Source organism: Amblyomma americanum, chromosome 7 (assembly GCF_052857255.1).
Source record: "Amblyomma americanum isolate KBUSLIRL-KWMA chromosome 7, ASM5285725v1, whole genome shotgun sequence".
Taxonomy (NCBI): Eukaryota; Metazoa; Arthropoda; class Arachnida; order Ixodida; family Ixodidae; genus Amblyomma; species Amblyomma americanum.
Genome location: NC_135503.1, coordinates 20,668,369 through 20,801,109, shown reverse-complemented (window position 1 = coordinate 20,801,109; position 132,741 = coordinate 20,668,369). Strand labels below are relative to the sequence as shown.

General features: G+C 45.6%; 11 protein-coding genes and 1 long non-coding RNA gene across 17 annotated transcripts in view; 5 read left to right on the top strand and 7 right to left on the bottom strand.

The window, feature by feature from the left end:
* LOC144097016 (tetratricopeptide repeat protein 27-like) overlaps positions 1-1,452 on the bottom strand; it is a 2,676-nt gene extending 1,224 nt beyond the window's left edge. The window contains exon 1 of the mRNA XM_077629810.1: positions 3-1,452. Coding sequence (XP_077485936.1) covers positions 3-1,321 — 1,319 coding nt within the window. The 5' untranslated portion in view covers positions 1,322-1,452. The remainder of the gene's footprint in view (positions 1-2) is intronic.
* Positions 1,453-1,830: 378 nt separating this feature from the next.
* On the top strand, positions 1,831-8,696 carry LOC144098639 (uncharacterized). Its single transcript, XM_077631428.1, has 2 exons — positions 1,831-3,247; positions 7,515-8,696. Exons 1-2 carry the CDS (start codon positions 2,067-2,069, stop codon positions 8,665-8,667), a joined length of 2,334 nt encoding a protein of 777 aa, XP_077487554.1. The 5' UTR covers positions 1,831-2,066; the 3' UTR covers positions 8,668-8,696.
* A 4,134-nt stretch (positions 8,697-12,830) lies between these two features.
* Positions 12,831-15,557, bottom strand: LOC144098638 (pre-rRNA 2'-O-ribose RNA methyltransferase FTSJ3). Its single transcript, XM_077631427.1, has one exon. It carries the CDS (start codon positions 15,475-15,477, stop codon positions 13,054-13,056), a length of 2,424 nt encoding a protein of 807 aa, XP_077487553.1. The 5' UTR covers positions 15,478-15,557; the 3' UTR covers positions 12,831-13,053.
* A 386-nt stretch (positions 15,558-15,943) lies between these two features.
* On the top strand, positions 15,944-18,719 carry LOC144098636 (mitochondrial potassium channel-like). The gene is made up of 3 exons (XM_077631425.1): positions 15,944-16,376; positions 16,563-16,709; positions 17,263-18,719. The coding sequence occupies exons 1-3, from the start codon at positions 16,179-16,181 to the stop codon at positions 18,016-18,018; spliced, it is 1,101 nt and encodes a 366-aa protein (XP_077487551.1). The 5' UTR covers positions 15,944-16,178; the 3' UTR covers positions 18,019-18,719.
* Positions 18,720-18,992: 273 nt separating this feature from the next.
* LOC144097014 (putative proton-coupled zinc antiporter SLC30A3) lies at positions 18,993-42,215 on the bottom strand. The gene is made up of 11 exons (XM_077629809.1): positions 41,967-42,215; positions 41,181-41,301; positions 40,004-40,150; positions 39,145-39,298; positions 35,203-35,405; positions 27,651-27,929; positions 27,082-27,122; positions 25,881-26,063; positions 24,230-24,478; positions 21,868-22,108; positions 18,993-20,454 (listed from the first exon to the last, which is right to left on the bottom strand). Exons 1-11 carry the CDS (start codon positions 42,168-42,170, stop codon positions 20,309-20,311), a joined length of 1,968 nt encoding a protein of 655 aa, XP_077485935.1. The 5' UTR covers positions 42,171-42,215; the 3' UTR covers positions 18,993-20,308.
* LOC144098637 (uncharacterized) lies at positions 31,124-34,122 on the bottom strand. 2 transcript variants are annotated; one of them, XR_013307216.1, is made up of 4 exons: positions 33,729-34,122; positions 33,137-33,225; positions 32,532-32,589; positions 31,502-31,652 (listed from the first exon to the last, which is right to left on the bottom strand). It is a non-coding gene; the product is annotated as an uncharacterized LOC144098637 (long non-coding RNA). The 2 variants fall into 2 exon arrangements; XR_013307215.1 differs by having other exon boundaries at positions 31,124-31,652; positions 32,532-33,225.
* An 8,571-nt stretch (positions 42,216-50,786) lies between the features above and the next one.
* Positions 50,787-68,531, bottom strand: LOC144098634 (haloacid dehalogenase-like hydrolase domain-containing 5). Its single transcript, XM_077631423.1, has 10 exons — positions 67,843-68,531; positions 66,383-66,665; positions 65,235-65,347; positions 63,162-63,252; positions 61,122-61,158; positions 60,524-60,698; positions 58,413-58,458; positions 53,796-53,938; positions 51,985-52,147; positions 50,787-51,527 (listed from the first exon to the last, which is right to left on the bottom strand). Exons 2-10 carry the CDS (start codon positions 66,581-66,583, stop codon positions 51,324-51,326), a joined length of 1,173 nt encoding a protein of 390 aa, XP_077487549.1. The 5' UTR covers positions 66,584-66,665; positions 67,843-68,531; the 3' UTR covers positions 50,787-51,323.
* Positions 68,532-69,028: 497 nt separating this feature from the next.
* On the top strand, positions 69,029-70,072 carry Dpck (Dephospho-CoA kinase). Its single transcript, XM_077631424.1, has one exon. The coding sequence runs from the start codon at positions 69,173-69,175 to the stop codon at positions 69,866-69,868; it is 696 nt and encodes a 231-aa protein (XP_077487550.1). The 5' UTR covers positions 69,029-69,172; the 3' UTR covers positions 69,869-70,072.
* On the bottom strand, positions 69,982-79,807 carry LOC144098631 (centrosomal protein of 83 kDa-like). 2 transcript variants are annotated; one of them, XM_077631420.1, is made up of 9 exons: positions 79,192-79,807; positions 78,981-79,131; positions 78,636-78,857; positions 78,045-78,543; positions 76,499-76,983; positions 74,870-75,043; positions 73,963-74,063; positions 71,502-71,640; positions 69,982-70,377 (listed from the first exon to the last, which is right to left on the bottom strand). In XM_077631420.1, the coding sequence occupies exons 1-9, from the start codon at positions 79,317-79,319 to the stop codon at positions 70,180-70,182; spliced, it is 2,097 nt and encodes a 698-aa protein (XP_077487546.1). In that variant the 5' UTR covers positions 79,320-79,807; the 3' UTR covers positions 69,982-70,179. The 2 variants fall into 2 exon arrangements, with proteins under 2 accessions (XP_077487546.1, XP_077487547.1); XM_077631421.1 differs by lacking the exon at positions 74,870-75,043 and having other exon boundaries at positions 79,192-79,543.
* A 48-nt stretch (positions 79,808-79,855) lies between these two features.
* LOC144098632 (uncharacterized) lies at positions 79,856-83,142 on the top strand. The gene has a single exon (XM_077631422.1). The coding sequence runs from the start codon at positions 80,165-80,167 to the stop codon at positions 82,109-82,111; it is 1,947 nt and encodes a 648-aa protein (XP_077487548.1). The 5' UTR covers positions 79,856-80,164; the 3' UTR covers positions 82,112-83,142.
* Positions 83,143-88,320: 5,178 nt separating this feature from the next.
* On the bottom strand, positions 88,321-93,303 carry SA1 (stromal antigen). Its single transcript, XM_077631419.1, has 2 exons — positions 92,472-93,303; positions 88,321-91,864 (listed from the first exon to the last, which is right to left on the bottom strand). Exons 1-2 carry the CDS (start codon positions 93,144-93,146, stop codon positions 89,219-89,221), a joined length of 3,321 nt encoding a protein of 1,106 aa, XP_077487545.1. The 5' UTR covers positions 93,147-93,303; the 3' UTR covers positions 88,321-89,218.
* Positions 93,304-95,256: 1,953 nt separating this feature from the next.
* On the top strand, positions 95,257-128,726 carry Ctps (CTP synthase). 4 transcript variants are annotated; one of them, XM_077631417.1, is made up of 17 exons: positions 95,257-95,434; positions 95,841-96,021; positions 96,113-96,282; positions 96,819-96,920; positions 96,992-97,108; positions 97,181-97,264; positions 97,678-97,857; positions 100,140-100,328; positions 101,281-101,369; positions 101,510-101,604; positions 102,829-102,935; positions 105,299-105,395; positions 107,804-107,956; positions 111,271-111,509; positions 121,762-122,011; positions 127,942-127,986; positions 128,410-128,726. In XM_077631417.1, exons 1-17 carry the CDS (start codon positions 95,351-95,353, stop codon positions 128,499-128,501), a joined length of 2,274 nt encoding a protein of 757 aa, XP_077487543.1. In that variant the 5' UTR covers positions 95,257-95,350; the 3' UTR covers positions 128,502-128,726. The 4 variants fall into 4 exon arrangements, 2 of the variants coding, with proteins under 2 accessions (XP_077487543.1, XP_077487544.1); XM_077631418.1 differs by having other exon boundaries at positions 95,285-95,434; positions 95,794-96,021; XR_013307212.1 differs by lacking the exons at positions 127,942-127,986; positions 128,410-128,726 and adding an exon at positions 122,767-123,457 and having other exon boundaries at positions 95,258-95,434; positions 121,762-122,670.
* Positions 128,727-132,741: the final 4,015 nt, after the last annotated feature.

The following is a 132,741-nucleotide window of genomic DNA, read 5'->3' as shown; positions in this document are numbered from 1 at the left end:
ACAGGTTCCCAAGCTGTTTCTCAACTTCCCAGATTGATGGCATAGCAACACTAAAGAAGAGAACTTGCCTAAGAGCAACACCGGGCTCAGAGGATTTAACAGCATCAACTAGACACTGCAGTTGAGTCATCGATCGCTCAACTCGTCGGGTACTTTTGAATTCCAGTCGGCACCGCTGAAACAGCGCACTAAATTGGACTGACCAAGCAGTTGGCACTGAGAGCGTTCGCTCTATGTATGCCATGATTTCCTCATCCCTGAGAGCATCTGGTGCACTAATGCTCTTGCTCAAAACGCACACTGCCAGAAGCAGGCAGCTCTCCTCGGGTGTCAAGAAAACGTCAGTTGGCGCTTCAGCACTAAACTTTATCTCATTCATGACAGTATCATCTTTGAGTGGCACATTTCTGGGGAAATGGTTTGGCTCTGTTGGCGACGGAGTACTAACGCCGTCACCGCCATCTTTATGGCGCACGTCAAGCAGCAACTGCGGAAGCTCATTTTCTTGGTGGTATGTTCTCTTACCAAGTGCGCCAGTTAGTCGAAACTCGAGGTTTGATACGCTTTTCGCCTTCTCCAGGTAAGAACGGCTATTCTTCACTTCAAAGTAGTGCACGTAAGATACAGCTGCTTCTGTACAGAACACCATCGTGAGCCTTCTCTGCTCGTATCCAACACCATTTGACGGCAACTTGCTTTCGACGTCGGCGATTCGCTGGCAGATCTCGTCGTACAGTTCGTGAGATCGATCCAGCATGATCAGTTGATGAACGTACGTGCATCTCCATGACCACCAGTCAGCTGTCCAGCAACTTTGCAAAGCTTCTCTGCATCGCACAAGCACTGCCTTGGCAATAATAAGGAATGTGGGTTGTTCGATCAAGTGGTACGGAGGCTCCCCGCTTACTTCGAGCGCTTTGAGGCACGCGCGCTGACATTCCTCAGACTCTGCGTTGGGAAAAACGTCATTCGCAACGTCTGCCGCTGGCCCTGTCCAGTTGCACTGCATGAACAGCTTCAGGGCAGACACGCCGATTAGAAGCACTGTCAGATGCCGGCTCAGGCTACCGCCTTCGGCGTATTTCTTGCATTTCTCAATTATGTCGCTGAAACAACTAGCATAGGACGATACACTTAGCACATTCTTTGTCCGATCTTCTGCAAACACGCTTATATAGTCACCTCGTATAAAGCAATCCCCGAGAAATCTCAAGAAATTGACGTCGTCCTCCTCTGCAGACGCATCACACACATCTTGGAGCTCGTCGGAGAAGTCTCGGCCAAGGACAACAGCGAGCTCGATTTGCTTGAGAAGTTCCATAGCTTATTTGGCTTGCGACGTAGTTTTCAGGTAAATGTAGTCAAGAACGGCTTAACTACGCAGAGTTGGCGTGTTCACGTTAACCACGCATAGAGCACATGGCTACGGGGCTACGGCGTGACGGCGTCACGTGGATCGGCATGGATCCGGAACCGGCCTCGATATCGGCTAGCGGTGTCAAAATGCCACAAATGTCACCCGATTTTTCTTTGACATCTTTAATAACTTATTTGTGTGAAAATGGACTATGTCAGCATTCTAAAAATTTCATGCTTAAAGCAATAAAAACTTATTTATTAAATTAAAAACCTAAATGTTCAAACGAAAGTAAAACGCTAAAGTAGTAACTGTTCATTAATTTATATAATGGTTCGATATGTAGCAATAGACTTTATTATTAGTGCTTAAACATTTGAACTAATTATATTACGAAGCGGCGGAATTTGCGCGGCGTCTGCATACATTGACAATGTCTTGTGGTGCTGAAAACTTGCAGGAACCACCTGAAAGCAGCAGCAGAACAGCGTTCTAGACAGCGTTGATGTCGCCACGCATTGACCTCAGCTAGTGCGCGAAACACGCTGCAAAGTATAGCTTTTGGCGTGCCGTGTTGGTCTAATGCCGGCATTCATTCGTGAATCTACATGCAACTCTGTCACGAACCGTAAGCCTGTTTGAACTTCATGAGCGGAGCAACAGAAGTCGTCCACGTGCTTCTGAGCTCTTCGAGCGGTACAACGTGACTATGGCGAGTGTCAACGGCGCAAGCGAAAAAAAGATCGGTTTCAGTTCTAAGAAAATGAAGCGTATGGAGTCTAAGAAAAGAAAGATTGAAGCGTTCTTGCATTTATGCGAACATAAGTCGGTGCCCGCCAACTCGGACCCGTCCAATGCACCGAAAAGGAACCGACCATGTTCAGCGGACAGGAGCGCGCACGAAGATATGCACGTTGAGGAGACGGCGTCCGTCGCACCAGCGGCAGCCAAGACGATCGGCGAGGAACTGGTGACTCTGCGGGCCAGGAGACGGCCTTTCACCGATGCGTGGAAGGAAATGCCGAAGTTCTACATGACCGACGACGGCTACAAAGCTGCTTGGTCGTGGCCAGACATCGACCGTGGCGCTGGCGGCACTGATGCCGACGGAGCTGAAGAAGACAAGACCGCCGTTTACATGCAGGACATCCAGGCTTTGCTGCTCGTGTCACTGTTGGGCCAAGAGACCCCAATCTTGACACGCTGGTGTCGATACCTTCGACACGCCAAGACCAGCCACATGGTCGTAGTCGTAGTGAAAGGCCTGTCTGCAGACAGCCTCGCTGAGAATGTTGAACGCTTTCCCGAGCTACGCAACATCTTCCCCGACGGCGGTGTGCGCGTTGTTCCGTCTGCCAAGTACGGTGCCACGACCGAGTCTGAGCTGACACAGGTGCCGATCAGCTTCAGGAGTGGTCAAAAACTGCGGTGTGTATTCGGCTCTCTGCAAGCCGCCGAAGCGAAGGGCGCTGTGTTCAGGTGCTACGGCGCATTCGTGCCCGTTGTCCGGCCCAGCGACGCGGACACTGGCGGCGATGCCGAAGGATCAGCAGCTCCATCCAGACCAAACGCGCTCAAGAGCGGCGATGCCGCAGCTTCCGAGCCTCCAGTCCAGTGTAAACCGGCGGCTGTAGAATCCAAGACGCATGTTAAGCAAGTCAAAGATACGAAGGCACTGTTGGCTGGTAGCAATGAGCTTCCCAAACTTCCTCCTGCACCAGATGCATTGACGAACCAGCATGGTGGCAGCAGTTGTGTTGACATTGTGCCACGTACTATGTTTCTTCTAAGTCCAGTGCAGATGATAATGGAAGGCTATCCGCTGGTCAGAGCAAACAACACACAGCACTATGTGTATACGAAGGAGCGTTATCTGCCAGTGCACGATGGGTAAGTATGATGTGTATTGTGCTGGTTGGTACATTCGTGGCAAAACTTTATGGAGCTACGCAAGCCGTTAATGAAGGAGCTGAAATTATTAGGAATTCTTTAAAAGCTTTTACATTGAAATACAAGGGCACGATTCTGTGCTGGTTTGGGCATGTTGATTCTGAAAGAAAAGCTATAGCCCTTCTCGCTACTCAAAAGACGAAAAACCATAAAATGCTTTGAGCAAGAGAAGACATTATTTTAGCGAAATATTAAGCGTCAAAAATGTCTTGTGGCAGGGTAACCAAGGCCAGCTGGACCGTCAGCCGGTCTGAGGCTAGCCAAGCTTGCCACGTTGAGAGAGAATGGTATGGGAAAAGGGGACTGAATGGCAACGAGACAGGAAAAAAGGCAATGTTCCAAATTAGCATATGGTTCAGGACAGTTCGGGCAAGGGGGGAGTGTCGGATATGGTAGAGATAAGAACGGGCAGGAATAAGGAGTGCATTTAAGTGTATGCATCGAAGAATGTGTAGTTGAGTGCTGGTGAGAGATTTTTCTGGTACAGGAAGTGTATGAATAGTATCTCTTATGTTGTCATAGTGAATATTTATTTCTAGTTTGTTGTTGACAGTAGTGTCCCACGTGGGTGGATAAGGTCGGAGAATTCCGGTGTTGCAGTTCATGGGCAAGGCGATGAACCGCCTCATTGCCTGGGATTTCAGCCTGATTAGCAATCCACCTCACTGTGACAGTGTGGGGATATAGTTTGGTGAGAGCTGTTTGTAGGTCATCCCGCAGTTGTGCAGGAATCCGACCCAAATGAATTGCCTGTATAGCCTGCATTGAATTGCTTTATACGGTATATCCTGAAGGGTTACAGGGTGCTAGGGAGAGGTCGTGAGTACTGTTGATTATCGGGAAAATCTCTAGGGTGGCTGTTGGAGACGGATCAGTGTAAGGACGAAGCAGCTGCTGCAACGTGAGTTTATGATGCGTCTGTGTATACGATCTTCGAATCAATAGGATGGACATGATTGGTAACGCAAATGGAATGTCTGACTGGATTGGTATCGGATGCAACTTTTTTTGAATAGGGCAATTTGGAGGTTATCTGGGAGCAGGGAAAGGGGGTCAATGATAGGTTTAAAAGCAACTTGTTGTGGTGTCCAGTGTCCCTGTTTTGTTGTAGAAGGTCGCGCCATTTGACAGTCACAATGTTGTATGAGGTCATTTAGGGGCAAGAACCGCTTGTATAGTATGCTTTGTGTTTAAAATGCTTTTTTTTGAGGAACCGGCAACCTCATATTGGACCATGCAAGCATATTCCCTGCTACTCTACATTTCCTTGATTTTGACATGTGGACCCAAGCATGTTGCTCATAGGTTCATCAACTTGTTGCACTTGGTCCCTAAGCACATAAACACGCACATATTTCCAAAATGGATTGTTTGTGAAACTGCAATGAAATGTGGCTGTCACCACCCCATGCTATTGGTGTGCGTTGTTCCTTTGCCACTTTGGATTTGTTTGAAAAGTGCAGTTTGTTGGCCTTTTGCATTGAAAAATACTCAGCACGGTCACCTGAGGGCATGGCATATTAGAGCTGTAGAGCCCATTGTGCATTCTTTTTCTTGAAAGTAGCTATAATCAAAGCTTGATCATTATCAGAATAAGTTAACGGAGCCTTTGCTGTCTACATCTTGCTATAAAATCAATTCATATTGCTAGAGCAAGTATTATTTACACTAGTGGGAGCACTGTCCTTGTACTCATTGGTGGGAGCATGCGTGCTGCGAAAGAACTTGCACGCCTTCTGTTACATCTATCCGGCGTGGCACTTTACGAAGAAGGGTTCCTCATTTAGCGAAGAGCATCAGCAAATTCTTCGACATTGATGAAATGGGAGGAGTTAATGCAATACGTTTAAGAAAGGTTCAAACTGAAGATAATGCACACGCATGCACGAACATCAGGTTGTGATGATGGGACAGTTGAGTAGTTCTGTAAAGAAGTCAAATTATCAGTAAAGAAGTCAAGCATAAAATCAGGGAAGAAATAAGACCACCGATTAGTTTCTTGGCAATTAGAAGCTATGGCATACACTCTGGGAATAATACAAGTCTGTTTTTTTATAATTTGCAAAAAAGGAGCAATCTCTGAGTTATGGATGTTGTTTTGGTAAGCACAGAAACAGTTAATGCGCACGAAAAAGTCAGAACATGTTAAAAATTAAATGCAGTTCATTTGCACTGATTGTGGTGTGGTGCAGAATGTAAAGAGGATAGGCGTGACCATAAGGTCGCAAGTCATAAAATTTGCCCCAGCTTGATGAGGGAGCAAGCAAAAGACACTGAGAAGTAGCAAAGTAAAATGTGAAGAAGTCCAAGTTTTCACTTTAACACATGTTTTCCACTTCAGCAAAGAAAGCTAAGCATAACTCAGAAGTAGCAAAAGCCAGTGTGACCAAAATAATATTGACTGTATTTTAAGGAGCAGGCAGGGTAGTTATACTTCATCTCACAAGTTGTTTGCAGCACTGTGATAGCTAGAGCTATCTCGTCCTGCCAGGGCCAAGGAAGAGAACAAATAGTTTCTTAAATATTTGAGCACTGTTGTGACTATTCTTCAAACATTTATTGCAGTAATTGAAAAGGTAGTTGTGGCTGATGTTTTGAAAGTACAGTGAGCATTTTATTCACTGGATAAATTAGCAGATTTGAAAATATACAGCGCAGAAAACGGGGACTTTAGGGTAGAAAACACAGGACAAGCGCTGTGTCCCCGTTTTCCGCGCTGTATATTTTCAAATATATATCACCAACTCGCCCGCCTTGCTATCGTATTAAATTAGCAGAGAAAGTCTACATGAGCACAGCAGTGCAGAGGCCTGCTGCAAAGTGGTGTGCCACCATTCGTAAGCATGGTGTCTACCATGTTGGCCATGTCTGCTGTGTACAGCAGTTGGACACTCGTGCTCTTTCTTTCGTTGGAATGGAGCCACCAGTTGCAGGGAAAGGGGCACAGAGGAACAAAGTTTATAGTGCATGCCGTTCTGATTGGCTTAGATAGCCGCAGCTTTACAGCAGTGCAACCAACTTGCGAGTTGGGGCACAGTCCGTAGAAACTAAGAGCCATGTCGCAGAACCAACTAACACAACTGTAAAAATTGGTAAGTGGAGGTCAAGTGGCAAGCGGAATTAAACTGTTTCAGGTAGATTTAGATTGAGGTAGCATTAGTGCACCAAGACAACCTGAGAGCAGCAAGAAGTAAACTAAACATAGGCAGAAATCGGTCGCACTTAGCAAAAAACAAAAACGGATGTCATTATTTATAATTTGGATAAGACGGCTTAGCTGACAGAGGAGATCTGTGATAAATTGCACAGGATGAGTCCCTGTGCAAAAAGTGTTTGAAAACTGTGTGAAAAAAGTGTTTGATTCAGTTGAAGCATGAGCAGTCATTACATGACCAGTGAGCCAAGGGATCATACTTCAGAATTAGAAAGTATCAACATGGACTGCATGAACCATGTCTGTGTGGATCATAGCCGGAGTGTGGAAAATATATGCCATAGAATGTTGTTACGGACAAGCACTGTTACTATTCACTGTCTTTCAGCAAGAATTATTCACAGCATTATAATGGAAAGTTCAGGCAAAAAGTTCACAAGGAATACCTTAGCAATCGGAGTCACTGGCATGTCCAGCTGATTAACTCGGGGAATGAGTTGCAGGCAAAGACTGGAGATATTTACAGGCATGTAGCATAGGTAGTATTAAATGTGGATGTGAGGAAAACTAGTCCTCAGCACCCTTCAAGGTATTAGCATTTTTTTTATACATGTTTTGTCTTCTCTTTCTTATTCCGCATCTGAAGTGGTATTCCTTATACAAAAAAAATGAACCACCAGATAGCCCAGCTTTCTGCTTTGACTGGATTAGTTTATTATAGGTAGTGAGGTGCTTGAAGTGTTGGGAGAGTAAATGTATCACAGACAAGTAAGTATGGCAGATTTAGACCATAAGAAAGAAAACTGGAGACTAAAGATGGCCTGATCTGCATTTTCATCGAAGGCAGCAGAGGATCGTATATGGGAATGAGGTTCAGAAGTTAGTTGAAATAAAGTGCTCATTGTTGCCACAGCATGGGGCTAATTAGACTGGTAGGAGTCTTTCGTGCTGGACTTACTGGCTTGCATGATGATAATGATGATTACAGTAGCCAAACTGCATGCATGCTTAATCATGGCAGTCAGTAACTATGATACTTTCGTCTCATTGCAGGTCTCGCATGTATGCAATCGACTGTGAGATGTGCCTCACAACAGCCAGGTTGAATGAACTCACTCGGGTCACAATGGTTGACGAAGATGAAAGAGTGCTGCTTGATGAATTGGTCAAACCTCGGAATCGCATAATCAATTACCTCACACAGTTCAGTGGCATCACAAAAGAGATGCTGGACCCTGTGTGGACACGCATAGAGGATGTCCAGAGAGCAATATCTGACCTTCTGCCAGCCGATGCAATTCTCGTGGGGCAATCTCTCAACTGTGATCTCCATGCCTTGAACATGATACATCCATATGTGATTGACTCTAGTGTCATCTTCAACATATCAGGAAACCGGCACATCAAGACTAAGCTTAAAGTACTCACAAGCACTTTCCTTGGCGAAGAAATTCAGACAGGTGACGATGGCCACTGCTCGGCAGAGGATGCCACAGCAAGTCTTCGCCTTGTAAAGCATAGGCTGAAACAGGGCCTCTTCTTTGGAGATGCAGTTCTTCGGGACATGCAAGAGGAACTCATGGCAAAAGCGTACGAAGAGCATGACCTTACGAAGCCCTTAGAAGTTTATGTTTACGATGAGAAAGAGCCAGATTATTTCCAGGCCAGTAACGCACTAACCGAACAGCAAGAGCCGTCGGGAAAGAAAAACGCAGCTAAGCTGAAATCATCAGTGTTCTCCAAATGTCGTGGACAGCTCAAGACAGAGTTCCGGGGTGCTGTAAGCAACCTGTTCTACTACCTCGGCAAGAGGGAATACAAAACGTCATCTCACCTGGTCGGCACTAAGGAAGTGCTTGGCAGATTCCCAAAGTTTGTGCTGAAAGCCACACCACACACTGAAGTGAGTGGAAATGCTGAGGCTGCGAAGCATGTAAGGTCTCTGATGCAGACAAATCTGGTTGTCATGGCTGGACTTGAGACACAGGACAGCAGTGGACAGCTCACTGAGGAAAAGGCCGCAGAAGTTGACAAACTTCTCAGCAAAATTTATTATGATTGCAAGAAGGCATCTTTGTTTGTTGTCCTGTTGGAAGGGTCAGTGGATGAAGATACACAGGTAGCTCAGCATGGAGTGTGCTTTGTGAAGGTCAAGAAATTTGAAAAGAGACCTGCAAAAGAGATGTGTAACATAGACGACCAATAAAAGCTCCAAGGTTGTCAATATTTTATTCATGTTGGGACACCTTTTGTAAAAGCAGGTACAAACGCTTTCCCTCTCTAAATCGCCTGCACATCTGTATTCAGGTTTTGAATAGAGGTGGCATTTTGAGGTGTATCTTGTCCAGTAAGTCATCTGATGTCATTATTTGTTTAGTTTGTCTGTGTATGCAAAATTCCCAGTCTCCTGCAATAACTCTTAACCATGAACAAATTTCTCCATGCAGGTATTGTTATTCCATCTATCAGAAGAGGAAAGAAACAAACACTGCAGGCAGAGTGTGGCAGGGGTTAGAGGTTTATCTGTTTCCTGACAGATGGAACCTCTTTGTATTTTCTTCGTATTCCAGCATATGGCTTCGATCTCCTGCAGATGTCAGTATAATGTCAATATCGTTTAGATGAATCTGGCAAGTAACCTCACAAGGTGCTAAAATTTTCACAGAACCAAGCCATAAGCTACCCTATTAAAATTTGCAAATTTTGAGTGCACCCGGGCTCACAGTAATGCAATCACTAAGTTTTCACTATAAAAATAAACGGGCATGTCACATATATCAAGCAGTTATGATGATGCTTTCAAAATGTTAAAGGCAGAGTTTTTTGTACCATGATGAGCATTATAGATTTGAACAAAAAGTACTCACATTTCCTCCCGGCCTACCCTGTCTCCCTTTTACCAGAGACTGCAATGGCACCTGCTGTTTCCCAGAAGTTTAACTCTTTCCTTACCATACATTATGTATCCAGAGCGAGCAGGTTATGGGAGCGGAGCGGGCATTTCAAGGTACTAAAACACTGCTATTACAGTGGCATAGTGAGATAGCACATCACATGACAGCAGTGGCATAAAAATAATATATGTAATTATGTAGAGATGGTGCATCAGCAGCGGTGCCATAAAGCTATGTGTGAAGCTATGCCTCCCCTTCCAGGTATGAATGCTAAAAAGGAATTTTGCTGTCAGAGGTTAGTTTCAGTATGTGAGAGACAGTGCTTAAGAATATGTACAGCTTAATTGCTCAATAGCAACACTTGTATTTCTTCTACTGTAGAGTCTATTATCTTATATGAAAGCAGAACAAATTTTGATGCTCAAAAGGCCTTTAAGGCAGGAAAGGCACTTATACCTACAAGGCAATGCTCATTATGTCTCTTAAAACAAAAGCTAAGCACAAGAACAAAAAGGACAATAGGACAGTGCTCCGTCCTGTCGTCCTTATTCTTGTGCTTTGTTTTTGTGGGCCGAGTCCTGCAAGCATGGAATCGAACCAACTAGCGCTATTGTGGTACAAATATAACCTCAACTTCCTGCCGAACCCGGTAGATAAAATCTCTACCAAAAACTGTTCAACGAAGGCTGCCCTGGAAGGGCACTGATGCTTTACGTTCTCACCAGAATAAAAGCAGACAGCAGGCATCGGTTAAAAGAGGGGACAGCAGCGCCAGTGCTTGACTTCAAGGAAGAGCTAACTCGGCCACAAGAGATCATAAACAAAGCCATTGCAAATGTAGCATACACCGCTTACATACTCCACAAGTGGTCTCTTGCCTGACATGAAACACCTTTGCACAAAAGATTCAACCACTGCCAAAAACACTAGAGCAGATTTGCAACATCTTATGTGGACTTGTCCATCTTTCTTACGAGGGAAACACAAAATTCAGCACGTACCACACGACATGGCCACCCTATTAGACAAGATACAATCAAGCACCGCAGCACAACATGCCAATTTGGCATACAGTAGTGAGAGCAGCCTGCTTCGAGTAGTGTAAAAGGGGTCGACTGACTTGCAATGCGCAGCTCTGAAGGCTATGACCTACTACCTACTACAAGTTGCCTCTGCACATATACCCCCATCCTTCCTAATTCCGCAACAGTGGCCGAGAGCCATCCCTCCCTTGCAATAAAGGCTGCATTCATTCATTCTTGAAAGCAATAAATGTGCTCAGTATGAAGCAGTCTGTAGACATGGGTTGAAATTTGTATGACCAACGTGATTGATGTTCCTCACTAATTGTTCAATGGCATTTTGCCTCAGTGATACAGAACTTTGTTTTTGAATTGGTAGGTGAAAGACCTACAAATTGATTGTTACAGGAGCAGATTTATGGACAACTCCAAAAGGACATTTGTCAGGTCAGTCAAAATGCTCTACCAAACTATGAGAGAAGAGGTTTGTTTTGTGCATTGAATGCAAAGGAAGGGCATTCAGGACACTTTCCTACAGGGAATGGCAGAAAAATAGGAAATCATCAAAATTGAGGCACCTGTAAAAGTGATGGAGGTGGTATGAGAACTGCCCTCAAGTCAGCAAAGTCGGGGAAAATGTGCTATGGAAGCAGCATGACACAAACGAAGGCACTGCATTTTTCAATGCTTCGATGCAAATCTTACACTTAATACAGACTTGCTGTAACCATGCTCGCATGTGTGCTTTGCTTCTTTTTCTGGTGTGCGTGTTACACAGAAGCGACCATTTCGGTCAAGACAAAACGTTTGATCGCAGGCCTTTCGTGCTGCAGTCCTGTTAAATTACAAAGCAGATCTTAGTCACCATACAGCACGTGCCTGCTGAACAACTGCATACTTTTCCTTTGATAGCTACAGGATTTAATGTTAATGCAAGAACTTAACCTGCAAAAGTTGTGACTGGAACAAAACCATACCCTTAGACACCCAGAGTTATCAGCTATGATATAAGTACAGTGAAGGAGGGCAAGGTTGCAGTGAAAAAAGACAAAAAGGGCTTACTGGGTAGATATCAGCAAAGAGAAGCAAGAGGTTCTGCATTCTCAAGCTTTGCTGTACATTAATGGCTTCCGATATTCCTCTGTGAAATCTCTGTGCATATGTTTAAGCACTTGCCACTTTTTCGCTTCATTAGTATATGGCATGTTGTATCAGGCACCACAGAAATAAGTCACCATTATTGGCCAGCATCGTCACCTAAGAGGCAGAACGCATTTACAAGTGCAGCATAGACATGTTTTGAAGGAGACATAGTCAAAGACTCAGAATTACGCAGTGTGGATGGCCAAACTTATGCAAGGAGAATGCTTGATGTGTTGCATGAGCAGTGATGCGCGAGTGCATGCCGTAGATTCTAGACCACTAGCAACACTGAGAGGAGAGAAAGCCCTAAAAACAAGGAAAATTGAAGGGCTTGTCAGGGGACCCTTTAATAATGGTGTTCGCTCTGTCAATAGTTGTGTTGGGTTTAACGGTATATCAGCAGTCAAGCACTAAACACAGGGAGGGGGGGGGGGGGGGGGGGTGCGAAAAGCTTTTTCTGCAATGAGCAAGCTGGTGCGAAATGTATGCTTTGTTCATAAATTTTTGAGGTTTTGAAAGAACACAGGAGTTAAAGCAGAAGTAAAGCAGAAATTTGGGCAAGTTGGTACGTATCCATTTTGAAACAGCGCAACAAAGACGGGACGTGGAAACTGAGGTGTAAAGACACCTTTACACCTCAGTTTCCACGTCCCGTCTTTGTTGCGCTGTTTCAAAATGGACACAGGAGTTGTTTGGCCTAGGTCTGCATAATTTTAACATGGGCTTATTTTTAAGACCAGTATAATGGCAGCATGAAATCAGTTGAAACAAATCTCCTTGGTATTGGGATAATTTCCTAAAATGGGTTTAATAGGTGGGTGTGATCTCGCATCACATCCTGTTGCACCCGCACGTTGTGCAGCCCATGCCAGAATGTGAGCATCCTTTAAAACTTTTTATTGGGGAAGGGAGCTGTTAAAACGTCTCCTCTCTAGACTGTTGCAAACTAGTTCTACACACAACAGGTACACACAACAGTCTGGTGAGATATATGGAAATGTCCAGGGAGCCCTTATTGGAAAAGTTTATAAGCTTAGTACATGTGTACGAATTCCATGCGCTTTCAGCTTCATTACTTCACAAAGTTTGCAAGAATGGCTGTAAGTTAATTTCTTAAAAAATGTTTCAAATATTGCCCCCACTGGATGTTAATGGTTTACGACTCATTCACTACTATGCAGCTATGCCACAGCTAATGTGAGCAATGATAAAGTGGACATGGGATTCCTAAAACTTAGAACTGTTGCACACCGTTTTACTGAAGGCTCAAAGAAACCGCCAACAGCAAAAGTTTGCAGAAGGGACAAAATTCTGCAACAAGACAATTGTCTATTTTTTTTTTATTTTTATACAGCTCTGCTTTTTGCATGACGGTTATGCACAACCACGAAAAGTCAACCAACACGTTATAGGCATAAAAATCTGACACCTTGGGGTCAGCTAGTACAGTTCGTTGGCGCATTTGTACACTTCACAGATTCGAGCATATCTCTCAGCCTGCACTGATCTGTTTTATAACACTTAAGTGCAGCGCTACCGCTTTTTACTCATTTCAGCCTTTTTCTTTCGCAAGTCCTTCTTCATGCGCGGATCAACCACCTTGAAGCGGCCCTTGACCCCAGGAGGTCGCCGCACTTTGCGTCCAGAAGCTTTTTTGGCCACGAGATACGTCACCTTCTTGTCGTCTTTCTTGCCTAGGACCTTCTTGTAGATGGCTCGTATCTGCTGCGCCTTTTCAGCATCAGTCATGTCTAGCTTCTCTGTGATAGTTTCAGCCCTCTTTCGGGCCTTCTCAAGCTTTCGTGCAGCACGCAACTTCTTTCGAGCCTTTGCTTCTGCTACCTTCTTGATGGGCCGTGCATTAACAGCCTTCATTTGTGCCCTGTACTCCGCAACCATTTCAGCAGTTTCAGGCATCAACTTTTTACTATGCTTCTTTTCCTCCTCTACAAACCACTTTGGCAGGTCATCATCATTGAAAGTATACCTGTTATACCCAGAATCAATGATGTCGCGTTTTGCTTTTTGTGACTGAATCATCATAGTGCCAATAGCTAATCCTTCTGGATCCAACTTCACTCTTTTCTGTTTCTTTTTCGGGGGCTCATCACTGGCTTTTGTTGTGCTCCTTGTCTTCTTTGACCCACCACTTGGAACTGTCACACCTTTAGTAGTAGCATCCGTCTCGACAGCATCTGCAAATTTAACCTTTTTCACTGCTTCTCTTGAGTTACTTATTTTCTGCTTTCCTTCAGATACCTTTGAAGGTGCCCCCTTGTTTTTTTCTTTTCCCTCTGACATCATCTCCAGCTCTAACAGTTCTTCTTCATCATCCATGTCAGCAAAAACCTCTTTTTCAAACCACATTTTTCCCATTTCCTTTCGCTTGTTTTTAAGACTGCCATATGCAACATCAACCACCAATGGGTTCTCATCATCCTCAGGCACATTGTCTTCTACACCGTCACTTTCTCCGTCATCAGCATCTCCTTCAACTTCGCTCTCAAATTCTAATTCTTCGTGCTCGTCGTCATCAGAGTCTTCACTTTCTTTGCCATCATTCCCCCTCTCTTCTTCGGCATACCAATCTTCGTTGAGGGCATTCTTCTTGTAGGAAACAAGCTTTCTGCGATGGTCAGGATCCTCATCATCATCTTCGAGAGGCTGCAAAGGGTCAAGTGCAGCAACATCAACTTCACCTACACTTGACAGCTGTTTCTCATTCTTGATGGCCTTGAGCTTGAATAGCTCCAGATCTTCTTCTACAATGGCTTGGTCATTCTTCAGGACCATCTGCAAATTCATGCGATCTCTCAATTTCTTCCTCTGTTTCATTACTTTTTTCTTTTTCTTCTTCAACTCCTTGGCACGTTCAGCTGACATTTCCTCAGCATGCTTCAGCAGCTGAAGCTCCTCATCATCTGGGTCATCTTCTTCAACTTCCTCCAGACCTGCTTCTTCAGTTTCCCCACTTTCCTTCTTGCTCTTTTCTTCGAGCCAGACCTTCAACTTCTTCCGCCACGTCAAGAGGTTCTTTATGTCCCCGCGTCCCAGAACCTTTATGTCCTTGCAACACTCTTTGATTTCCTGCGTCGTGAGTGGATGAGCCAGCACCTCTTTATCATCGATCACTATCTCGCTGCACTGGCCCAGCACTTCGAGATGGTTTTCGCACTTGAGGAATTCCATTACCGCCACCGTATGATACAGGGTGTAATCGTTTTCGGGGTAACCCTCGGCCTTTGGCTTCTGCTTCTCGGGATGCGCCGGGTTCAGCTTGTTCACCTCACCAGTGTCGACATCGCTGAAAAGGTGGGCCGGATCCAGGAACCTAGGGTCGATCTTGTCGGGCGCAATGTATGACTGACAGACAACGAATATTTCTGCGGACTCGTGACGCGACGCCTGCGGCTTGGTAGCAGAAATCTTCTTGAAGAGCTTCTTCAGCACCCACATCAAGGCTTGATAGTCCTTGGAACGAAACACTTTGGTGATGAACCAACCTCCCTTGTTGAGGAACTCGGTAGCCAGCTTGACTGCATGGAGCGTGAGCACATTCTGACCGTAAGCATCGTGAACCCAACTCTTACCAACGTTCGGCGCACCGTCATTGAGTACTATGTCGGCCTTCCATGTCTTCAGTTCCTTCTTGAGTTTCGTGCGGCAGCTGCCAGAGGTGATGTCGTCCTGGATCCCAATGACATTGGGAATGGGCTTGATGGGCACAAGATCGACGCCAATAATGACGCTGGACACTGGCATGTACTTTTGAGCAACCTGAAGCCATCCTCCGGGAGCTGCGCAGAGATCGATCAGTACGCGAGACCGCTGCAGGAACTCGAACTTGCGGTTGAGCTGGATGAGCTTGAACGCCGCTCTGGATCGAAATCCTGTCTCCTTGGCCAAATGGTAAAACTTGTCCCTGCGCTGCTTTCCTGTCTTCGTTTTCTTCCCCATTTTCGTACGCACACAGCGAGACTTCCCACGTGCGCGAATGTATGCGACGCTGACGCAGTCGAACAGCCTTGACTTCGTTTCAGGCTGGTGTTGGCTACGTGTCAAGCTTTTCAAACTTCTGACGAAAATAAAAAAAAATGTGCACTGTTCACTCAGTTTTTTTTTTAAATGCAAGTCTGGCGTATTAAAATAATTGATATAACCATGGTTTTTTTTTTCTACGCGCGCTTTTAGAGCGTACGATAAAGCAGGGTGTGCCCGTGTGCCGGCGTGCCGGCCGTAAAAGAGCGTCTGTAAAGGGCTTCACCCTACAGTGGAAAGCAGCGGGGCTGATTTACCCAAAGCATTGGGGTTTAAGGATAGTAAAGTGAAAGTAGATTTTAAGCGGGTAGAGGTAACCAAGCGAAGGTTATATGATTGGTGGCTAAAAGCAAGACAGGAGGTGGCTTGAGCCACCGCCCGATTTAAAGGGTTCAGCCGTATTCATCCATCCAGCGTAAAAGGTGCTGTGCGGAGAAGTATATAAGAACCTCATGGCCGATTGAAATTGTGAATATTGATTTAAAACCAGCCGTTCCTTGCTCTGTCAGTTAAGAGACTTATTCTGTGATGGCCATTATGTGTCATCACTCAGCGTAGTTTGTGAGAAACAGTCGTCGAATATTTATCAGTCAGTACTTCCACGTTAGGCAGCTCGAAAGATGTCGCCCATAAAGTTTCTTCCCTTCTCGCAAAGACTGTGCAGCTCTCTGCGTTCGCCGCAGTACGCTCCACTATTACTGCTTCAGAGGTGTCAACACACTCATCCACTAGCCGCGAAAGTGTTCAACATATTCCGCGTGTACGAAGACGTTGTCGGGCTTACCGAAGTGAAGGCAGCGCAAACCAAGGTGTTGGAGGTAAGTTACCAGTGTGTGCATAGCTCTGAATTTCTGTCGTGGTAGAAACTGTCCTACCTGCATCGGAACGTGTTGCTCGCGTGTGGTTTTGTTTGTCTGGGGATGTTGTCTGTATGTGGTTCTCAGTGATTCAATTTCAGCTTATTGAATGGCATTATGCAAGCTTGTGTGTTTTTGCTTTGCTAGGCCGAACAGAAGTTTGTGACGACTCAAGAACAACGCCGGGAGAAGCAACAACGAATTTTGCAGCTTCAAAGCCAGCTGAAGGAAATTCACGCAGAGCTGGACAAAACTCACAGGGGTGAAGATCGCTACCTTAGCCTGATAACCCAGGTACGTCTGCTTGTTTATTTTGACAGATGCAGTCGTGTGTAGATTTGCAGCTACGAAGGCTCGAAGAAACCCCACCACAGCTTTACATTGAAGACATGACCTTCAAAAACTGACTCTCACAAGCCAGTCGCTACGAGGTTGACTGCACGATCATATATCCCAAACTTCAGTTAATGTGACAGTATTTAATTGTGCAGGCTTTTTGGTGAAGCAGATATATTAATAACAATGGCAAGCATGGGATAAGACTGGATTTTAGGAGAGCTTAGCATAGCACACAGTTATCATGAGAAATAAGCCTCTGTGCAAGACGTGGCCATGTACTGTGCAATGCCAGTGCACGTTAAAGAACCCCAGGTGGTCAGAAATAATCCTGACCCACTCACTAAGGTGTTCCTCAAAGCCAGTGTGCAGCTTCAGGACATTAAACCTCTATACAATAATTGTGCTAAAACATATGGTAGAGAGCTCGTAATATGTTCACTTTATAAAAAAATTGCATGCCGCATTTTTGGTAGTTGCCCGCTTAGTTCTCCACTTCACTTCTTCACAGGAGCATGCCGTCATCAAAGAAGAGCGCTCCTTGCTTGAGCAATTCAAGAATTTGGAAAAGGCAGAGAGGGACTACTTTGCATCTCTTTCCCTGGCACTTCGCGAGAGTCACGAGAAAGAGCGTGCCCAAGGAGAGCGCACAAAGTACTGGTCCATCATTGGCTCCGTTTGTGGTGCCGTCATTGGCATCGTTGGCGCCACGATCAACAACAGGATTCGGCTGAATCAACTCAGGGACCTCGTGGAACGATCATCCAGCCAGCCCGAAGTGCAGCGCTTGGTCTACAGCCTCTCGGATGAATTCAAACGACACAGAGACCAGATCGTAGAATTTGTGGGCGATATCAGGCAACTGCTTGGTGCTGCACCAGTAGTCGCTGCTACGGACCGTGTGGCCAGTGTAGCTGTGCTGCCCGTGGCTATGACTAAAGCTGAAGACAAGGCTGCACCTGACTCAGAACTTGAACTTCGGATGCGGGAAGTGGTACTACTGGTGAAAGAGCAGCGACAGCTTCTGGAGAGGGAGACAAAAGAGATCAAGGCCCTGCTAGCTGCTGAGAGGGCTTTGGAAGAGGCCGAAGGAGACTACAAGCGCGCTGCAGTGTATATTGGTGAAGATGTGAAAGATATAGTGGCAGACTCGCAGAGACAGTTGGAGTGGAAGATGAAGATTAACTCACTTGCAATGGTGGCACTAGTATACGGTGCGCTTGCGGTGACTGTCCCATTGTTGGCTGCTTTCTTCAAGGGCTCTTGATAAAGAGAACTACTTTTTAAGCCTACGGCATCTACATTGACAAGTGACTGCTTGGCGCTGCCATTGCATTCAGCGGACCAATTTTGCTTTGAAACAATGAGTTGGCAGTGAGTTGATTTCATTAAATAGGAAGGCTGCTTTCAAGCATGGTAGTGTTGACCGCTTTGTGAAAGCGTTATCAGCTCCATAGTTCCTGTGAAGAGCAGTGGAGAGACCAGTTTGATGTGTACATGGACTGTGTGATAGCAGCATCAGTCTAATCTGCCGTAGTTCTTGTGAGTGGCTGTGGATAGTCTAGTTCCCACCGTGCAGCTTCTGTGCCTGCTAGGTGGCACACACATGCTTTAGCCTGGTGTTTCGTTGATCAATGAAGCTGAGTGTATTGCAGAATGTGCTTCCTTCCTTAAATCTCATTACTCTTTGTTGCCTAATTGTACACCTGCTCAATGCTACATTGTATAAGAACGAGAGTAGTTTTTAGATATAGAGTCCATTTTTGTGCACATGTATTATTTGAAAACTGGTTTAATCTATAGATCAACTTCTCTCAACGATGATAAACATTAGATAATTATTTATATGAGGTAATGGCAGCAGGAGTGCAACGAAGGTTATATTTTAAGGGAACTTATTTGCCTCGCATTTGCTGCCCATTTTTCTTGGAATAAATGCTGCATCCTTTTACAGCAATCATTTGCATACCCTTGTGAACTGTAGCAGCAGTTTCTTGCAGCTGCCATGCTACAATGAATTGATAACTAACAACTAGGGATGTGCGAAAGGTACTTTTTCAAAACCAAATAAAATACATATAGTTAGCATTGCTACCATATTGAACATGAATAGTGCAGCTAGAAACCAAACTGAATGTGAGTCGAACATTTTTACAAATATTTGTTCTAAATATTTGTACTAAAAAGTGAAATGGTAGCGGTGGCGCTGTGGTACAGTGGTATAACAGTGGTACACTGGTATAGTTTTAGCTACAGCTTTAAAAAGACACAGCACTGATCTCCACTAGGGTGCATGCAATATGTTAACACTATGGCCGTAATGTTCTACAAAAATACATTTTGCTAATGATGATGGCAGCAAATGAACGACCGCCACATCTCGGTAGATGAGAGGAATTAACTAAATATGAGTAATGGCCTTCGAATTCAGGCATGAATGCAGGGACTGAACCTGCCTGACCCCTGCTATATCACCCAATCTTGGAGGCCATGTGTGCATATTGTGAACAGCACCACACAAAAGTAATGCATCACTGTGCTCAACCCTCCATTCGAACGATCGCGCAGCATGCTGTGTGGTGTCGGAGTAAGCCCCATTATTGAGAGAGTTGTCAGAGAAAACTACGGTGTGTCCTATTTGAACTTCACACCAATTACTCGAACCTTGAGAGCATATTCATTTCGAATAACTTTTAACTTGCAATATTTTATTAGTTTGAGAAATCGAATAGGAGTGCGCTCAATTTGCTGTTCAAAAATATAGCATTTCGCACACCTGTACTAGCAGCTGACCATGGGGACAATTTCCAAAGGGAGTCGGAAGGTGGCACCATGCACTGGGTGTTGTAAACACTGCAGTCTGATACTAGTTGTAACATATTTTCTAATATGAGCTTTGACACTACAATATTGTATTCTAAGCATTGCATGAACATGTATTGTGTACTATCATGCCTGGGCAGTAACACGTTTCGAAACCTGCCAGTACGCTATCGCATGGCACAGCTGCTGCTGTCGCGGTGGTTCAGTGGTTATGGTGCTCAGCTGCTGACTTGAAAGACGCGGATTCGATCTCGGCCGCAGCGGTCGCATTTCGATGGAGGCGAAATGATAAGAGGCCCATGTACTGTGCGATGTCAGTGCACGTTAAGGAACCACAGGTGGTCAAAATCATCCATAGCCCTCCACTACGGTGCCCCTCATAGCCTGAGTCGCTTTGGGACGTTAAACCCCCATAATACAGTAAAAAGATCACATGTGAACAAACATTTTATTTTGTTGCTCATAAACTGTACGTTTGTTTCTGTGTGCCTTCACTGTATGTACCACAACTAATGTTTCAAAGCCAGGTATATGTTCTATCCTGGCACAATCTACTGAGAACTTCAGCGCTCTCAGACATGCATAGAATGATTCCTGTGCAACATGAGTCACTATTTGCAAATGATAACTGGCTGGTTCGTGAAAACATTTGTGCGGAATTTAAATCGTATAAACTAAAAAAACATTCATAACGCCTCCATGTGGTGGTGTTGAAGGCCGCAACTTGACGCCCTTCAGCTGAGCTCGCTGCAACGCCGGCAGTGTTGGCGGATGCCCTCTTCAAACTCCTCCATTTGCAGAGTCAGCTTGAAGACGTCGACATTGCGGCGGATCGTTCTCGAGGCATTGCGCCGCACAGACATGGCGTCCGCACCAGGAACTGCATGCGACGCGGGCAGGGCCTCACATTGGTCCAAAAGGCGCTTGACAATGCAACGCAATGCTAACGGCCAAAATACTTGAGCATATGTGGCCTGTGGGACAACAAAGGGACAACTGGCATCTTCATTCTGTCGCACAGTGGATTTTCATATGGCCAAGCACGAACCACTTGGTGGTCTGTGTACAGATTGTTTCACAGTTAGGGAAAGCCCCAGAAGCTGCGTGCTCTAGTCAACCAGCGCAGGCTGAAGTAGGCAGGTCTTAGAAGGCAACACACACAGAATACCGCACCGTGGACGTGGTGCTTCGAGTCTTCTGCCACGTTGCCTGCCAGTGTGGCCGCAACTTGCTCCAAAAAGCATGGCCACGCCCTCTCGTGTTCCCGCTAAGTGTGAAACAATCTGTTTGTACTGTGCCGAAAAACACCCTGCCACCGTTTTCCAGAGCTCTGATCATACTATTTGTGAAACTACATACACAGTGTTCCCAGGTGTTAAAATGTGGCTCTCTCATTGGGCCAAAATTATAGAGGTTAGCCAGTTGTCGCACCAACTGCGGTGGTATGTTAGTGGTTCATACTCAAAAAGAAATAATAGCGCATCAGCAATCCGCCTTGCCGACCGCTTAATGAGGGTACAGTTCTATATTATCACTGCAACCAACTAACAAGTGCGATCGTTGAAGTTTCCGAGATTGTGCAAACTGAATTGCGTGTGTCAGTGAGCCCTCGATAACTTTACCTAGGAGGGGTCTTGAATTTTTAGCTTGAATGGCTGGTGCTGGCATGGGTTGGGTGTTCTGATGACCTTGTCACCGTTCTTTCTTTTGCATTTATCGGACCCGCGCGCACACACACGCATCACCGTTTTTCGTTCGTGCGGCCTTATATATATATATATATATATATATATATATATATATATATATATATATATACACACACACACACACACACCGGCCGAAGCGTCGGAAATAAATCACCGTTTTCACCATGTGCGTGTGTGTGTGCGCGCGTTCCTGTTCATAAATAAATCCTCAGTTGAAAGGTGCCGCTTGTCCGCGCCTTCTCGTTCGTCCTGTCTTCTTTTGTATGTGCTATTATTTCTTTTTAAGTTCAGTTAACTTGCCAAGGCTGTTCAAAACATGGATGCAAAAAAGTTGGAGGGCGCGGCTAGCAACTGATTGCGTTCTTATCAGGCAGCACCACAATCTGCTAACCTCTCTGATGCCTATGACCTCTAATCTCTCTCGATGCCCGCGTCTCAATCTCCAGAAATGCCGCAGTTTATGGCCGGATCTCAGTTCGGAGTTTCGTAACGCGTTACCCGTAGGATAACAGAAATCTGCTCGTTTCCCACATGCGGCAGTGGGGAGCATGCATCGGCCTGGCGTGAAGGGGCACGACGCTCACCGAGCACCACGTGCGCTGAGACGGCGAGCTTGTCGAGACTGAGCGCCCAGATGTGCAGGTCGTGGACACGCGCCACGCCGTCGACGGAAAGCAGCAGCCGCTTGACCTGGTGGTAGTCGATGCTGTGCGGGATGCCCTCCATGAGCACATTGAGCGCCTCGCGCAGGATGGCCAGCGTCGTCACCAGCACGATCACCGAGAACATGAGCGTGCACACCGGGTCCACCACGCCACAACTCGGCTATAGCGTACAGACAGAACTAGCGTGAGACGCCTTCAGTGCTCTCCACACTAGCCTTCCTGCCTTCCAAAGAGGCCTTCCCGCCGAGAACTTCCTAAAATTTGCCCGTATTAACGCGATAGCATTAAAAGTCCCGTTGTCCAGAAAATCCAGCACTGCCGGCGTTGTGAGAGGAAAATCACTAGCATGAGTCTGGCAGGTATAGTGCCCAGAAAGCAACCTACGAGGCAGTTGGGCCATTTATAGTTCACTTGACCTTGTGGCGTCATCACAACCTGTCCACCGGATAGTGAGCAAGCTGCCCAGCATGGCAGATGGCAGTTTAATGATTGGTCGCTCGGGAAGAGCGACTTGGGCCGCACAAAGCCTTCCACTGAGAGCACCTGCCACCTCAGGGCAGTGGCGCATCGGCGGTGTGAGGACTCCCTGAGACCGATGAATGGAAACTAGAGAATGACCTTCTGCATATCTGGGAATTGACCCAGTGTACGCTATCGTGTGTCTCCTCTCCCATTTTTTGGTCGAGCATGTCGTGGACTTACTGGGCCAGGCGAACTTATAGAACTACCGCGCCCCTAACGCATCGGACTGTGTAATTGTTTACTCCCTCTTTTAGGGAGTTCATGCAAATAGCTTGTATTGCGGCAGCTATTCTGCAGGCCACTAAAAGGGAAAGGAGCTCAAAGGCACAATAGGCCCGTGGCCTCGCGGCATGATGCGAGTCGCGGTTGTATTCTGCGTGTTCGGCAGCCGGTAAAATTGGTTTGTTCATGCGCATTTTTTAAGTGTCGACGATAATGCACGCTGTTCAAACTAAGGGATTAAAGACGGAGTAGCATGTAAAACTACCATTGTGAAGTACTACTAAACTGGGTGCAAGTCGTTGGAATAAACATAACCGTCCATCTCCGCCGCGATTTAGAAGCACCAGCAACAATAAATTGTAAACGCGTTTCAGTATTAGATTAAGAAGGTTGTCATCCCCCTACCATCAGGAAAGGCGCGTGAGCTTACACTCCTCACAAGCCGCCATGTCTCTAACTCTGAACTGATTAAAAAAGATTTCTTCGGCACAATTTTTCTCTTGGCTCTTACTGCAGCTGCGACCATAATGTTAAATCAGATTTAGGATTGCCTTGTGTTGTATGATGCCTCGTGGTGCAGAAACAACAATACTGTGTGGCATTCATGTGCACGTTCAAAGTGGCTGCGCCGATATAGCTTCAAACTAAATTTAGTGCCGGAGCTTGCTAGCAAGGCTTCGTTCACGGGTAAAACCTGGTTTGACCCTACTCTTGCACCCCGAGCAGACTTCTTAAAAACCAAGTTAGGCCCAGCTTCTGCACGAAAATACGCCTTCAAGGAAATGGAATTCGCCAACGCACAAAGCTGAAGGTACCGTACAGCCCTTAGTGGATGTGTAATATATTCTTATTCCAGAATAATGCTTTCGGTTAAATGTGACAAGTTAGTCTCTTTTAACGCTTTTTATGCATGGCGTGGTTCGCATGTCTCAGGACAAAATGTAAAAGTATATGTTTTACGAGCCACAGGCCTAGGCACAGGTACTGGCAAATTCACACCATAATTGTACACTTGACAATGAAGCTATGCTCCAACAAAGCTGTAGTTGGTGTATTCGCACGGGACAAAGGCAGACAGCTCTGGCTCAGACGCCAAAGTGCTGCACACGGGGATAGTAATGTTGCACGACGAAATAATTGCAATAGATAAAGGAAAAATGTGTATTTTTGTATAGAGTACCATAGCGAAACCTGCCATGGTTTAGAGGAATAATTAGCAAAAATTAGAGCATTATATGTCCTGCAGAAAAGAAAAAAAAACGATTTAGTAGTAATTTATTTTTGCTGGAAACAACCTGAAAAACTCCGAATTATGAAACTTATTCTTGAACAACCCTATATGTACCCGAATTTGAGTAAAAGAATAGCGCCCGATTCTACATACGCCCCCCCCCCCCCCCCTCATCCCCTCCCACCGCCCGGAAAAATAATACCCGCTAACGAATGGGCCTACGGATGCGTAATACGTAATACTTCGGCTGTCCTCCGCGCTCGCGCCGAGCTAATTAAAGCCTTATATCAGCGGCCGCCTCCTCACGCAGAAGTAGATGACGATGGCCGCGATGAGGACGCCGACGCTCTGGATGAGGTCCCCGACGACGTGGATGAAGGCTGCACGCACGTTGATGTTCATGACGCCGCGGGTATCCTTGCGCATGGGCGGATCGGGACTCGGGTCGGCAGCGCCCTCCTCAGAGCTCAGCAGCGGCTGCGAGCTCAGACGACCAATGGCCGCGCCCGCCGCCGCCGCCTGCTGCTGGTTCCCGTTGTCCAGGGAACCAACGTCCTGCGGCAGCAGCATCGACGTGCCCCGACGAATTCGCTTCGACCGACCAGCCTGTCCTGGCGGCCAGCTCACGTAGTGGTACGTGCACTCTGTAGCCCTCTTGGCTACGGCACATCACATCGAAAATGAAGAGCGTCTATACTCGACCGCCTGCGCTGTCCAGATGTCTGTCTTCCTAGCGATGAATCGCTCTCAGCAATGGAATCATGTCGTAATGTGCACGTGTCTGGCGATCCTGACCTGCTTCTCGTAGTCTAATGCGTACGGTTGACCGTCAGCGCCTAAGTTACTATTGCTGCATGTTGGCGTGTTACTGCGCAAAGGAGATACAGAGCGAAGAGGAGGAAAATTGTCGAAGGAAGGAAATTTTCTGTACACCGTAAACATAAATCACCCTATAAGGGAGTGAAAAGGGAGTATGCTTCCTTTAGCGCACTCCCTTTTAGGGGCAGGGTATGCTGTCTTAAGTCCCAGGGTAGATTTCGCTGTGTACTGCTGGCAACGGAGGCATATTCCCACATGAAAGCATAGCAACTTGATGCAGTTAGCTAAAGAAGGAGACTTTTAAACGCAGCACCGGAGGTTCTGAATTTAGCAATTAGAGGTAACTGAAACTTTGGTTAGAATCTTGTAAACTGCCAGAACTCCGCATGCATGACTTGAAGAGGGAATATGTTGCCGCTGTCAGCAGTATGCGTTCCGCATATTTAGAGAATGTATTGCGCAACATACTCTGTCCTTATTGGCAAGTGCGCTAGAGGATTATTTGGACTGGTGGATTTTTTCCGTATAGGGTGATTCATGCTTAGAGTGTAGAAATGCCTCCGATGTGAAACTATGAACTACACATTAGCGCCCCTTTGTTCGTCCTCTTCGTTGTACGCGTGTCGTGCTTGCGCTGCTTTTCCCGTCATCCACATCACGTTGGTGACGAACCGCAACATAACTGAGCCGAAAGCCGCAATCGAGCTCTTTTTCTGCTTGGAACCGAACTTAGGACATTTTTTCTGCTACTTTAATCGGTACTGAACTGTAGTCGGGAATGGCGCCAAACCGGTTCGATAAACGGTTTAAACTAGCTTTTGGCAAAGGACACCATACATTCTTGCCTAAACAAAGGTATCGATCGTACTGCTAACAAATAACTGCTTCGGCAGTATACGATCTAGCCTCGAAGCAATATCGCCGGCCGTCCAGCAGAGTATATAGATCTGGTATATATGAAGCTAAACTTCATCTCAAAGGATTCACGTTTGGCTATTCCAGCAATACTTTAATAGGCATGGCTTTATGTGTAGTTATCTATTGCAGTAGAGTCGAATTCGGGGAATAAAATTTAAACGTCTGGCCCTCATGCCGTCACCGTGGTCATTCTGCCTGCGTTGCGTTTTCGACAACTTACGCTCCGACCATCCGATGGTGTTCCGAGATCGTGCTGGATGACTGCGGGGCCGTCCACGGTCGCAGAAGTGGCGGTGGAGTTCGGTACAGCCTGGGCGTCGCTAGGAACGGTCCGACCGGCGCCACCCTCTGAGCGCTCCTTTGCCTCGGAACGGGTGTTCTCCTCGGGATTGCTCGATATGGCCTATAGTAGTAAGTGGTTTATTAAAAAAATAAAAACGAAGGAAAATATTTTTGCTAGCCCCGGCATCTGCCGTAGATACTGAAGCACCTGAGCTGGGGCAGCGGAAGTAAAGAAGGATAGCAGGCAGAATGAAGAAATGCAATGAAAGAGGTGAGGGGACAGGAAGAGAGGATGGGGGAGGGGGAGGTAATATACGCAAAAAACTGTTTACACAATAATAACTATGTACAGGCTACGCGCGTGATTAGTTCATGACGAAGCAGCCTATACGGAGAGAGGCTATAGTTTCGTAAGTCGTTGAAGGATCACGTGCGCTGGCGCACCATTTGCGTATTTATTCCCTTAAGATATCCTTTGCGGAATGTCTCATAAATGTTACCAAGGGGCATGTATAGCACATGCAACCAGAACATGGCTATCACGCCCATTGGCATGTATACACGTTGAATGGCCGTGATAGCCATGTGCTGTTTGAGTAATAACAGCAATTGGCGCTGCGCGCAAAGTTCGATCGACCAGTTGTCACAACTTTGAGGGGATACGGGAAATGAAACCCGGATGGCATTAAGAGCGCATGGACGGCTCATTTAGAGCTATCGTAACAGTTATAAGGGGAATGGGTGCGATTTCTTTTTTTTTTTTTCAACGAATGGGGGTACGTTACTATAGTCTGCTTCTGAGACTGGGAGTTATAAGGATGTTTGAGGAGCGTGCATGATACTCCAGTGAGCGAAGTAGCTGTCAAACAGTTATCAGTTGCAGGAGCTTTAGTTGCGCACGTGGGCGTTTTGAGGCAAGGTGGACCGGAGCGGAGAAGGACGCTGTGGGATTCCGCTTTGCGGCGGAGTGGCGATAGCTGGCACCTTGGCGGGCACAGTTTTTTTTTTTTCGTGACGTTCCTACGCTCAAAACATGTCATATATGGAAATAAAAAGGGAGTAAGCTGCCCCCTAGGGAACTCTCTTAATGGGCTGCACGGTATGCTGCCCAAGCTCCGGAGTAAATTTCAATCTGTTACTCTTGGCAATGGAGGTATATTCTCACAGCAGATCATGGTTGCTTAAAGCAGTTAGCAATGGGAGGAGGCTGTCTTAACGCGGCACCGGAGGTCTTGAGGTTAGCAGATAGAGGAGGTTGAAACCTCGGCTAAAATGTTCCTAAGCGCTAGAACTCCGCATGTTTTGAAGAGGAAATTTGTTTCCGCTGCCAATCGTAAGTATTTCGTATTTTAAGTGAAAGAAATCTACTCCAGGCCTTGGCCAGCATAGTCTGCCTTTTAAAGAGAATGTGCTACAGCAGCGGGTGTCTATAGTGCAGCCTCATCTGCTTATTTCTTCGCGCCACTAGCACTAGCACACCGCAGTTGGCTGTCTTTAACGCAAAAACTTTCTAGGTCGTTGTGACTCCCTCGTCGATTTGTCGGGAGCTCCCTGGGTCTTGCGTTGTATTGAAATATGGTCCATCGTTTTCCTGCGTTCGAATGCAACGCTAGCAGGCATTGTCTACATCTTCAAACTTCACTCGCAAGAAATGTTGAGGTCCCCCCGCACCCCCCACCCCAACCGCAGGCTCAATCAGTGTGGTCACAGAGAAGTCGCCTATGTACTACCTGCTGGGCGCCGGATGTCCCTTCCGCAGGCGACTGTTCGGCCGTGCCTTCCTGCGGCGACACAGTGTCGACCGCAGCGCCGTCTGGAGTCGTGGGGCTGGTGTGCTGCGCGGGCGTCTCCGACGCGGCATCTGCGCCGTGCGCGTAGTACGGTGGCGAGGTGATGGACGGCGCGCTGGCGCTATACGCGCCGCCTCCGCCCGCCGGTACGTTCTCGCCGATGCTCAAGTACGGGGGACTCATGGCATTCACGCTGCCTGCACGAAGGGCCGTGAGCACGACGTCGGATTGGTAAAGGCTTAGTGTACGGAATCCGCCAATGACGCATAATAATTAGTAGCGGGATTGTAAATGAGAAGCCATTCGTTGGGTCAACCCTTAAATTTTCTGATGTGGGACTGGGAGAACAACAGATGAGAGAGGAAGGGAAGAAGGAATGGATCAGAACAATCGCTTTAGGTGTCCTGGAGTAGTATTCTTTCTTTCTTTATTTCCGTTTTGAAGAAATGAGGAGGCTGAGGAAAGAGCCCCAAACAGCGACTTGATAGTCCTCAACAGACGGAACACGACGACTCAGGCGGTTGGTCAGCAGCAGTGCGGAAATTTGTTATGCAAGCTCAGATTTCACTTCTTGTACGTGAATGTCTCTGCTACGTTTTCACGGCAGCTGCCATTGTAGGATACTATCACTAACATTATTTTTCCCTGGAAGAAAATAATAATAATAATAATAATAATAATAATAATAATAATAATAATAATAATAATAATAATAATAATTGGTTTTGGGGGAAAGGAAATGGCGCAGTATCTGTCTCATATATTGTTGGACACTTGAACCACGCCGTAAGGGAAGGGATAAAGGAGGGAGTGAGAGAAGAACGGAAGGAAGAGGTGCCCGTAGTGGAGGGCCAAGGAAGAACACGGGAAGTCTCGGAATTTCTGCACATCTAGATATCTGTAGCGTGTTCTTTCTTCCTCTCCACCTCTCTCAGTTTCTTTCTGGAGGGAAAGAATGAAGTCTGCAACACTGTAAAAAAAAATCCGTCAAAATGACGGGAAATACCTTGGCAGCTCTATTTCCAAGCATTTGACCGTTAAAATGATGGCACCCCGTCATTTTAAAATGACGGTGCTTTTTCATCATTTTGATGTTTTTCTTGTCAATCTGAAATACAACTGAACCGTCAATTTGATTACATTTGACCATCAAAATGACGGCAGAACATCATTTCTAAATGACAGTTTTTCCATCATTTTGACGTCTTTCTTGTCAATCTGAAATACAACTGAGCCGTCAATTTGATGACATTTGACCATCAAAGTGACAGCAGAACATCATTTCTAAATGACAGTTTTTCCATCATTTTGATGTTTTTCTTGTCAAAGTGAAATACAGTCAAACTGTCAATTTAATAGCATTTGACCGTAGCAGTTACAGCAAGATGTCATTTCTAAATGACAGTTTTTTCCTGACTTCGATGTCATTTTTATCGATTTGAAAATATAGCCAAACTGTAATTATACCACTGATTGTCTGCAATGGCAAGCTGTCAATTTTAAAACTGTTTTTATGACTTCAAGACTTTTTGCAAATTTGAAATTATCTATAACTGTCAGTACAGCATTTGGCCATCAAGGTAGTAGCAGGCTGTAATTTCGAAATGACTATGCTTTTAACCATTCCAAAATTTGGCTTGTCAACATGAAATGCAACTGTGTTGTCAGTATGATGGCCCAACACGACAAGTCTCAACATAATTCTGTGTCAATATATAGTGTGGTGAACCTGACCACATGAAAGTCACTTGCAGTGGGCAGTACCTCATAAACCATGCAACAAAAACAAATTTACATTTCTACTTGCACATTTATTCATAAATTAAAGTGCATTCAGCAGGCTCAGCAACTTTGGTGCGATTCCGCAGGCCCTGCCTTTGCCGCGCCCTTTCGTTGGGTTGCTCTCCCAAGGTACCTGGAAACAAAACGAGGATAGAATAAATCCATGCTCCATAAACTGTGCCAATCACATACTCTGCCTACACGCGTGAAATGCCATGAATGTGTGAACTGCACTACCTTCTGCAACACACAGTATTACGAAATTGAAAGACGAGATTAAAATCAGGTAGCAACAAATGTGAGCACACTAGTAGTGCGCTTAAATAGCTACATATACATGCACTAACAATAGATGATGTACCTAAATGTAACCATTATTATAACTCGTAAAAACAGCCCACAATTGCACATACACACCGTATAGTATTTCTAGTAACAATAGGTGCTCATCATGTACAGGAACCATACACAGAGTCTAGAAACCATAACTATGCAAGAGCATTTTGCTGCATTTCAGTGTTTTCAGCTATCAGCCGCAAACATAGGTCAGTATTGATGTAACACCCTGATGTCCAGGTATAGGCTGCAATTGCACATGTGGCAACAATGCATACATTTAAAAACCTCATTATCATGCCTCATCATCTTACCATTTGCACAATGCTCATTCTAATTTCTGTGCCCTTGGCCACAAATAAGCGGAATTTCACACCTAAAATCTTCTGAGCAATCAACAAACCTGTCACGATGATGAATGTCTTAATTTTTTTCTTTTACACTGCAACTGTTGACACAAAGGGCAGCCAACTTCTCAGGTGCCAACATAGCAGACTTCACGATGGCTCTTTCACCTGTCCATTTCAAGTACTGAGCAATTCTGGACAAATATGGGATCGCAGCATAATTTTTTTTGAAAGGGGCTAATAACCCTGCCAGCCCCTAAAAGATCACCAGGTGAAAGGGGAAAGTGCCATGTAATGGTTGTGACAGTACCTGTGAAGCTGTCCTACCTATGTGTCACGTCTCCCGTTTCAATGCAAAATGAAATCTGACATTCATCATTGCAAAAGGTTTGTTGAGTGCCCAGAAGGTGAGGTAGAGAGCTCTACTTTCTCGGGGCTGATTGTACACAGGCTACAGCGAGCACTGCATCAATGGTAACAAGGGAACCTGAGGCCTGTAAAAGTGCAGAGAGGCATCCGGCAACTTGCCACATGTGTGGACGCAACCCATAGTCAGACACACTGTAATGTTGCACTAGGACATTAGCCAGGGGACACGATACATAGTAGAGCGACTTAAAATAACTGCATTTACACTTAATCCTCGCTCCTATTTTTCCTGACGTCGGTACTTATAAAAGTGCTGCACACATTACATTTAGCAATAATTGACAGTCGCCCGTCCTATCTGGTTCTTCGTTCTAGCCCCTTTCTTGCAGTAGCCAACCAAAAAAATAAGCAAAACACTGAAAAGTGTTATCTAGATGCACTCACAGGACACGTGACCAAGTTTAGGCAATGCAAACTGCCAGCCTGGTGCATTCATCACATGACAATGAGCAAATCCGCAATTCTGCAAGTGTCAGAATACCAGAACTGGATGCAATTTAAAATTAAAAGTCCGGCCTTCATCTCGCAATTGCCAGAGCTAGCCAATGTGCAAGGCTTGTTAGCATGTACTGCTGGCAAGCAGCACTATGTCAATAATCTTACCATTCTACTTTCTAAAGACGCCTGTGACTGGCAAATCACCATACAGGTGTGCCAAAAAAGCAACACGGTGCTGTGCCAGAGAACGAAGAAATGCACGAGAGGAATGTATGTGACGACATCCGAATTTCAGGGGAACAGGGCAGAACTGATCATTTGCAGGCACTGGCTAAGGAGGGCGAGTGCCTTTCCTCAGGAAAAAGAAGCCTGCTGCTCACACTATTGCCTCGGATTCCGATTGCTTATCAAACGCATCATCCAAATTCACTCATTTACCTCTGCAAAAGCTCCATGGTGAGGGGCAGTCGGGAGGGTACGCAACGTTGAACACAAAGAAGGCACCAAGGAGGAGGCCCATGGCCTTCTCAAGACTTCTTGTAGAATCCACTGCAACGATGATCTTCTTTATGTCCCCCATGCTTGATCCTGCAAGGAAAAAAAATTAGTCACACGCAAACGCTACCCACTAAAGGGGTGATCTAATAATTCGAGTAACTCTATGGCCTTCGATGTGTACACTGAGAGAAGCCGAATTCAAATGTACTCGTAAAAAGCCATACTGGGTCTTGTTGCTGGGCCTTATGGTACCCTGGCAGTAGACAGACACATGCAACATGCCCTCCCTTATCAGTGCTTTACACGCCACTAATTATATCTGTTGAAGATGCTTGCTTCATGTAAACATACTACATAGAACTTGTTTATGGAAAAACCTTTACAAATATTGCACGACAAAAAAGAATTAACTTTGTCGACAGAATACTTCGTTTTTTTTTTTAAATAATGGGGAATAGTGATGAGGTAACGAAACTTGGGCAAGCACCGAGGCAACTTTTCAAAGGCCCTCCATTTTGTACCTAGCCTGCCATGACATTGATGAGAAAAGCCAAGCTCAGCTTCGTTCATGCTTTCTAGCAGAACGTCATGCTTTTGGCAAGTCAAAAGGCCGCACATTAGTCTCGATGAACTCTGGCATATCACCTTATAGTGCGGAGATTGCCCCACCCTCCCCACTTATCAACAGTACTGCTACTGAGTTCCAAATTTTTGTACACTCTAATAAGAATGGAAAACTACTGGCCAAACTTGCACATTGTTATCATGTTTAATTATTAAACAAACTGTACATACATAAGATGAAGCAGCAATTAAGCCTTTCATCCAGGGCTAGCCTCATTCCTAAGTTTTGAATATGTCCTACTAAGTAGAGTGAAGTTACACAAAATCAGGTTACATCGTAGAATAATAAAATACACTGTACAAGCCATGTTTTGAGCCAAAGTTCTATAAATGACAAATACATACCAATCACAGCAAGGTGCGGAGTTGTTGGCAGTCCTTCCAGCCCCCCTTCAGCTGCATGCTGGGAATTCACAAGCCACATGTTATTAGACTCCAGAGAAAACATCAGTGATCAGATACATGCATCTCAATAATAAATCATAACCATACTTCCAACGATCCTGCTGTCATCAAGGCACTTTCTACACCTCGGGTACAGTATCATTTCAGCAGAAATGGATGAAAATGCGGTATAAAATTACAAGACTACAAATTTACTTGATTCAATAATTCCCAGCTAATGGATACGCCAGTCGAAAGAAATTTTTGGCCCTTGTTTGAGGCTTATAGGCAATAAGCTATAAAAATGAATAGAATTTATTTGGAAATAACTATTGCTGAAATAATTAGGCCCATATCTTAATGCTATACAAGAATGAAACTGCACACTATCAGTACACGAACTAAACACTGAGCTGCCCCATCGCCACCGGACACCGACGTATGGGGCTCGGTGTGCCAGGAAGCGAGGAACAACAAAAAAGAGAGAGCGTAAGAAATAAAACAGAAAAAAGCTGATCAGTGCACGAAAAGTAGTCTGCTTTTTATTGACGAATACTTTTACGAACCTACGACAGTAGTGCCGACACCATGAATTCAAGGGAGCTGCAGATGGCCAGCATGGTAGTCATAGCACATGTCTTGGCCTGAATTACAACTGAAAATGTAAAAAAAGGTTTTTACGATTATTTTTACTGCCCATTAAGCCCATTCATAAGGTGCTCTGCATTTAAACAGAGGCGCATGGCGCGCTAGAGCTCGACCAACTCGATTTCGATCCTTGGCCCGCGTAGCAGTAATCGTAACCGAAAGTCAGGCTCGATCGCGATTGTATGTGCCCGCATGATAGAGATACTATAAACGACTTTCTTCGACTTTCTTCAATTAACGTGCGCCAATGCTCTTCGTACGCTTCAGTGTTCCTCACAGGAAGTTTTTTTTTAGACGTGGGCGCACGCAGCCCCTGAAAATCGCTGCACGTGGCTGAACCATGAGGCCGCGATTCACGCTTTACGTAGAAGCACGTCTCTGAACGGCAATCTCGGGCCCACGGCCATCGGTGCGTGTATACATTACGCGTGAGAACTAGCGTGCTCCTCGTAGCTATGTGCCGCACAGAACGCGTACTGCACGAACGAATTATATAAGCAGAACACTTACCTCTACCCGCTGCAGTTGATTTTCGGCTGCAGCCCATACGTTCCTTGATTGCGTCTTCGCGGCCTTCCAACGCGCCGCACACAAAAAGGCAAAATGGCGCAAAATACAGAACGCACACCCGGGCAGAAGCAGCGCGCACAAAGAAAAGCGAGAGGGAACCACGACAACCGGACTCCTTCCTTGACAGCGGGGGCCGGAAGCGCGCGTTGAGCGACGTCTCACATGACGTACCCCTACGCGCCAGCCAATAGAGTTTCTCGTTTTGTGTTGCGCTCTCCGTCTCTTTCTCCTCGCCCGCTCGTTCACGGCGAAGTCTCCGTCTTTCCCGTTTGACGCCGGCGGCTCGTCAAAATAGATAAAAAAGTGGCCGTCAAAATGACGGTTTGTTTTTACAGTGAACCTAAAGGAATCTCCAGTCCCATCTCTCTCCCGATGCGAACAAATGACCGGGATAGCCTGTAGGGCACAAGCCATTCCGCAATACACACCCACAATTAGCATGGCAAAGCTCCACACTTTTCGTCCGCCGGCTTAATTCCTCTTCGCTCGCCGAAATAGTCGGCTTCGTGACTTTTCTAACCAGATGTTTCCCCAGGGATTGAAGTCAGGGGGTGTCTAAATTTCTAGAGGAGGTATACAAGAGAAGTGGTATAGTCATTTTTAATTTCTTACTTGTGTCGTGGATGTGTCGCGTATGGGGCTAACAGCGTTTATGACTCCTACACTCATCACGAAGAAGGCAAAAATTCTCCATCGTGCGTCAAAAAAAAAGAGATCATTACGAATTAAGGAAGTGACATTCAGAATAACAAGGGGGCGTGTAGGGAAATGACTGGCCCTGACATATGAGCAGGGAAAAACGTGCCCCCCCCCCCCCCCCCCCCCCCCCACGTCTCTTGCAGCAGCAATCAAGATCTCACGACGTCATAGGTCTCTGGACATCGTGCTGCTGCGAGAACGTCACGGGAGGAAGACTTTCATTTGAGCTAGTTGGTTGTAGCTTGACATGGTTTACGCAAAAAGCGTACAGGCGCTAAAAGACGAAGACAAGCACACTCAAGACTCAATGGCACCTGTCCTGTCTTGAGTGTGCTTGTCTTCGTCTTTTAGCGCCTGTACGCTTTTTGCGTAAACCATGTCACGGGAGGGTTCAGTGTCTGTAGCACTAAGCATTACAGCACTGTTGAAGCTGCACTTGAGCGACATTCGTCAGCGGCCGAATTCACCGAGCTGTTTGTGCAAGTAGAATCCGTGCCTGTTATATTGTGAATGGCCAGAGGACTGGTCTCAGTCGATCACGAACGTCTCCTGCGTCAGCGATTGGTTGGCGCACACGAAATGGTCGGTCAAGAGGTGTTCTCTTCCTATAGTCATGAACTGCGTAGTTATGTCGCTGGATTTTAGCTTCAGTCTGAGCGAGCCTCGGAGTGTCGCGCCGGTGTCACCACATGACGCGCCAACAACAACCACGCACCGGAGCCCAGCGCGGAGCGGGAGCTGGCGCTTCGGAAGACGTTCAGGTGGCTGAACTGTCGCGACGAGTCCATCTCGCTGGCGGTGGCCCCTTGTGGCACGAAGGGCTCGGTCGAAGGCAGGTCAAAGCGGCGCGCAGACTCCTCCGAACCGTGGCTGTGGCCCATCGCGCCCGTCGGGTGGATCTGCAGCGCCAGGCCCATGCTGCGAGCAACAGAAGCGCATGCGTTCTCATGCAGCTCGGAGCTGTCTTAATGGCGACTTTCAGCTCCTAGAGGGGGCGTCTAATTGATTCAGTATGAGGGCGTTAATAATGGGCCGCTTCTGAAGTCAGGTGGTAGAATTACGCTTAACTTTGCATGGAAACAGCGCAGCAGACGGGACCAAGAAAGGAAGACACAAACGCAGCGCCCGTGTTTGTGCCTTCCTTTCTTGGTCCCGTCTGCTGCGCTGTTTCCATGCAAAGAATGTACCAACTAGAAGAACTGCAGATTGGGCTAGTTGGTGATGCATAGTGGTGGTTCGACAGCGCAACAGCACACACAGACCAAGTAGGAGACGAGACACACAAACCAGCGCTGAACTTACAACTGATTTTTTATTGGGAAGAAGCACGTCATATATACAGTCACGAAAAAACAGCGCACATGCGCAATGTCAAGAAGACATCTAGTGATAGTACATGGTAAAAACCGCTTTAAAAGCACGCGTGCATCCGCTGGACCGCTACCCACTATGTAGCATATTGATTTCTAAAGGCGATAATGAAACAGATGGCGTACTCACGCGTTTCATTATCGCCTCTAGAAATCAATATGTTACATAGTGGGTAGCAGTCCAGCGGATGCACACGTGCTTTTAAAGCGGTTTTTACCATGTACTATCACTAGGTGTCTTCTTGACATTGCGCATGTGCGCTGTTTTTTCGTGACTGTATATATGACGTGCTTCTTCCCAATAAAAAATCAGTTGTAAGTTCAGCGCTGGTTTGTGTGTCTCGTCTCCTACTTGGTCTGTGTGTGCTGTTGCGCTGTCGAACCACCACTATGTACCAACTAGCCCAGCTTACTCCTTTGTTGCGCTTAACTGTTTTCAGATTTCACGATAAGCGCGCTTGTTTGTCGATGGCATCAAACCCGTGGGAGCCAAGCAGTCTGTTTATCCAGCATGTAAATGAATATAAACGACAGGCCGCGAACAATACCAGTCTAATCTTCGAAGGCAGCCGGATTGAAAGCGGAACGGGACACGGTCGACACGCGCTTTGGAGAGAACTGAAAATCAGTGATGTCGATGACGAAGTACGTTGTTCAACGGGTGAATGGCAAAAAATGGCAATTTTTCGCATTTAGCTTTACAGGTCAGAGATACGCAGCGACCTTCGGGTTGCTTGCGTAGAAAACAAGCAAGCTAGCAAAGTTTTCCAGTTCCTGCCGCTTGAGCTTATAAAGCTGCGTCCTTTTGCGTTTTTTTCTGTGCTCATGAATTTTATTAAATATGAGCATAGCTTTTTAATCGTGCGTACCAGTAGGAACTGAAAATGAGGTAGCATTTTTGCGGGCACTCTCCCCTCGGAACAACCGCACCTATATGTACACGTACTCAGTTTGTTCATAAGGCATGGAAGCTATAGGAAGGCTTGTAATGAATTCAAAGCCATGATGATATAATTATTATTGTCAGTTTCTGTTCGATTCTTGCCATCCGCCTGTCTCTGACTGACTCCTTTGGCAGCGAGGGTATGACTATGTTGCACAAAACTGTTCGCGCTTGAAATGTACCCTGTGCTCAGCGATGTCTCTCAACAAATAGCGCTCATTTATATAGGCCCTTCTAAAAAATGTATACAATGTGTGCCGTATGAGAACACGCTGGCATTGTACTATAATCGGGTACAACTCAAGAACCAAGCGGCATACTCTCTCCCAATGGAGGCTCTCTATCCAATAGCGACGACGGATTGGCATGACGTCGCGGGTAATTCGGTTAGTTCATGGTAAATCTCATTTCACCTGCCAGCCCCAGCGGTGTCACGCTAGCTGATGCAAACGGGTCAACTGCCCCCTTCCCCCTTTTAGGGAGAAATGCCGCTATGTTCTTGAGTTGTATCCGACTATAGAAGGTACGAATTTTTCACTTCTGAAGTATACATTAGGCTCTGAGGAGGTCTTAGTGGACCAGGTTAACCTCGAACACATAGGCTTTTTTTTTTTAAAGTGCAGCGAATTATCAGAACACGACAGGTCGTGCCTCGTAAAAACTACTTCGACTGTACCCCACGTAACTGTAGACAAAGGTGCTGACGTCGCTCAGTGGCCGGCAGCGCATCCATCTGCGGAAGTCGGGAACCAAGGTCATTATCTGTGGAACAGGTCATGAGTTGCTTTGACGAGTCGCCTCAATTTATCGCTGCTGAATGTTTCTATTTTGTCTCAATACCGTACATGCTAGCCCTCGTTGGTTGTTTATGCTTACCTGTCAATTCAGAGGACGCTGGTCCTCCAGCCAACGGCCTCGACCGATTGTCGTGACTTAGGGGTTAATCCCATTTCACAGGGGCACAGAGGATAGAGCGAGAGCATAGGCTAGGCAGGAAAGGGAAGGAGACGGTCCCTTGTCCCCAAACCAGGAGGTGGCGGGAGGCTACTCAGCCCTAGCGACCCCGCACCGTCTCTCAAACCACTCAAACTTACCCCCTTCACCCCTCCTCAACCCTAGCCCGAACAACGAACAACCCACTCCCCAGGAGGGTGTTGCCAGGACATGGGGCCAAAGGACCGTCTCCTTTCCTTTTCTTGCATAGCCTCTGCGGCATTGCAACCGCGACGTCATAGGAATCGGTCGATGCCATTGCCTACTGAAGTTTAATTATCCTTCGGGTAACCCAATCCACGTTGAGATAATCTGTGAAGTATATATCTCGTCTTGCTAAAATTCTGAAAGCGTTTCATTACAGCATGGAAACTTCCGTTTTCCAAACCTCTCTCTGCCATGGCACGAAACAACTCACGCAGTGACACCTGTGAGCTCTTCTATATCATTAGTGTGCAAAAATCCGTGTAACACAGCTTCTAAAAGATATTTTTACAGCCAAGCTCTTGACAGCAACGTCTGAATATTCCGGATAATTCACGCAACGTGGTACCGCAGCGTGGTGCATATTTCGTCAAAATCTTACGTCTGCGCTTTGTAGACACGCTAGCATAGGAGACGCTTTTACATTGATTCTGCACTGGGAAACTCCAGAAGAATACGAACTAATCAGGCCGACGGCACTGCCTTTGTAGCCACACGTGCATGCTTTCTGAGACACACTGGGCCGCTTCGCGCGCTGTTCGAATTACAGTTTCGATTTTCATGTTTCATGAAATTGCTTCGAGAGTAATTTAGTTACCAGGGCAACGACATGGTTCGGGATATGACCCTGATTGGAAACAAGCAGGTCAAGTCCAATACAATTAAAATTCGAGGGAAGAACGACAGCAGGTTGTTTTTCAACTTTCCGAGACACACGTGAGCCAGCGCTCGTTGCGAAGTAGCGCGCTTTCATTGGGTAGAGAACAGAGAAAAAGAAATGACAACAGTCGAAAGTGCGAGCATTTTTTGAACAGCTGGGCCCGCCATTCCGTTATAAGCCATTCGGCCACTTAGTCAGGCAGTGCTTGGACAAAGTTAGTACGCACGCGCAAACATGTATTCAAGAGGAGGGGGGGGGGGGGGGGGCGGAATGAAAATTTACCACTGCGCCTGCACTGTGGCAGTGGCCGCATCTGGCTCTACGAAGCGGAGCCATCTGCGCATGCGCGGTCGGCGCCTCGCGGAAGCGCAGGTATAGCGAATAGCGGTACTGAACTGCATGCGAACTGCGAACCACGGTATGCATTTTCTTTTTGCCCGGCAATGTATGCACTCCCAGATCGAGCATTCGACGAGCAGCGCTCACATTATGTTGACCACAACTCCGACGGAGGCTGAGATGAGCATGATGGTGGCGTCTATGTTGTACTCCTTGCTGATAACCCGCTGGATCGCCATGTAGACCAGCACGCCGGTGACGGCCCAGATCATGATCACGGATGTCAGCGCGCCGATCACTTCTGAAAGCCCAATGGGAGACGCGGTTGGCATGTGCCACGACTCCCTTAGACTCGACGCACCTTCTATCATATACATATACAAGTGCGCAACAACACCGCAAACACAAGGTTCAGTTGCTGCAGAGCCTACAGAAACATCCTGAAGCGAATGCACATACTAAAGAGGATAAGGCAGCTCGGTCGGCATTTCAGGTGAGATTTTAACAAAACTATCTTACTCGAAGCGACAAACCCTAACATCGAGAAACCGTACAAATAGCTTCAATCATGTCCCAATTTTGCTTTCCTCTGTAGATTGTAACATGCTGGGTAGTTAGGATGACTCTCACGATCAAACATGGACGAATTAGAAACAAATATTCAGCCACCAGAAAGCTGCTTTATAGCATCACAGATGCCCTCACTTCAGACATTCCACCGTTTTCACTTCTCCCCGCTGGAACATTTCCGAGCACAAGCTCTATATAATGCAGTTAGTCTGGTGCATCTTACAGGTGATAATCGGAGTAAATGCTTTTAAAGCCTGCATCAGTACGCATATGCGTATTGCTGCAGTTTTAAAGTGCACTGGCATGTTGCGAATGTGAATGGTGTTGTCAGGGAGTAAAGGGTACACCCTTCTAGGTGTAAAACAAGGGTCTTAGTGCAACAGAAAAGCGCTGAGAGTAGAATAATGCACCACAGGTGTCACCCGTCGTCACGCACCTGCTCGGTACCAGCCAAAACTGAGGCGTTTCGTGGCAGGCCTGGCACCCATCCACAGGGAGAAGAGGCTTATCATGAAGCTGGCGAAGTCTGTTAAGAGGTGCGCCGCATCCGTCGCTATCGCCAAACTGTTCGCCAAAATGCCGCCTGCGTGAGAAAGGGCGCAACTGATAGCTGCGTGCAGACCAACACGATCGCGAGAACATGCCCTATAGAAGCAGAACACGTGACCGACTAAAATGATCGTTCCTATCCGAATCAGGAAGGCATGTAAGAGACGTGAAATAAGGTATATCGTTGATGAGCAAAAGCATGATTAGTGGCTGGTAACGGTAGGGGTGAGAAGTTCGATAACACGAGCTGTCACAAAGTGAACGGTAATATGCAAACAGGTGACGGAAGCCAACAGTCACCGAAACCAAGGAGCATATGGGGAGGTCGTGGGTTCGGATCCCACCGGCGGCATGTGGGTTTCTTCTGCTTTTTTTTAAATCTCCCATTAAAAACTACAATATTAAAAAGAGGTCCCCTATGCTTCTTGGTTTCAGTGACTGTTGGCTTCCATCATGTACATATGTAATAACGAGCACCTCTTTCCATTCCCTTGCCTGCTGGTAATATGCAAATAGGACGATAACAAAAACAAAGTAAACTAAGACCAACAATTACATGAAAGTGACAAACAAGGCTGGAATACAGAGATGGCATGGTCCGCAACTTTTGGCGCCGTTTCCTGTACGGCCCACCGTGTGACATTACATTTCATGCTTAGTCAATTACAAAAGCCATAACACGAGCGATTGTACCCTTGCTCATGGCACCCCCTTGCCTTCCACGTATTGTGCTTAGCACCCGGTATGCACGCTCAACTCGTCGCGGAATTTTTTCCATTTCCGAGCCTTCCGAGCCACGTGCCATTCCCTCGGACAGCGGTCATACATGAATATTTGCACGTACCCGCTCTGATAAAAGCTCTGAAAATTGTCCTCATGCCCGCAGGCTAACGGACACGTTTCGCATGTATGCAGCGGGCGCTCACACTGAAGGAAAAGGCACGTTCAGACATACAGACATGCATATGAATGCGTGCCCTTTACTCATTCGACGTTGTGCGCGACTTCGCTGTGCAGTTTTGCGTGCGCGTGATTACTGGCCTTTCTCTCGTGTGCGTACGCACCGATGAGCTCGATGAGCATAAAGGTGAGGCAGAGAACGCTGGCACAGATGAGCCGTCGGCGGGCGCTCACGTCCACGTCCATCTCGTCGCTCTGATTCTTGTGGCAGTGGATGGAGGAGACCTGCAGCGACATCGTTTCTAAAGCGCGTGCCCGCATGCTCTAGCTCCGACACTGAGCAACGTTCCCAAATGACATGCACTATAGGTCACGAAGTGTGCGTTGTAACCCAAAGGACGCCGCCACCAACTCCGTGGTATAGTTAACATGGTAAGTTTACCACGCGTTGCTACATAAATTTCAGGGAAATGCGAACAACATATTGTTTCCTCATTGAGCGCTTCCTTAGAAGGCACCCTTGCATGTATATGCTTTTTTAACATATATGCTGGAGCAAATCACTTTTGTGTTATGTTGTAGGGCAGCGTTACAATTAACCAAAACGGCCAGAACAGCCGCAAGCTGGCTTCGGCGCACGCATTGGCGTTATCACCTATTGAGTAAGCTTCAGCACATCTGATTGGAGGAAAACAAGGCACGATTGGGGCTTCGAGGCTCCTCTAAATGTCTGGTGCAAGGTCATGCAAGGTGGGCTCTCTAGAAGATGTGGGGGAGGGGTGGGGCGCATGGGGAAACCAGAACACGGCCGCCTGGACCGGGGTGAGGGGTCAGATTTAAATTTCTCCCAGTTACAACAGCCGGCGTTGAGGTGAAACTGCTCTTAGCTCCGCAAAATACACCACCGGAGTCGTTGCGTACAGTACTCGCGGGTGCCGCACGGATCTTACCGCTCTCAAGATGTCCATCGCGGACTGGCTGCCGGTGCAGGGTGCAGGACCAGGGCGTGCGCCCGGAGTTTCGTGTTCCAGTCCCTGGCTGCACATCTGGCAGTCGCGGCGCTTGCGATCCTTCTTGTCATTCGTCGTCACTTCTTTCTTTTCCTCCCTGAACGCGCATATCGAGAGCGCGCGGCCAGCCAAGCTTCTTTTCATTCCATTTTCGTTCCATTGGCGCTTCTTTGCTTAGACGAAGCGACAGGAGTGTGCGCTCTGCTGTGCAAAATTTTCTTCAAGAAACGCAGCGACTCCCATTCTAATTCCTTTTTCCCGCTCTCAGTCAGTATGACATTGAAACACTACAGGCATTGTATACTATTATGCACATTAAGCCATTGTCCCGTCCTCGAACTCCAAGTTAACAGGACCCCTGTCCTTCCGTCTTCCAATCTATCAGACTACATACTATTACCACTTCTTTTCCCGCAAAAGCTTTCCTGTATCCAGCAATTAACCGCCTGTGTCTTGGTTACTCCCCCTAGTGGGTATGTGCCAGCAACGTCTGAGGCCTTCCTTCCTTTTCTGAATCACTGCAAGTGTCCATGTGCCTAATAGAACACGGTATATAGGCCAGGGGTGGTGCACAGAAAAATGTCCAGCGCTTGACACTGCAGCCTTCATTTAGCCCCCTCGCTGCTGGTATATAAAAATCTATCTCAGCGCTGCATTTTGTTTTATTTTTATGAAGGATGATGCCTCTCAGGCGTCATGCCTACTCAACATTTTGCGCCCCTCCTGCTTCTTCGCGCCAAATGTTCTGGCGCCGTCCAAGTTTGAAATGGTGCTGAAAGCCATGCGGCGCGACGGCATTTCGATGAAGAGAAGGAGAGAAAGGGAGGAGAAAAATTCCAGGACGGTTACGAGTGAGTAACGCGAATGTTTGAGCGTTGGTTATGGTGTGACAGCAAATAATTTTTCGCAGACATGCTTTTTTTTTTGTCTCGCAAAGCCAGACAGCCGGAGGGAAAACCGGACTTGGCCGGAACTGCACTGATACTCTGAAGTGAACTTATCTCGAAAGGTCACTTGCTAGCAGTGACCATTAACCAGTACATCTGTTTAGGCATGCTGCTTAGACCGTACGAACTTGAATCCCCGTGTGAACACGGTTACATGCACGAACCACCTTTGCAGGCTGAGGTGCTCGAAAAAAGGAGTTTGCCCCCGAAAGGGCGCAGCGGGGTTTGCGGAGCCTAAGAAAGCCTCAACCATGTCCGGCGATGGGTTTCGAACCAACCACCTCTCGTAGCCGAGGCGGACGCCCAGAGACCCCCGTAGCCTCCCTCGCCCCTAAAAGTGGAGACTGGATTTCCTTCTACTTTGTCTCTTGCCAATCGAGGTAGGTGGCGCTGCGGACGCCGACGGCGCGAAACTGACGAACGAGTTTACAAGTTTTATTGCAGGCCAGTGCTAGCCAGGGCCTTGTGAAAGCGTGCGCTTGCTTCGCTAAAGCTCGTTGGTAATCCGCCTAAAGAAAAACCAGATTTTAACTGGTGTGCTTAAAACTGCCGACGTTCAGCGCAGGAGGCGAAGCACGACTGGCTTGATCGAGAGTGTCCTGCTTATCAGGAGCTGCTCCAGTGCCGCAGGTGTGTTTGACAGCGATAGCTGTTAGTGTGACGTTCTTGGTTTGGCGCAGCGGCTCGTCCACATTGTTTCAGCACTGCCTGTGCTACCTGTGCACTGGTAAGAGCGAGCCGCCAAGCGCGTTCATCTCGACCGATCCCGTGGTGCCTGTCTTTCGACAACACTAACGCCCCCTTTGCAGTTGCCGCCACACAAACGCGCGAATAGGCCTATCAGCTATCGCCGAGTCCTGCACATTAGGAAGCAATTGGCGTAAAACATTTTTTCTTTTAGTTGTTTTTCTTTGCTCGAGCGCGACGCAACACGGGCCTTTCGCCACGTGGGAAGAACCGCATATGCGAGTGAAGGTTTCGATCCTTATTCACGATCGAGAAGTGGGTTTCTTGGACGAGCACGTACGTGGTAAAGGTGCGAAAAAGAGAACTATATAGCGCAGTTGACTGCGTCATTTTGGCATAGCCGTCAGAGGTTGTCGGCAAGGTACACAAAGAACTATAGACACCTAGTTGTGCCTTCTTTTATCTGTAACGACGCACTAGACATTAGAATACATGGACGACCACGTGGAATTCGCCTACGACTGCTAAATAATTTACAATTGAATTTCTTCTCTCATGCTGTTTCAGTTACGATTTAATCAACCTAACGATGGCTCAGACTTGCAAGCAGTCACGTAAGGCATGAAGAACTGCTGACACATTGTTTTCACTTTGTTATTCCACCATTTGAAAACAGGCTGGCTTAGGCATTGTAGTGAATTATAACTATGTATCAGCTATCATATTGCAGTTTCTTGCATGCCTCACGTGATATAATTACATGCCACAGCCATAGTTCTGTTTTTAACTGACATGGCATCAAGAAGACATTCAATTATAAATTTAGCATTCGTATGGAAATATCACGTTGTGGTCCATGTATGCTAACGTCCAAGGCATCAATTGAAAGAAAAAAACAGGCAAGCAAAAATTTGGCGCATGCCAGTGAAAAAGAACTGTAGCAGTCTTGTGCAACCAGCTCAAAGAAATGGCTCTTGCACGGCTCTCCCGTCTTCATACATACCCTTTCTTTCATAAGCAACGTTGTTTGGCGTAATGCCTAGGGATCGCATGCAGTTGCTTCTAGAAATTTTACTTACCTATCAGTCCCTTGTGGCAACTCAAATACTATGTCATTTTTTACGTGAAAAAATGCATTCTTCGGCTTCACCTCACGCTTTCCACAAACGGCGACCGTATCCTGAGCCCGACCTATTGTCCGCGTATGCTACAGAGTATCTTGATGCCAGCATAGCTTTTTAATTGCGATCTGAAATAAGGCATTGATGCCAAGAGTATTGAATGGTTTTATGCCATAAAAAAAAAAAAAGAAGTTTGCTAAGACGAACGAACAGGCTTGTTAGTAGTTCATTGTGACGGAACAACGCAGAGAAGACATGGACGAAGCAAAGAACGCGACTGGTGTCGTCGTGTTGTCTTCGTGTCTTTTCTGCGTTGTTCCTTCACAATGTCATTGCAAAAATGCTGTTTTCCGGAAAGTTATTTGGCGTTGCTAGTTGAGCCCATGGCCCAGAATGTTGAGTCTAACGGCTTACAGCGGTGGCTCATCAGCAGCTAGGGCGTGCTCGGTTGGCGAGATGGCTTGGGGACGGGCACAGAGGGATACGTGGATTGGGTTGCAGCCATCACTGCCGATTTGCTTGTGACCCGCACCATACCCACTTTAAGTGTCCATGACGGTAAGGTAAATCTTCCCTTGTACTTGCTATGTCAATGTGCAGCGTGTGGAGTGGAATCTAAAAATTGTTTTGTGGGGTTTATTGTTTTGAAGCAACACATGCATGGGCTTTGAATGATGCCCTAGTGGAGGGCTCAAAGCACACGGGAACTTTTTGTGTTTCGCCTCCGCTGAAATGCGGTCGACACAGCACAGCTTGAAGCCTGGTCAGCAGCCAAACACCCTAACCACTGAGCCACCGCGGCGGGTATGTCTCGGGGTGTTTCCAAACTGGGATTCGAGCCTTGAGATTGGTGACAGGGCTATACCGTTAAATACTGCTGTCAAGCCTGGGCCGCCACACATATCTTCTTGCATTTCTTTACTGTTACCATGCATCTGTACTCTGAATGTGGTAACTCCTGGACTTGAGGGTGTGCAGCAGTTGGTACAATAATTCAAGACTTCTGTGTAAGGCATCCTCAATGCAATTCCAGCACTGCACCTATTGATAAGGCATGAACTTGTCTCCTGAGAGTTTTTTCATGGTGCTTCCCTGAATGGTAGTGGATACCTTGCACAGTGCACTCTCTTGCTATGTGGATTAAACTACAGTATCTCCATAGCTGTGAACGGCTGTCAGATAAGCTTTCACACATTAATAACTGCAGACCTTATCTAAAGAACTTTACCTAGCCTCACCTAGAGTACCTTATGGTGCTTCATTTTCCATATGTGTGCTTTTACATAGCCTTCGTCCTTAGTGAGACCGCAACACTTTTCTCATTATTAACCTGTCTGCTGCATGCATATTAGTGGCTATGAACTAGTTCGGCAACAGAAGTTGGCACCTGACAAAGCAATGCTTTGCTGTTGAAATACAAATAAGAGCAAAATGGCATATTCCTAAACTGTACTCCTCAAATGCTTACTCCCTAACCATCCAGCTCAAAAGCGACAGGGTACTGTATACTGCCGCATATAAATCGATATTTTCTTGCAAAAACCATCATCTGAAATTGGGAGGTCAACCTATATGTGGAGTAGACCTATTTGCGGGATGTACTGTACAGAGCCGATCACACTTGTCTAGAGTGCTCGAGAGGTGCCATCCGGGGGAAATAAAGCGGAATACTTAAGCAGGTATTGACTTTCACTAATAATGGTTGCGCTGGAGAGCAGCAGAAAAGACACGTGGACCGCACAGGCACCAGTGCCTTAGTGCTAGCAAAGCAGCACCGAAAAGATTTGACTTCATTTGCTCCGCAGCGCACTGCCCGAGCGCTCCAGACAAGTGTGATCGACTCTGCACTTTCGGGCGAGCTGCGGGCGTACGCACCCCATGCCGGTGCCAGTTTCAGGCAGGTTGTATGGAGCACCACGTGTCAAAGAAAATCATTAATTTGTATGCAAATTGGTTCTGCCAATAAAAATTCAAATTGCACGCCGTTTTTCCACTCGTTCGAGTTGGTGGTCGCCTTTGCGCACGAGCGGTAAACGGCACGACAGCATACTTCAGGCAGCCTCCGAAGCATGCATGGTGCCGGAATCCGAAACTACAGAATCTTTGGAAGTTCGAACGAGTTACCGCTAGTCAGCTGGATTGCATGCTGGTATGACAGTGTAGGGTGCTGTTTTGTTGCCTTTCATCTCCATCTGCTTAAGACTACTGGGGCTTATGATTTTATCTCTACGCGTTGTGTGTGCACAATCTCACGGGGAACTACATAATCAGTGCGGCGGCAGGGCAGGGGGTACACACATCAACTTATATTTGGCTTCTTTGTTTTTGCCAGCGATGGCTGTGAGTTTGGGGGATCAACCTATGTTTAATTAAAAGTCGACAGTAAATCCAACCTTACTCGATAATACAAGGTGCAAGAGTGGGCAGGATAGACAAAGAAGCACCTTGTCCGTGTTCATTCTTCGTTTGTCCTGTCGACTCTTGCGCCTTGTATCATCGAGCCATGCACCAACTCGCCTAACGGTCCATTCTTCCCAACTCTACTCTTGTCTTTAAGAATTCTCTCCCCAAGCTGAACTCTAGCTCAGCACAGAATTAAATGGTGTTTGCCAAACACTTCTACAACACAGGCTGCATAAAAATGTGTAGTACCACATGTGAGGATGCAGTATCATTGCTTTATTCATAAATAGGTATTTCTAGATGTCATAGTCTTAAGTCTACTTTAAATTAACATTTACAGTGTTCACAGTATATAATCCTAAAAGGGAGAACTTCTACTCAGTCACCTTTGTTCAGAAACATCCTATTGCTATTATTAAATACAGACACAATTATAGCTGTTCAAGATTACACAGGAATATAACCAATTTTGTTTAACGAAAAGTCAAGGCCTCGTCCAAAGGCACTAGCTAACAGAAACATCACTATAAAATCTGCATTCCACACAGACTACAAAAAGGCACTTGAAACACAATAGCTACTTTTAGCATACAGTTATTACTGTAATCGTCTATCTTTCCTTACCACAGAGAAAACTATAATCAAAATAGCAGAAATATCTGAATATGTGCTGAGGAAAACTCTGCAAGCAACAGCACTGCTACGCACCGGCAGAAGTAAGTGTGCCCAAGGAATTACAGCAGGACAACATGCTTAGATATAAAGAATATTGTGGTACTCTAAAACAGCATGTACAACTCCAAAATGCTAACTACGGTATATGCCTCCAAAGACAAAAGCCAAAGGTCCTTCCACTACAGATTACCGTATGTTTCAAAGAAGATATAGACCTTATTTTGCACAACACGCAAAACCGAAGCATACCTCATTTTTATCAAGAAACTGAAAAAAACAACAACATAAAAATGGTTTCAAAACATTCCACACCAGGATCCACAAAGTATAGATGCATTAAAAAGCATTAATGAACTCTCCGCTACCAAACAAAACATGAATGAGGATTGAGATTGCAGTAGCACTTGTGAAGACATTTAGTGCCTTATTTACACAAAAAAGAGACGAAAAAGGAAAGAACAGTCCATGAAAGCAACCACACCTCTGAGCCTTTGCAGTGAGAAATAATCGCAATAAAATGAGATGGCAACAGAACAGTGCACCCGGCAGCGAAGCGAATGAAAGCTGAAAATAATTACAATTTTGGTGTAGATGAAACAACACGATGTTACTATAACAGACACAATAAACGTGCTATGCAGAATTTAAAACAGTCTGCAAAGGACTCCGCTATCAGAAAAACAGAAGAGAGCATAGGCTGCCTTCAAATGACCCCCAGTAGAAACTAGCGCAGCAGTACAAGGCATTGTGAAATGTGAGCAAGTTTGTGGACAATCCAGCCACAAAGCAAACCTTCACTGCACGCATACTCAGCATAAAGAAACGGTTTGGTCTGGTTTACGGGGGTTTAACGTCCCAAAGCGACTCAGGCTATGAGAGACGCCGTAGTGAAGGGCTTCGGAAATTTCGACCACCTGGGGTTCTTTAACGTGCACTGACATCGCACAGTACACGGGCCTCTAGAATTTCGCCTCCATCGAAATTCGACCGCTGCGGCCGGGATCGAACCCGCGCCTTTCGGACCGGCAGCCAAGCGCCGTAACCACTGAGCCACCGCGGCGGCTCCCATAAAGAAACGTTATACACCTGACTGGATATATGAACATGAAGAATGTGCACATGATCAAAAGAAAAAGAATGAAAGTAATAAATCCAAACATGCTTGCACTAAAGAAGCCTTGTAAACAACACCATATACAGCATATATACTGTGTAAATACTGTGCGTAAAATGAATGCACGAAGCAATGCAGTCAATCTGAAGGCCGCATACAAGACTGTACTACATGGACATGACGATAATTCTGATAAAAAAAAAAATGAAATAAGGTAAAAGGGGTCAATGCAAGAAGAAAATATATTAAAACAGTCAGATGGTGGCATAGCCACTGAAGAACTTGGTGGAACTTGTAGTTGCCTATTACTTCCTCATATACTCAAGCCTGATAACACACTCCACATGCAAAAACCTCTAGCCATGGGCCCAAGCCTTTCAGAAGAGTTTTCACACTGTGCTCGATAAAAAGCCTATTCCTGGAGTTGTGTCAAACCTCTGACACAAATCATTAAAAGCACGCAAAGCTTAGTTTTAAATCCTAAGGTTAAAACCACAACTGCTCATTCACCATACATATTCTGAACATGGAAAAAATTTTTGCCTTTCACACCATGCCCGAATAAAACTAAAATCTGTTCTTTATGGCAACATGTAGGTGCGGTTACAGTGAACCAAACTGTGCGAGATCATAGTTTTCGGCACACAAAAGCAGGCCATCTTACATTGTGCTAATGAAAACTAAGATAAGCTAACATGGGGAATAATGCCTCTCTATATACAAACGAATGCTGTAAAATTAATCAGCCTAGTAAATTCCCTACATAGGGTAAAAACATTCCTACAACCTGCATTTGGACATCCATTAGCTTGTCAAAAACGTGATGTGCACGCTAACTTGTTAATCTCTTGGTTCAGCTAGTGCTTCACATGACAGCCTAGATAAAGTCTGCCCATTTTGCTCAGAGCCCATTTGATCAATGTGGACCTTGTGGCGGAGAGGATAAGAAATAACCGGTAACGAACCACATGGCTTACACAAGTACCGGGTGACATTCTTGAGCTAGAAACTGCATTTAAAATGCTCAAATTTATTGCACACAGGTTGCTACACCACTAAAAAGATGGCTGAACAAGCAGCAAGGCATTTTGGAAGAACACAAACCTATAAAACTTGTCAGGATACTTCCATGGATTTACATGTACGTAACAGAATGTTAGTGAAACGAATGCAGAGAAAGTGTTGCAATAAAGTGCGCCAAGCGAACAAGCAACGAAACAAGTAAGTTTCCTCTCTCTCATCCACAGCTCTCATAGAACTATAAAATAAATGCATTTATCTTTTCTCATACGTCATGCTTCTGTTATCTAGATGTCATGTGATATGCCTCCGGTATATATTATCACGCTGGCAAATTGCAAGAAATGGAGTGGATGACACTCTTGCTCCTTAGCTACAGCGGAAAAATATTTAGGAAGCGAAAATAGCCTTAAGTGAAACCACGCACAGATGGCTAATAATGTCATATAAAAAAAAAATATGTTAATGGAGGCTTCCCACTATTCAACCCCAAATAAGGACGAGCGTGAGCAATAACAGAGACCATCAGATGTGTTTGCAGTTTAAAAGTGTAAGCTAGGAGCCTTTGCTGATATGTGGCACCGTAACAGACATAGCAAGAGATTTGGAATGGTTGTTCTTCCAGCCACCAAATGTCAGCAGCGTAGAACCAGCTCCGAGCTGCCCTGACACATTTGTGACGCTATTTTGCCATGCCACAAAGAGCAATTTCTCTTCCCAACTATTTTTTCTCTGCTTTCCCACAACACTCCTAGACAACCAATTCATGACAGGGTGCAACCACTTTTGTTACACTCATGAGTGCTGTGCAGTATTCTCTAATGGCCATGGCCTAGAGCATTCAATAAATTCTCCAGAAGCCACTGAAGCCCAGTTGTTAATCTCACCATAAACAGGATCGAATACCTAGCATGATGTGTTTAACAACTGTCTGCACAGGGTGGGGACTAAGGATGCTGCAGCCTACTGCAGCTAAAAAGGCATTTGCAATCTCTTACCAAAGAAGGCTAATGGAGCACCCTGGAGCTACTCGCTTTCCAATGTCAAGCTTTTATACACACACATAAAAAAGACATGGCTATTTTACCTTGATTCCTTCCTTCAACATGAATGTGGGATTCAGCTGTTAGACACACATAATTGACAAGGCATTAAAATGTATCAAAAAACGTGAAACAAAATGTAGAACAAAAATTAATGTATGCATTTAAAAGAAGAAAAAACGCACGAAGCCAGAAACCTCAAGGAGAATAATAAGAAACAGACAAGAGAGAGTAGGAGGTGTGTGCAAGACAGCTCTCATTATAAACCATAGCCCTTCGTGACAGCATCAAGAAAAACCCTCCCGTTCAAAGATTAAATCGACTGCAGAGAGAATGTTGTCCACACGGAACGCTGGCTCCTTGAGACCGACCTCAACGGGAAGGAAATCGCGCGGTGTGTGTTCACAGGTGTCATCATGCAGGTCCTCGTTGTACACGCCTGTGTGCACCAGCACGGAAATGCAGCTCACTGCTCCGCAGTTCCCGACCATCTGCGCCAGACAGAGAATGTTCTTGTTTAGCCCTAGGGCACCCAGAGAAGTTATGAAAGAACAAGGGCAATACCTGTAGCCAGATTAAAGTGCTTCACTCAGCCAGTTTTACTATAGCACTTCACTTCCTCAGTAAAAAGCCTGAGGGTGTGTCCTTTGAACACTGCTTAACAACTACTAGCTTGCAACAGAACTTACGATCAAAAGTTGCTTGGGGCCCTTCACATTGTATGCGACACACGGTGCAGTCCGACAGCCTTCCAGAAATCATCAAGCATCTTATTTTCATTCGGCTTCACAAAGAAATGCATTGCAACTTTCTGTGGCCAATTCACAAGCAGAACCTTTAAACTGCTAAACTACACACAAAGCTAATCTATCTGCTATTGTTTTGCAATGCGTTGCACAGAAACAGAGGAAAAGGTTGAGAAACATCTAAAAAGGTGGCACAGCTTACCTCGGCAGTGGTGCGAGCATCCTTGGACATGGTGGAGTTTAAAGTCTGGCGGGCTGAGTTGGAGCCGGCTGCCAGGATCGCCTTGGAAAAGTCGTCTTTTCTGCGACGCTCCAAGTAGCGGTTGTACAAGTTGGCTCCATAGATGTCGGTGTTTATGTTGTCCCTTTAGATTACACAAACACACACAAAAAAAGCAGGAAACATGAAGTTATGCTATCAAAGACAAGATAGTGTTGGTCAAATGTTTAGGGGAATCACCCAGGGTGGAGAAAGCTGGGTGAGTGCCATTGAGTGATTACTCCCTTATTACAAAGACAAAACAGCACAAAAAGTCAGTGGCAGACAAAAGATAATAGTATAGCGTGGCATGTGGGATTTAACATTCCAAAGTGCCAAGTGGGTTATGAGAGAGCATGAAGGAGGGCTCCAGATTAATTTAGACCACCTAGGTGGTCTCCGCTGAAATGTGGCCGCTGCGGCCAAGGTTCAATCCCGCGAACTTGGGCTCAGCAGCAAAACGCCAAAGCCCCTAAGCCACCGTGACCTAAAGATAATGAGAATGGTCTCAAAAACAATGCAACTGTGTGAGGTTCCCTGCTTAACATAAAGTTTTATGACATGACAAATGATTCATCCCAATTAATGATGAGAAAAACTGATTTGATATTTAACATCACCAGTAATATTAAACTGGAATTATAGTTGTATTACGATTTAACAAAACCCATCTTGACAATCTCTGAAAATTAGTCCCTCAATTTATATAAACAACATTTAGCTAACACGCCAAAGTTTACTTGGTTCAACAAAATTCCCGTTTCAAAAAAATTAACTGTGGCCCCTTCTATCTTTCTCAGACTTTGCCTCAACTGCAATAATCAGATAACAGCACTAAGTTGTGGGTATACAGGAAACTTGCTTGTCCAGTCTACTAAACCAGTGCGTGAGAATATTATCAGAAACGTATGTATCAATGTGCATTTTATAGAGCAAAGCAAAAGGTGTACAAGCTCGTGGCTTAACACCCTTTTAAAAGTTTATGATCCAATCTCCATGTAGTTCACACTGAAGCATTTCTAGCTTGTGTCCATATCTGCTGCTGCTCAAGCCTATACGGTCTGTCAGTTACTGGTACTGGACTTGTGTTGCCTCGTTCACATGAACTCTACAGGAGTAGGCCGAGCCAGCTGTTGGATTGAGCAAGGCTACCCAAACCCAAAGCTTGCACATTTGCATGCGTATGATCTTAGCAGGTCGAGCCTGACACAACCCACAGCAACAACCAGCATCAAGCAAGGTAGTGTGAGATTGCAACGTAGCATCCAAGCTCACGAAAAGCTACCACTGTCTCGGAGGTGTGATGGTGCCAAAACTAAACAGCCTCCTATTCCATCTTGCTAATCTATCTCCTTGGTTCAGTAGCAATTATATGCACACTGGCACATAACCCACCATTTGCTGTCGGGCTGGCTCCCGAACCTAGGCTCCCCAACCTGACTCAATGGTTATTATATGAGAAAGTCGAACCCGTAAACCTGGCTCGACATAATCCTGCTGGCTTCACATAAATGTCGCTTGTGTGGCACCAACTGAATTCCGAATTGAACATTAAGCCCAGAAACCAGACCTGAAACTGCATCATTACAAACGATGGCAAAATTTGCAGCATCTTAAAACTCATGTTCAAACCTGTGCCCATATTATAGGCACCTACCAAGGAAAGAAGGAACAATCACAAAGATGGAAAAAACAATCGCACCAAACCTCAGTCATGCAGATGGCGGGGTGAGAACATGAAAACAGTCACTCACCCAATGGCAAAAAGGCGGCGAACTGGGTGCGTAATGCCCAGCCTGTGAGCCTCTTCCTGAACACAGGACTCAGCATGCAGGTACGTTATCTCACTCGGCTTTCCAATCAGAGCTGTGTAGATCATGTCCCTACCTGTTACCTTCTGCAAGAGAAAAACCACAGGTAATAACATTACAACACTGTTCCACTACAATAACTGCTCATATTCGTACTACAGCAGCACAACTGAGAACAGGAAAGTATGACATTGGTGCACCCTGAACATTTTGAGCATGTCAAAATAAGAGCCAACGTGGATGATCAGTCTGAGCAGTCTCCGTGTCCATGTCGAATTTTAGCTCCTAAAATGGCATTTAAGCACCGACCAGCCTAATCTACTACCCTTGTGATCTTGAGGACCTATTGCCTCCTGTTCACCTTTCGCTTAGAGCACAGTCAAGATGTTAACTGCTTATACAGGACGACAAATGCACCCATTTCTCAAACTGCCGCAATTACTAATAACAGCTAGAATGACCATTGCTACGTAAGAACAGGGGCCAACCAGCTGTTTCCGACATTGGTTACCACCGTTTCCTTAAAGGGATTGACAACTGAATATTAAACACCCATTTTTTTCGGTGCAATGGAAAACTTACTAAGGTATTCGATTCAGCAGCGATTTTGTAGAAACAATGTAGAACATTTTTACAGAGAATTTTTCAATCAGAGGATGTGTCTATTTTTATGTATCCCCATGCTGGAAAACGTGGTTAGCGAGCACAATGGCAATTGCTCGCTAGCAAAAGTGATGCACTGAAAACTAATATACTCCAGCTGTTAATCGTCCCAAGTGCTACATTGGACAATTAACAATTGGACGCCCCACTCCAGCTGTAGTGAACATAGTGCTGTGCGCACGTTTTTATTGCTTCATCATGAACTAATTACACATGCAACCTGTACATATTTATTATTGTGTAAATAGTTTTTGAGTATATAACCTCTCCCCCCTATCCTCTCTTCCTGTCCCCTCACCTCTTTCATTTCATTTCTCCATTCTGCCTGCTATCCTTTATTTCCCCTGGCCCAGCTCAGGCGCTTCAGTATTGATGGCAGATGCCGGGGCTAGCAAGAATCTTTTCCTTCCTTTTTATTATTATTTTAATAAACCATTTACTACTACTACTTCTGCCCAGAAGTAATTAGAAAGCTGTAGTATAGAGTAGCCATTTCAGTTTCCAAACTCAAAGCTGTTTCGGCACAGTGATATACGCCTTGTTGACAAAAGTTTTAGTAGACCATGGTTACCACTTCATCTAAAATTTCAAAAACACTGGCATCATCTAGTGACAAAAGCTAAAAGCACTTCATCGGCAATTGGAAGAAAGCACTGCTTTTTAGCTAAAGGACACACTGGTGAGAGCTTAAGTAATACAGTAATAAAATACGGTGTACACCCCCCGAAAGAAAAAAAAAAGCAATTTTACAGGAAGTGGGGCTAACGGCGACAGAGGAGGATGATTTTTCCAAGTGGCTGACCAACAATAACAAGAGCAGGAGCCTTCTCCAGTTCCTGCACGAAAACACCTATTTGCCTATAGTGTACAGCGAACCCAATTATGCTTTTATGGCAAGTGTGCAAAAAAAAAATTAACAAATAAGTAATATTTTATTGAGATGTGGTCACATGGTGGGATACACCAGTAATGGTAAGGTTTCACCGCAAGCTGGAAGTTGTTTGTTTTATGCAATTTTAACCGAAAAATTAAAATTATAAATCCTCATTTCTTTGAAACTGTGGTACTCAGCTCTTACAATTTGGGGCAAGGCCATTTGCCTTTTCACCATAATCTCACGATGCAATTTGGAGAGTTGTTGGTCCTTTTAAGCATTACAATCTGCATGTGACAAAACACCAACACAGCAACCTCCAGTTGCTTTCTTTATTGGCAAAACTGTTAAAATACAAAAAGCAATTGTTGAACGACGGTCCACAAAGGTAACAAGTAGATCATGTCTCTTCCTCAAGTCATCCTAAAACCACGGCCATGTGGTGAGTGGCATAAAGCACTGGCTGACATCTTTTTCCGGAAATGTCCCATTACTAACACAGTTACTGAAGAATTTTCGGATATTTGAACCCAGTTATTGAGACGCCTTCATGGAACCACCTGCAACACCAAATGGTAATGGAAGCACTGCTACAGCAGTTACGTGCCAAAATTCTTTCCATGCCTAATGACATGCCATAAATAAGCATATAAAGTGATGCTGAAAGGTATGCAAAGACTTAAGCCAAAACACTGTGCAAAGCCACAAACTCAAAAAAAAAAGAAAAAAAAAGCTGCCCAGGGTTCATTTATTTCCTGGTTGTGCTTCCTGCCTCCAAGCCGCAAGCATTTGCTCAAATACAGAGAATTCCTATACTGTCACTTCTATCAAGACGCAGTTGATTAACAATGTGGTCAAGGTCAAATATTCTATGCAGTGGTGTCCTACAGGTGGTGCATGATCCCAAAGACCATAAAGCACCGTCATTAATTACTACAGCTGAGCCTCACTTAATTATGGCACTGCGGTCGCCTGCCATGTTTATTTCCTACCAGTGAATTAAAAGGGCTGGTGCTCAAATTAAAATGGCTCGGAAGTTGTGTTATCTTAGATGGCGTGAACATTCTTGCAGGTTAGTTGGAGCATAGTTTTGTCTAGTTGATGCGTTAGATGGCGCCACGATTAAATACACTGGCACTAATTTAAACGCCTGCCACAGTTGTTGGCAATACTGTAGCATGAAAATTAAATTGGCTGGCATCAAGATTATTTCAGGTGACATAGGGAGTAATTTGTATGTAAAACCTGCAAATGACAATTTGGGCATCATACATCAGGCCCTTTTATATGTGCATGCTTGATGTAATGACCAATGGAAGTACATTTTAAGGATGGACCTGCCTCCAATGCACCCCCCAGCTTGAGGATCATTATTAAAAACAAGGCAGTAATTGAGTTCAGAATTGCAATGCTCACATAGCAGTACAACCAGCATTTCTGTAGCTGGAGAGACATCCATGTACTATTTAAGCATTTGGACATAATGAATACACATTTCAGCTGACTTGTTCTAGTGTTGGTCAAAATGGAGTTGTTAGTTAACTCACAGCACTGACATCTTTCATCTAGAATTTGTAAGTCGGCTGCATAAATGACATCATTACAACTAACACTAAAATTCGAACAGATTCAGTGAAATGTCTTCCAACTAAGCCAAGGACATGAATAAACTAGCTATCATTACTACCAAAGGCCACTTTCAAAAGAACCAAGGACACAAAGAAAGGCTACGTTAATCTAAACCGGTAGGCTACTACTACATTCACTTCACCAGAAGTTCAATTTTTGAGAGTCACGTAAATGTGTGATCACTGTGGGCAGGTGCTGATGCTCCCTACACCTTTTTGCAGCGAATGCGACAACACAATAAATCACTGCATGCCAAATGGCTGAGTTCCATGTTTGAAAATTTTTTATTACATGAAGAGTACAGGGGCAGCTTCTTAGCACATGGCTCAGCACTCTTTTGGGCATTCCTCTTTAGTCTCTTCCAAATTTCAACCGGCATGCTTGCACATCCATGCTGGTAAGCCTATGGCGCACCCATAATGCACCGGGACATGTGACGACCGATAGGCAAGCGGGGCAGGGGCTTTGGTCCAAACACCTCATCTCCCCAAACTGTGCCCTTATGATGTCGCCACTCAACATCAATCATTTCGTGCACCTTTCATCATTTGTATTTTGTATTTATAACATCATTTTATCATGCCTCGTATTCTGGAAGTCGAAGCCTGAGCACGCATCGAGTACTTTCATCTATCTGCTGAATTGTTAATGATATTTACGGCATTTTTTTTTCACTTCACATGCACTGTACTACCACTCTGTAACTGCGACTATTGTTATTTTTTTCTCTGTTTGATCCTTTACTTGTATTTTTGTACTTACCATCTGTGTTTTTATATCAAGTTCCCTCATGGCCCATGCAAAGGGCAATAATCTCCCTTGAGATTGACAGTGTTTTAAGCAAATAAATAAACAAACAAATACATACTAGCAATGATCTTGTGAAAGTAAAATGAAGTAGCTTTAAGGAAAAGCAATTGCTGGGCTAGTTGGTGCATACTGAATAAGGGAAGAATTCCACAGCGCTAAAAAAGACGAGCACACATAAACAGCTTTATATCCTGAACTTTTTGCACAACAGCTGCAAGAGATCCTTGGACTTGTGTTTCATAAAGCAACAACGGAAGTGCCTGGAGCTCTTTTAACCTGCACTAGACTGTTGGTACACAAGTGATTTGAAAATGCGGCTGCTGCGATTGGCTGTGAGACCTGTGCCCTCACAGTCAAACACAGAGCTCCACTTTCACTACTGATCAACTGCAGTGGGTGATAGTTACAGGTAGTGACTAAGTTTTTAACAGCCATTACAGCGTCAAAGTGCCCAGAGTTCACGGTCACTTCAGGATGGCAGGAAAAAGAAAAAAAAAGAGGGCTCTCGTCTATAATTACTGAAAACGTTTGGCAAACAGTGAAATTACAAACTGCTCAGGCTCACAGAAAAAGAGAAGCATTACCTTGTACAAATTCTCCAAACAGACTAGAAAGGCGCCATGGCCAAACCTGCATATAGAGAGAAAAATATAGTTTACCATCAACCAATACAAAACAGAGAAAGCATGAAGAAAAACAAAGCATGCACTTAGAAAGCACGTCACAACCACATCCTGGTTCACTTGTCTTCGTAAGTCCATGCTCTTAAGCAGCAATACACATTAGACATCATAATATCATAAAGCTATGTCCGGTGATTGTGCAAGTACATGCAATAGTAAGTCGCAACACAATTTAATAAACAGCACCCATACCATAACTAGACAAAATATCTGGTCATTTTTGTTGACCACGTGACACACTATTAGTTAAAGGGTTCACTTAAAGGGAAATGGAGGACAACTCAAGCTAAGCTTTGTTAGCAAAAATCAATTCCATGGCTCTTTCTCACTATGCTGAAAATCGTTCAGCAGCAAACAACACTTCATTGATGACAAAAGAAGATTTAAAAATTAAACATTCTTTCCCTGCCACTCAATTCAAACTCACGACATCAAGAACAAAAAGGACTCCATGATTACTGTTTGGAATTGAATGGCATTGTAACCAAGCCTCAGGGATCCATGCTTAAAAAAAACTGTTCTTACTTGCTGCAGTTTTCTTGCAAAAATGGCTGTTGGTAGCGATACTTTTATTTGATATCTTGGCCTTTCCTAGCTTATAAAAGATCTTTTTTTTTTGTGAGAGTAGAGTCTTTATCATTAGAATGTCTTACTAATCTATCGATACAGCCTAACTTCAACTTTTAACACCACCGGGTGGCACCATATCTGGCAACAAAGTAACAAAGAAAAAAAAAGCAGGAGGTGCTGCAATCTCTGCAAGGGCTGTTTTCTTCCACAGGCTTTATCTCCGGGTCCGAAGATGACTGATAATTTTAACGTGGGACCTGAGGACCCCCTCCATGGAACGTGTCTGTCATGCTTCCGGTCTAAACGACAGACCGGCCTAAATTTACTGTCTCGTCTAACACGCCTGTTTACAAAAATGGCTGCACTATGTCTACACCTTCCGAGAGCACTCATGTGCAGGCTCCAGTTTTGTTCAGTGCTTTCCTGTTTCCACAACAAGGGCAAACTGTGGAAGCTCCCACACTATGCTCCATGGAACTGACAAAAATGTCGGCCAAGTAATTTTTGACAAGCAGAAAATGCCAATGGTACAATCAGGTCAACGTGCATCATGTGCACGTGCATGTGTCTGGCTGTGTATTAACACCTGGCTGAAAGAATCTGTTTCAACAAACTAACTAAAACATTCGAGTAAGCAATTTTTTTTCACAAGAAACTAGCCTTGGTCTGTTCTAATGCCTAAATATCATGCTATGTTGTTGCTTCAAAAATGTCAAGTTTTAAATGTCCCAAGCAGTCTTTGAAACCAAACTGCCCACTGTATGTTTTTCATTTCTTGTTCATGATAAGCCTGCCACCAATGTGTGTGGCAAACCCTGCTGCTTCCCTTTCGGCTTAACACTCCCACTCAAAGACATTCGAAGCGGATTTGCACCACTGCCTTCCTCAAAGCCATGCCAGACCTGCCAACTATATATATGAACCACTTACGGCATTCTGCTACGAAGGAGAGAAAAAGCTCTACAGAGAATGAATAAAAGTATGGACAGACACATTGCATCAAAGCACTTATTTAGGCAATAAGGTGTTTGTCTGGGCTAGTCGGTACACGATACTAAATGAAGGCACAGCGCACGAAAGGCGGGACTGAGAAAGAGACAAACAGAGCGCTGTTAATTGAGAAAGAGACAAACACAGCGCTGTGTTTGTCTCTTTCTCAGTCCCGCCTTTCGTGCGCTGTGCCTTCACTTAGCACTTATTTAGGCCCTATTCTGCACACAGGGATAGTTTTTGTATGCCCCAGATGAAGGCCTTTGTCAAAGCGTCCAGTGGGTCTGAGGCTTCCTTCACTCTCCTGGCTCAAGTTTCTCCTTCAAGAACCATCTCCCCTCCTCTCATCTTACTGGACTTTTGGTACGTCATAGCTTACATACTTTTTCTGCCTCAGGAACCTTTACCACGTGCGTTGATGTGGAGAAGCGCAACAGACAACCGTGCCCCACCTGGGTAGGCAGGCTTCAGCCATCCACTGCAGGTCCATGTTGCAAGCCAGGATCGGCAAGTGTGGGTAAGGAATGGCTGGAGCAGCCGCACATGGGAGGCCGTTGGTCATGAGCACATCAATGATAAGCTGCAGACTTGTCTCCCACCTCACAGGCTCCCCAAACAACACCACAGCTGGAACAGTCAAGCACAGCTCACTCAGTCCCGTGCATGGTCACATTACACATGCTTTTGGCACATTACAGTGTTTTGAAGCTATGTATTGCCAACAAGCCCAAAAAGCCACCCTACTGCTTGTAAAAGATGGATGAGGGAGAGGGGGTTTGCAATGCCAAAAATATCCATGGCTTTTGGATAAAACTTCTGGCCAGACTTTGTTCTGCATACATTTTTTGTGAATGCTTTGCGTTACGAACCTAGAATGTTCAAGGTACCTGCACACTTTAACTGAGAATAAAATGCTCCACCCCGGTATCTAGCAAGAACACAGGCACAGCATCCAACTATCTTCAATTAACTCAATGCTATGTCATGCTTACAAAAAAGCACTGGTATTAGAGTCAATGTTAGCTCACACATTGGACTCATGCATCTTACCTTCAACTCTTGGGAAGTATCGCTCATAGGGTGATGGCTGTTCACAGTGGAAAAGAAACATATTTTGTTCAGTGCCACATTATTAATTGAAAGACAAAATCAACGCATATTTATGCTGTCAACCACAAGTCCAAAAATTCCACATGCCAGTTTGGTTTTGCTCAAGCATGATGGTCTGGCAGAAAGTGGAATATTCACCGTCACGTAATGCGAGAGAATGTAATTTAATTAGAAAAGCAAGCATGCAGAACTGAGTTCTGCAATAAATACTAAGACCTTATACAATAAAAACAATACTGACCACAAAACTGAACTTGAAAACATAATGTTCACAGATGAAAGGAAGGTTAAAATGGCCTTTAAGCGCTCTTGCTGGCAATCTAAAGCATTTCTTTCCTTCATGGTTATTGCTGAGCCTAGATGACATTTGTTGCACATGTGAAATGCGTGCAGTATACCATCCGCTGCAATGGACAAAACCTGTGGCAAGTGTGCCTTTAATGATTTGCTGTGGCAATTCAAGTTAATTCAACTGAACTTATTTATGAACTCAATTCAATTCCTAGATTCCTATTTCAATTCAACCGAACTGAATGTGCACAAAAAAAAAAAAATGCGTTGACACAGTTGTTGAAAAGGCATATATGCCTTAAAGGGACAGTCTGCTATCAGACACGAATATAAAGTACTGGGATATTATTGGAAATTATTAATGCCATAAGGCAAATGGTTAAGTATGTGAAACAGGGCAGTGCCTCTGAGCGCTCACAAGTTCATCACTGAGGTAGTTTCAAATAAAAGAACTACGATTGGGGTTAGCTGGTACTTCACACTCAATTGCACAGCACTAACTTTAACAAAATGGGACGAAAACAGACTATGAAGATGCGCACACACTGTTTGCAGTCTCCGTTTTCGCCACATTTTGTCAAAGTTATTTTTAATATCAATTCTGCCTCTTTGACCATTTTTTTCTGCCCTATCCTACTTCAGACATTCACGACTTTGTGCCATGTTCATTCAATACATGTTGTGTACTTGAATTTCTTAATTACAGTATATGTTACATTATTAAGTTCACGTTAATCAGACTAAGAATTGCAAAAAATTTGTAAAGCTTCAGTGCATTAATCAGCAAAAGCTCTTATATCTTTGATTTCGCCATTTAGCCGTGCATTTGACCATAGAATCTACATCATCAGCCATTAGAGAAAGCCTAGCAGTGCCAATCCAAATCCGCGAAATCAGGGTCCGCTTCTACGAAGCAAATGACACAGTCTAGTTCTCAATCTAATCATATCATGTTTGGTTTATGGGTGTTTAACGTCCCAAAGCGACTTGGGCTATGAGGGACACCATAGTAAAGGGCTAAACCGTCTCTTGGTTTAGACCATGCATTTGAGGAAAGGCGCATATCTGGCTCTTTTGTCCATGGACACATTAAGCACTCCAGAAAAAAGAAACACGAACATCTACTAAAAGCTTCAGATGCCACCTAGTTTTGTTTTTTTTCTCACTGTGAGGTTCATGTGTACACCTACAAAATAAGCCACTTATGCACCTTCCCTCAAAGCCAATGAAGGGTTTAGGCCGTGAATAAGGCTAGACTGGGAACTAGACTACCTTATTTGCTTTGTGCAAGCAGGCCTTGGTCTCGCCGCCCCTCGCCTCTTTATCTCTTTCCCTCTTCCCTAAACATGGATGGAGATTTCCCACTCTCCACAGTTGGCAGGTGGCCTTCAATGTATTTAAATTAATTGTGTTAAATTAAATTAATTCATTATTAAGTTCAGAGCCTTATGGCTGACACATAGGGTCCACAGTGGAATGTAGGGCTCTATGGCTAAACCAAAGCAATAACAACTTTCATTGTATTAAAACTGATACAGTAGCTGTGCAACCTTTTTCTGACAAGATATACTGCAACAAGGAAGTGTATATGTCTAAGCTTGCGAATAGAATTAGGCAGAGTTCTGTGCCAAGAGACCTATGTGGACTAAGTGTGTGACAAGATGCAGGAAATTAGAGGCTTCAACCTACCTCAGTTTGTCTGCGCTTATGGTCTACGGCATCCAAGAGAGGAAAATGAGATCGCAAATGATCAACCGTCGAGACCTTTGTAAAGCCTAGTCTGCAAAAGACATATGTTGTTGCTGTTAGAGTTTTTTTTTTCCGCTTCCTTCGCATGCTGGTTATTCACTGCAGTTGCAGAATTATATCACAATACTTTGTGAATGCAGCTTTCATGACTGCAACGTTCATGACAACTATTTAGCACTTATGCTGTCATGCTTCTAGCTCGTACCCATACTCTCACAAATGCACATGATGGGAGACTGAATTATGTGATGGCATTGAAGCCTCGTTGGAGTGAAAATCCAGCGACTGCCATTGTTGTCACACCTGCCACTTGCCAACCATCCCCCCATCCACCCTTCAACCCTCTCCACATAAAGAGGAGGGAGACGTTGGACTAAGGACTCAGTACATATGAAAATGACTAAGACTGACGCAGCAAAAATTTAAAAAGCGATCGAGTCAGAACAGAATTGGAATAGAATTGGAATGCAATCAGAGATGGAACAGATTGGCGAGAGAAAGGAAGATGCTAACGCATTTCTCCTGCATCAATCCATTGATCGCCCCTGAATTTTTCTAATAGAACATTGTAAACTCGATCTCTGAGCATTTTATTTCATTTAGTGCATTCAAACAGTTCGGTCCTTCCAACTCTCCTCACCACATCTGTTTAGTGCAGAAAGCAGCCAAGGAACCCACATCTGAATGAATGAACTCGTATTTTGCACCGCAGATGTTGAATTGTTTACCTCAAGAGCAACAACACGAATTCACCGAAATACACAAAATGCCTTGTTTTCTGTGACGCTCTTGAGTATCTGTCAAGCTGACAATTTGCCATGCCCAATCAACTTGCTGGTCACAAAACTGTCACCATTTGTAATGCAGATATGTGTGTGATAGGCTGCCACAGGTACTTTTCACATCAATGCTATTTTGACCATGTCACAGATCTGTGCTCTTGGTGGAATCAGCATATCTGACAAGTTTGAACCCACTGAACAAGGCTTACTGATACCATGGTCTATAGTCCATTTTAACAACACAGTCTCCTTTGACTGTATTAAGTGAAGCTGCAATGTGCGAGTGCTTCTACCGTTAACAGTAGCTTGGCTGCTAGGTCGTCACAGCAAGCTGTGTGGTAGTAATTGCAGCCTGCTATTGGAAAAAGTGAAAAATATGAAAATAAGAAGGCAAAAAGGGCCAGCTGAGTTTGTTATGGGTGTACTGCAGTAATGTAAAACACAACAAAGGAGAAGGCACAAAAAGACACAATAAGCAGGCACTTGAGACACCTGGACGGCTTTGACGATTAAAAAACAGTTTCAAGAAAGGAATACAGTAGTGAAATTTGAAAGCGCGGTGGAATACGCTCAACTACAACAGCAGCACGGATGCAAGCTGTTTGTAGCATATAATTCCGTGCAATTCGCTATGCTTTCTTTTTTCAAAACTCCAGACTTGCAGTCCCATGTGACATCTTGACAGTAAATCTGTGGCAAGGCACTTCTTTTTCAGCCAACAGTAATACCATTTCCTTGTTTGTATGTTTTTTTCCTCCTTTAAAGGCTCACTAATTTGGTGTACTGTGCAACTGTCTATGAAACCCTGACACCAAATGCACCTGGCAGTCATCCACCGAAACTGCCAGACAAAAAGAAAAAAGTCAGCCTATGCCATAGCATTTAAACCACCAGGCATTGCATTATATGGAGTCACCTTGCATTAAAATGGAATATCCACCATGGCAGCCTGATGAGTAAAAATACCACGTCTACTGTTTCAAGGCTTGGCACCACTTGTGAGCATTCTAAATAGCAATGAGCAAAACAATGTTGAGTTAGCAGCTAGTCAATTTACTGACCGGGGAGCAACAATGTACTAAGAAAGAAATGCAAGAGGCAGAAAGTCTCGATGGTCCATTCCTTGCCATCATCCCCTAACCTGCCTGCACTCTGTTCTCCCTTACACTGCTTCACAACCAGAAAGCAAGGTGACAAAAGGGATGCAGTAGCTGCTTGTAAGACGATTTACCCGCGTGCTATGTCCACTATGGGGCCTTGTCCAGAGATCAGGCAGTGTTTGTCATGAAACTGCTGAAACATGCGCAGTGGGCTGTGAGACATGACCACCTGCTGCTCTGTGATCTGTGCAAAAAGGGGGAGAGAATAAAAAAGGGAAGGTTGTCAAAGAACAACACCTGTTCTTGTCAAAACAATGCTTCCATGTACGCTCCTTCCTATCCCGACATAAAAATAAACACACAGCCGTGCATTTATTCCTCTACTACATCAGCTGCATTCAAGGTTCCCTCAACACAAATTGGGAAGCATGGCACATTTGGTCACAACAGTGTCAGCAAAGCTGTTGTACAAGAATGTAGCAAAACCTGCCAATTCCTGTACGGTAAGACACCAGTGGAGTTTGATAGTTGTATAGTGAGGAACTTAGAAGACATTTGCTAGTCAAATTTTTTTTCCCGAACAATACGCAGTACGAGTGACTGCACAACAGAAGTGCTGTAATAGACATGGTGCCTAAGGTCAGCTGTTGCATAGAAGAACTGTCTTAAAAGATGGAATAGTCAATCCCATTGTATCAAGTTTTACAGTCAGGCTGTGCATGCACTGTTCTTGCACAGAAATGAAACACAGTTATTGCACACGCTTCATTGAGGCCAACAAACTAGTACTAGTTAGGCTCATATCCATTTGAAAGAAGTATCAACATGTTGAGCAGGCCCTTCTTAACTTCTTTTTCCAATAGTGAATAACTACAGCACTATACACACCGGAAGATACTATTGCACTGATGTCACTGAATGCTTCCGCTGTTGGATGCTCGTCTAGTTGACAGAAGCTATCCAAGAAGGTAGATTCAACTCCTGCCATCTTGGTTTAGCAGCACCCATGTGAAGTGAGCCAAATAAAAACATGCTTCTCCATTCTCCACACTCCTAGGCTTTTTTTGGTCCCCATTAAAAAGTAACAGAGTATACACTTGAGCTACTACTACAGATTGTCGCTAGCAAGAGAAAGGTAACAGTGCACATGTGCTGGCATTTAAGTGTTTTCTGAATGTGTTTGCAACCAGCAACCTGCCACACCAATTGTTACAACGTCCACAAGCACAGGATTGAAAGAACATGCAATTCATGTTGAAAATACTGGACTTCTGCTTACTTTGACTCCGAGCCATTGCGAAAGTTGATCGGCTTTGTCTTGTCGCCGAGAGTTGCCGGCATTAGTAACAAATATGGTGGGCACCCTGAATTTTCCTTTGGAGTCCACCAGCTTCTGGAATGCCTTAACAGCATGTGAGATCACCTTCCGGCCTCGGACGATGACGCCATCAATGTCGAGCAGTAGGCCAAAGTGAGCCATGACGACAGGCTACTTGTTGGCTAGTGTGAAAGTGCTGTACCGACTCCAATGCCAGTCTACCTTTCTCATAAAGTTTCATAGACTGCAATGTAAACCACACACATTAAAAATGGATTAATTAAAAAAAGAAAACGAAAGAGTACTTGCCAAACACTTAAGCTTACAGTCTCGCATATTCCATTACTTGTAAAGTTGGGCTGACGTTAGTGAAAAAGTACCTACAAAGACAATGACCCCAGCCTAGCACATGCGGCAGAACTCGGGTCAATGCCTCCCAAATATCAGAAACATGCCTTCTTTTTTTATTTTTTTATTTTCTAAATTCTCAGGGGACAACGACACTTATAAACGTCCCATGTTCGCCTGGCAAACTACGATCATGTAATAAGGTTTTGAACATTCGCTACACTGCAGTCTCCAGGATACAAAAAGCAATTTGGGGTGCACTGTACTAAGCTTCGCGGGGCAAACACAGCGACACATCCTGTAGCGCGCCGCTCTAAAGAGCTCATGAAACGACCTTGCAAAAGCGGTTGCCGACAGCAACGGGCGGAGCATAATTGCCACAGAATGCCGGCGATCAACTTAGTATAACAGAGCTCTAGTAACTAGCACGGCCCAGCGAGCGACATTAGAAGCGATAGCGCCACGAAATGCTGAGCATCAATCCGTCTTCGCAGCGGCACAGGAAAACAACGGGAGGGGGGCCCAAACAGCTGTCTCCACGGTTACGCAACTCTGTCGCCCGATGCGGTCTGTGAACGTCCGCGCGCTCCTCAAGGTTGGAGAGGCTTCGGCCAATTTAACGTTGTTACCAGCATTACGTCTACACGCACGTGTCACGCCAACGCAGGAATGCGACGCGGCCTAATGCAACGTTTGAAGGGACGAGTCACAAACAATCACGCGTTGCTCAAGCACATACCCGAATGACGGAACGGCAAATGAGACGAGCCGCGGCATATCAGCTGATTTCATCGGCAGAGAAAACCTCGCTTGATTCAGGTGAGGACCCATGAGTCAAAAGAGACACCCTGTGCCAAGCAGTTCCTCCGGATTCAAACAGTACGACGACTCACTACCACTGGCAATGCTGCTAATCCCTTCAGCAGCGTACTATATGCAGCAGTCATACATTAATTCGGAAAGCGGCTTGACCGACGAAGAGAAGGGGAGCCAATGGGGAAAGCCCTCTTTCATACGATTTACCCCAAAAGCTTAATTCACAAGCAGAGACAAATGAACACGCAAAGGCTTGCCTTGTGTGAGATTCCGGGGCCAGTTTGTGTGCGAGGGGCCGCATCAGGCTGGCGGACGCAAGCTCCGCAGTGCTGTTACTAGGTTATTCAAAAACGGCTTGCCGTACCTGCCATGGCGACTGAGGAGTTTTCTCCCAGCCGAGGAGAGGTGTGTGCGTCAGTGACCAATCAGATGCTCAGATTTCATTGACGTCACCTTTTGAGCAACTGTCAGGCGGCACGTGTTTTATCTTTTTTGTGTGTGAGTTTCTGGGATGACGTCCGCTATCGTGGGGATGTCTGCTGGGGCTAGCAGCGTCGGTGCAGTCGGACTATGCACGCTGCGGTTTAGACTGGCCGAGGCCATATGCATGTCCCGCCAGACGCGAGCGGCGCCGCAGCGATAAGTTAGACTGGGGAATATTTTCGGTGCGCGTTCATTTCGTGCCGTTCCTATAGTTATATCGTGGCAAAGGCCGATCGGGCGCCACGTATGTAGTACTTCGTATGTACTGTACTACTGTATGTAGTACTTTCGGCATGGAGGACTTACAGCGTTGCACTGTACTTTTTTCCATGTACCGCAGTTGCCGCAGTTTCCACGATTTCGCCAAACTCGGTTCCAAGAATACAACCAAGTGCACTTTGAAAACAATCTCGCAACTTGTTCTGCTGCAGGCTAAAATTAGAGCATTCGGAAGTTGGAGACCGGCTTCATAGCAGCTGTTCTTTGTTTTTGCCTGTGAAGAATCTGAAAAATTATCGTTCCCACACACAACAATCGTAAATCTGCCTTTCACAAATGTTCTTTCTTTGAACGGCAAACATGTTTTTCTGAAGTTCTATGTCAGACCCTTTGACCGTAACTTATAATCAGCATTAAATGATTCAAGCGACCTAACTGTAAAATAATTTATGATAAAAGAACCATGCAGTCTTGAGGTGACGTTTGCAGCGAATTCATATCAAGCACAAGTAAAAGTGAACGAAACTACAGTTCTACAGTGCGATAACAGTACAAGAGAGTAGGTACAGTACACACACACTGCTAACTACTGCAATTTGACTTGTCTTGTGGATACAGAAACTGCGCGTTCGCCAATCCAATCCAAGATGCTTCGCCGCACTTTTTTTCCTGCGCTCCCTCATTGTGTTATGTGTGCTCACGGTTTTCCCGTCCTCGTTTCGTCATTTTGCATTTCACGCTTTTTCCTGCAACCTTGTTCCCCTGCCGAGAGAAGCCTAGCAGGCGCAAGGGCTACTTTAGTCTCGTTTTTGCACCGTCGGATGACGGCTACCGGTGAGGCGTTCTCTTGCGATCGCACACCCCTGAGCTAAACTACTGCGAGACATGTTCCTGATCGGACTGACCGGCGGCATTGCGTCGGGCAAGAGCACGGTCGCCGGCATTTTGCTTTCGCTCGGCATCGATGTCATCGACGCCGACAAGATCGCCCGCGACGTCGTCGAACCAGGAAAGCCCGCCTGGCAGCACATACGGCGCGAGTTCGGCTCGGAGGTGTTGCTCAGCGACGGCCAGATCAACCGGCCCGCGCTGGGACGCATCGTGTTCAGCGACCACGACAAGAGGCGCAAGCTTAACAGGATCACCCATCCCGAGATCCACAAGGAGATGGGCATCCAGTGCGCCAAACTGTTCCTGCGAGGCCGCCAGTTCGTCGTCGTCGACGTGCCGCTGCTGTACGAGACCAAGACGATGCTTCGTTTCATGCACAAGGTGATCGTGGTGAAGTGCTCGCCCTCACAGCAGGTCGAGCGGCTCATGCTTCGGAACGGCTTTACCGAGGAAGAGGCCCAGAAGCGGATCGACTCTCAGCTGCCCCTGGAGCAGAAGTGCGGCCTTGCCGACTTCGTCATCGACAACACGGGGGACCCGGACCGGGTGCGCGCCCAGGTCGAGGACATTGTGCGCCAGCTCAGGAGCTCGTGGGTGCACTGGAAGCTGCGCGGTGCCGTGCTGCTCGCGCTTGTGACGCTGCTGCTGGGTGTAACGTGGGTGGCCGGTCGGGTCTGGAGCGCGCTTTAATTCCTACCAAACAAACCTGCCAGCTCATCCCCTAAGCACAGACTTGTGTACTTCTTTCATACCATGGTGCTGTGACGGTGCTTTAATATATTTTGATACTCGGGCAAGGTGTATATACAAAGGATTTTATAGGTTTACTTTTATTTTGATGTCCATGTACAAATTGAAGCTGAAAGTTCGCAATATACGCATGATGATAATCAAGGCTCTCTTGTTCAGTTTACTGTGCTGTTTCATATGACCAGCTATATGCCATAACAAGCCTCTCAATTCCCTACCCTTTTTGGGTGGAAACAATGTTAGACAAGCTGCTACTTTTTGGACACACTGCTTGACTCAGAACTGCCGCTTTGTCTTGATAACAATGAAATATCGACGCTGCTTGGTAAACTTTGATGTGTCGAAACGCAGAGCTTCTTCACCAGTGTGACCATCTGGTCCATTTGTATGCGTTGCTGCTGGTCCAGCCGATCCAGCTTTTCTTTCACTTCCGCAAAGTTCCACAGACTCTGCGAAAACAGAAAAAAACAGTTGCAACTTGCATAAGGCAAGGGCTGTACTGCATGAGAGACCAAAAACAGTAAAACATGTTGAGTTCTTTGCTTAACTAGGAGGCAGTCTGAGAAATTAAATTTGTCTCGCAAGCAATGTTAGGAAACAGTTTTCCACGGCATAAAAGAGGAACTGCTATGGGGCGTGAACTTTAATACAGGGTGTTTCAGCTAAGACTGTTAGAAATTTTAAAAAATAGTGTTTTTGAGTTAGAAGAGCGCACTTTTTGGCATAGCACTGTCAGTGGTATTGTGAACATGTTAGCTAACTGCATGGTTAAATAACACTGAGTAATTAACTTTTTTCTGTTACTTTTACGCTCCTCATTTATTATGAGGTTTGTATCCCACCATAACTAATATCGATAACAATTTTAGATTTTCGAAAATGGTATTCTCATCACTGCTGCAGTGCAAGTAATTTTGGGGCCATATGAGTGGTATGAGGACTTCCAGCAGTCTATGAATGTGAAGTACAGAATGACCAATTCTGCATATATGGGCATTCACGCTGTCACGGCATACCCTTAAGGCGGAGCTTAAGCCCGATTTTGCTGATCTTTGTTTGAAGCCTGCTTGATTCTGAAAACCGAAACCAAAGTGAAAAACTAAAGTGCTATTGCGCCGACTAAGCATTTGGCCTAACCATGCTAAATAGGCCATCATTTTCTTATTTTTGCAGGGTGCCAGTTCGTAGCGAGAAACTAAAGAAAAAAACTCCTAATCAGTTGCGACAGTACATCTGCTCTGTGCATCAAGGCAACATATGCCTCTCTCAAGCGGTAAAAGCACATTTAAACATTTCCTTGTGAATACATCTTGAGTAATTGTTTCTTCTTTGGGTATTTGCTCATGTCCTTTAGCACTTCACTCGGCTCTGTGCAATGGGGAACACTTTTCTCATTCGGTTCTTTCCTGGAAAACTGCAGGCTTCACCATGCTCAGTTAAGGAAGGAAAAGCCGTAAAAGAAAATGCTGCTCCTCATTAGTCAGTTCTCCTGTTACCTTTGTCTTGCTTACAAATGTTTCCATTGTCTAAGGTTCTATTGTTTCTAACAAGGTGGGCTCGCTCTTTCACTCACATTGTTTGAGTGAGATGGTCCAGCATTTCCCTCAGGAACAGCAGGAAATTCAAGTAGTGAACGGAATTCACGCTGCTTTCTCCTCAATTTCTTCAGCTCATCTTGAAGCTCCTTATGAATATCAAAAGGTACATTTTTCCTGGAAAGCAAGAGCTTCTTATCATGGTGCCAGAAATGTTAACAAAGAAGAAACTGGCACTCTTTGAGTTGCTACAGATAAATAAGCAAGCAAGCAAATAAATAAAGAAAAGAAAAACAAAAAAGGACAATCTAGTGTTTCAGAACAGCTTTAAATCTGAAGGACCCATTGAGTTGAGTTAAACAATGGTGAACAAAAAATGTAAAGCCGCAAAGAACAGGTTTAGCTTTCACTGCTCAATGCGGCTCGACCAAACACTGCAGTCTGTACAACAGCCACCACTTTAAAGCTGCAGTTTTTAAAATGGAAAATATGATAGGTCAAGGTTATTGGCATTTAAGTAACTGCTTTTCTAAAGACAAAAAGGAAGCACCAAAGGCATTTTGCCATTGTCCGATAATGGCAGTGTACAGATGTATTGAGAATGCACAGTTTGGCTAAGCTCCATCATGCATTCTATACAGAAAAAGTTTGTAGATGTACCACAGACAGGTGAATGCGCCAACAAAAATGGCAGCAAAAAATTGAAAAAAGGTAGAAAGAGAACTGTGTAGAGAAATACTCCATCTTGTCAACTCCATGCAGTGCTACTGAAGCTACAAGGGTGTGCACTGGTGGCAGAAAGTGACACAGCAAAATGTAGTGCCACATAGCAAAAAGATACAGCACCAGAGAGACAGGACACTAGAAAAGAGAAAGAAGAAAAGAATGCACACCAAAACTCCTTACATGTCCACAATTTCTCTAACCACCTAAAAAGAACCGGGCAACGTGCCAACATGGACTTGTTCTCTGGCCCTAACGAGTTTTCTATGCTTTGCAGTCTCGTCAACCTGCCTAACAAAGAAGGAAGTGCATGTACCATGAACCACAGGTCGCAGTTCGTTCTGTGCGCTGTTCGAGTTGTTTACTCCATTCCTTTAAAAAGGCCCTGCATCACTATTCAATGAAGTTGTGGTATGCCTGGAATCCACTTCACGAATATCCTCCAGCAAGAATTTTTTTAATGCGTCTTGTGTAGAAGCTGAGTTATCTTCAGTTAAAATTTGAATTTCAGCGTCTTCACGCCTTTCTCCCTCCTCTTGTCACTTTTTGCACACTCGGGGGAATTCCCTAGGCAGCAAAGCTTCTCGGCACTCCAGCGGTATGTGGCTGACTGGCTGGGGCCACAGTACCTGCATGACGTCTGAAAGAATCTTACCAACAGCCATTTCTTAACCGACATATGTAGATGCACGACACTGAGAAGGGCGCGAGTTCGAAAAGTTTCCCCAAAAAGGCTCGCCAACTTTTGAGCGCGATTGTGGGTTCTCTGCTGTGTGTAGAAAAGTATTAGTTACCGCAGATGTTCATGACAACACAATCTAGTGATTGAGTGCGTTTATATACTAAGCTCTAAGGGTGCTGCTGGGCCCCTTTAAGCTGTGGCACGGCCTACATTGGCCAAACCTGTAGAAAAAAACAGTGCTCATCCGTGTCTTTCGCTGTGTCCTGCCTCTCCCGCACTGCATCTCTTCACTATGTCACACTATGTAGCCCAAAGTTCCATCTTAGTAGTTCCACACTTTAAACCAAATTACAATGCAAGTACTGTCTTTGCCAAAAGTAACCAGGCAATGGGGTTTGCCTCTCAGTCACATAGTGGGTGCCTTATGGCACCCCTATAGACTAAAATGTCTCAAAAACTGAGGGTGAGGGTTCTCCTTGCCTTACACAGATTTAGAGCTTAGGGGGTGCCATTAGTTTGGTTTGGTTTCACGGGATTGTGGCTCCGAGGGATGCCGTAGTGGAGGGCTCCGGATCATTTTGACCACCTGGGGTTCTTCAACATGCACTGTACGTGGGCCTCTAGCATTTCGCCTCCAAAGAAATGCAACTGCTGTAGCCGGAACTGAATCCGCGTCTTTCAGGTCAGCAGCTGAACACCATAATTACTGAGCCACCATGACAGCAGGGTGCCATAAGTGCTCCACCACATTGCTAAGAAACAAACCCTGCTGCTTAGTTGCTTTTGGCAAACATTGACTGCACATAGCTAAATAGATTAATTTTTTTCAACACTTCATTGCAGTTTGATTAACTACTCATAATGCATGCTTATGTGAGCACAAGCATGAGTGCAGAGTGAAATGTTGCAGGGGGCACTAAATATCTTCCTCACCATGACATGACTGATGGTTGGCTGCACTGCACAAACATTTTGAGATGCAGGAAGATAATGAAAACAAAAACACTAAAGATCTAACTAGGAGGCGCATGTTTATTATAGAAAATGTAAGTTGCGTTCATGACCAAGGTACAAAAATAAACCTTTCAACTCACTTTAGGTGAACTGCTTCAGCCTGCATTTCATGGTTTGCTGATTTCAGGCCCTTTATTTTAGAATCGCACATACTCACGGTCTTTCGGTACTCCTTATTTCGCTGTAGGGTAAGGCGTAGGGAAGCATGGAAATGGAGCAAGTACAAATAAGGCTTTTTTCTTATTTTGGAGCATATATCATGCCTACCATCCCCTCCCCTATTACTCAAAAGTCATGTCCAGGAGCCACCTGTGTGCTATGCATACCTGCAGCTCCAGCAAATATGCCTGATAGGAACCCTTTGATAGCACGTGTACCATGTGCTTTATTTTACGCATTGCTTCCCACAAAACTAGGCTAAAGCTCTGAAAAGAATGATTTGGTCATACAATCACATTAAAGGGCCTCAATCATGGTTTAATGACACAAATGCATAAAACCTGATAAAACCATGAAATCAATAGTGAATGAAGTCTTGGTATCTAAGAAGTGTACGCGTGTTTTGACTAAATGATGTCGTTTACAATATTTCGAAAGGTAAACACAGCTGGACACTTGTCGCAAGAACTACGAAGAGGGAGCTCATTTGACAGTTTTTCGAAATATGCAAAAAGCAGGCAACATTATTCGAATGGTCTTCTTGATTTAATCGAAGTTTTTAATAAAATCAGTTCAAAATAACACGCTGACGTTGACTGTAGCTCCACACATTTGGGATCACCTTATTCTTTGCCGCTTGAGCCAATGTGGTGTCCAAATTGGATCATCATACAGCTGACTGAGTTTCATGACTTGTCAACACGGCAAAAACATTCATGAAATCGAAAGTTTTTAGAAATTGTAGGAATATGTTTTTTGGGCGGTAAATTTGTTTCAGGCGACCTTTATAGACAATAAAACCTTGCTTAAGCATCGAAGTTTGCTCACCTGCTTTAGAGCTCTCAGTTTCCAGTTAAATTCCTTGTGGACCTGCCGCAACTCAGCTTCAAGTTCTTCAATTCGTTTTACGTAGTCGTACTTCTCCTGCTCCCATGCTAGCTTCATTTGCATGCTGGCCCTTTCACTCTGCTCCGAGAGTTTTATGGCATTTACATGAGCAGCCTGCAACAACGAATTGCAGCTGCTGTTAGTGGAGTTCAGTGAGAGCTGACAAACAGCGTTTCCTCAAGCATGTAGCGCAGCAGTGCAGGCAGGACTGCTTTACAGTTGTATCTCAAACACAGATGTTTTGTCTGAATAATATAGAAAAATGCGAGCCAGTTTTGATGATGACAGTTCTGCTAATACTGAAGAGCATCTGGACTACAAACTTGACGAAGGATAATTAAACGCAGACATTCAGAAGCATACACTTGCCGTCAGCAACGAATACAGTGCGACAATGTGAGCTTGTGGTTCTAAACATTTTCTATGTTCCATCCTTGAAAGCTGTTACTCAAAAGTAGCAAAGGGTGAGGTGTGTCAAAATGTTTTTAATACGCCTATGTTCTTCTTATCATCTCAAGAAACTGATTGCACCATTGTGCCACTGCCTATATTACAGCTACTAAACTGAATGGAGGTGAAACATAAGCAGCAAAACATCAAACAATTTCAGTTGCTACTGGCAGCAGGGCGATGACCTTTAAAAGTGGCGTGAGCGGCAAACACCTCAGATCTGGACTATTTGTGAGAAATTGTTAAAGAAATCGGTAACTTTTAAAGCATTATGCATTAATTAGATTAATCAGTTAGCATTAAGAGGTGTGCACCTCAGGAGGGCTTCAAGCTTCATGAAACTGCTTATAGCACTACACTAAATTGCCACGTTTTTCAAGAGAGGTATGCTCTGTAGACTGAAATTCATTTTAAGTAAAGAGCTTTTTTAACAAGAAGTCATATATGGGAAAATTATTTCTTTTAGTTAGAGTCACACACTGGTTAAAAATGACACTGGCACCCAGTTAGCCGACAACATTAAAAAATTGACACCAAAACAGACACAGATGCATTAAAAATGTGCAAATCTTGTGAAATAGCCCGATTGTTTGTGCTAGTTGGTTACTATCCACCATGGTATAAAGTAACTGCAGCTTGAAAACCAAAAAACAGAACTGGAAGAACACACAGGACAGTGTTCGTCCTGTTCTGTATGTTCCTAAAGTTCTGTCTTCATCTTTTTTTGTGCTGCAATTACTCTACACTATGGGTACTGTGAAGCCAGACAGACTGAGAATTAAAAAAAACTTGCAAACAAGTTTATATTTAAAAAACACGTAGTAAAAAAAAAAAGCTTAGAATGATCAAAATGCTGCAGTACATGCCACAAGTAGTTGACATGCAAAAAGCCAGCTGCCAGAAGAGCAAAGATGAGATAGTTCTCTTACATAACTGGTCTTCTCATTGTACCAAAGCCATACAAGCATTTCCTAGAAAATACTAACAGCTGCATGATGATGCCACACAAACATCATTTTTTCTGCAACTGAAAAGTTATGTCTCTGTACCTGCCTGAATCTGTAATTGTTTATTTGTAAAAAGCAAACACGTGAGGTTTGAAATACATAGTACTCTTACCTGTAGCTCTAGCTGTAGACCCTCAATCTTTCCTGAAAGTGTTTCCCTCTGCTCCTGGGAATTCTTAATTGTCGCATGACCCTTGTTGAGCTCTTCCTCTGCAAGCTTCAAACGCTGGTGCAAGACATGATTCTCAGCTGCAACCTTGTTTGTGTCGTCCCTTGCAACCAACAATGCTTTCAGCTTGGCCTTCAGAGTGTGCACCTCTTCTTCCAACTCTTGCTTCTGGCTGTCCTGGGACTGTTTTAGACGTTTCACATGCTTCTCGCTTTCAGCGAGCCTTTCGAGCGCAGCTTCTTTAGAAGTTTCGAGCTCTTGGAGCTTTGCTTCCATCAGGAGTTTTTCAGATTCTAGCCGTCTAGCGCGATCCCAGTCCTTGGCTCTTAGAGCATGGAACTTCTTTTCCAGTTCCTTCTCCTTTTCTGCCAGCAGTTGTTTTTGGTTAGTAGAGCCCTTCATAGCCAGCTCAGCATCTGCTTTGGCACCTGAAGAACATGAAGGTGGCGCACCCACTGTTTGATGACACACATGCACACTCTGTAGCAAAAGTGTACAGAATGTGAAAGCTGTGACAAAGTGAACTTGCTTGCAGCTTACAACTGAAAGAAGCAGTCTGCGCTTCGTGAAAGACATGAGAGCGCAAAATGGCAACACGGTCGAGTAAGGGAACAGGACGAGCGCTGCACATGAGAGTGCAAAATGGCAACACAGACGAGTAAAGGAACAGGCAGCGCTCGTCCTGTTCCCTTACTCGTTCGTGTTGCCATTTTGCACGCTCATGTCTTTCACAAATACGCACCAACAAGCCCAGCTGCAAGTACTTCTCAGTCTGCATTTGCTTGCATAATCAATGCACAGAACCACTCAATTCCACTCTGCACACCAACACGATGAAAAGATATTGTTTGTTCAGTGTTCCCATGTTCTATCATCTGCCAGTCAGTATGGTCCACTTTCAGAGGGAAGGTCTTACTAGAAAACGAGCACTATCTACAGCTCAGATTTGACACTATGTCGTGAAGAATAATCTTTATTCAATGGGTGCCTGCCTAATGCATCACCTCCTTCCAATAATTTACAACACATCTCGCCATTATGTTTTCTTCAGTGCAAATCAGACGTTCCCTTTAAGTGTGGACTATATTGTGCGTACCTCTCATTGATGTTTACCAGGCAATGTATTGGAGACAGCTTTAAGGGATTGGGAGCCTAACTTTGAGGGGAGTCCCTTAAAGAAAAGAAAATAAAGGTTTACCAATAGCAATAACAGAAAACCTTAGTTTTGGAGGGTTTGCACAGCCATCTTGAATATGCCTTGATATGCTAAAATGTTATCAAGAATTTTCTCACTGCTCTCCTTTAATATGCTAAATTAACACGTTTGTGCAGATCAAGCAAGTTTGTAAGCCACTTGCAGATTAGCTATTACACAGCGCACTTAGATTACAGCGCAGTACAGCACAGTGGCAAAATTTGTCTCCACAGCCATGTGATGGCTGTGCTCACGAAACAGAGCTAAGTTGGTCTCAACACATGAAGAACTCACTTGCAAGCTCCAGCAAAGCTTTTTCGTACTTGGTTTCAAGTTCGGCCTTCTGATGGACACTCTCCATCTTTAACTGTGCAACTTCTGCTTTATGCCTTTGTTCAGCCAAGGAAAGCTTGTTCTTTAGGCTGAGCTTTTCTTCCTCAAGAGAGACAAGCTCCTGTGAAAGTCTGTTGACTTCTTGTCGATACCTGCCCAGTGCTTCTTCCAGGGCCTCTCTCTGTGACTGGGCGCTTTTGAGCTTTGTTTCTGTGACTTTGTTAGCATCCTCAGCTAATGCAAGCTCTTCCGCATGTTTGTGCAAGGCCGCTTGGTGCTCTAGCACAACACTGTCCTTCTCACTTCTGAGTTCTTTCACTTGAAGAGAAATACCCTTTAGTTTGTTTTGTAAGTCTGAATTTTCTTTTTGGGCATTAAGAAGCTTTGTCAGGATATCTGCTGCTTCTGATGGGCTTTGCTGGCTCTTTAACCGTTGTATCTCCACTTGCAATCGATTGGCCTGTGGGGTAAAGGAAGGTGTAAAGTTATTAGCATTTAGAACCCTGGAATTATAAGAGATTTTTCAAGCATGAAAGGGAATCTTTATAATACCTCAGCCTTGTGCTTGAGATCCAGCTCTTGCAGAGCTCTTTGATGACTTCTTTCTCTGCTTTCTAACTGCGCTTTCAGTGTTGTGATCTGAACATTTGCTTCATGCAGAGATGCTCTGCACTTGTCATAATTTATCTGCAGCTGCCTAGTGTAGCTTTCAAAATTGTTACGCAGCTCTGCTTCTATTTCTCTTCGCAGATCATCCTCACTTAAAGCACTTAACTGAAACGAAAAATAAGAGTTCAGATGTTTGGGAAGGGAGGGGAGGAGAAGGGAGAAGCTGAAAGTGAATATATTATTTATGCGTTCTAGAGGAATGCATTATTAGGAAGGAAGAAGCCTCACCTTGGTACGGAGCTCTTTAATTGTGGAATCTTTTTCCGAAATAATCTTGTCGGCTTTCTGAAGTATGCTGGCATGGTTGGACCGCACGTCATGAAGAGCTTGCAAAGCGTCTTTCAAATCCTTTTGGAGCCTGACATAATCTTCCTGCAGGCTGGGGAAATGGACGGTATGTTCGCGATTGTGCAGCTTACTTTCGTGGTCACGTACTTACCTCACGTTAGCAGCCTTCAGCTTCTCAAACGAGTAAGTTTGCACATCTCTGCTACGACATTTTTGTTCACTGTCCCTGTCTTTATCCAATGCTTTATCGAACTCGTCCAACGAAGGTTTTAGCGTCATTATAAGTGGAGCCTGGCGCCTGTTCCAGTGACTTCTCACGCGCAACACACGGCCAAAGAAACTTTAGTAAACAAGAAGATAACTGGCATGCCGTTCAATTCCGTGATATGACCAGTGCGCACGACGTCGTCTTTACGCTGGCCTATGTTTCACATATATGCAACGTTTTGTAGTTTTGTTGTGCGCGTGCGAGCGATGTATGTGGTGTATCCACAACAAAGTTCATAACAACCGCTAGAGAGGTAGCGACATCTGCGGAGCGCATTTCGCTGCATCGCTAGCAACGCGCTTAAGCGTTGCGAGGTTTGTTGTCTACATAATGCGCGCACGATGATTAAAAAATGAGTAACTGGCGTGTATATTACTCTGCCATTGTGTAATACTTAACACGCTATGTGCTCTCAGCGCGAAAAGAATGAGTTGCAAGCGGCTGAGGAAAACGGTAACAACCAAATTGCAGTCGCTGCCGCTGCGGCCATGCCACACCTAGCGGCACTACCGAGAACTAGAGCGCGCAAGTTGATTAATTCGCTTGATCCGAGCCTCCGAGCAGCAACTGAGAGCAACCCAACCCACGCAAGTACGGGGCACGGGTTCACTCAAGGCTTGTTGGCATTAAGTGGGGCGCGCGATGTGGACGCTCAAGATGCTTCTCGTTAGTGTTCTGCTACGCAGTCTTGAATGAGTGAGACGGCTCGCTGGAGTCGACTCGGGACATCGGCCCGATCACAATGCAACTTCTGTCATTTTCCTGATTCTGCTTTTGATGCGTGTCGCGAGCGACACAGCACTGCTACTCGGTGACGTGAACGCGACTTTTGCGCTGCGCCTGACTTTCCGTCAAAATGAAAGAGACCATCCCACCGAACTCGGGGACTACTGCCACAGCCGAAGCTTACGCAAACGACGACGGTGCAGTCAAGAAGCCCTGCCGAGTGTGGTTGGTGCCCGCTTGGATCGCGTTCAGCTTTGTCGCCGTTCTGGTCATCGCTCTGGGTATGCTAGCGTTGTGTTTGTTCAGAGTAAACGCTCTTGAAGGAAAAGTTGCTAGCCTGGAGGAGCGCACGTACCAGCTAGAAGTCAAGAGGGATGGGCTGGCGGCTGACCAGCTTTCATCGGCGTTCCTCGCAACGAGGCGGCGAAGACGGCGGCGAGACGTCGAGCCTAGCTGTCTTTGCCCTCCGGGTCCGCCAGGACGCCGAGGAAGGCGCGGACCGAAGGGCGACATCGGAGAACTCGGTCCACCAGGTCCACCTGGCCTTCCAGGGAAGCCAGGCTTTCCCGGTGCTATTGGCATTGATGGTCCAAAAGGCGATCCTGGCCCCATGGGCCTGCCCGGCGTAGCAGGACCGAAGGGCGATAAAGGGGACAAGGGAGAAGGCGTCGTTGTAAGGTCTACCAAGGGCATGAAGAGGTCCGTCACGCGACTTCACGGTGGCACTCTCGGATACACCGAAGTCATCGCCATGAAAGGTGCGCCGGGTGAGCCGGGCCCTCCGGGTCCCCCGGGACTACCGGGCTTTGATGGGCGAACGGGACCACCCGGGGAACTGGGACTCCCCGGCCCCAAGGGCGACAAGGGTGACCACGGCTTCGTTGGTCTTCCGGGAGACCCGGGTGTGCCTGGCCTTCCCGGGTCGCCCGGCCAGAAAGGAAGTGCGGGACTGAACGGCCGCGACGGGCCGCGTGGCGAGAAGGGTGACCTCGGCGCCCCTGGTTCTCCCGGTGTAGATGGAGAGAAGGGAGAAAAAGGAGAGCCTGGCTCAGTGGTGACAACCGACGGCGTTTCTATTCCCACTTCTTTTGTACAGGGGCCGCCCGGTCCGCCTGGCCAGAAAGGTGAGCCAGGTCCAAAAGGCCCGCTGGGGCCGAAGGGAGAGAAAGGGGACGAAGGAAAAAAGGGGAAAAGGGGTCGCATTGGTGTTTTTGGTAAGCCTGGAGCAAAAGGAGAAAGGGGTGAGCTCGGTCTAAAAGGGGACCATGGACAGCCCGGTGAGAAAGGAGAAAAAGGCAGCTCCGGTGAGCCTGGCTTACCAGGAGAGCCAGGGGAGATGGGGCCACCTGGTGCTGTGGGACCTTTGGGAGAAATGGGTCTGCAGGGACTGCCAGGTCTTCCTGGATATCCTGGACCCAAAGGTGAAAAAGGCATTCAGGGAGACTATGGGCCCCAGGGCATGATGGGGCCTCCTGGACTGTCTGGCCCTCCAGGCAGGCAAGGACCCAAGGGCGAGAAAGGCAACAAAGGTGAATCATCAGTGGCTAAGTATGCCAGGCATACTCTTTTGGGAACTATGGAAGAGAGGGATTTTTCCATGATGGGCGGCCCCCCAGGACCTCCAGGCTTTCCAGGGGAGCCCGGCCTCCAAGGACCACCTGGTATCAAAGGAGCAAGAGGTGCAGATGGGCAAAAGGGGGAACCTGGGCAGAAAGGGGATGCAGGCAGCCCAGGTCCTTTGGGGCTCCCTGGGCCTGCTGGCACGAAAGGAGATCCAGGAAAGCCAGGTTTTGATGGAAGGCCGGGGCTGGTTGGGGAACGAGGTGAGCCTGGTCGCAAGGGAGACAAAGGGGAACCAGGAATGCCAGGCCTAGATGGCCTTCCTGGTCACCAAGGTGAGCCTGGCATTCCAGGTCTGAGGGGCAAGCCTGGGAGAAAAGGGGACAGAGGTGACAGTGCTTGGTCCACAGACCCCTGTTTGCCTGGACCTGATGGATTGCCAAGCAAAGGCTGTTCAGGAGATCGCAAACCAGATGGCCTGTCTGCTGCTTCTACAAAGCACCTTAGCTTCCGCTAGTGTGTTCTCTTTTTGCTACTTTCTGTTGTGTAAAACAGTGTCCGAGAGTGGGTGCCTTTGTAGATTTGTGCTAGTTTGTTTTCACTGTGGATAGGTCATTTTGCTATGTCTTACTCTGTTTCATGTGCTTGTGTATGTCTGTGGATTGTTTTGTTGAAATTTTGTGAAGTCTTTCATCGGTGTTATGCTAAAGATTTTTTTGATAGCTGCACCGAATTAGAATCTTGAGCCTTCATGCCATCAGAACAGCTTGTTCACTGAAAGAATCCTTTGAACTAGTTCCTTTTTTTTCAACAATGCAGGTATAGCTCTGAACTTTACATTGCTGTGGATACAGCTGCTTTGTGACTGAAACTTGCCTTTTAAGGTCTACAAATCCTCTCAAGTTGTTGTTCATCCTTGCATACAAGTATGTATCTAGCTTCTGTGATGCCGTCCTAGCAGTTCAAAGTATGCACATCTTATAGTTATAGGACTACGTGCTTTCTATGAGTGCTGCTTTATCTAAAGGGTGCATTCAACTTGAGTAAAAGCTTTTCAAGCTTTCTTGTGCAGTTAACTTGCAGTGCTGGTTCTTTGGCAGCTAGGGCAGCCTTTTGCTGTTAAGGCATGCCATGCATGAGTGTTTCATAGGAGCAGTTCTCTCTCTGCAGTAGCACTGTAGACATAGATGTTAGCAATAGAGTACTGGTAGTACCTGCCTTGGATTGATCTCACAAAACTTCTGTTCCTGCAAGTCTCATTGCTTGCTACATTCCTTGCACTGCTCAGAGTTCTTAAGCAGCAATACTCTCTGAATATGTTTATACTAGTGCCAAATACATGTGCTTTATATACACACTTTTATCTTTACACCTTCTACATTTGTGTTGTATTTTTTGCAACAAACTGCGAGCTGTTTTATTTAATTGTACTGATGCAAACTTGCTTCTTAATCCTTCTCACTTGACGTGATGTATCCTATTTAAATAAACATCTATGCTACATTTCTCGCCACTTGTATAGAAGGAAACTAATAAACATTGCATCTCATGTGGAATAGTGCCTTTGATTCTTCAAAAGAACTTTCACTTTTCTATGCTTTAAGGCCCTAGAGCAGGGAAGAAAGGAAAATGCTGACTGCAAAGGAACAATCTTATGGATTTCATGTCAATAATCACAGCCTCAATCACCTTGGACTAACCCTGCAGCGAGAATCGTGGTCAGTGTAATGCCTGCTGGGTTATGTGAACCCTGTAGTTCATGTTTCACATGCAATAGACACTGTAAAATGAATAGTTTTCGTTTATGCATGCAGGAGCATATACATTCATCACGTAAATGCAGCAATGGCTTTCTCCAACATACTTTTCAAAGCAAGGTCAACAGTGTCGGCTTCTATAAATCCAAGAGGTTTCCTGGAAGATCTCACTGCAAAACCTAGCCCTAGCGACACATCTGCCTAAAATTTCTGTGGCCGTGGTGCTGCATCAGTGACTGATCGAGCAGTTTTGAATTTTGATGCTGATATGCTGCGAGTAATTGTGCACCATTTTACCATTTTTTTTTCATTTGCTTAATTGTGCAGTAACTGTCTCTTCCGTAATAATTTCACGTCTTTTAGGTTTCTGCAATAGAGAGACGATTGGTCACAAAATCCTGGTATTTCATAACTTTTATCCATTTTCACTGCCTGGGCATAATGATAGTGCTAAGCAAACACTACATCCCATTGGTGTGTTATCATTGTACTACCAATGTGACATTGTAAGGAGATGAGCATGGCAACAGAATTCAGTTACATTTGCTATAATTACACATCTGAACTTTTTGAAGAACCAAGATCTTGTGTGTGCTGGGCGAGTATTAATTACTGGCGGCGCTGACAACGTCCCTACAGGGTTGTGTGAACCGAAACTATACTCAGATAATTTCACGCAGGGCTCACCGCCTGATTTAATTCTCTTGCAAGAAACTAATATAACTCCGGTTTTAAAAGGATACCAGTGCCAGGAAAATGGACGCACGGCGACTCTAATTAACAACCACCTAGTCACCATAGCGCATGACGAAATTGAAAACACAGGGATAGAGCACATTATAACGGAGGTTATTCCCAAAAAAGAAGCATAAAGCCAAAAGCACTTTCATAGTAAACCTATATAGCCCACCCAGACAGAAGAGATGCAATTTCAATAAGCTTTTCATGGAGGTGGGAAGACCAGCTAAATCCAACACTCTGCTTATCGCGGGAGACTTCAACGCGAGAGACCCCAGCTGGGGCTACCAGAAAGGAGAGAAAAAAGGACAACTAATCTGTATAGCAGCGGAAAATGCAAACTGCACCCTACTAACAGATGAGAGCCAACCAACACGACTAGGGAACAGCGTTAGCCCAGACACGTGCCCAGACCTGACTTTTGTCAGAGGAGCGCAGCAGGTCGAGTGGGAGAACTTGCTGGAGTACCTGGGAAGTGACCACTATGTAATCAAGGTCACCCTTGAAGCAGATAATACTAAAAGAAAGATTGGAACCGCCCACATAACAGACTGGGACAATTTCCGGGGCGATTGTGGGCAGATGCAAGGCGCAATCACCTCAATAGAGGAATGGAGCAAGCAGCTGAAATAGTTGCAGGAACAAAACACGCAACAGATAGACAGAACGGAAGTCACACCGGAAGTGGATCCGAGGCTGCTTAGGCTATGGGAAGCAAGGCGAGGGCTCACAAAGAGATGGAAAAGGCAGAAGCTTAACAGGAAGCTACGACTCAAAATCGCAGAGGTCACCAAGAAGGCAGAGGAGTAAGCGGCACACCTAGCCAGACAGGGGTGGGAGCAGGTTAGCAGCTCTCTGAACGGCAACCTCAGAACGTGGAGGATACTCAAAGCCCTCATGGATCCAACAAAGACCAAAGCAGAAAGTGGGAAAGCAATCCAGAGGCTGGTCCACAACAGCAAAGAGTCAGATGAAGAGATCCTGGAGGCGGTCAAGAAGAAGTGCTATGGCACAGACAAGCCGCAAGGATACCAAGGAGAATATCAAGGGGAGGAGAACCTGCACCTCGACAGGCCGATAACCAATGAAGAGATTTATGCGGCCATCAGGGCGGTTACCAGAAACACAGCAGCAGGAGCCGATAAAATCAGAAACTCGCTAATTCGCAACCTCAGCAATGAAGCGGTGATGCAACTCACAGACTACCTCAATACACTGTGGACAGAAGGCACACTGCCACGGGATTGGAAGCATGCAGAAGTTGTGATGATTCCCAAGCCAGGCAAGAAGTTGGAGATAAACAATTTGCACCCTATCTCGCTCACGTCGTGCCTAGGAAAGCTTTTTGAGAGAGTCATCACAAGGAGAATACAACAATACCTGGAAGATGAAGATCTGTACCCGCACAGTATGTTCGGCTTCAGAACGAATCTATCGACACAGGACATCCTGCTACAGATCAAGGAGGAAGTCGCAGAAGCCGCCCCAAAAACAGGGGAGAACATCATCATGGCACTGGACATCAAGGGCGTGTTCGATAATGTCAGCCATGACGCCATCGTGGAAGGGCTAGCCACCACCAACTGCGGAAGAAGAGTACACGACTACGTAAGGGCCTTCCTGTCAAACCGCACAGCTACGGTTGGACTGCGGGACCTACGCAGCAAGGTCTTCGAAACACCAAACAAAGGCACCCCGCAAGGCTCAGTGATCTCGCCGGTCCTCTTCAACATAGCCATGATTGGGCTAGGCAGACAGCCGAGTCAGATAGAGGGGATACAGCACGCTATGTACACCAATGATATAACGATCTGGATCAGCCAGGGCTCCCCAGGGCAAAAGCAAGATCTCCTGCAGCAGGCAGCCACATGCGTGGAGAACTACGTCAGAGAGAGAGGCCTGGCATGCTCCAACGAGAAGTCGGTAATTCTACGAGTGGGCAAGAGACCATCCAAAGAAATATACAGCATAAAAATTGAAGGGGAGGTCCTCCCGGAACGCAACATGATCAGAGTGTTGGGAATGTGGATCCAAAGCAGCGGGAAGTGCAGCCACACCCTAAGCCTTCTCCAACAATCAATGCAACAGGTCAGCAGAATGATCACCAGAGTATCACAGAGAAGATTTGGCATGACGGAGAGTGACACGATCTAGTTAGTCAAGAGCCTGGTGGTCAGCCGCATAACATACTCCCCTACCACAAGATGACACAGCACGAAAAAGAACAAGCAAACACTTTAATCAGGAAGGCTTTCAAGATGGCCTTAAATCTACCAAGAAATACGTCAAACGAGAAGCTCCTCAAGTTGGGAGTCCACAATACGTTTGACGAGCTAAAGGAAGCTCAAATAGGGGCCCAAATGTACAGGCTCCAGCAGTCAACCACCGGCCGAGCGCTCCTCCAAAGGCTGGGCTACTTAAGTGAAGAAGTGGAAGATAGGGTTGCGGGCATACCCGATAACATTCGCCAAACACTCAGGGTGTGCCTAATCCCTCGCAACATGGACCCTAATCTGCACGCAGGGAGAAGGGCTGCGAGTGCAGAGTATGTAGAAAAGCACTTAGCTGAAAAAACAAATGTAGTATACACAGATGCGGCTTTGCATCGATGGAACAGAAACACGAAGGAACACAGAGTAGTATCGGTGGTGGTGAACCATCAAGGGGACCTAGTCACCAGTATATCACAGAGCGGCTGCAGAGTATCTGAGGGGGAAGAAGCTGCTGTTGCGCTAGCAGTAGCTGAAGGATACTGCAGAAATAAATCGCTCACAATAATCACTGACTCCAAAGAAGCATGCAGGCACTACACTAATGGTAGGATCAGCAAGGGAGCGCTACGCATCGTCCTCCAGGCGGGACCCCTGAACAAAGAAATTCAGCACAAACTTTTCTGGGTGCCGGGGCACTCCGGGGTGACTGGGAATCAGAGGGCCGACGATCTAGCTCGCGAGCTTACCAACCGAGCAGATGCATCAAGTGACCCTGAGCCCACCACAACGGTGGAACCATCGTACGCGGAAATCCTAAATCAATACAGAGGACAGAGGATAGCGTATCCTCCACCACACCAGCTATTAACGCAATATGAGGCAGTCGGTTGGCGTAGACTGCAAACAGGAAGCTTTCATAACTTACACATACTTCACAAAATGTTTCCGAACCAGTACGCGGACACATGCAAGTGATGTGGAGCCACCCCCACTTTATACCATATTACATGGGAGTGTAAAAACAATTATTCATTCCATAAACTAAAAGAGCCCGATGCGGAACAGTGGGAGAGCCTGCTCACCAGCAGCGTGCTGGCAGTCCAAAAAAGACTGGTCCAGCATGCGTATGAGGTAGCAAGACTCAGTGGGGCCCTGGAATAAGGGCATCACTCCTGGAAGACTCGGAACTTCAACATGAAGACATCCGGGTCCCGCTGAATCGACCAATTTTTGGCGCCAATAAAGTTTTTTTTTCTCTCTCTTTCTCTCTCAAGCATACCACCTTGAGCATGTACTACCTGTTGGCTGAAGCAGCAAACAAGGTGTGCAAGAGAAATTGGTAGGCAGTTGCACTCTTGGTCAGTCTCACTTTGACAGCATGTGATGAAGCATTACCACGGGATTCGCTTTTTTTTCTACATCATGGATATTTCTACATTAAGTAAAAGCAGTGTTCCCACTATACTTCCACTTCTTCTGGCACATCTATAAGCAGGAGCTCTGAAGCCGCTCGAGGCTAGAATGGGACTCGTGTGCAAGCAAATGCACTGAGCATGTCTAGCTAGACAGTGAGTGGCGAGATATTTTACATTGGTAAATGTTCTTCACTGCAGTTCTGTACTGTACTAGATTTTGCATTTCACGAAAGAAATCACTTGAGAGTAAGACCTCCCCACAAAAAGGAATAATATTCTGGGCCTTTGCAGCACATTCCTCATCTCCCTCGTCAATTTCCGTTTTGAGTGATTTGCAGGAATCAAATCTCTGAACATGCCTGAGATAATTCTACTCACAAGGCCCATATTACTGGTAATAAGGAAAAGAAGGTCAAAAGTAGCAAAATATATTGCTATGAGTGCATATATTCATGCATTGGCAATGCATGTTTCACGTAAAAAGTAGATAACACAGCTAACACATTTGAACCATGCATATTGCAGCCTCTATGTCCTCACAAGCATCAGCAGGTCATGCCTTCCCAATGTCACCTTGTGTCCTTTGGAGCAAAAAACAGCAAATGGGTGTACAGAACACGCTTTATTTATGGTGAAGTTATTACAAGCTCTGAGGGGCAACATAATACATGAGTGCAATACAAGAAATACAGTGTCTGCATAAACACTGTGGCCCAAAAGGCTGTAATACATGTATATAAACAACGTACACAGTTAATCATAAAGAGTAGTTTTATAAATTACTTTTCTCCAGAGAGGGAACCAATCAAGCACATGGCAGAAAACGTGAGGCGCATAAATGTGGACGCAGCCGTCCACAGAGAGGGTGAAAACTAGTCCCACTTTCCACCGCAGTGAACATGGAGGATATTTGCTACATCCATTGTGCACCGTGCACAGAGCATTAGTAAGAAGTACACCATACAGCACATTTCTTTGGATAACAAAAAAGTGAAATCGAAATATGATGCATTAAGTGATGCGCAGTACCTTTTGCAATCAAATAGGCAGTAGAAAAATGCTTGAGTGGTTTCTGTTCTGTTTAGAACTGCAGCCTTGTATGAATATGCATTTGTACTACCACACTGTATGTACCACGAAGTGCTTGAGAATGGTGCTTGCCCAGCTGGAGAGAGCATAAATACATCGGCTTTGCAAAGAAACATGTTTCAAGCAACACATTCACTTGTTGCACGTCACTGCTTTCTGTAACAGATGGTGTTAACAAATAATTCGTAGTGAAGTTCTTGGCAAGCACTGCTGTCAAACACTTCACTGCACAAAATGCAACAGTACACTGAAGACCGAATGAGCCAGTGTCATTTACTGCACTGTACATATAACTACGCAAGGCTGCACCTATGCAGTGCGAGGAAACTAAGCCAGCCTGCAGCATCTGAAGTTGAAGGGTTTGACACAAAAGAAAATAATTCCCCATTATGTACAAAAACATGGCTCGGTCTCAGTGTCGGAACTCTGACTCTGAGCCCCTATCCGAGTCCTGGTCTATTTCTTCTTCCTCCGCGTGGTCATCATCTTCACGCTGCCGCTTTCTTCCCCGGTACTGACGCCCTGGTGCTCGTGCCACGGGCTGCTCCGCTTCGCCATGAACAAGGCTGGTTCTGTAAAGGAGCAGAGGCTGCCAGTCATCTGCCCGTGAAGCTGGCAGTTTGGCTTGGACGTGTCTGTCCAGGTATTGAAGGACCACCTTCTTGTCCTGCTTCATCAGTTTGTTGGTGAACTCACACAGAAGCTCCAGGAAAGGAAGGTTTGGCGGCGGCCCCAGGGTGTTCAGTGGGTTTTCGAATGGCGTGCAGGCAAAAACAATGCCTTCACGATGAAGAGCCGCAACGGAGTCTCTGTTCTTTACTTGGTCAAGGCCAAAGGATAAAGCAAATCGCTTGGCCAACTCCTTTATGGCGACAAAGCTTTCATCCTGGCGGGAAATGTTTCCTAGTTGGTCTCGGTCCAAAGAGTTGAAGAGGGACGTAAGTGACTGCACCATGGTGCGTGCACAGTTGACCTTGTTGATTTCGCGAGCTTTACCCAGTGTAGCTTTGATGATGTCCCCATAATCATTATAGAAACGAACGTAGTGCTTGAAGACATCTGAGGCCTGGCGCACGCTGATGACATTGTACACAACAAGCTTGCAGAAGGAAGCCAGGAAGTTACGCCGCTTGTGCAGTTCCTCAATCTTGCGGTGCTCATCTTGTTCATCATCAGCAGTAGAATCGTCTTCCACAAAAACATTGTTCTGAATGAAGTCGCCAAGGTTTGCCTGCAACGCACGGTCAGGCTCAAAGACGAGGGCACTGAAAGGCTCACCTTCACCCAGCTGCCTGCAGAAGATGATGAGGAGGTCACAGATGCTCACAAAGGCTTCTTCCTGCAGTGCTCCGGTGCAGTGGCGAAGCATGTACACCATTGTGTCCATGAACTCTCGCAGACGGGCCCTCAGGGCGTGGACGTGTGACATCTGGATGTTGCCTTCATCCAGTACTGCCAGGTCCCACATGATACCGGAGGAACAGCATGATATTGCATGCTTGACACCTTCCAGAGAGGAGGTGCGCTCTCCAGCACCTTTGACCCAAAAGTCGAAGATTCCCTCCCAGATGGTCCAAGGGCCCAAGTTGTGGCAACCGTAGAATATTGACACCTTCTTTAATGCTGACTGCACAGCATAGATATCATCAGCATCAGCATCGTCTCCAGCTTCTGCGTATGCAGACAATGCTTGCTTGTATCGGCCAACAAGGGAGTCGATTAATGTTCCTCGTGACACAGCACAACGTGAATGGACAGCCAGCTCCTCGCTGCACAGAGCCTCATACGTCTTGGCACATGTTTCAAGCACTTCTGTGTTATCATGACGTTCAACGATCTCCTGTATAAGTTTCAGCAGCGAGTCGAGAGACTTTTCTTGCCGGCTAGAAGTGTAGATCTCGAGATCGAAGTATTGCGGCAACACCATGAGATTTGCAATCTTTTCCTGGTCTGCAATATACTTGCTAAGGAGGCTTGGCAGTGCCTGTATGAAGTGTTCTGTCAGCTTGACACGGTCATCAGCAACCTGCTTCATTTCCTTGTTTGTTATCTGCTTACGGTTTGGCCCTCTACCGACAGGTGGCTCACCAGTGGCTGCTTGTTTGGTGCAGCAGACCATGATCTCAATGAGGGAGGTCTCTTGCCGGTCATCCAACTGCTCTTCATCTGGTCCCGGCTCTTCGAGCAGTAGGTCAGTCATACACTCCCAGTCCTTCATCATTGGATTACTGTCAATCAGGCTGTCCACAAGGTAGGCACCATGCTCGTGCAGTTCGCTCTCAATAAAAAACTGCACCAGGTCACGGATGAGTGGTGTGTTGACTGAGCGTTTCTTGCCTCGCCGTGTGCGCAATCCCTGCACAGCTGCTTCATCAGGTTGGAAGAGCCTTTCGTTGAGGAACTCTCCAGCAGCTTGAGCCACTGCTCTGTGTGAACTGTACACAAGTTCATAGACGTGTTCGCAGTCCTTGTCGGTCAAGATCTCCCGGTGAAACTTGTGGATGCTGATGACAAGTTTAACAGCATGGACAGCCACTTCATACTCTTTGTCCAAGGTCATAGCGACAATGCGATCCTTAAATTTGTTAGTGAACAGCTCCATCTTGCTGGTGAGTTCTTCCGATGCGTACAGAGGAAGCAGTGCTTGTAGGCATCTAAGTCGCACATCCCCCACCTTGTCATGCAGGGTCCAGCCCAGGTACTTGAGGTAGCTGTCGTCAAGGAAGTGTTGATGGAATTTTTTCATCCATTGGCCGATCTCCAGCATGCAGATGGAGCGCACCTCAGGAAGTGTATCCCGATAACGATGCACAAACACACTCTTAAACATGTAGGTGAGCATGTTCTTGATCTCCTCCATGTTTTCTTCCAAGTCCTGCCGTTTAGTCATGAGCAACTCAAGACGCTCAGTCGCACGCTTATCCTTGTTCTTCTGCCGCTCAGCCTCGTACTGGCGCTGGGTGTTGTCTAAGCTGATGCTTAGGTTGAGAGCCACATCGACGAGCGCAGTCATCAACTTCATGGCAGCCAGTGTGGACGTGTGCCGGAAAGCACGAACCTGCGTGTAGGTATGTTTTTACAGGATTAGATGACAGTCAAACCAGAAAAAAACAAAACAATGTAGATAAACACACAGAGAGGGCAAAATGCTTCCCATAAGCCGCCTTTACTGTCAAGCAGTAACTGAATAATGCTAAACTAAGGCATTACGCAAATGACATATAGCACAGCAACGGTGCCTACACTGCTTCACAAAGCTATATTCAGACTTGTACTTCTTCCCGCACACTGTACGAGTCCAAATTCCACAAGAAGCATGTTGCCTTTTGCAAATTACCTGGCAACTACTCTCACAATTGGCAAATCAGTCCATTAAAATCGACAAATACTTGGTCTGGGCTAGCTGTTCATTCTTAGACGTGAAATAATGGAGCAGCTGCTGTGGTCCACTGTGGGTTAAGTGCTTGCGCCTGTGACTAAGTGGCTTTGCACGAGTGCAAGCACTGTAAATGAAACCCAGTACCTGCTTTTAAATTTTGCTATCTTTGCTCCACAGAGCACCTCTCGAGTGCGCTCACGGCTGCCTTGCGCAAAAGAGACGACGACAAAGAAAGGCACAAGTGAGAGAGTTGGGGGACATGAACTAATCGATATGTTTTGTTCACCTGAGAATCGGACAGTCCGGTCAGTATGGAAATAACGTTGTCCATCAAGAACTGGTCGTAGATGATGCTGTACTGGCACTGGCGCACCAACACCTGCACGAACTCGCAGAAACTCTGCCGGAACTTCTTCCATTGAGGTCCCGTCATAATTAGCGGGTAGTCGCCGCTCTCTTCGTCGAACTCTTCAGTCATCTTCCGAATTATCTGGTTGTGCTCCATAGTGACCTGCATTTGGGGCGTGATGCGGCCCTTGCATCCGGAGCAGTGGAAGAAGAAAGTCATAAGATCCAAAAGCGCGGCGTCTCTGTCCTGCTTATAAGACTCGATCCAGTCGTCGACCACCGCAGTGAGCGAGTGGCGACCTAGTCTCACCACATCATACAGGCTACCTGGATCTTCGCTGGTTATGCTTTCGGAAGCGTTGCGCCTCCCGCCACGGCCTCTGCCTCCGCCGCGACCGCGGCCTCGTCCGCGGCCGCCGCCTTCTCCCACGCGACGTCGTTTCCCGCGGGACCTGGTGCCGAACTCGACTTCAGATGAGTTATCGTTCGACTCGTTGAGCCCGTCGTCCAACTCAGAAAAGAAGTCGTCTGGGTCGAGACCCGAGTGGTCGGTGCCATCGTCCTCGCTCTGTCGTGTGCGCTTACGCCCGGCAATGGCGTTTCGGAGGATCATTTCTCCCGCTTGTGGGCCACTGTACTCTTCAGCAGTGGCAGACCACTGTTTTCTTGATTACCACACTAACACACAATGTGACAAGTAAACAGTTTACAACACTACATCTGCAGCAATTAACCGCGAAAAGCCGCCATCAGACGTTCAGGCGTCGAATAGATAAGTGGATCGATGATAATGGCTTTACCTGACTTTATCCTTTGTATCGAGCGGCAGCTTGCGCCACCTAGCAAATTCTTTTTAGCAAATTTATTCCTTCATCAATCTTCCAACCTCCCCTTTGTTAATTGAAGATGCGGTTCTTCAGAATACTTTTCATTTATAGAAGGATACTTTTTAAAATCCGTTTAAATGTTTTTTATCACGTAGAGTCTAGGTATGATTAAAATTTGAGTTATAAAGAATTTTATGATTTTAATTGGGCTCTTAATTACAGGCGATGAGCCAGAAAATGTTTATGAATTATTTGAAACATTTTTACTGAAGTGCATCACCCAAGATGCACTAATTCGCCACCAATTTTTTGTTTGTACTTTAGGACCCACAGAGTAAGAAACTTTATGGCGTGGATATTTGGCGGAGATATAGTTACGAAAAGCTTTTTAAAAATCACCTTCTTCGCAATTTTTTTGCAATCTGCAGACTCACACCCCGTATCCACGCCGCACCCTGTGCGCCGACGACTTCAGCGCATAGAGCTACTACTACCAGCTTCAGCGTAAACGTAGTGCGCAAAAGGCATAGTAGCAAAAACGCAACAGCACAAGACGTCAGTAAAAGGTTTTTGTTTTCTGAAATGCCATGAGAAACCTCTTAAAATGTTGAAGCGACAACATTTTTTTAAAAATATATTTCTTTTTAAAAGTGTGCCTGTTAAGCACGCAATATTGGCTTTTGTGGTCTGCAATATTTGGCGAATAGGAGAGCAAGCCATCGCTTATTTTGGGCAAACTTTACATTTACATGCTTTTCTGCTCGTTTGTTGCAATTTATAGACAGAATATTTAATGTTAGTGCATCCTTAGTTATCAAACAACGTTTGTTTTTTCATTATTTTTCGTACAAAAGTTGTGGTTCCGCAGTCGGTAGCTCTTCGCCACATGATGCTTAGAGCGCCCATGGTGGTTCAGGTGGTCTCCAGGAAGCTCCATGCAAACTCCCATAGGCGTGGCGCCAGCTTTCCCTCTAAATAATAGTAAGAAACTCTATGCTTAGAACCCCTGTCCTAGCTTCGAAAAGCAAACCGTTATTGAATAAATGCTCTTTCTTTGCGTCCTGGTTTAGAATTCAAAATTTAAACTTCATTGTTCATTTGTCGCCCCGCCGCGGTGGCTCAGTGGTTAGGGCGCTCGACTACTGATCCGGAGTTCCCGGGTTCGAACCCGACCGCGGCGGTTGCGTTTTTATGGAGGAAAAACGCTAAGGCGCCCGTGTGCTGTGCGATGTCAGTGCACGTTAAAGATCCCCAGGTGGTCGAAATTATTCCGGAGCCCTCCACTACGGACCTATTTGTTCCTCTCTTCTTTCACTCCCTCCCTTATCCCTTCCCTTACGGCGCGGTTCAGGTGTCCAACGATATATGAGACAGATACTGCGCCATTTCCTTTCCACCAAAAACCAATTATTATTATTATTATTGTTCATTTGTCACCACGGGGTAAAACTCGGGACATTTTTAACCACAATCTTAAAGAAGAAAATATGATAGTATTTGGAAGTTGGCCTAAGCCCAAATGTTTCAAAGGAGCAATGAATTAATGTGGATTAGTGGGTGGATTAGCTGTGGTTACTGATACGTTAGGAGGGATTAACAGAGATTAGCGGTAGACTGAGGCGGATGAGTGGGTGGAATAAGGTGGAAGAGTTATGGCACTTCAATGGAAGGTACTGGATCGAGCATTCTAAATCGCAAATTTTCAAATTTGGCGTTGTTAATGACGTCACAACACTTTTGACCAATCAGAAAAAGTTATTACGTAGAAAGCGGGTGTTTTTATTTTTCTCAAGACAACACTCTAAATGCTATCGCATTAAAACTGTGCCCCAAATTGCTGATATTAAATCCAGTCAGATCAAATCCATCAAAATGATGGTCATGACGATTACAAGAAAAGGCGGCACTGCGCTAACTGCGCGCCACTGGGACTGGGAGCCTCGGGGCAAGGAGGCCAGCGAGGCGCTGGAGCAGTCGGATCAGTGAATGAATGACGCGCGCTCTGCGACTCGCGGCGACTCTGCGGTCACGTTTGACTCCAGTCGCCAGAAGTAACATACCGCCGGGTCGCACCGTAAGTAAAACCACCTCAGTGACCGCGTTCGTGTTACTGCGGCCAGGACACCGACAAAGCATGATGCGTAAACAGGCCGCTGTTGGCGGCTGGCCCCATTTCGCGCGAAAGCGGCTCCTTTCTTGTGAGATTATGTTTATACATTCCTCAAACTTCGTACAGAGTACAGTTTGCGAGCTGCTGCACCTCTTATTTCAAGTTTTTGTTCTGTTGCTGTGTAACAGTAAAGTTTCTTTGCTTGAGCGTCGAAACGAAACGTGCGCGAGAAAGCCACGTGCTTTTAGGGGGAATTACGTTGCATAGACGGCAGCGGCGTGCTGCAGAGCTGCGCTAACCTGACTTGACGTAAATATCTACAGGCGTTCGTTCCTTGTGCCAGTGAAAGTAAGGCCCATCCCATCTCCAGCCTCCTGCCGCCGCGATGAAATACATCCTCGTCACCGGTGGTGTCATCAGCGGCATCGGCAAAGGTGTGATCGCCAGCAGCGTTGGCACCATCCTAAAGTCGTGCGGCCTTCAGGTCACATCCATCAAGATAGACCCATACATCAACATCGATGCTGGGACGTTTTCTCCTTATGAGCATGGTCAGTGGCGCCTTTTTTTCGGCATCGTGCTTGCTGCGCTTATTTTGTTCGCGTGACGTTACATAACGCTCTCGTCCTATCTGGTTCCCAGGCGAGGTGTACGTTCTTGACGATGGCGGTGAAGTCGACCTAGATCTAGGAAATTACGAGCGCTTCCTCGACATCACGCTACACAGAGACAACAACATAACAACTGGCAAAATCTATCAACATGTCATCAACAAGGAGCGGAAAGGAGACTACCTTGGAAAGACAGTGCAGGTATTCTTGCTGTGTTGCTGTCAATATTCGGAGTAATAGGCCTGTCGGACTGTTGATAATTTTTTTTTTCAAACTTGCGTGGTTTTCCTGAGAAGTATGTCTTGGAAAGCATGTTTTCGCATATTAAAAATTTCAGCTCACTCAGCATTGAATTTTTTGAAAAAAAAAAATTGATAGGTTTAATTAGAAAGATGAATTTCATGTACCAGTACCAGTCTACTCAAATCTGTTTCAGGAGTGACAGCCGTATGATATCAATGCTTGGCACACACCTGCCTCACCACTGTCTACAGTCACGCAGCCCACAATCAGAGCCTCCGCACGAAAAATTAGACCATAGCTAAATCTAGCTAACCACCAGATGAAATCATAGCTCAAGATTTTTGATGCCTCTGGCTTGTGTAATCACTGTCAAACATTAAAAGGCTGATTCCGTTTACTGGCCTGTGGTCACTAACTACTGTTTTTTTAAGTTGTATCCTATTATAGATAGTTGCATTTCTCGAGCCAGCTCATATAAGAATGAATTCTTTCAGGTTGTTCCCCACATCACGGATGCCATACAAGAGTGGGTTCAGAAGGTTGCACTTGTCCCAGTCAATGACTCTAACCAAACGCCAGAGATATGCATCATTGAGGTAATGAAACTTTTTACCGCCTAAGCCAATGAGAAGTGCATAGAAATCTAGATGTTTCTCTGTTCTTGCAGCTTGGAGGAACAATAGGTGACATTGAAGGGATGCCATTTGTTGAAGCATTCCGGCAGTTTCAGTTCCGTGTCAAGAGAGAAAACTTCTGCTGTGTTCACGTCAGCTTGGTACCCCAGGTATAAAACCTTCAGAATGTCTTCAGAAACTGCATAGCCCCTTTGAGTTGAGATGACGACTTGCCTGTGCAGCCCAAGAGCACCGGGGAGCACAAGACAAAGCCAACACAAGCCAGTGTACGTGAATTGCGAGGCTTGGGTTTATCTCCAGATTTGGTAAGTTATCGTTGTTAATCCCTGTCGTATTTAGGGCCCTTGCTTATTGTTGCACACTGGAGTTAAAGCTAGCTTTGCATGCCTGCAGTCATAAACAGTAAAGCTTGCCACTGAAGCCTTCTGCATATTAATGTGCTCATTTAGCTGACTGCTTTCCTCAGCACATTGTTCCTTTCTTAGTGCCATTGCAGTTAAGACATACTTTGTAATGTGAAAAGTAGGAACAGGTAGAGCTTTCTCTCAGAACCTTAATTTGACAGAAGCTCAATTAAAAATCCTCACATGGTTAGTGTCAGAGCTCCGTTATTTATTTCTCATGGAATTCTTGCATGCAATTGGAAGCTGTGCACAATGGAAACCTGTTACTTTTGCTTGTCGTACTTACTTCATCACTGTTTGTCTGCCTATTACAGATTGTTTGTCGGAGCGAGAATGAGATCACGAAAGCTGTCAAGGACAAGATCTCCAACTTTTGTCATGTGGAGCCACGACAGGTGCTGTGCATGCATGATGTGCCCAGCATCTACCATGTGCCTATCTTCATGGAGGAACAGGGCATTGTTGAGCTCTTTGCTGAGCGCCTTCACCTCCAGGTAAGCTCGTGGTGCCACGAGCAACATTGTGATTTGAGAGTAATTACTCAATACTGCGTACCCGAGCACAGCCATACAGCTAACCGTCATTGTGCTGAAGAAACACTCGATGGCGAGTGTAGCTTCAGCTAATCATGGTAGGAATAAAGTGAGGAAATAAAAATTGCTTTTTGAACTGTATAGTGAATGGAATGGTTGTTGTGTACTGTTCATTGCTGTGCATCCTGTGTAGGTTACCCGGAGGAGCTGTGCATCAAGGGTTCTCAAACTATGTATCATGGAGCCCTTGCGATCCTTGGAGTACTTCTTGGGTTCCTCAAACTGCTGAATCCATGCTTGCCTCAATGCCCATCTTTTCTTAACCACAGTATTTAGGGCTTGACCATACTCTAATTGCTCGTAGCATGCTGTTTCACTCTGTAGAGTGCTCCGCAATTAAACGCATGCCATAGAAGGTACCTCACACCTGAACCGGTGAATTCTTCAAGCTCAAATTTTTCACAGAAATAGCATTTGGTCGGCAGAATTGTTATATATATAATATTTGTTTGGGTACTTGCCTGAATCAATAAGAACTTGGATATTCGCATCGTTTGCAGTGATGACGAAATGAAAGAGGCTGCTCTCTCTGCGATTGCACTGGTGGCGCTATCTTGTTTGTCGGTTGCGAAGATTAGGCAAAGGAGGTGGGGGAGTGTTTTGCAGGAGGTTTGAAGACCCTTTACCACAAAAGTCCTCAAACTAAGTGCATTTTTGGCCGTACTAAGTTTTTGTGATCATTCATAAAGCAGTCGCAGAAGTCTTCAAGCCTCCCGCAAAATAACCCCCTTCTTTGTCTAATCTCCACGACTGACAAGTAAGATGGCGCTGTCGGTGCAATCGCTGGGAGAGCGGCTTGTTTCGTTTTGTCGTCGCCGCAGACGATGCAAGTGTCCGACTTCTTATTGATTCAGATAAATACCCCAAAGAAATGTGGTATAAAACAATTCTGCCGACTAAATGCTATTTCTGTGTGAAATTTGAGCTCGAACAATTCACTGGTTTAGCTGTGAGGAGGAGCATTCTATGACGCGTGTTTAACTGCAGAACAGTCCATACAAACAGTCCTTGTTGGATTTTTTTTTAGAGGTTATGCATGTGCAAGCTCTTCCGCTTCCAAAACGGGCAGGAAGGGATAGAAGCCAAGACAGCAGAGCTTCTTAGCATCTTTTTAATGCTGTTGAGTTCCCCTAAGGTTAAAAAGACTGAGGACCCCTGCTGTATATTGTAACAATCTGGGCATATCTTTCTGCTGCAGAAGTTAAATTAGTCTTGGTCCATTGCTATGTATTTCTGAAGAAACTTGTGCCACAGACTGCTCCTTTAGCTTGAGCTTTAGCATGAAACCTTGGGCAGGCACGTGAGCATGGGTAGCCTGATTTGGTTTTTGCAGTGTACACCCGATAGCTTCGCTGCTGCATAGCGTATCTTGTGATCCACATCACTCTAGCCTTCTAAATGCTGTAGCCTGTGTAATGCAACATTACATTAGGCAACCCACTACAAACAATTTTTCATTGCAGTGCAGGTGATGAGGAAGAGCAACATTTTTACTACATAGAACAGAGATTACAGTGTTTTTTTTTATTCTTTTATAATAAAGTACAGAAAGAGCGAGGTGGTTAAAAAACTCGAATGATGGTTATGTGTGGGTAACATGAACGTTTTTCCTCATTAGCTTGCACTGGAGGCATTAGCAATCAGAGTATGACACTCTGTGACAATCTGGGATTATTTTGACGTCAGAGACAAGGAAGGGTACATGTCGGGTGTCTATACTTCTTGCTGACACTGCGAGACACACTCCTCACTCTTCAAAGCAAGGACATAGACCACAGTTATCCGTGTTCCACAGTGGCGAAATGATGACCTGCGCCTGGATCTCGGGCTGCTTCTGAGACAGTATGAAGCTGCAGTGCTTCATACTGTCATGCAACTCTAATGAAGACCAGTGTAAAAACAGGTCTCCACTGCACTCAGCCTCCTCCAGCATCAGGGCACAGTGCGCTGAATGTCACCATTGCTGCCCGGCCGCTGCAGCGCTGGCTGTTAGCGGGCCACCGGAGGCAAGTGGGCCTATCACATGCAGAAGATGGTCTGTTGTGTCTACACTGTGAAACCGAGGAAAGAGCTAGAAACAGCCAACGCTGTAAAACTGGCAGAAAAGTGCAACAGTGTTATACTCTGTTGACCCCATCTTGGCCATTGGGTTTTTGGCTGCAGTAATGTTTATCTTTTTGCAGGTTCCAACTCCAAGGCCTCGGCGGCTAATGTACAAGTGGCGTGACCTTGCCCTCAAGGCCGAACGACTTATTCGGGAGGTGACAATTGCACTGGTGGGGAAGTATATCAAGCTACAGGATGCCTACTCTTCGGTTATCAAGGCGCTTCAGCATGCCGCACTGGCCTGCAACCACAAGCTAAAGATCATGGTGTGTGCGTACACTGTTTGCATGGCATGGAATTGACTTTTTTCCTCCACTCATATTGAGCTAATTGTATATACTAAGTACAGTTGCTCATAGCCTTGGCCTCATGTAGTCTGTTTCTTAAGGTCACCTGTACGGTGGTCACTGACTTAGAAATGGATGCAGTATGCATGGGGATTGCGTGTTCTTCATGTCATGATAGACTGCATGGACAGTGTGATGGCTCAGGCATGCTAGCGTCGATCTTGGTGGGTAAACCACGTTACAAACACTCTATGTGGAGGTCAAGAATTGGTTAAATGAAGTCTGGTTGACTAAGCGTTGTGCCCTTTGAGCATTGGACTAAACCATCTTTTATGACTCAGTATAATGTACTGGCATGGAGTAGGGAAATTCCAGTAGTTTTCTGAACAAGATAATTTGATGACTGTGTTATATTCTTGAGTGGTTCTCCATCTTTGTTACTGTATATATGCTTTTAGGGTACTGTATGAAACAATAAAATGGCGATAGCACAGTAAACTGTTGCAGGACCAGAGAGGATGCTTCAGTGATGCAGCTGTGGCAGCACAAACATCACTATCAAATCTGACATGTGCATGGTGAATGGCTGAACAAGTGTCTGCAAGCTGTGACCCTGTTCAAAATGTAGCAGGCAATTTTTGTGTAGTGAACTCAGCTTGTACTTAGAAATTGACTAACTGAACTAGTGTAGGCGCCAAGTATTAAACAGCTTTGTGCGGAAACGGATAGATGCATGGCTGCTTAATTTGGTGGAAATGATCAGGATGGAGGAAACACTAAATGTTTTGTCAAAAAGCTTGACACCTGGGAGACCCCTGGAGTCTCCTTTTAACGTTTGTAGGGTTCACTACTAGCCGCCATGCTGTTTTAAGTACATGGTTATTGTAGTAGGTGAAAAAGTGTTAGAGCACTTTTTTTATCTTTTGTTCAGTACATAGATGCCGAAGAGCTGGAGCCCGCTATGAAAGCTGAACACCCAGTCAAATTCCATGCGGCCTGGCAGAACCTGTGCGTTGCAGAGTGAGTTGACAACAGTGTTCAGATTGTCTCGAATGTGCATCGTGCGTTTACCCCAAGCACGAGAACTGTTGCCCAGTGTTTATTATGTAGGTTCTGCTTTTCCTGCAAAGGACATGTTTTTTCATTTGATTTATTCTCAGTGGTGTCATCGTTCCGGGAGGTTTTGGAAGCAGAGGTGCAGAAGGCAAGATTGCTGCTATTGAGTGGGCTCGGAAAACGAAGAAACCATTCTTAGGTAAGCAATAGGTTAGGTTTTATTCAGCTTGCCTAAATACACTTCATTTCATTTCAAGCTATAGCACTTGCTTGCTTGCCTTACTTTTACTTTTTGGTAGGGCACCTTAGGAGCAATGCTCGATTAAATTGTTTCTTAAACATGCAGCAAGAGCATGGAAGTTGAAGGTACACTGTCAGGCCCATTTTGTTTCCATCAACTTGAATTCTTGCCTCAAAATTTCTCTGGACTTGTGGTTCCAGGAGTGGTGAGCCTGCCTGCCAAGGCTGTTTAGCTGCAGTTGCCCATGGCATCTATGCTTGTGAAAAGCATGAGAAAATTTGCGAGGTGTTGGTTGCACTTCAGAGCTTGATATCTGTGCGTGTGAGAAAGTAGCAGACTAGAAGCAGTGACGGTATTTGCGGTAGACTGCATTTTGTAGCCATTCTCAGGTCAGGATTAGTAGCTTGAGATTACTTGCCTGTGATACTGAAACTTGGAGGCTAACGCAAAACCATGAAATCGAATCAAATACATCGCAGTGAGCTTGAAAGAAAAAATTGTAAGGTTACTGTTAAGAGAAATTAGAGGGTCCCGGTAGGAGAAAGGTAGGGAGCAGTTTGGTTTGGCAGCACCAGGCTGCCATCAGTCGGATGCAACTCAAGAACACAATGGCAGATGCCCCTTGAAGGAGACCCGCCAACCAATGGCACCAGCAGACTGCCATGACAGGGTTAGTTGGAAAGGAAAACCCATGCCCTACAGTGGATGTAGCAGCGCTGACAACAGCAGTGAGTATGATCATACTAGGCACTTCTGTCCATGCAAAGCAAAAGCAGTTAACATTTGAAAGGCTTTCAGAGTTTCGGAATGGAAAACCAGAAGGAGCAGTGCACTCACAGATAGGCATTGCTTTTAGTGTCCTTTGTGTATTACTTGCCATTTGCTGTTCATCGTTTAAGCACCACTGTTTGTTGCATTTATGAGTTGCCGTTGACTATTTTACTGCTTTTATATGTCCTTACCACTGCCACAGTTCACAACTGTTGTTTCAACAAAATGTGAGATATTGCAGAAAACTCTTAGTGCATTCCGTGCTGACCTTGGTGGTTGTCTTTTTGATATTTTTTTCATAATATAGTGCCTAAGCTTGCATTTCTTTTCTGTTACTAGTTCCAGCGGTGCTTTTGCTGGATACAAGAGTCCAATGTGGGAATCTCATTACTTTTGCTGTCTCCTGTGCAGGTGTTTGCCTTGGCCTCCAGTGCGCAGTGATTGAGTTCTCTCGCAATGTCCTGGGATGGAAAGATGCTGACTCTGCTGAGATTAATCCCGAAACTTCGCACCCTGTTGTAAGTTGCTGACGTTTTTTTGCAAATTCTTTGCATATTCAATAGAGGCTTTCACTTCCTCAAAATTTGTCTTGAAATGAAGGTTAAAATATGTGTTCAGTAGTTTCTTACGATTTCCTGAGCTATGTGGTAAACTGTATGGTAAACAGCATTAATCTGTTTTGTCAGTATGTTAGTATATGTCTGACAGTACAGTTCATGTTCAAAACTATATTTTTTTACGGTTGTTAAAGGTAAATTCTTCTAAATGTGCAGTCCTCATCACTCCAGTAACTACTGTATTTATACGGATATAACGAGAGATTTCTTCCTCACTTCATCAGTTTCGGGGTGCATCTGGAGTTATATTTGGAGCCAGGGTATGAATATTATGCGAAGTTCTTTTTCTCGCTGCTCCTCAAGATAGCTACAGCAGCCTTCACCACCATACTGGCAAGCTGATAGGAGAAGCCAACTTTTTGATGACCTTGAGGCTGCACCAGTGGCCACGTGTGGGCAAAGGAGACGGTGGCTCGAAGTGTGGAAAGAAGGTCGAGTGGTCCGTTGAGAAAGAGAAGGCACTGCAACAGTTGAGCTGAGTTAGGGACACGAGATAAGGGCGAATGAGCACAGGGAGTGGGCACCATGAAAGGTAACTGGTGGCATGGCGGTGGTGGCGCCCACCGCTGCTTGGGAGACTGCATGCGTTAATGTGTTGGAGGCTTTGCTGCAATTGACAATGTCGCATGCATTTCTTAAGTGCTGCCTCTGAAACACTATTGATTCATCTGTTGTGTTTTTTCGTACCGTCTCGGCATTTATTTTCCAAGCACTCAGCTTCTCGACTGTAGTTGGCTTGAATAACCTGTGATCAAGTTATATATTCGGAATTAATAAAATTTTGTGAGGTCTCAAAACTACCCCCTCATGTTATATCTGTGGTTGCATTATATATGGGCAAATACGGTAGTCAAAACTGTTTCGTACTCATTCTCTGACATTGGCCTCTTTATCCATTTCTCTAGCAACACAGATGCCACATGCCAATATCTCTGGTAGCAAACAGAGTTGAGGGACTTGCAAGTTGCAAGCCAAGAGTGTCTGATCAATATTGACAGGCCTGAAGCATGCATGGAACAGAATTATATGTTGGCAGTCGTGGTGAAGATGTGCAGTGTGCATTGTGCACATGAGCCCATGTTTTCATTCTCATACCTTGTTTTTCCTCCTTTAAGCCATAGCCGTACAAAAAGAGGTTTCAGTTTTTCGGCAGTGGCAGGTGCAAATTCCACTTCTTTGTTATGTACCATTACCAAAATGTTACCGTTACCATTTTCTGCTGCTGTGTTAAAGGCAGTGCTGTGTGCTGTATATAATGACCGTGGTCAGTGCAGAGATTTTTCTGAACCTGCATTGTGCCTGTGCTTTTCAAAACAACGGTGAAAGTATAGCGTTTCGGAGTTTTGTACGGAACCTAGAATGTCACTTGTCTTTACTTCACTTTGGTATTTTATATATTTCTTGCGATGTGCCATATTTAACTGAATGTAACGTGGCCATGATTGTAATGCGAGAAATGCATCTATAGTATGTGATGTTGGGTAGAAGTCTGTGAAAGAAAGTGCGTAAAAAAAAAAAGCCTTTCCAGTGCCATGTCTTCACAGGAAGGTGAGGCTGCTTTCGTGTCTTAACAAAGTACAGCATTCGCCACCATTACCACACGGAGGGAGGTTTCATGTGTCCCTTCTCTTTCAGTAAAGCCGCACGCCAGATTCTCAGATAAGACTGATACAGAGATAAGCACAGAGTTCCACTTTGCCATCACCACGTTCACCGTGCACTTTATAAAGGCCCCGTTGTAAAAGTGAAACCACTCCCACTTGCTTAACTGCATGGCAAGTCATATGTCTCCTGAGTGACAGTGATCATCCTCTGCGGCATTTAAATGAGCTGTCATTTACATGCAGAGCCGGCAAAAAATGAGGTGGCAGCATGTGATTTTACTTCACCGATAAATGCGTCAAATACTGAGGAAAGCAGTGAGACTGCCTTTTCGTGTGCAGTAGCAATGCCAAGCTTGTCAAGCCTTTCGCGCACTTAAAGTGGATTACTGCCGTTAACACGGCGGCATCGGCAGTGTGGGGGCGTTGAGGGTGTGTGCCGAACTTTAATTGAATAATATCGCCTTGCCGTCTTGTGTGTTATGTCGCGTTACCCTCGGGACAAGGCGTAGCATTGGAGCTTCATGTGCAAGTGCACCACTGCCAATAAGGAGTTTCTCACTGCACCGCCACCGCTGCAATATGCGATGTGCCGTACCGGTCACCTCAGTTCAATTTGTGTGGCTCAGAGCTTTGATCTTTGACTCGGATCACTTTGTGCAGATCATTGAGATGCCTGAGCACCATGTGGGTCAGATGGGTGGCACAATGCGTCTTGGAAAGCGAGAAACGATATTCAACACCCAGGACTCAGTGTTGAGTGAGTGGAACTGCTACTCTATGTATTGTTTCTTTAACTTGTTTCACGAGTCCCGTTATTTCTGCATGACAAGAATTTCGATTCTCGTACTGAAATTGGAGTTTTCCATCCGTCACATATCCACACCTGGTGTTCGTTTACCTACATCATCCTGCAAACCCCATTCTTTTCACAGATGACGATGGCCTTTTCACAGAAGGCCACTGTCAAGCACACCTCACGTTCACCTTGTCATGCGATTTCACAGCACTAACGCTGCCAGCAGATATCCATGCATGAAAAGTGATCATGGCAGTGCCATGTGGAGAAGTGCCACATGCAGGGACGTTGTGCACAGTCCGATATATGTATAGAGTTCATTAAACGGGAGTTCAATAAATGTGACCAGCACTGCTATACTTTTCAATGGGATTTTCAAAGGGTTTCCTAACATTTCTATCCAAGAAATAATTCTGACATATCTGGGTTCAGCATAGCCAGGATCAACTGTATTACATTTCATTTCTGTTGAAATGCACTCGCCATGGCTGAGATTCAACTCCTCGTATCCTGGCCACAGTAGCAGTGTCTGCAGGAGTCCGCCTGGGGTACCTTCATAAAATGTCTGGTACTTTCAAGTGGAATAAATGTGACCCATCTTTTGTTGCATAAGTTGTATGTCCAGTTATATACCGGTGTGCAAGAGTCGAATGAACCCACAGGCTGAACATGTATACGGTGCACAGTCAGTGATGGTGGTGGCATCCAGTGATGTGTTGCTGTGTGTTTGTTGATTGTGGTGTTTGCATGTGCGCACAGCCACAAAGGTGAGTAGTGCAGTGTGTTGAATAGCTTTCAAGGTGGAAATAGTGTGGTGACATTCTGCAGTTACCGAGAAATGCGTTAACAAAAAGTGCTGCAGACTTGGCTACGAAACTTGTAACCTAGTGGAAACTGCTGACAAGTTTGCTGCAAACCTTAAGATCTCCCATCTTTTCCGCTTCGGATGTAGTGCTAGGACAGGTTCCGGTCAGTGACGCCACACTGGTGGTCCATGGTGGAAGAATTTGTGTACCGTAAAAACCGGACTATAGGCTGGACCGAAATATAGGTCGACCCCCCAACTAACCAATTCTAAAAATGAAAAAAATCTTTTTTCAATGGAAAAAGTACCGAAAGGCGCCCTTACCTTGAAACGAATGCAACTCGACAGGTTGCACAATGGTGACAGTATTTAGTTTCATTTAAATGCTGCTCGTATATACACCCAGCCAATTTTTTAACAGTATCGCGTGCCCATCGACCCGCGTATTTGTTTCTGGCACACAGAAGTACGGCACTGTAGAGCAGAGCCTTTCCTCTTCATGAATCGCCGCACACAGGATGGCGAGCCCTTAAATTGCGCCCTCGTGAGTGTAGAGGCACCCGCGATCTCTACCGCTTTCACGTGGATGCATTTGGCAGTCACAGGCAGCGGTTTAGCACGCAGCGCAACCTTTCCTTCCAATTCTGGATACGCTGTGGTCCGCCCACGGAATGATGTTTTCTTCTGGTTGCTGCAAGTTGTAACACGCAGCTTCTGCCTCCGCCAGTACTGAATGCTCTTTTCGATAACTCCGAATTCGCGCTGTGCCGCCAGGTTGCCATGAGCTTCCACGTGCTCAATCGCGTTTTTCTTGAAGGCGATGGTGAATTGCCGCTGGATTCTGCTCATTTTGAAACAAAATGTGAAAAAACAGCCTTTAACCAAACAACGGAAACGCAGAATAGCAATGCGACAACGTCGCCACGCTGCACTGCTCCTGATAGCGATGATGATGGAGGCTGTTGACTTCAGCCAGCCATTGTTGCAAGACTTCCGTAGTTTTTGCACCAATGATCGGTAATTAAGACGGGGGTCGGCTTTTCGCCATGGTTTTTTGAAAACAAGATCCACCTATACAGTATTCCGGTTTTTACGGTATGTTAGGTATTCATGGAAGAACACAGCTGTAATAGGAGTTCAGCAGTGATGTTACAGGAACATTGATACTATCATTGACAGGAGAATTGACGGGAATGTAGCACTTTTGTAATGAACTGAATGGAATTTTAATGTAATCGAAGCTTGTTTATTCAAGCTTTGTTGGCTTGAACTTCTCGGTGATTAGAGCTAAGCCCCGCGATCCCACAGATGGAACTCCGTGTCACCAATACTTCGACCTGCATGCTACCATATCTACTTATCTGGCTTGGGCTTTTTGTAGGATTTCTCACTTAAATATACCTTGCTGAGCTGGCTGGCGTTCACGACTGGTGAAGTTTAATATTGTGTGGCCTTTAATTCTTTTAACTCCAACTCTGGATAAACTAACGAAGTGTGGACTCAGATCCTCATTTTGTTGCACATGCGTACATTTGTGAAAACTGTGTTCTTATTGTGAATGCAGGAAAGTTATACCAGAACGTAGACACAATTGAAGAGCGACATCGGCATCGATACGAGGTAAACCCAGCCTATGTACCTGAGCTTGAAAAGGCTGGTCTGAAGTTTGTTGGCAAGGACACCACGGGGAAGCGGATGGAAGTGATTGAGTTTCCTGGTGAGTAGAGTGCGCTGTGCAGTTTCCTTGTAGAATGTTGTTTTACGTCACCCAAGAGCTGCCGACCGTTGGAGGCACAAAGAATTTAAATAGTACAGTCAAACCCACTTATAACAATACCACTTTTAACAATATATCGGATATAGCAATGGACAGCCGCGGCACCGTCACCTTTGCAATGTGTTCTATGGTAAAATAAACCGCTTATAACAATGCTATCATACTAGATTGTCGGTTATAACAATTAAAGGTAGTCATTTGGAGCCAACCCTCAAAGAAAAAAAACTCGCAAACGCAGCTACCACGCTAGCCAAACTACGCTTACGGCGAAAAAAACGCGCGCGCGTATGCGGAGCCGCCCGCACAGCGGCCATAGCGGCTGCAAAAAGATCACGTGACGACGCATACGAGGCAAGGTGCATGGGGTGAGCCGGAGAAGCTTGTATGACTCGGAGGAGGAGAAAAGATGGGCACTTTAATCTGGGTAGTGGTGGAGAGGGTAGGGAGGCGCTTCCTTTTGTTGCTTTTGTATCCGCGCAGGGAGCAGTCCATTCTGAGGGTGCGCTGCCCGTTAAAAACGCGTCACGGGCATTTCAGCGTGGGCTGCCCCATCTTTCCCACTTTCTTTGGCTCCTGCTTCACGAGCTGCACATGTTCCGAGGGCAGCGTACAGCGTCAAAGCACGTGCGTTGCCAGCGTGGTTTTTATCAAATGCCATCACCGACCTCGGTCCTGCTGGTTCTGCAAGCCCATCGGATTCCTCCCCAGAGTTCAACAATGGACGATTCTCCTTCAGGAAGCGCGGCCAGCGTGGCTCTACCTGATCAACTGCCGCAGAAGAGAAAGCGAGCGGCAATATCTTTGGAAACGAAGCGGAACATTTTGAGGGAGCACAGAGGTGGTGAAAAAGTGTGCAACTTAGTACGCAAGTACGGCCTGTCACAGCCGACGGTTTCAACCATTATCCGCAACGCGCTCAAGATGACTGAAAATGAATGCCATGCTAGTGCTGGCCATGCTGTGGAGGACGTCCGGAAGAGGATTCGGCATGGTGCCTACAAAGACGTGGAGGAGGCACTGTATCAGTGGTTCCTGAGCGCACGTGCTATGAACTTGCCAATTAGTGGCCCGATTTTAGCGGAGAAGGTGAAGCACTTTGCGTATCTCCTTCAAAACACTGATTTCCAGCCTGATGGTGGCTGGATTTAGCGCTTCAAGGAGAGGCACGGAATCGTTTACAAGGCAGTCGTGGGCGGGGCAGGGTCGCTCGATGTCGACGCTAGACGGAAGTGGTTGAAGAGACGCTGCCGTACATCCGCGAAGCATATGCAGACCGGGACTTGTACAATGGTGACGAGACCGGGCTATTCTTCCAAATGTTTCCGTCGAAGACGCATGCACTCAAAGGCGATCTCTGTAAGGGCAGCAAGCAGAGCAAATTGCGGGCGACCGTTTTGCTCTGTGCGAATATGGACGGCAGCGACAAGTGCCCCGCCTTTGTAATTGGAAAATCTAGGAATCCCCACTGTTTCCGTGGTGCTGCGAGGATTCCAGTTCGTTATTGTCATAATAAGAAAGCGTGGATGACGCATGAACTTTTCCGCGAGTGGCTGTGCGAGTTCGATCAGCGGATGCAGCATGAAGGCAGGAAGGTGGCGTTGGTCTTTGATAACTGTACTGCACACCAGACTGCCCAGAAGCTGTCGCATGTGAAAATTTTCTTCCTGCCGCCGAACACGACTGCAGGCTTGCAGCCCATGGACGCAGGCGTGATTGTGTGCTTCAAGGCATTGTATCGCCGGTGTGTGTTGAGCCCTTAACCTGGACATTGCTGTGCGTGAATGCCGACCCGCTCCAGACTTTAAGATTTCGCTCCTGATGGCTGTTCAATTCATTTTTGGGGCATGGGCAGAAGTCAGCTCCTCCACCGTCATGAATTGCTTCCGAAAAGCGGGCTTCGCCGGGGATATCAGTGACGCGGAGTGTCGCGAAGGTCCTGCCGATGGAGCGATTACAGAACCTTGGTCTACGGTGCGCGGTGATGTCGGCGACGCGGAAGAGCTTGGAGAATTCTTGCACGCCGACGATGCAGTCACCACAAACGAAGAATTCACTGACGAGGCGATCGTTGCAACAGTCAACGGCATGGAAGACGATGACAGCTGCGATGACGAAGATGAACCTGAGACTGTACAAGTTGTCTCTGATCAGGAGGCCTCAAGAATGATAGAGTCCCTGCGGGACTTCATTTTTGCAAAAAACCTTTCACTCGGACATGTCCAACATTTGGATGCCCTCCAGAACGATGTCAGCAAGATTTCCGCAAAGCAGTCGAAACTCACCGATTACGGGTTTGTTTCAGCAAACAAATGAGAAGTGCAAGCTATTTTGCCCTATTTAAATGCTTTCAAGTTTTCATGTTTTCTTTTTTTTTTCGGGTACTAAGGGATTTTTCAAGCTGAGAGGCAGCCGCAGCAACCTTCTCGTATTTTTTACAATGCCCCTTTCGGTGCCACCAAAACGATGCCTCGGCGGAGCTCGCATGTCACTTGCCGTCCGTGACCCCTCTTTGCAGTTGTTATGCTTTTTTTCGTGCAGTCCGTTCATAACTATTATCGGTTATAACAATGGAATTTTCGTGGCACTTGAACATTGTTATTAGTGGACTTGACTGTACTTCAGAGAATAAGTCTATACGTTAGACTCGCGACAGTTCAAACTCGGATTATTTGACACTTTTGGGTTAATTAAAAAAAATTTAATTTGATTGGCTGGGTACATTTTTAATGCATTTTAGAGCTGTTTAGTTTTTTCTTGCTGCAACGCTCTTGATGTGCGAAGCAGCGCTGGCCGAGGTAGGGTACGTCAAGTTTGCAGGGCTGTGTGAATTGAAAATTCGGCTGCTCCAACCGTTTATCTCGGACACAGTCCGAAGCGGGGCCATATCAAGGTCTGATTGGCACTTCAAGCGATTGGTGCATCACTGGTGTCTTATTTTTAGAAGGTGCATTTTAGAGACGGTATGGTTGTCTAGTGGTTTCTAAGAACCCCAGGATGCATTGCAATTTCTTACCCGAGTGCAACCATGTGGCTGCAGTTCAGTAATTATTCTTCGCTCTCTCAGCAGCATCAACCATACATGTTTATTACGAAAGAAATGCCAAAATGTTGAGCTTCGTGAAAGCTGCAGGGTTGTTGCATTTGAGGCGGTCTTTATTGTAGAAAGAGCTGATGGCAGTGTTCTGTGCACGTTAATGTGAGAAAAGAATTTTAGCTCATACGTATGCTACATTTGTTTTTGTGTACTTTTACAGACCACCCATATTTTGTGGGCGTTCAGTTCCATCCAGAGTACATCAGTCGGCCGCTAAAGCCATCCCCGCCATACATGGGGCTTATCTTGGCTTCATGTGGCCGACTCAATGGCTTTCTTCATCGTGGGTGTCGCTTGTCACCACGACAGCTGAGTGACATTGGCACCTCGTCCGAGGATGAAGCTCCCGAGGCTGTTCCTGCCGTTGCTGAACCAGCCTCTTCAACGTTGCACGCTCGGGTATTGTAATTTGCCATTTTATTGTCTTTGCTGGATATTTCTTTTTGTCATGTGCTGCCTTTTCACCTCGACCAAAATACTGTCTACATTAGGGCAAAGGCCACGCTTTTGTGACAGCTGCTCATCCCAACTTGGCTGCCAAAAATTGTAGAAGGGAGCAAAGAAAGGTTGTTTCACATGTGTGTGCTTTTTCCCATGTGGCACATTCCATTGGCAGCAACCAGGTTGTGACAGCTGCCTGCAAGGCACAGTGCGACAGTGCTAGTGGCCTAGAGCCACTCTCACTCTTATTATCAGTGTACCTTATTATCAGCCCTTGCTCTTCTGTGTAACGAGCTCACTGACAGAGTTCAACTAGTTCAATTCGTTAATACATTTTCAGGCTGAAGAATACTAAAAATCAAGGCATTCCAAGGGGGGGGGGTCATTTTGGGCTCTCTCTTTTTTCTAATACTGTAGAACCCCGCTATAGTAAACGCGGATTTAGTAAAGTGAAACTGCGGTCCCATTTTGCCTTTCATAGTTGACTGTACTTTTTTATTCGGCTGTAGTGAAGATTTTTTTTCAAAGAAACGGCTATAATTAGTAAACTGCGTCTGGCCATGGCAACATACGTCTGGCCGTGGTGGAGTAATGCTTTCGCACTAAAAGTCATTCGATGCCATTCTTAGTATCTCAAAAGCAGGCACTCATTGCCCAGTCTTCCACAGAATAAATTTGCCATATTGCAGGCATTTCTTAAGTTTATTCGGCGCTATTCGATAATTCTAACTTTTGGATAATTTGAACGTTTTTTCCAGTTTCTTGAAATTTGAAATGACAAGCTTTTGCTGTATAACCTCAGCATTCTACCATTGCCAGTGCAACTTAACCACAAGTAATATTTGATTATTTTTTATGCTCATAAAAATGACATTACAGTCGAACCCGGATATATCGAACCCGCATATTTCGAATTATTGGCTATATCGAACACACAGATTACCCCCTTGAAAATACTGTGTAAAAGTATAGGACAATTGCGTAGTATATCGAATTCCATTTTCGTTGGACATTCGATATATCGAACGGCGCGCTGCGCCGCGCCCCTGGAAGGTGCGCTTTTTCCAAAGACATTCGTGTCCGGTCCTCAGAGGTAAACTTTTCGCACAGTCAGTCAGCAGGCTCCTCCTCTGCGCATGCGCAGCCGTCGCCTAGTGACGGAGACGCAGAGCCTTTCCCCCGTTCTTGCACCCCACCAGCGCGAGCTCTCTCGCTCCTCCTATACCGCCGGCATGTGCATTGGGCAAGGGCATTGGAGCTCATCGAAGAGAGTGCGCGGCATGGAGACGCGGCGACGTTTCCAAGCCACGCTTCCTGGGAAACGGGGGAGAGAGAGAGTGAAGGGTCGGCACGGTCGCTCGTGGGCCAGGGGAGACGAGAGAGCCAGAGAGGGCTCAAAAAACGAACATAGTGCCTTCGACGGCATATTCCGCCGAATTTTTTCCCCGCTCTCTTCTTTCTTTTCCCTTTGTCGTTCCTTTGCAGCCCCGTTGACTGTCGCTCAAACAGGCTTCGCTCGGACTGCTCCATCTGCACATCGTGCGTGTTGTTGTGCGTACCTATGTTTCAACGTGCTGTGTGTAGCGTGTGTGATTGCAGTCATCTGGTGAGCTATGGCATCCGCGGACATAAAAAAGAGGAAGAATCTGGACTTTGCAAGAAAGCTTGAAGTAATCCGGTGTGTCGAGAATGGAGAAAAGAAGTCCTCCGTGGCAGACGCATTCGGCATTCCGCGGAGTACTTTAAGTACGTTGTTAAAAAACAAGCAGGACAGAAAGTCGCTCAGGAGCGTGTCGTGTGCGCCCTGCTGCTTTTGACAAAGTGGAGAAGGCACTCTACACGTGGTTTCTTGAAATCCGAGCGAAAAATATTCCCGTGGATGGCCCGACCTTAATCGAAAAGGCCAAATGGTTTGCTACGGCTCTTGGCGAAGAGAACTTTTGCGGTGGCACTGGATGGCTGCAACGGTTTAAAAACCGCCACGGCATTGTAGGAAAGGCCATTTCAGGCGAAAGTGGGGCTGTCAGCAGCCAGGAGATGCAGCAGTGGCTTTCTGAGGAGTGGTCAAAGATCACAGAAGTTTTCGCCTGCAGAAATCTTCAATGCAGACGAAACTGGTCTCTTTTGGCAAATGTTGCCGAATAAGACACTCGCTCTTCGTGGAACCACATGCCACAATGGTAAAATGAGCAAAGTGCGTGTGTCGGTGCTGCTTGCAGCCAACATGGACGGCTCGTGCAAGCTACGGCCATTCGTGATCGGGAAGAGCAAGTCACCGCGCTGCTTCAAGAACTGTAAACAGCTTCCCATCCGCTATGGCTGTAATAGGAAGGCCTGGATGACACGTCAACTTTTTGTTGAATGGCTGCAGGCTTGGGACGCTGAGTTGGGCAAGTCGTGCCACCGAGTTTGCCTTCTGGTAGACAACTGTTCGGCCCATCAAACAACTTGCAAGCTGCAGCACATCGAATTGAAGTTTCTCCCGCCGAACACCACAGCGAGACTGCAGCCCCTCGACCAGGGTATCATAAAGGCATTCAAGGTAGGCTATCGGAAGCGACTTATTCAACGGCTCCTCATAAACCTCCGCATGGGAACCGATCTCAAGATTGACCTACTTGGCGCGATCCAGATGATTACCGGCGCTTGGGGCGACGTGAAGCAGGCCACAGTAGCCAACTGTTTTGGCAAGGCAGGCCTTGAAGTGGCCAGAGATGAATGTTTGGAAGCTTTAGATGACGATGAGTGCTTGGAGGACGCGTTCCGCGACTTGTCCAATTTTTCCGGCACCGTCCCGCCCGAAGTTACTGTTGATGACTTCATTAACGCTGACAGCGAAGTTCAAGCGGTAGCTGACCTCGCTGATGAGGACCTTGTGGCCGGAATAGCTGGCGTTCAAGACAGCGATTCCAGCGACAACGAGGGCAACTGTGTTTTCGAAGAAACGCGTCCGTGCACAGCCACTGAACTGGCGTCAGCGTTCAGCCTGATTCTGCGCTGTTGCGGCGAAATGGAAGGCACTGGGCTCTCGCACCTAGACAGTCTCGAGAAGATTGGAACTAGTGTTTTAAACTTCATTTCCCAGAGTAAAAAAGCAGCCCAAAATTAGTGATTTTTTTTCCGTGAAATAAAGCGCTTTCATATTGTGTGCACATGCTATGTGATTCGCGGCTGTTCCAGTTGGTAAGCCACAATTTTTTATGATCGCGAGTGCTTTTTTGGCCTATATCTGTATATCGAATTTTCGCTATATCGAACTATTTTCCGATCCCCGTCGAATTCGATATATCCGGGTTCGACTGTAATATCAATGGCTTTGATTCAGCACGACTGTCTTATCCAAGTAACCGAAGATTTTCTGAACAAAATCACCTGCTTTTACCAAAGATCCACTCTAATTATGGATAACAGACAGTTTATTTTTCTGCCATCTCATTTATGGAATTCGTTGCCCACAATTGTCAAATCATATCTCACACAACTGTCTTTTCAGCACTCCTTGAAAGATCGTTCCTTGTCCACTCATACAATTTCTAATGCCGTATTTACTAAATTCTAATGCGCCCTCGATTGTAACGTGCAGCCGTTTCCTCTCGCTTCGGAAAAAAAAAAAACAATTCAATGGCTTCGATTGTAACACGCATCACATTTTTTCTTTGTTTTATAAAAATTAATCTTCTTCACAATGTGGAGCGACCAACCTTAATTGTAACCTCTGTAAAGTCACGAAGTGCCGCAGGTTTCCTATCGCTGTCAACATCCCAAAGCATTTCATCCTTGGAGCCGTTTATAGCATTTGAAATTGCGCACTTTTGAAGGCCTTGTTGACCATCGCAGATGAAATCGTGCACCGCGCAGCTTTCACCATTCTCGCAAACTCCTGCAGCGAGGCACTGGAAACCGGCCCTTCTTCGGCTCGTTGCTGCTTTTCCAAATCAACTTGCTGGCGAAAATCCTGTTTCTGTTTCCGGCAATCACACTCTCAAGTTTCAGGGACAAAAAATGTATGTGAGTCAGCCCGATTGCCACTTGCCTCTTGCCAGCAAGATCACCTTTTTTTTTTTTCAACCCACCGTTTTAGTGAATTCGGCGGGGCTGAAGTCCAGGTCCAAGCCTTGCTGATGGGACACTTCAAAGGCTCGTGAAACCTATCGGTATCCACGACTGTGGTAGGCGATATGGAGATATATTGGTGCGCGAAAGATACCAAGCCACCTTTTTGTGATGCCGATGACAGTAGGGTGTTACTGGCGTAGTTTCATTTTTGTTCTCAATTGTAATGGGCATGTCAACTTTAGATGAATTTTTCCGGAAAAAAGGTGCGCATTAGAATGAGTAAATATGGTAGTTAGATTTTTGGACTTCTTTCTTTTTTTAAATTAAAAGTTTTGTTCTAGTGTGCTTCTTCATTTTGTTTTCTTTTAGTGATATAATTACTATGTATCTTACGTCAATACTTTATTGATCTTTTTGGCCTTTTTCATTGTTTCCCTTTTGCATTATTTGCTTGGTACAGATGTTTGCTTTGTAACTGTAATGTGTCGAGGTTCTTTCACACTATAGTTTGTATAATTACTGTGCTTTTTCTATACAAACCTGTGTTTTTTTGCTTGCTTCCACTATATTTTTACTATGCTGTCTAACTTTAAATTACAGTAGCAGCTCGTTCATTCGATCCATGTTAATTCGGAAATCTGGGTAATTTGAACTGTTGGCTCTGTGTATGGTGTCTGTGGCGTCGTACGTACGTTAATCCGGACGCTACGGGTCTCGCATCGGCTAATTCAAACGGGTTCCTGAAGGGAAGACGTGTCTAGGTGTGACCGACGCAGCAAGAAATAATTGAAATAGACATACTCAGAACCTGAATACCATGCTGCAGAGTCTTTCATGCACCTCCGACAACAACGTGCTATGGCAGGCTTGCTGACGAACAGACGGACGGCCAGTTCTCCTAGAACAGTCTGAGCACTTAGTTTCAGTTTCGCTTTTCTGAGCTTCGCACCGGCTTGCATCGACAGCGGCTCAACCAGCCAGCATCACCCAGCCAACCGACATTACGGACGCTGATTGGCGCATCACTGATGTTTTCTTCCCTCCCCCCCTCACCCCACCCTTTTATTTTTTTCTCCATGCTTCAGCACCGTTGAGCACTTTCGTTGCTTCTGTCCGCGTGTTCCTGTTTTTCCACTGCGCGGAAACTGCGTGCTCGTCATTTGTAGTCACTGTTCTTGCAGTGAAGCCTCCTCGCACGCAATGTCGCGGTTTGGTAGAGCACCACTGTGTCGCACTGTGATGGATGCCAGGGAGGTCCTTACGATTTTGATGCAGGTCTGGTTCGACGCTTCCAACAATATGCACGCAATAAAGCATTGATGGAAACAGGAAATATAGTTACTGCTGTGCCGATCCTATCTCAAAAGCAAGCATCCATGACTAAATAAATCTTTCACTAAATAAATTAGGCATGATTCGTGAGCATGGAGGTGTGCGCTGTGCATGAATTAGTTTTTGAGCCAGTCTCAGTTAAGCCATTCAGATTATGGTGAAATGCTGGGTTTCAAATCACTCACAAATGTTCCGATTTTTGTCTACAGTAAAATATAATGCGTGTCTGAGAGGGACATATGGTGTTTGCATAGCTATTCGTGCCCTAGTTCGTTCGTATATTTTCGGTTGAAGTTTTGGCTTTAACCTCTTGTAACTTTTGCTTTTAGTTATTAAAAATAGGGGTGGTGTTATATTCGAAATTTTGAATCCGAGGAACTGGTATTAGAGAGTTTACGAACGGTCAAAAATTGCCGAACATTCATACATCTGTTGCAAAACCATAATATCTGGTCACATTACCTGCAAATCAAGTTTAAAGGGTACAAAGGTGTCTTCTCTGCGTTCTTCATCATCTTTTATCGCGTGGACCAGTCGCATTCGGACGCTGCTGGCTTGGACCTCGTGCAAAATTCCTCGTAGCACACGTGATGAGAACAAGATGGCCGACCGCCTGCTTCAAACAATCGCAATGCGAAATAGCACGGTTTTTAAGGGGACGGGTAATCCCTATACCTCCCATGTATTATAGCCCATATCTGTGCCCCCCTTTTCTCAGTCTCTGCTAGGGTTAAGCCTTCTCATTGGTATCATTGTAATTGGCTCTCTGTGTGCTCTATTCTGAACCGGAAATATAGCTCAATAAAAATTAGTTTTCTTTAGTTCCTGCTTTCAATGGAACCTCCCAATTTTCAAGCCGAAATCGACAATAAACATCCTGTGAAACAAAACTCTGTTTGAATTTCCATAATTCTAGTTCAGTAAACTTTCCCTTATACGTATTTTTTTGGTAGTGAGAGAAAATGGTGTTTATAGCAGCTGTGGTTCTGGGGAAAAAGGCTCAAATGTTGAAAAAATTGGTATTCTAAGATAATTGGCTTTGAAGTGACAAAAAGAGCATTACAAAATTGCGTTCAACAAATGCATGTTGATGATTGCACGTTGAGGATTTCAATGGCCGCTGGCGAGGTAGTCATCTGCACAATCGTTACTTCTCTTGCTTGTTTGCTGCCCCTCTTTCCAAACAACTTTTGCAATCATCTGTGTATCCCTTTATGCAAAGTTAAATTGTCGCAGTCGGCCTTAAACAGCCAGTTCACCACGTATCATACTGGTGAACAACAATTGATAGGAAATGTCTGCTCGGGCAAAGCTTCAGTCATTAAAATTAAGCAGAGCATTCATCCTGAACATTTTAAGCGTCTAATGACCAATAAGCACATCCTTCCCAGCAAGCTCGCAAACTAAATTATGGAAGACTCATCTGTGTTTTGTGCCTTCCAATGGAGGCATTTCCTTTTCTTCCTCAACCAGTGCATAGTCATGGTAAGTAGGTCACCTTCAGCTCGTCCGTATGTTGTGCCGAGAGACATTGTGCTCTGTGTCGGGCAACGTTGCCGGAATTCCACAGCATGAAGGCAAATGTAGGCTCATGACCGCATAATCAGTGCTTCGAATAACACTTTTTCGGTGTTAGTCATTTCAATAACTGTCAAAAGTCGAGCCCCAGAGCCAAAAAGAAAGCATCATAGCTTGTGAAATCGTAATGCGAGAGTAAACAATGCGCTTCAGGCAAATCCCTCGCCGTCTGGAGCTTCATTTAGCTAAAAAAATGATGGGAAGATTTTTACTGTTGCCAGACAAGCGCTAACCCTCCAAATTTGGAGAAATTCACTGCATATTTTCTTTTTTCCTTTTTTTCAACACAGGAGACCTACACACCAGACTTGGGTGCAAAACAGGTCATGATTGGTCACCACTCAGGTTTTGAAAAATGTAATTTTTTGTAGTAAAAAAATTGTTCGCACGCCAGTGAGAAATTCTATCTTGTTCAGAAAAAAAGCTGAGATTTCATATTGTCGAAAAACAGGGAACTGATTTAAAAAAAAAAAAATTGCCTACCCTGTTTCCAGTGCTTAAAGTCTGGTTCCATCAATGGGAGGTCTCCAGTGATTCAAGCACAGGTGAAGAGTGAAATAAAGAGGGGATGGGGAGAGAGAAGCAGCTGACTGCCTGTTTTACATATCATTTTATACAAAGGGGAGATATCATTTTTAAAGGTTGTTGTTGGCTCAGTTTATGTTGCAGACCTGAAACAAACTATCCCCAAGCTCTGCCAGTGTGCTCGTTGTTGTGTAGCCCTTTAGCTGAGCCGCCATCTCTGGACTGACTCGTGGTGTGAGGGCACGGGTTTCAGTTTTTCTTCCACTGTGTAGTGCTGCCAACTATGTATTTTTATCCTTCCCTGAATTTAGAAAAAGTGTTAATGATTCTTACTAACAATCAGCAAAATTTTCTTAACAATAGAGAATATATGTTTCAACTACTACTGACAAGAAAAATAAAAATGGTTGCTTGCTTCGGATTCATGTCGTCCCCACATTCTAGCACGAGGGGGGGGGGGGGGGGGGGGGGGGGGGTTCTCAGACCGCTAGTCAATATTGGGGAGGGTCTGAGGCGAACCGAATTTGTTTAAGAGAGAGAGAGAGAGGGGGTTTATTGATGGGAAAGGAAGAGAGGTTGGCCTGAAAAATTAATACCTGGCCTGCTACTCTGCACACGGGAAGAGGAGAAAAAAGGGTCACGATGGGGGATGATGATAGGAGGAGGCAGGTGAAAATGCACAAAAAAACAAGGCACACTTTCTAACATCACAAACGCGAGGCAAGGCCCGTGTTGCTTAAAAAGCATGAGAGTGCTCGCGTTGCCTGTACAGTTTTCTAACTATCTGGCCAAGTGCCGAGGATCAAATCCTCCGAGAGGGACCTTGTGTCATCAAATTTGTTCGACAAATTTGGTCGAATTTGTTTGACTCTTCCGTTATGTGTTGCATACCTAATGCCCTTACCAATGGTGCTCATCCTGTCGCCTTTGCAGCTCTTCCAGCGTGAGTTCGGCGATCTTTGTTTTGATTTTTTCTGACAGACTGGCCACATTCAGGTATATGTGAACGGCACTGCAAGATATAGTCGAAATTCTCTATTCAAACCTGGATTCCATGCTACATAGTCGCTCGCGCACCTCTGACGTGCGCATGACAGCAGGCATGACGACGAACAGGCGGCCCTGTATCTGGGAACACTTTGATTGCTTACTTTCGGTTTCGCTACTTTGAGCTTCATGCCAGACTGCAGTGGTGGCGTCTCGACCAGCCAGCATAAGCCAGGCAACCCTGCATAGCTGGCGCATCGTTTGGGATGTTGATTGGCGTGTCAATGGTGTTTTCTCCCTCTCTATCCTTTTCTTCCCTCGTTGCTTCGGCACTGTTCTCTCTGCTTGCGTTCGCGTGGTTTCATGTTTTCATTGCACTGGGACTGCGCGCTCGTCAATGTGCTGTTTGCTGTTCGAGTGGTGAAGCCTTCTCGCACACGACGGTGCTGCTTGTGATGGGCGTGACGTAGTGGTGGTGTTCCACCGTGTCGCACTGTGAGGGGTGCGGGAGGCCCTTGCGAATTTGGCACAGTTTTAATTCAATGCTCCCGGCAGTATGCATGCAGTAAACCATTGATGGAAATGTGAAAAACAGTCATTGCCACGCTGTTATTATCTTAAAGGCAGGCAACAATTGCCCGTTCTTTCACCAAAATAATATACTGTGGTGCCGTTAATTCTTGACAGTTCTTTCGGTGTCATTCGAAGATTAGAACATTTTTTGCCGGTCCCTTGAAGTTCAAATTAAGAGCTTTAACTGCATCTCTGTAGCCATTTCAAGGTGCTCTGAAGTTTGTTTTTCATTGCTCCAAAAATTGCACCAAATCACGAGTTGGCGTTAGCATCATTGATAGCAAATAGTGCCATGGTTGTGGCCAAACGTGTTGCAGTGCAGGTCTGCAAGCCGTGGGACTAGCACTGTGGTTTGTGCGCATTTCTGTACCTGTTTATTGGGTCCTGTCTTCTGTTTGCAAGTACATTGTGTGCTTTTCCTTAGTATTGTTGCTTGTTTGTGCACCTGTGAAAAAGTGAGCACAGTACAGTATTTACTGCTGCCTGTTTCCAGGCAATTCCTTTTGTTTTAGGATGAGCCTGTCTCAATTAGCAACCTGAAAAATTAAGAAGTTTTGTTTCATTTCACATTTCTTTATTCACATTAACATTGGCATGCAGGTATATTCTTAATATATCTAGAAATAAAACAATGCATAGAGTTCTCTGCCGATAGATAAAATTGTGCTTTAAAGTGCAGCGCTTGCGACAGAGACGCATAACATGTGAACACATGTAAACACTGTTATACTATCAATAGGAGTCTTTCCTCATTTGTTTCACGAATGCAGGCCCGCCTCTATTTGTGGTTGGTCAGCTTGCATGCTTAGATACGAGTGCTCTACTAATATTAACTTGCCATTCATGGCAGATGAAAGTTCAAATGGCAATAAAATGTTTCTTCTGCTGCCCTGTGTTCAGTCATGTCAGACATGCCAGACTTAGTAAGGATGCAAGAATTCCTGGAATGGTGGTAATGCACCAGGTTGTTTCATACATATGGACAGCAAAGGAAGCTCGGGAACCATTTTTGCATTTTTGTTCTGTTTGCGTGTTATTTAATACGATAAAGAATTCAGTGGGCTGAAATTTGTCCATGGTTGCTAGATTTACGGATTGTCTTAACATTTGCCTGCAACAATTGCAAAGCTACATTTGTTGTGTCAATACCCCTTTGCAGGTGCTGATGCCTGCACGGGAGTCTATCAAGCATCATGGCAATCCCCAAGGCGCCCACGGAACAACCATGATGCCAGGATTTTCGCGGAGTGAAGACTATCGCTCAATCACAACCTGCAACGATGATCCTGATCCGCCCACACTGTCCGAGGATCGCCACACGCCACCGCACTGCAATGGGAAAATCCCCAGTGGGGATGATGTTGACGAGGGCTTCAACATTGGCTGCTCGCTGACCAAGCCTAAGAGTGGTCAGCACGATTCATAGGCATTTTGAAAATAGCTGCTACAGCGATGTCTGTACAGCACTGAGTGTTGCACAACATCCTCCTCTTTGTTCATAGAGCATTGCCCATGTTCTCCACGACTACCTATTTTATTTCACAACTCTACTTAGAGCACCAGTGGTTGTACTGCATCATTGGAAAATTAAGTGCCACATATATCATGCATTTTTGAAAATTATATGCCACCTTCCATAACTTTAGTGGAAATGAAACCTTTTTATATACTGCCTGCCAGAAATGTTAGTGTTTACACCCTTGCAACAGGTATACAGTTGAGCCTCGTTATAACAAAGTTGAAGGGGCCTTCGTTATAGCCGTAGCTTCGTTATAGTCCGTGTTCAGCGAACTTCAAGAGGAATAGTCATTCCTTTGTTATATCTATGATTTCATTATAAACCGCTTTGTTATAATGAGGTTCGACTGTGTATATATATATATATACAGTGCAGTCCACTTATAACGATATTGAGAAAACCGGAAAATCCAATCGTTGTAACCGATTATTGCTCTATCTGGGGTGGCGAAAAAAATGCTGAAGTAACGCAGGTATTCCGCCATGCATTTAGCTATTACCCCATATGAAGCCGCCGCCGCCGCCCGCGCTCCTTTCAAGGGCGCACAGCGTCTTGGCGCTCTGCCAAGGGTTCTGAGAGAGCCATCCCCACCCCTTCTGGAGCTCCTATCAAAAGATAACGCGCTTAGATGTTATCCGCACACAGCATATTGGCGCGCTGCCAAGGTCTGCGCTGCGGATAGTGCGAAACATGGAATGCGCCAAGCAAAGCTAAGGCTTTAGAAAAAAAGTAAATTCTCAACCATGTCAGCGACAATAGTGGTGGTGGTGAAGGGGGGGGTGTACTCAGTTCACAAACGCACAAACGAGTGGAAACTGTATGTGTGAGGCAGCTTTGCGTGGCAGCGGCCAAGCAAGCTCCTCCCTCCTACGATTGTTACTACGATAGCAATAGCGCTTGGTTCCCAAGGCTGTAGGCAACGCTCCTTCATGGATTTCGTCACACGGGTCCGTTTGTGGAGTTTTTACGTCGTTCGCTTAAAAGTATTTTATTTTTATCAAACTTGCAGACAAAATTTGGTGGTAAACACCTTCTGGGTGGCCAGAATCCTATCGTTGTATCCATTATTTCTCTGATAATTGTATCGTTATATATACGGTTTATTTTTTTGATAGCGAAAGCTATACTGGCCATGAACTTGCGATTTCACTGTGGTGGTGCTCCGAGGGGGCACAGAGACAGACCTTGAGCCATTGCCTAGCAACCGCCGCAGCTGGGCGGACGCCGCATGCTCGTCGTGCCATCTGCCGCGACGTCACAATGTGCGCCTCACCGCAGAGCCGCTCTTACCCTTACTCGCCCTTGCGTGCTTAACCGCTAACCAACATATTCAGTGGTGGCATCTATGGGAGCCACTGAAACCCCCGCACACTCACTGAATAAAAAAAAAAAAAACCCGTGCCGAGGCTGGGAATCGAACCAGGGCCTTCGGCATTTGAGGCGGAGACGCTACCATTCCGCGACGACGGCTCAAGGTTTAATCATGAATAAAGGCGCATCAAGTGAATGCAAGGGTTTTATTTAAACTCTTCCGATCCAGATGTTGCCGCGCTTTCGCTACGTATATCCTGGCCTAACAGAGCTAGGCCATCAGTAATTTTTTACATAGGAGCAGTGGGAGAATTGATAAATCTAAACAATTTGATCGTTGTAAGCAATATATCGTTATATCTGGTATCGTCATAAGGGGATTACACTGTGTGTGTGTATATATATATATATATATATATATATGTCAGATCTCTTGTTTTTGTAATTTTGCAATGATGATCTGGCCCTTCCATTATGGTATTTTTTAAGTGGGTAAGTGCAGCCAGTGATGCTTTTCTCTTGTTTTAACTCCAGCACTTCAATCCAGCTTATGCTTTTTTATGTGTTGTGTAGACAAGTTCATGTGCAACAAAATTACACTTGCACTGCAACCCTGATGCTTAAAAGTGCAGAAAATGGTGCTGTAACTGCTAAAGGCATTGGGGTGGGTGCTCACCTTCCTGCCTGAAGTATCTCTTATTTGCTTAACCGCATAGGCAGTGCTTTTATTCAGTAAAAAAGCCAGTTAAAGGTGTGCTTATCTGATAACTCCTTTAAATTAAAATTTGGATGTAACTTAGTGTAGCCTCAATAATGTGTTCCCAGTTCATACAATTTCCTGGTTAGTACGCTCAAAATCATGAGCAACAAAAATCTACTTTTTAGTTACTCTATTTTTCTTTCGGTTGATATGTTCGCAGGTGACGGGACTTGCTGGCTACTGTATTCAAAATTTCGACAAATTCTAGTCGTAAAATACGTTTAGCGACTAACTGCACATTCGCAAATATACGAGCAGGCTGAACCTAGCATTTTTGTAAATACAGTAGGACCCCGCTATAGTAAACTCGTTTATAGTAAAAACTGATATATTGATGGGAAGCTGTGGTCCCATTTTGCCTTCCATAGACGACTGTACATTTTTTTTTTCGGTTATAGTAACATTTTTTTTTCGAAGAAATGGCTACAGTAAAGACCGTCTGGCCGTGGCGATGTACTTCCCATGGAATGATGAATTCGTGGCACTCACGAAGTCTAGGATCGCGAGGCAGATACCAAGGGCTCTCTTTGAGGTGGCTTCACAACTATGGTCAAGAGCTGCGAGGAGAAGCCAACTTATTGAAGCCCTTGAGGCAGTGTGGCAAAGCGCGCGGCGCACACGGGAAAAGTCATGGTGGCCATGAATGTAGAAAGAAAGTGGAGTGCGTCGCTGAGAAAGGAAAGCCAGTAAAAGTAGGAGGAGTAGAGAAGGGCGTGCATTTATAGCATGGCAGCTCGAAGCACAGGGAAGCAACGGCAAGAAGTGGAGTCACGGCGGCACTGTGTAGGTGGCTCTGCCGCGCTTGACTTTGTCGCGCACATTTCTTAGCTACAAGCTCTCAAATGATGCTGAAGCCACAGAAGTCGACACCGTGATCATGGGTTTTCACATGGAACCGAACTCGCTCTTTTTTTTTGTAGCCTTGTTGTATTCGTGTAAATGTGGTACTTCTACAAGATGTAAACGATGTTATTAACATGATAGCATGCGATAACTGAAAATAATTATCACATAAAGGAATGATAAGAGCAGGATGCAAGGTATTTCTGAGTGTTTTATAAACCAACACATCGTGCCTAGTAAGCAGCCAGAGAGCATAGCCAGAGCAATGTCATCACCAACAACTGATATGGTAAAGACCCTGATATAGTAAAGATTTTTGCTGTTCTGAGCTGCTTAACTATAGAGGGTTTCTACTGTATTTTTGTATGCCATGATTAATCACATTCTACTGTAGTTGAAATGTCTTGTTTAACTGCTGCACGTTGTCAGGTAGCTTGGAGAAATTGTGAACCTGTGCCATGACTGCATTATTTGCTGTATTAATGGTTTCACTCCCATTTCAAGTAAGCCTTCACTGATATTTGAAGGCAGCTGGCATTATAGAGGTGCTTTGGAAAAGAGCGTCTTGCAGGATAGTGCTCAGTGTATCAATAGTGATTGCAAATCAGAATTGCTGTAGGCATAGTGCCCATAATGAAGTCTCCAAAGGTATATCTTAGTGCGAAAGCATTACTTAACATTCCTGAAAAAGCCAATGGGTCTGTGAAGCCTCGACCTTATGACTCTTCGCCTTTGATGAAATGACTTGGATGCTGTGTGGTTAGGGGAAGGTCACATGGTATGGAAGTTTAAAAGAAACTGTCTTGGAGGCCTTACTAGCCCCATTACACGAAATTTTGTCGGAGACCGTTGTTGAGGCTGAGATAATCCCAAAGAGATGGTGTCACAAGAGCTGTCATCTAGCCCCTGAAGCGGCGAGTGTGACGATGGCATGCACAACAGATACCAAGAGCAGCCATGTCTTACCTCCCCATCCTCAAACCACCATTGCCTTCGACATGCCAGTTTCTCGCACGGCATAACTGGCGGACCTCCATGTAGTGCCAGTTTTAACGACTACTTTCGCACCAAAATTGTGTTGCAACTGTTTGTCGCACAGCCTTCCAGGTGGCGCCATACAATTTCCTAGTGTATACAGCTTACAGTGGTAGTCAGGAAGGAGGCTAGCTTGCGACAGAGATTTTTTGAACCGACTGTGCACCTTCAGTCCTATGCCTTCCGAGACTCATTACACCAGTGTCTATGGAGACGTGAGACAGTTACTGTGCCATTTCCTTTCCTCAAAAAACAATTTTCATGTGTCGCGCGCAAGGTAAGGTTTGCACATATCATACATCTGCTAGTCAAGTTTGAGGCTAGCTCTCAACAGGTATTCGAACCGAATGTCCGATAGTTTCACTTGGACCTTTGTGGGTTCAGCGCTTGTAGGTGCATTTTCGTTCCATTTCTCGGTGCACAACCTGCGTCGAGGTCAAACCGTCATGATGACACACTAATGCTTTTGCATTTACACCATGTAAGCAGTCTTAAATGCCCTTATGTTCAGTGTGGGCAGTAGTTTTACTGTTTATTGTCACATATAACTCGTTCCCGAATATGCCCCCCTCCCCTCCAGTTGCAAACCTTGACGACCAAAAAAAAGTTGAGTTCAATTATAAGTCGATGCTTCCATCCCCACTGCTCTGTCTAACGAAAGCAGGGTGATGTATGTCTACAGTGCACTTCTTATGTAGTTTCCTGTGGGATGATGTCGCGGTGTGCATGCAGCCGGAAGCAATAGATGTGTGCCAATGGAAATACAAAGCAAATGAAGGTTGAAGGAGTTAAAACATTGCACTTCCCTACCTTCCGCACTCCTGTGCACCCTGGCTGACGAGCCTGTTAAGCAGCAAACCTAACTGCCAACAAATCTATAGTTTTGAATTCCAGTGCAACAGGCTTTGGAGGTTACCAGGAGTTTGCTCTCGTGCTACCTAGCGCTCATCAAGAAAAGTGACGGCGAGTGTGAGCAAGCCGGGTAAACTACTGCTTTACAAGCTTTCATTAGCAGTACCGGCTTGTAGCGGTACCAAAAAATTGGTGGTGGTTTAGCTCTGGTTAACCTGGAGTGACGCGATAGCTAGAGCTGGCCCGAGTGGAACTTTGTCACATGACCAACAACGTGACGAACCACGTGATCAGCCACGTCACCGCGCCGCCGGCAGATGCTTTGCACCACGTGACAGCGTGGCAGCGCCGCCACGGGGTGGTAGCGCTGCCACGCTGAAGGCTTGAAATGCTGCTGTAATGTAGCTATTGCTACAAAAATTTACACCTTTTTTTGTTTTTACCTCTGGAGCCGCATGCGCCCTGGGTAATGGGAAGCTGCATAAGGCGGGTATCCCCAGCTCGGCTGAAGCTACTTTAGATCCCACAAATAAGTCTGCTCTGTGTAGTACGCCGAGACCCCAACTTTTCTAACTTATATGTGGCGATATAGGGTGAATACTGGAATGTAAAATAAACATGTTTGACTATCTTCATGTGTGAAGGGAAGTGGTTAGCTGAAGGAATTGTTCGTGCGAGCAAATCTTCCTCTTAAGTTTTGAGGTAGCAGGCATTGCCACTACCAAGTGTTGAAAAATATGACTTTAACGGCTTTTTAATGTTTTTGAATGTTATTTGTACTTTTGTAGTGAACAGCCGCTCGAATGTTCACAGTGTTGTGTTTGTGTCTAATGATGTTTTGCAACTTGTGCATGTTTTCTGAGACTGCTTTTATCTTTTTTGGTACTGTCTTGTAAAGTCTGATGGCTGCAAATGGGCAAGTGCAGCAGTAGTCTGTGCCTTCAGAGTTTTATTTGTCAATATAGGCCAGTGATTGTAACGGTATTTTTCAACTTCTCTACATCTCTGCTTTTCTGCAGAAAAATCTGCTCAGCAGCGCCATTTCCACTATAGCGTTATGAAAGGTAAGCGTCACAGTAACTCATGAGAATTGTCCTCAACGTCCCTTCTGAATTATGTCTATTCCTGATCATATTTGACTTGGTGGTGCAAACATTCTTTTTTTACATCTGTATTAATATGCTATAATGTATATGATTTCTTTGCATCATTAAGAAAAGGCGGCAATGATGTTCTTTGCCTTTTGTTTACCTGCACCTTATTTCTTGAAGTTTGAGCTGTTTCTAGTTGTAAACATTGGCTCCTGTCACATGCACGTAATGAATGACATTCTTATATTCATTTCGGGTTGCAAAAGTGTGCAAAGAAAATTAACTTTGGGAAGAACATGTGGTGCTTTCAGTGCTTATTAAAAGCTCATTGTGTGCCAATATGTTTACTTTACTGAACAAACTTGGCATATTTGCTGTTATCTTTGTATCTTGCAGGGTTGACATTGTATGGGACTGGCTGTTCAGGCTCGGAAATAGATAGTGATGTTCTTAGACCAGCGTCTCGTGAGAACACTGCTGGTAAATAAGCAAGCCAAGGTCCTCTCCCATTTTCAGTGTTCAGTCCATCTTATATGAGACGTACATTTTATGAAACACTGTGGACAGCATTAGAGATGAAGATCTCGTGAATAAGGCACAGTTTCGGTGTGTCTTACGGACAGTATCTGAAGTGTTGTGAGTATTTCAGAATTGTATTATTAGGCTGTGCACTCTGTACTAAAGCACAAATAAAAAGTTAATGCATTCAGTTATGTATTGTGTAGCTTTGTTTTATTCTGGAAATACAAGGTTGAAGGACACATTACAACGTAAGTATATGAATGCCACTACCCAGGCATTCAATACACTCGTGCCAAGAAGTATGTATGCGGTAGAGTCTTGATGGTAAGATCATGGCTAACAGGAATTTTTCAAGATACTAACTCGTAGAATTCCCTGGCTCAAGTTCATTGCATACAATGGGCAGAATTTTGGATGTTCTGGACGGCCTTCCATGCCACTATGGGTGATACGAATGCAGGAGCCACGATCATACCTGTGTGCTCCAAGTGCTACTCTCAAGTGAGAAAATCCTGTCAGCCGTAAAAAATTGTGTGAATGCACTTCCTGTGCTTGTGCCTACGAATTTTGTTCATTTTTGAATGATAGAAATCTTTTTCACTCCGCCACGGGATTTATATCAATATTTTATTGTGTATAGCCTGCGTTTGGTAGTCAACAATCTGGAACTCTCTTTGATTTTGCATATAGTGAAAGGGCATGCCCCTTGCAATAAGTTCCAATTTAATGAGTTCGGAACACTTGCATATAATGGAAAAGACATACAGTGCAAGTTGGAAGCAACTGCCTCTGACAGTACGTGCATTCTGTCAAAGCTTTTTCTTTATTTGCTACCTTTTCATTTGCTTCAGGCGAAAATAGCTTGAAACAGTCCAGTCTGACAGTAGGCTTAAGTTTTGGTCCCATCGTTCAAATTGTACAACTGGACTTTTTCTCAAAAATTTAGTTGGAGCATAACCCAATGCCAGGCAGACATTTGTGAGTTGTATGCAATAACTGCTTTTGGAGTGATGCTTGGCTTGCCATGCAGCAGCAAGTTTAGCTGAGAGGGAAAAATTATGGGATGATCTGATATCTGATGCGACAATTGCGCAAAAGCAGTTGGATTTAACCTTGATGATTACTTTGATGCTTTTACTCTAAGCCGAGGCTTCATGCACGGGACAGAATTTTTCTGGAGGGTGAAGTTGGGCGGAGGTGCTTTGAGGATTGCGTTGGGTGAGCGGGCAGTGCCCTAGCTGGGGGGTGGGTGGTGGTTCTGGAGGCAGCTGGCTTCTCCACTCTGTCTTTGAATTGGATTTCACTGTCTCTTTTTTGTTTCATTGCTATGTGGGCTTCCAGTGAGTGGAGGCCTTGTGGAAATAGGTGGGTTGGTGTTGGGTGGTGCTTCTGGTGGTCGAAGGTGGGCGGGGTTGGGGTGGGACAGTGTATCCAAGATAGCAGTGGGTAGGTGGGTGGGCAGATTTTTAGCTAGGGTGCAGTAAGGAGTGGCTGGTGGGTGGTGCTTTATGAGGGTGTGGGCTCCTCCCTAGGTCTGTGTAGCAGAACTGGCGATCATACGATGGGATGTGATGCGATGAATCTACGTCAAACCTGGATATAACGAAATTGAAAAAAGTTCGCAATTTTTCGTTACATGCAGTTTTGGGTTAAGACTGGTAAGGATTATGCCAAAACGAAATAAAAATTCGACAGATATCAATTCAAGTGAACTCGCCATTCAAAGAATTTATTTAATAGAGAAAAACTGCGTAATTTTCGCTTGCTGTTTTTGCCCGATCGAAGCCACTACTCGGCGCTCCAAGGAAACTAAGGCATCCATGGCTGCTTCATCGTCCTGCGAGCCGACGAAATGGCGCAGAACGTCCACCGCGTCCATCAGTTCCCTCGCGGTGGGAACAGCACAAAACGTATCAGGCTCTGACGAACCGTCACCTTCAAGGCTATCTTTAACGGTTTCGACAAGTGCCGCATCAGTCATCTCTTCCGTAGCCACGGCGCCGTTGTCCACGAACAAAAAGTTGCACAGCTCGACACCGTCGGGCACCCCACCGTTCATGCGTAGTTCATCCCACGCTTCTGCGACCTCGGGTGGGCTTGAAGGTTCGTCTTCAGTGACTGTAGCTTGAATGGCCTTATTTACCTGAGCCTTGGCGAAGCAATTGGTGATCACTTGTGATCCGACCTCTTGCCACGACGCAGCAAGCATTTCGATTGCTTGGTAGATATCCACTTTTGTTGGCCATTCAAGGCGGATGTCCAGGAGCATCTTCTGTATCAATCGACGCCGGTAACAGTATTTAAAGCTGTTAATAACCCATTTGTCTAAGGGCTGTACCAGAGAAGTGCAGTTAGGTGGCAAATGCTGCAGCTCGACCTTAGAAAGCTGTAGGCCTTCCACATGGTGCGCGTAGCAGTTGTCAAGCAGCAAACAAATGCTGCGAACTTGTCGCTTGACATCTTGGTTGAGCTCCTTCAGCCAGTCGTAAAAAATTGCCCGCGACATCCAAGCTTTGGAGTTTGCCACATATTTTACTGGCATCCGCCCTGTTCCTTTAAAACATCCGGATCGGGCATTGCGGAAAATAACAAACAGGATTCGCTTGTCGCTGGCATCAGTGTTGGCGCAAAGCAAAACCGTCACGCGGAGTTTAATTTGCTTTCCACCGCGGCAGTCTTCTCCTTTCAGTGAGAACGTGCGGCTCGGTAACATTTAAAAAAACAGGGCCGTCTCATCAGCATTATAAATGTCGGCAGCTTCATAGTGGCTGAAAATGCCGGGAAGCTTCTTGGCCACCCACGAGGCAGCAGCATCGCTGTCTGCGGAGGCAGACTCGCCAGATACCACTTTTCCGACGACACCGTGCCGGCTTTTAAATCCTTGTAGCCAGCTGTTACTCGCTTTGAAGTCGTCGTGGCCCAGGATACAAGCAAAATCTATGGCTTTCTGCTGCAAAATCGCGCCACTTATGGGCACGTTTTGTGCTCGTCTGTCCAAAAACCATGCAAACACGGCGTTGTCCACATCAGCATACGTCGACGTCTTCAGTCTTTTCTTCTGGGCGCTTGTGCCCGACTCCATCGCACTGCGGATGCTTTGTTCTGCAGCAAGAATGGTTGACAGGGAGCTGGCTGGTATATTGAAGCGGGCAGCGACATCCTTCTTTTTTTCGCCGGCGGTAACCGCATTCAAAATCGAGAGCTTATCTTCAAGCAACAAAACTTTGCGTTTCCTCACAGCAGAACTCATCGTAACGAACCGACACCGTAAACACACACCAACACACACACGTCAACACGCTGACGAAGAAGGCTTACCATAACTGCGCCGCAACACCACGAAAAATTTGTCATAGTAGTGCCACCTAGTGTCAAGCTACAAAATGAAAGCTTAAAAGTTGCTACGCTTGCCACGGAGCGGCGATAGCGGCGCTCAACATCATCATCATCACTGAGGTCTGCTTGTTTGCTGCGATTGCAAGCGTTCTGCTCGCGGTCTACTTTACCTTTTAATATAAAAACTTACTTAAACAATATTCATTAAAGTTGCGCACTGCCCGGTCAAATTTCGGGCAAAACATTACAAGATACAGCTCGATGATCAGAGCCACGGATTCGTTACATCAAGGTCAACTGCCGCAACGAGTTCGTTACATGGAGGTCGCCTATACATGGGCTTCAATGGGGGATGTGCTGGGGAATTGAAAAATTTCGTAAAATCCAGGAATTCGTTACATAGAGGTTCGTTACATAGAGGTTCAACTGTATTAGCAGCATTGGTTGTTCATTTTACTTTTACATGATCGGCTGCCCGTGTGCCTTTTAATTTGATTTCGAGGTCGCTTTTTCATTCCGTTGTGTAGACTTCTTGAGGGTGGAGGTGGGTGAAGCTTTATGGAGGGTGGAGGCTCTTAGGTGGCAGGAAATGCACTTATACAGGTGGGTGCTTCTGGAGGGTGGCACCATGCACACACACACACACCAGAGAAGAGATGGACGGAGTTTTGTGGTGTCTTCGACTGGACGCCTTAGAGTGCACTGACATGAGTCCTCCTGTTTGGCTGGTCGATACCAAGCGCTATTTTTGTATTCGGCTGGTTCTTTTGGAGTGCTGGCCTCCAGCGCAGAGCGCTTTCACATGCTCCGAAAAAAAATTAATGTCAATTAGCCCAGCTAATATACACAAAGCGAAAGCGAGGTCTCCAC

Coding starts and splice junctions, on each gene's coding strand:
- LOC144098639 (XM_077631428.1), top strand. CDS start 2,067: ATGGCGAGTGTCAACGGCGCAAGCGAAAAAAAGATCGGTTTCAGTTCT. Junction 3,248..7,514: donor TATCTGCCAGTGCACGATGG/GTAAGTATGATG, acceptor GTCTCATTGCAG/GTCTCGCATGTATGCAATCG.
- LOC144098634 (XM_077631423.1), bottom strand. CDS start 66,583: ATGGCTCACTTTGGCCTACTGCTCGACATTGATGGCGTCATCGTCCGA. Junction 61,159..63,161: donor ATAAGCGCAGACAAACTGAG/GTAGGTTGAAGC, acceptor CACTGTGAACAG/CCATCACCCTATGAGCGATA. Junction 58,459..60,523: donor GCTGAAGCCTGCCTACCCAG/GTGGGGCACGGT, acceptor CTCTATATGCAG/GTTTGGCCATGGCGCCTTTC.
- LOC144098631 (XM_077631420.1), bottom strand. CDS start 79,319: ATGACGCTAAAACCTTCGTTGGACGAGTTCGATAAAGCATTGGATAAA. Junction 78,858..78,980: donor TTAAAGAGCTCCGTACCAAG/GTGAGGCTTCTT, acceptor TTTTCGTTTCAG/TTAAGTGCTTTAAGTGAGGA. Junction 70,378..71,501: donor GACCATCTCACTCAAACAAT/GTGAGTGAAAGA, acceptor CTGTTTTCGCAG/AGTCTGTGGAACTTTGCGGA.
- SA1 (XM_077631419.1), bottom strand. CDS start 93,146: ATGATCCTCCGAAACGCCATTGCCGGGCGTAAGCGCACACGACAGAGC. Junction 91,865..92,471: donor CCGGACTGTCCGATTCTCAG/GTGAACAAAACA, acceptor ACCTACACGCAG/GTTCGTGCTTTCCGGCACAC.
- LOC144097014 (XM_077629809.1), bottom strand. CDS start 42,170: ATGAAAAGAAGCTTGGCTGGCCGCGCGCTCTCGATATGCGCGTTCAGG. Junction 40,151..41,180: donor TATGCTCATCGAGCTCATCG/GTGCGTACGCAC, acceptor TTTCTCACGCAG/GCGGCATTTTGGCGAACAGT. Junction 22,109..24,229: donor CCATCGTCATCTACTTCTGC/GTGAGGAGGCGG, acceptor TGTACGCTATAG/CCGAGTTGTGGCGTGGTGGA.
- LOC144098636 (XM_077631425.1), top strand. CDS start 16,179: ATGTCGCCCATAAAGTTTCTTCCCTTCTCGCAAAGACTGTGCAGCTCT. Junction 16,377..16,562: donor CGCAAACCAAGGTGTTGGAG/GTAAGTTACCAG, acceptor TTGCTTTGCTAG/GCCGAACAGAAGTTTGTGAC. Junction 16,710..17,262: donor ACCTTAGCCTGATAACCCAG/GTACGTCTGCTT, acceptor ACTTCTTCACAG/GAGCATGCCGTCATCAAAGA.
- Dpck (XM_077631424.1), top strand. CDS start 69,173: ATGTTCCTGATCGGACTGACCGGCGGCATTGCGTCGGGCAAGAGCACG.
- LOC144098632 (XM_077631422.1), top strand. CDS start 80,165: ATGAAAGAGACCATCCCACCGAACTCGGGGACTACTGCCACAGCCGAA.
- LOC144098638 (XM_077631427.1), bottom strand. CDS start 15,477: ATGGGGAAGAAAACGAAGACAGGAAAGCAGCGCAGGGACAAGTTTTAC.
- Ctps (XM_077631417.1), top strand. CDS start 95,351: ATGACGCGCGCTCTGCGACTCGCGGCGACTCTGCGGTCACGTTTGACT. Junction 101,605..102,828: donor AACGAAGAAACCATTCTTAG/GTAAGCAATAGG, acceptor TCTCCTGTGCAG/GTGTTTGCCTTGGCCTCCAG. Junction 127,987..128,409: donor CCACTATAGCGTTATGAAAG/GTAAGCGTCACA, acceptor TGTATCTTGCAG/GGTTGACATTGTATGGGACT.